At 40.6% G+C, this 143,558-nt stretch overlaps 8 protein-coding genes and 2 non-coding genes across 29 annotated transcripts; 4 read left to right on the top strand and 6 right to left on the bottom strand.

Annotated features, from left to right (window-relative positions):
* Positions 1-1,002: 1,002 nt before the first annotated feature.
* Positions 1,003-4,468, bottom strand: LOC144711001 (uncharacterized). The gene is made up of 12 exons (XM_078584896.1): positions 4,341-4,468; positions 4,156-4,255; positions 3,954-4,062; positions 3,314-3,402; positions 2,804-2,860; positions 2,619-2,727; positions 2,437-2,535; positions 2,299-2,363; positions 2,068-2,171; positions 1,908-1,972; positions 1,625-1,679; positions 1,003-1,488 (listed from the first exon to the last, which is right to left on the bottom strand). Exons 1-12 carry the CDS (start codon positions 4,393-4,395, stop codon positions 1,328-1,330), a joined length of 1,068 nt encoding a protein of 355 aa, XP_078441022.1. The 5' UTR covers positions 4,396-4,468; the 3' UTR covers positions 1,003-1,327.
* A 14,866-nt stretch (positions 4,469-19,334) lies between these two features.
* LOC144710978 (transducin family protein / WD-40 repeat family protein) lies at positions 19,335-23,875 on the bottom strand. 4 transcript variants are annotated; one of them, XM_078584858.1, is made up of 10 exons: positions 23,717-23,875; positions 22,575-23,004; positions 22,369-22,488; positions 21,385-21,462; positions 20,938-21,114; positions 20,751-20,828; positions 20,302-20,477; positions 19,980-20,135; positions 19,849-19,909; positions 19,335-19,711 (listed from the first exon to the last, which is right to left on the bottom strand). In XM_078584858.1, exons 2-10 carry the CDS (start codon positions 22,965-22,967, stop codon positions 19,532-19,534), a joined length of 1,419 nt encoding a protein of 472 aa, XP_078440984.1. In that variant the 5' UTR covers positions 22,968-23,004; positions 23,717-23,875; the 3' UTR covers positions 19,335-19,531. The 4 variants fall into 4 exon arrangements, with proteins under 4 accessions (XP_078440984.1, XP_078440992.1, XP_078441001.1 ...); XM_078584866.1 differs by having other exon boundaries at positions 23,577-23,717; XM_078584875.1 differs by lacking the exon at positions 23,717-23,875 and adding an exon at positions 23,380-23,556.
* A 9,263-nt stretch (positions 23,876-33,138) lies between these two features.
* Positions 33,139-41,954, top strand: CPA (Subunits of heterodimeric actin filament capping protein Capz superfamily). Of its 4 annotated transcripts, none has more exons than XM_078584820.1 (10): positions 33,139-33,336; positions 33,429-33,544; positions 33,880-33,969; positions 35,053-35,117; positions 35,282-35,443; positions 36,129-36,261; positions 40,685-40,762; positions 40,884-41,000; positions 41,645-41,680; positions 41,744-41,954. In XM_078584820.1, exons 1-10 carry the CDS (start codon positions 33,225-33,227, stop codon positions 41,852-41,854), a joined length of 1,020 nt encoding a protein of 339 aa, XP_078440946.1. In that variant the 5' UTR covers positions 33,139-33,224; the 3' UTR covers positions 41,855-41,954. The 4 variants fall into 4 exon arrangements, with proteins under 4 accessions (XP_078440946.1, XP_078440964.1, XP_078440955.1 ...); XM_078584838.1 differs by having other exon boundaries at positions 33,143-33,336; positions 36,183-36,261; XM_078584829.1 differs by having other exon boundaries at positions 33,145-33,336; positions 40,926-41,000.
* On the bottom strand, positions 41,563-44,337 carry LOC144710942 (pentatricopeptide repeat-containing protein At3g05340-like). 3 transcript variants are annotated; one of them, XR_013583443.1, is made up of 3 exons: positions 42,181-44,337; positions 41,918-42,096; positions 41,563-41,839 (listed from the first exon to the last, which is right to left on the bottom strand). XR_013583443.1 is itself a non-coding variant. In XM_078584807.1 (2 exons), exon 1 carries the CDS (start codon positions 43,998-44,000, stop codon positions 42,210-42,212), a length of 1,791 nt encoding a protein of 596 aa, XP_078440933.1. In that variant the 5' UTR covers positions 44,001-44,337; the 3' UTR covers positions 41,563-42,106; positions 42,181-42,209. The 3 variants fall into 3 exon arrangements, 2 of the variants coding, with proteins under 2 accessions (XP_078440933.1, XP_078440921.1); XM_078584807.1 differs by having other exon boundaries at positions 41,563-42,106; XM_078584795.1 differs by lacking the exon at positions 41,918-42,096.
* A 299-nt stretch (positions 44,338-44,636) lies between these two features.
* TRNAE-UUC (transfer RNA glutamic acid (anticodon UUC)) lies at positions 44,637-44,710 on the bottom strand. The gene has a single exon. It is a non-coding gene; the product is annotated as a tRNA-Glu (tRNA).
* A 3,168-nt stretch (positions 44,711-47,878) lies between these two features.
* On the top strand, positions 47,879-57,548 carry LOC144710925 (Transducin/WD40 repeat-like superfamily protein). 2 transcript variants are annotated; one of them, XM_078584784.1, is made up of 9 exons: positions 47,879-48,081; positions 48,586-48,621; positions 48,762-48,789; positions 49,751-49,846; positions 55,636-55,710; positions 56,093-56,203; positions 56,561-56,649; positions 56,816-56,900; positions 56,987-57,548. In XM_078584784.1, the coding sequence occupies exons 1-9, from the start codon at positions 47,945-47,947 to the stop codon at positions 57,338-57,340; spliced, it is 1,011 nt and encodes a 336-aa protein (XP_078440910.1). In that variant the 5' UTR covers positions 47,879-47,944; the 3' UTR covers positions 57,341-57,548. The 2 variants fall into 2 exon arrangements, with proteins under 2 accessions (XP_078440910.1, XP_078440903.1); XM_078584777.1 differs by having other exon boundaries at positions 47,886-48,081; positions 48,582-48,789.
* A 9,474-nt stretch (positions 57,549-67,022) lies between these two features.
* Positions 67,023-73,726, top strand: ETFALPHA (electron transfer flavoprotein alpha). Of its 2 annotated transcripts, none has more exons than XM_078584756.1 (9): positions 67,023-67,151; positions 67,260-67,373; positions 67,610-67,792; positions 68,199-68,410; positions 69,793-69,950; positions 71,365-71,523; positions 72,370-72,422; positions 72,883-73,023; positions 73,488-73,726. In XM_078584756.1, exons 2-9 carry the CDS (start codon positions 67,266-67,268, stop codon positions 73,575-73,577), a joined length of 1,104 nt encoding a protein of 367 aa, XP_078440882.1. In that variant the 5' UTR covers positions 67,023-67,151; positions 67,260-67,265; the 3' UTR covers positions 73,578-73,726. The 2 variants fall into 2 exon arrangements, with proteins under 2 accessions (XP_078440882.1, XP_078440890.1); XM_078584764.1 differs by having other exon boundaries at positions 67,058-67,151; positions 67,233-67,373.
* A 2,799-nt stretch (positions 73,727-76,525) lies between these two features.
* Positions 76,526-121,882, bottom strand: RECQSIM (RECQ helicase SIM). 2 transcript variants are annotated; one of them, XM_078584750.1, is made up of 19 exons: positions 121,202-121,882; positions 120,996-121,080; positions 120,301-120,398; positions 119,588-120,207; positions 119,299-119,518; positions 119,105-119,215; positions 117,071-117,260; positions 106,317-106,647; positions 104,296-104,471; positions 104,123-104,179; positions 100,010-100,090; positions 98,177-98,240; positions 89,535-89,634; positions 89,378-89,461; positions 78,974-79,061; positions 77,973-78,053; positions 77,437-77,529; positions 77,027-77,223; positions 76,526-76,723 (listed from the first exon to the last, which is right to left on the bottom strand). In XM_078584750.1, the coding sequence occupies exons 4-19, from the start codon at positions 120,186-120,188 to the stop codon at positions 76,708-76,710; spliced, it is 2,490 nt and encodes an 829-aa protein (XP_078440876.1). In that variant the 5' UTR covers positions 120,189-120,207; positions 120,301-120,398; positions 120,996-121,080; positions 121,202-121,882; the 3' UTR covers positions 76,526-76,707. The 2 variants fall into 2 exon arrangements, with proteins under 2 accessions (XP_078440876.1, XP_078440877.1); XM_078584751.1 differs by having other exon boundaries at positions 120,316-120,398.
* A 10,369-nt stretch (positions 121,883-132,251) lies between these two features.
* On the bottom strand, positions 132,252-135,235 carry LOC144710881 (pentatricopeptide repeat-containing protein At2g03880, mitochondrial-like). 9 transcript variants are annotated; one of them, XR_013583435.1, is made up of 3 exons: positions 133,101-135,235; positions 132,897-133,004; positions 132,252-132,813 (listed from the first exon to the last, which is right to left on the bottom strand). XR_013583435.1 is itself a non-coding variant. In XM_078584740.1 (3 exons), exons 1-3 carry the CDS (start codon positions 134,953-134,955, stop codon positions 132,743-132,745), a joined length of 852 nt encoding a protein of 283 aa, XP_078440866.1. In that variant the 5' UTR covers positions 134,956-135,235; the 3' UTR covers positions 132,252-132,742. The 9 variants fall into 9 exon arrangements, 5 of the variants coding, with proteins under 5 accessions (XP_078440866.1, XP_078440872.1, XP_078440848.1 ...); XR_013583436.1 differs by having other exon boundaries at positions 132,900-133,004; XM_078584740.1 differs by having other exon boundaries at positions 134,283-135,235.
* LOC144714238 (U6 spliceosomal RNA) lies at positions 132,949-133,050 on the top strand. The gene has a single exon (XR_013584291.1). It is a non-coding gene; the product is annotated as a U6 spliceosomal RNA (small nuclear RNA).
* Positions 135,236-143,558: the final 8,323 nt, after the last annotated feature.

The raw sequence follows: 143,558 nt of genomic DNA, 5'->3' as shown, positions 1-143,558 counted from the left end.
TTGGTAGCAAAGTGTGAGTGGTTGAAACAAATTATAGGTGGCTTGAACTACCCATATAGTAGTGATATGGAGCTTTAGGAAAATAGTACCTTATGCATTATGTATCGAATTAACCTGGTAGCCACTTAGTATGAGTGAGAGAAGTTAATTAAGGTAATAGGGAGAATTCAGAAAGGTTCAAAGAGATGAGATTTGGGAGGCAATGAGATGAAAGACCAACCCTACTATAAACATATAAAAATGAAAAAGTGTAAATCAAAGCAGTTTGAATACGCTTCTCTCATTTGTAGATATCATACCCTTTGGATGAATATTATTTTTAGTGGGAATTCTTGATCAGATCCTGTTACATGCCAGATAATCCTATATCCAATATGATTGAGGTAGGATTATTAGCCTACATGAGGGTTGGAAGTTTGGTAGAAATCTACATTGATGAAAACTATACAGGCTTCACAATCCATATGAGATCCACATCAAGATATAGCTTGGCAAGTCTAATGCAAAGATCTAGTTCAGATCAACAGGTTGATAATTTGTGATAAATTTTGGATTACAGTTCTTTCGGATGATCTAAGAAACCAACATCGAGATCCAGTTATCCTACAGTTGAGGGTATGTCAGTAATTGACACAGTCCACAATCATGTATGACACTTTATTAAAGAGATGATTGTGAAAGGAGTTGACAGATTGCACCGTAATTACTGAAGAGGGCATGCTTTTAGGCATTATATTTGAGAATTGATGTTCAAGAAGGGTATAATTGACTGCATTCGTCAACCAAACTGACAGGGGGTTGTGAAAAATATCGATCTTCACTTCAATTCCAGTTGTCGATCTTTCGATCTTCACTAGCATTAATCACATGTTCTGCATCAGTGGATGAAGAATTGCGACCATAAGAATTTCAGATTTACACAACTGATACTTTTATTCCATTCGAGAAACGACATGCACAACTGGCCCTCTTTTCTTGAAAAAATAAGAATAAACACTGCTGACATTGAAATGGAACTTCAAATCGAGTTGTACACACTGTCTTCCATGTTTAAGTCGAAAAAGTCAATAAAACTTCAAAGTTAAAAGAAAATTATGCACACATCAATAAAAAGTGCACAACAAGCTCCTTAGCATTGATTCAGACAACCAGCACTCAATTGTGTGTCGAATAGGTCAATCAATACTTAATTTTTCTTATTAATACGAATCAAGCCACAAATTGATCAATCAGACTAAGCGATGCCTTCGATTGACAACAAGATTCCATGAAGAATTTAGAGACTGGAAACTACCATTCAAAATATTTAATGAACAGAAAATATTCATTATGGGCAAGGGTTGGGATACTTTGCATGGACCGCGTCGATCTCTGCAGCAATCTCAGAAGTCACATGGACACGACACGAGTCGAGGGCTTCACGAAACTGGGAAACGTCGGTCACCCCAAAGACCACGCTCGCCACAAGGGGCCGCGTCAAGACAAAGGCTGACCACGGCATGAAAATATAATTCATTATTTTGTATTTCATTCATTTTAGGTACTTAAATCCAGAATCAGAGGCCATTTATAGACTCATAACGAAGCTCATTCACCAAAAAAATATTTTTTTAATGAAGCCTACCAATGGCAAGGGATGCAGGACGGATATTATGCTTCAAAGCAATGTTTACATATTCCTGCAAAGAAGGGTAAGTTAGAAAAACCGTATAAATGAATAATCAAGCTGTAATGAGCTTGAACATGCTTGGTAATGTTGATTCATCTTTTAAGTTTCATTGGTGAACCATACGGCTCAAATTAGAAAAACACAAAAATAAGGATATTTTGAAGAGTTACGCCCTCTAAATTTGGTAAAATAGATTATAGTAGAGAAAACTTGGGGTCAAATTAAACAGGTCCGGTACCTGGGCTGCCGACCTGACAGCTAGCTTGGACAAGTTATACCTTGATTCACCTTCAGAATATCTTCCTAAAATCAAGTAATTAATACGATAAAATATTTCAAAGGGACCCTACAAATGAATGATTCGCAGTTAAAAATGGGAAAAGATCAGTCAAGTCAACCTCTATATCGATTCATCCTTGCATTTTGTGGGCCGCCATCTGGAGAAAAGTATTTTCCAGATAGTATGCCCATCGCCGTTGGGCTGTAACCCAAAAGCTTAATTCTAGAAGAAATCGTAATCAATAGAAAAATAAACAGTATAGGGCATGATAGATTAAAAGTAAAACAAAAATTGAGTGCAAATGACAGAATCTAAAACATTCAGCCATGTTTATATAAATTCGCACTACCCTTCGTGATGGCAGCATTCGGCAAGCCCAGAATCAAAGTTTCGGCATAGAAGGTTGTAGCAATTCTAAGACGCCATCAAGATCAAGCGTGAGATTGTAGATTGGATAAAAAACTTGAAATTTTCATCATTGACGTACTTGCAGTGAGATAATCCTTGGATAATTGCCACGTTTGGCGATTTCAAGGAACTTCATCAAGCCGTATGGTGTTTCGTTACTGAGGCCAATGTATCTCACCTAAAATAATACTATAGAAAAAGATGAGCCACGAAGAATTCTTCACGTTTACTGATTTTACTAAAAAATCCTATTTTTCTCACCTTTCCAGCATCAACAGCACTTCCAAGGGCCTCAAGCTGTTCTTCAATGGGCACCGAACTAAATTGGCGATCTGGATCATATTCAATTTCCCCAAACATAGGAACATAACTGTACTACGGAAAATTAAATTAAATGAGGGAAATACCATTTATAATTCACTTATGATTATGTTTAGCAAGCTCACCGATCAGGCCAATGAATTTGCTGAAGATCAATGTAATCAGTCTGCATGCGTCGTAAACTGCAGCCATTCAAACAACAGAAGATGTCAGGAAGAGATCGACTCCCACTCGAAAACAAAAAAAAATTCTAGGAATATATTTAACCCAGGCCCTGATCTTTTAAACATCAATGAACAATTAAAATTTTCGGCAAGAGCAGCAGCTCTGAACCCTATCAATACAATGGCATGGCGAGTGTTTGTATTAAACAAAAATTCTTGAAGGGCGAATTATATTAGATTTAAATAAAAATAACTCATTTTTTATCGAATAGAAGTATATGGAAATTCGACATTAAATAGTAAAGAAAAAAACTTGCAGCTAACGACTTTGGACATACAAACTAATATGCAATTCATAGACCCCTGAATAATGCAAAAAAGTATAGAACACACGATACAGAAAAAAGGATAAAAACTTTGGGATTTCATTTCAAAAGAAAGAGCATTTAAGATCTCCAAAAATGTCATGACCTGCTGTCTATTGCTTCTAATATGTTCTTTGCATCCAAACACACTGGTCCACCGCGTATCCAGGTCATCTGACCTGAGGGTCCTGTTATCTGTTAAGATGATGCATTATATTTGTACGGGCAGGGAAAACGATTTAATCTAACCAGTTGTATTGATCTTCGAAGAGATAGAAATAAGATTTGGCGATAAAATGACAGAGTCAAACATCTTCTATGTCACGGGAAAAAAAAAAGACGTTTAACAGAGTCATGACTAAGTTGACAGCGACTAAGTTGAGGAAAAGTGTCCAACCAAAGATAATATACAGCAATACAAACTTTTCATCATTGATTTGTCCAAAACATCGAATCAAAGCTTTCCACAAGAAAGCCAATGCATCAAATGAAACTTAGCCAAAAATCTAAAATAATCCCTATCACTTCCTTCACGACTGATTCAATTCTTGTTCAAAAATCCCTAGTTTAACTCTAACATTAATTTTTCTGGATCTCAATAGGCCGACAAATTTGTTACTTGCCTCGGAGAAATTTATGCCGCGTGAAATTACAAATTTATGCAATATTATATGCTTGAAGTGGACCACGCTTTCAGAATGACAGTAAGAAACAAAGAGAAAATGCGCAAAACGGAGGCAAACAACCTTTGTCGCCAGCACGACGCTGTCTCTTGGCACCTTGCTTTCCTTCAACCATCGGCCGATGTACTCTTCGCTCCTTCCTTGAGTTTCCCGGCACTGAGGAACAGGATACCTAAAAACAAACAGCCGACGCTAAAATCTTCCAATCAAAACACTAAAAAAAGAGATATTGACGCAAATTGCCAAAAGAAAAAGAAATAATTACATCTCTGCGGTGTCGAAGAAATTGATCCCGGAGGCGTACGCGTCGTCAAGAATTCTGAAAGATTGTTGCAACGAGTTCTGTTCGCCGAACGTCATAGTCCCTGAAACAAGCAACAATTGTGAATTGCAGAGTAGCATTCGACAGAAGAAAAACGGCAATTTTCGACAGAGAGAAGAAGTTCAAACCGAGGCAGAGCCTGGAGACATTCAATCCAGGAGCAAAGTTGACGAGAGGAACCATCTCTCGACTCTCTGATTCTCCGCTTCGATCTGCCAAACTACTCAGACTGAATTTCGTAATCTCTTTGAGCACAACCAAGAACAAGGACAACAAATTTGAACTGCTTTCACATTTATATGAACCTTCACCCTTGTTATTATAAAATAAAAAATACTCTCTTTTCTTTCTCTCTCACCCTCCCTCCAATTAATTTCCCCTCTCTGCATATATAAATTTCCTCCCTCTCTCTATTATTTCCTCTACCTGTATAAATATAAAAATATGTAGAACTTAACCATAAGCCTTTGTTATTATAAAATAAAAAAATACTCTCTTTTCTTTCTCTCTCACCCGCCCTGTAATTATTTTCCTCTCTCTACATCTATAAATTTCCTCCCTCTCTCTCTATTATTTCCTCTATCTGTGTAAATATAAAAATATGTAGACCTTAACCATAAGCCCTTGTTATTATAAAATAAAAAATACTCTCTTTTCTTTCTCTCTCACCCTCCCTGTAATTATTTTCCTCTCTCTACATCTATAAATTTCCTCTCTCTCTCTCTCTCTATTATTTCCTCTATCTGTGTAAATATAAAAATATGTAGACCTTAACCATAAGCCCTTGTTATTATAAAATAAAAAATACTCTCGTTTCTTTCTCTCTCACCCGCCCCCTAATTAATTTCCTCTCTCTGCATATGTAAATTTCTACCCCCCTCTCTCTCTATTATTTCCTCTATCTGTATAAATATCAAAATATGTAGACCTTAACCAGAAGCCCTTGTTATTATAAAATAAAAAATACTCTCTTTTCTTTCTCTCTCACCCTCCCTCTAATTAATTTCCTCTCTTTGCATATATAAATTTCCTTCCCCCCCCCCCCCAATTATTCCCTCTATGTATATAAATTTAAAAATATGTACTACTCCCTCTCTAAATATATATAATTTACATCCCTTCTCCCACTATAACCTCCTCCCTCTCTCTAATTTTTTCAGAAATGCTATGGGAAGGTTCATATTAATATTATAGGACATGGCAAGGTGATTCATCCCATATATCAACCTCCTTACGAGTAACCCCAAGTGACATTCAAATGCATGTGAGGCAATAAGATACTCCGAGATATGAGGGACAAAAAAAGGTTCACTTGCAACATTTGCGGGGTAACCATAAAATGGCACAAATATGAAAGTTCCACTTCATTTAAGAAATTTCTTGAAAATTTCCATCATAAAATGCAAAATTACCTGAAATGCAAAGGGTGTCGACGGATAACATAATAGTTAGTGGCAGAATTCTTGGAAAAGTCAGACTTTAATCAGCAATATTATACTGCCCTCGCCCCAATAGAGACAAAATATGAACCAATGAGCTTCATATAACTATATGATACTTACTATATGGATTATAACACACTAATTATTAGATGAATCTTATGAACTTTCCATGTTTATTTAAACTCAAAATATTATATATGCATGTTATCATGCTTAAAATTATTAAATTTATTTTCTAATGATATTCTAATTTTTATGGAAGTTTGGGTATTTTATGGAATTTTCTGACATTGTGTGAAGTAGGTATATATTTTATTCTTTTCTGAACTTGAATAAATTTCCTGGGAGTATGTAAAGCTTGATTTGAGATCACTACATGTTGTAATATAATTAATTTTTGTTGCGGCTTATCATTGGTCGTAGTCAGACATGCTTGAAACCAATGATTGGCATTCCAATCATCTCCGAAACAGTGTTATTATGCCATTATGGGCTATAATTTTATGGTGCTCCTTTTTTATTGCATAATGAGATGAGGACCAATGAAAAAAAGGAGGATTTATATCACAATTGATGTGATTTCAAATTTGGAGAAAATGCGTACACATATGTTTTGATTTCCAAAAAGAGTTTAACCAGATTGAGATGCACAGTTATAATGATTAAATGTAGAAAAATGTGGCCAGAATATTTGGAAACTCTATGGGTCCGGTGACATGTTGGAAATCCAATGTGTGGATCAACGAGGAGAAAGAGAAATCAAATGGTTGAGAATGATTCATCTTCAAATTGAGATATCTGATGATCGAGAAAAATGTTTTTGGCTGACATTTTGAGCGCAGATTCATCTCGTTTCCCTCTATTCATCCATACCCACTGATCTAAAAATTGACTTTTCTATCTTGTGAAAATAATATTGGAATTTATCCTACTTAGTAAGCTAAGTGAAAGAAAGTTATTTCAAGACCCATTAGGTATTCTTGGTGCCCAATCTGTCATTGAAGTTATAAGATGAAAGAGAAGGCTCTCCCACTGATGCAATGGCCTTAGTTGTGAAAGAAAATAATGATCTACAATAAGTCTCATTGCATTTACATCTTCATATTCTTCTCAAAAACCCTTCATCTAAATCCATACATTCATCCAAGCACATTTATCCTCTATATACATTAATTTATATCAATAGTCATCGTCATCCACTATGCCCCCTTATCCTATTTTATTAAGTTTTAATTTTGTTGTATATATCTTATTTATCATATTCTCACATCATCTTAATTATTATTTTTATAAACATATACTCATCTTTTAATTACCATTTAAAAAGGTTTAAAATCCCTAACATATGTTCCACTATAGAGATGACCCTCACTCACCCCTAGCTAGTCATATTCTTTTATGATTCAAGTAATAATACATTTTATTGGTTAGCTGAAATCTCAATGAAGAATTAAGACCCATAATTTTGAGTTCTTCGGTGGATCTTTTTTTCCAAGAAGTACCTCATGTGATTTATATGCTATACTTCTTGAGAGGAGATCTATATCTCATCAGCAAGAGAATGCTAGATGGAAGCATGAGTGCATTACAAGGAATTGAATAAGATCATACGATAAAACTTTATCTATATTTATTTTGTGTCACATATGTTTCGGAGAAAAAATTACATAATTGGGATTGATTTTGGCATTACTTTTGTAATAATGCATCACTGGTCACCTTGTGATGAAAGTTATTAAAGAGACATTTGGAACATATCCATTGTCATCATCAAATCAATAAAGATATATTTTGCAAAATAAAAAAATGAGATCCTTTCCAAATTCAGGGGTGTTGTTTCTATTGGATAGCAAACCTCCAGCTACAAATATTTTGTTGTAAGGAAGATAAAGATGATAAAGTATGGGAGAAATTTCACTCACAACTGAACCTTTGTCATTAGAGAAATCCGTAATCCCTAATGAAGTCGTGATAAATTGATCACCACTTCAATAATGAGGTAATACCTTGTATGCATACACTATTATGTGTATGACATCACCATTATTGTGAAAGATATTGGGATAGTTCATTCTGAAGATTTTTGTTGAGCTTGGTCAGCTCATGACTTTTTTTCAGTGAAGCATTTTGACATGTTTAATGAGGTTGATTAAACACCCATCATTGATCGCTAGCACAAGCTATATGTATACAAAAGCTCACCTACTATCAAGAGGGTAAAACTGTTGCACTCGAAGGAGATAACATAAGAACACTCATATCTGACGTAAGCGAGGATTTCAAAGGAATTCCTATTGGCTTCAGTATCTATTGCACCCCAAAGGTATTCTTCTCCACTAGGCATGCCATCATCAATTAAAAGTAATCTGAGATGATGATAGAGAACATTGAGCTACTAATCACACTGAAGTTATGGCGCCAAGCTAAGGACAATCTCAATGATGCTACCAAGCAGAAGGATAAGGGTACCGGTGGGGACCCAATGTTTACTTATTATTACCATTTGATGGATATTAAGACCGACCACGCACCATCACTGGACGTCACACCACTACCACAGGAGACGTCCCGTGTCATGACACGTTGCCAACACCAACTTCGGACACTTGATTGGAGCATCATTTAAAATGACATTTGAATTTTTACAGTTTTATCTTCCGGCCAAGGCCTATAAATAGGCCAATGCTGTACTGAACTTCTTGGTCATTATCTTTGGAATTGAAGTTTAATTAAATGTTTAATTAAAAGTTCAATGTGGGGAGGACCCAATGTTTAATTATTATTTAAAGTTTTATCTTCCCGCCAAGGCCTATAAATAGGCCAATGCCGTCGGACCTTGCGGCTGCCTGCGCAGCCACCGCTCATCACCCCTATCGTTTTGGTTTCAGGGCGCTTCCCCAAACTCCTTAAGGGGACGTGATGCAGGACAACTAAAGGAACGGGATCAAGCGACTGAGGAGATGGGAAGGACGACGACAGGTTCTGAATGCTGTTATGGTTTAGGGACGGAGGGATAAATCAGACCACAAATCCACATGATCAGTTTCGAAAATCTAAACCCGATGAGATACTGATGTTGCAGCCCCTTTCCTCGTCGAGGGCGGGAGTACTGTCTTCAACCATCGTGACAATGCCTAAGCACCTAATCCAATACTATCGAATTCATGTCGCGGGAAAACTTGCGAAAGACCTAATCCACTAATCGTTGAAATTCCAAGAAACTCAAAGCAAATCTGACGGCGGTGGAAGAATTCTCGTGGAATACTGGACGAAGAACACTCGACATCAAAGAGTTCAGGCGTACCTCAGCACCGGGGTGCATGTTGAGGATGCGGGGAATTCTGATCGTAACGTGGCTTGGCGATTCGGGGCGTGTATGGCCCCGCTTGGATGATAGCTTGGCGATTCCGGGCGTTGAGCGGCCCTGGCGAGGTGACAGTTGGGTTCAGCCTGATCGCTAGGTGACCGGGGTGCTTGGGCGTGGCAGACGAACAGTGAAAGTGACAGACGAGCAATGAACGAGGCCGGCGCGGGCGGTCTAAGTGCGGGCATCCGGCGACGGCATGCGCGGCTGAGGCTGGCGCAGGCGGCCGGCTTGGCTGCCCGTGCGGGTGGCACTGGTGCCTGCGCGGGCGGCCTGCGCCTGGCGACCTAAGCGCGGGCGACCGACGGCGGTTTGCGCGGCCGGGGCTGGCACGGGCGTCGACTTGGCTGCCTGTGCAAGCGACCCTAGCGCCTGCGCAGGTGGTCGGGGAGGCGGCCTACGCGGGCGGCCGGTGGTGGCCTGCAAGGCCGAGACTGGCACGGGCAGTCGGCTTGACTGCCTGCGCGGGCGGCCAAGGCGCGGACGGCCGGGGCGGCCTGCGGGGGCAAGGCGAGGCACGAGCGCCGGCCTGGCGGCCTAGAGGAATGAGGCTGGCGCGGGCGGTCGGCAAGTTGCCTACGCGGAGGGCGTTGGCGGCCTGCGCAGGCGTGGATGCCAACGATGGAGATGATGACGATGATCGGCGATGGCAGAGACGACGGTCCGGAGAAGATAGGGCTAGGGCAAGTCCTTCAAGAAGAGAAAACTCAATTCTTGAATATAACTTAGCCAAGTGTTTCTTACAACATTGGCCTTCATATAGGCCTTGGAGAAAAGAGAAAATACAGGAAATGATGTAAAAATAAAACGTGGGCAACGTGTAATCATGTCACGTCGAAGGGCAATTCTGGATCTGTCGTTGATGACGTGTCATGATGCGAGACGTCTCGGGAGCCGGTGGTGGCACGTCCGAAGTCTAGTGGTTATTTGGTTGATGTCGATGACGAGTCTGCCTGCTCGGCATGTCGGATGACATTGGTGGCGCGACCAGTGTCAATGCGTTGGCTTCTTTGTCACCAAGTTGACTCCCCCTTGACCCCACGCCAACTGACCGCGCAGTTGGATCTGCGTCCACCCTATTGAAGCACACGTCACCTGCTTCCGCCATCGACGCATCAAGAACTTTCTGCATTGCCCCATCACACTACGCTGGTGCTAGAGGTCCGCTCTTCTCTCTTTGTGTTTTCCATTATTTCCTTTAGTGTTTTCTCGTGTGTTTTTCCACCGCCGTTGGACTTATTAGAATTGGTGTGCTTCGTCTCATAATCGACCATTCGAGATATTGGATTTGGAGCTTTCTTTTTACCACTATGGTTGTAAGACAGTCCTCCCGCCCTTGACCGAGGAAAGGGGCTGCACCATCAACATTTTCTCTGAATTTAAATCTTCAAAGTCAAATTTGTTGATTTGTGGTCTATTTTATCAATCTTTAGTTGAGTTAGCCATCCAACCCGCGTTAGTCCTACTCATCATGCATCAAATTGGTATCAGAGCCTAACCTTTGTCCGCCTACCTTCCCTACATTTTTAGAGATCATCCTTTATCATTCATCTTGCATGCATTTGCGTTCAGGCAAATGCATCGTCGCCATGGCTGATCCTTTCCTAGGTAATCGTGAGGCTTCTATTCCTATTCGAGAGTCGTCACCACTTGCTCTACCATCCTCATCACGTGGGGATGTAGATCATATGTTCGAGACTGTCCATAATGGTTCGTGACATGAACACATCGTCTAACTAACTCCATTGATGCGGCTAGTGAATGAACTCGTCAGTTAGAAACTCGGTGTCATGATAGGAATCGTCGTGACCGTGATGATCCTTATCCACCTGAGTTTAAACCTCAAGGGGATGATAGGAATCATTATGATTATGATGATTTGTATTTGCCCGAGGGTAGAACCGAAGGTCGTGATCAGAATCGTCCTGAGCGAGACGACCTGCATCTACCCGAGGATAGAACCCCAGGTCGTGAAAGGAATCATCCTCCTCCTGACGATCCCTATCCACCTGAGAATAGAACCCCAAGTCGTGATAAGAATCATCCTCTTCATGACGATCCCTATTCGTCTTAGGATAGAACCCCAGGCCATGATAGGAATCTTCCTCTTCGTGATGATCCCTATCCGCCTGAGGATAGACCCCCAGGTCATGATAGGAATCATCCACCTCGGAATGACTCCTATCCGCCTGAGGATAGACACTGAGTTTGGAATGGTAATCTTCTTAAATGAGATGATCCCTGTCCACCCGAGGATAGAATACAAGTTTGAGATCATCATCGTCCAGATAATGACAACCGATGGCAATAGATCCAAAAGAGTGTCAAGGTCGATGTTCCATACTATGAGGGATCTAGAGACCCTAAGGAGTACCTTCATTGGGAGTCAAGATCAAATTAGTTATTTAAAATGGTATGATATGCTTGAGTGGCAAAAGGTCTAATATGTTGAGATGAGATTGGGTGGTCAAGCGAAAAAAATTTGGGAAAATCTTGAATTTTTAACTTATAACCAACGCGATGAACCTACAGAGATGGCCACAAATGAAGGATAAGCTTCGTAAGAAAGGAGTTAGATAGTGAACTGTATGTTTGTCTAGCCATGATTCTTGATCATTCTACAGACAATTCTACCCCACCACCACCGGAGATTTCTGAATTGTTAGCTGAATTTGAGTGTGTTTTCGCTGAGGAGTTACCCAATGCCCTTCCTCCTATGCGAGATATTCAACATGCCATTGAGTTTGTTCCTGGTTCATCCTTTCCGAATCTCCCTCACCATCATATGGATTTCGCACAATATAAGGAGTTTCACCGACAAGTTCAAGAACTGTTGGACAAGGGATTCATTCGGGAGAGCCTTAGTCCATGCGTAGTCCTTGTACTTTTGGCTCCCAAGAAGTATAGGAGTTGGTGCATGTGTATTGATAGTAGAGCTATTAATAAGATCACCTTTAAGTATAGGTTTCCAATTCCACACATTGATGATATGTTTGATATGATGACTAGAGTCATTTTCTCGAAAATTGGTCTTAAAAGTGGTTATCACCAAGTTATAATCCGTCCTAGAGATGAATGGAAAACTGTGTTTAAAGCTAAGGATGGATTATATGAGTGGACGATAATGCCTTTTGGATTATCGAATGCTCCCACTACTTTTTCAACGGTTGATGAACCACGTCCTTAGACCTTTCATTGAAGATTTTGACGTAGTTTACTTTGATGATATACTCATTTATAGTAAATCTTGGAATGGCCATATCCATCACCTACGACAAGTATGTGAAGTTTTAAAGGCGAATCAATTGTATAGTCATCCTAAGAAATGTTCGTTCCTAGTTGATCATGTCTCATTCCTTGGATTTATCGTATCTGCACAAGGCCTTTCAGTCGATCCTGCTAAAATAGACACCATGACCAAATGGCCTACTCCTAGAAACACCCATGACATTTGTAGTTTCTATGGACTAGCTACGTTTTATTGGCTCTTCATTCTGAACTTTAGTACTATTATGGCACCCATGACTGAATGCTTAAAGGGTAGCCATTTTGAGTGGACCACCTTATCTGAGAAATCATTTGAGGAGATAAAAATTAAGATGACTGAAGCACCCATCCTCCATTTACCAGATTTCACTAAAGTCTTTAAGGTCGCATGTGATGCATTCGGAATGGGAATTGGTGGTATTTTGAGACAAGAGAATCATCCCATTGCATATTTTAGTGACAAGTTGAATGATGCAAAGCTTAAATACCCTACGTATGATAAGGAATTTTATGCTATTGTTCAGTCCCTATGTCACTGGTGCCACTATTTGCTTTCTAAGGAATTTATTCTTTATTCTAATCATGAGGCGTTGAAGTATCTTCATTCACAACACAAATTAAATCTAAGACATGGTTGTCGGGTTGAGGACATCCAGTCATATACCTTTTTCCTAAAACAAAAAAGAGGAATCGAGAATCGGGTCGTCGATGCATTGAGTAGGAGAACCCACTTGCTAAATGTTATGAAGATGGAGGTGTTCGGTTCTGAACAATTGAAAGAGTCTTATGTAGATTGCCCTGATTTTTCACCTGTCACCCATTCCTTAGAGAAAGGTCCTACTCATAAGACCAAAGATTATGTTCTTGAAAATGGTTTCCTTTTTTTATCGTCGCTTATGCATCCCATAAACATCTCTTAGAGATTTTCTTGTTTGGAAAATACACGTCGGAGGCCTAAGTGGTCACTTTGGTCAAGATAAAACCATTGCATCAGTTGAACATCAATTCTTTTGGCCTACTTTGAAACGGGATGTGGCAAATATTGTATCTCAATGTCGAGTGTGTGCATTAGCCAAACAGGCGAAACAAAATACCAGTCTCTACACTCCTCTCCCTGTCCCTCATAGGCCGTGGGATGACATGTTTTGGGGCTTACCCGCAATCTTAAGCATCATGATTCCATCATGGTTGTTGTAGATCATTTTTTCTAAAATGGCCCATTTCATTCGATGCTCCAAAACATCTGACATTTCTCGTGTTGCCCAACTCTATTTTAATGAATTTGTCCGTCTCCATGGTCTTCCGAAGAGTATAATATCTGACAAAGATGTACGCTTCACTAGTTATTTTTGGAAAACTCTTTGGCATCTTTTAGGGACTAAAATCAAGTTTTCCACTGCTTTCCACCCACAAATCGACGGTCAAACTAAGGTTGTCAATAGAATTCTAGGCAATCTTTTATGATCTTTGGTTGGGGATAACCTCAAATCTTGGGATAGTATCATTCCACGCACCGAGTTTGCCTACAACGCATCTGCCAATTATACCACCGGCATGAGTCCTTTTGAAATTGTACATGGTCATTACTCACGAAAACCTATAGATTTGATCCCCATGTCACCGCGTGCTAGAGTATCAGATGATGGTGAGTCATTTTTAAAGCATATTAGAAGTCTGCATGAGGAAATTAATCATCGCATCACGAGTAGCAATGCATCATATAAACAGACCGCAAATTTGCACTGTCATTTTCGAGAATTTAATGAAGGTGATATGGTGATGGTGCGGGTAAGGCCAGAGAGATTCTCTCCTAGACGGGTCACTAAGCTTCATACTCATAGTGCCAGGTCGTTCCTGAACCTCAAACGAGTAGGGGAAAATGTCGATATTGTTGGTATACCCTCTACATGAGGGATAAGCTCCACTTTCAATGTTTCAGATCTGGAGTGAGAGATTACAAAGAAAATAATACGGCCTCATGTAAAGATTGGAGTGAAAGATTACCCGACGCTCTATGGGCATATAGGACAGCCTATAAGGGACCCATTGGGATGTCCCATTATAGACTCATATTTGGAAAAGCATGCCATCTTTCTGTTGAGATTCAACATCGAGCTTATTGGGCAATTAGAAAATTGAATTTTGAAATGGAAGATGCAGGGAAAAATCATACGTAACAACTCCAAGAATTGCAAGATTAAGAAATCAAGCGTACGAAAATTCTGTAATTTACAAAGACAAAATGAAAGCCTTTCACAATAGCAAATTAAATAGAAGAAATTTTCATGAGAATCAAAGAGTATGGCTTTACAATTCTCGATTGAAATTGTTTCTAGGAAAGCTTAGGAGCAGATGGGATGGACTATTTATTATCATTAAACTATTTTGATTATGGAGTTGTTTTGATTTCAGATCCAAAGACTGGCAGACAGTTTAAGGTAAATAGACAAAGGTTAAAACCATACCTGGAGCCATAACCTCAACCTATGGAAGCAACGATAGATCTTCTTGAACCAGGGGTTTAGTCTTGCATTAGTATAGGTTGCTTATCTCCTAGATTTGCTTCATTCATCTTTTGGACCAGGGGTTTAGTCTTGCATTTAGTACTTTAACATGATCATATTTACATATCTATTGTATTAAATCATTCATATTTGCATGTTATCAAGCTTAAAATGATTAAATCTATTTTTAGAATGATTTTCTTAATATTCTACATTTTTGTATTTTTTGGGAATTTTCTGACAATAGATTATAAAATATAATTTTTGAGACAAAATATGATTTTTCTGGAATTTTTTGACATTAAATTTGCATAGATATGATTTTTCTAAGTCAAAATATATATGTATATGTATTTTGGGCTTTTATTTTAATTAATATGAATTTTAATTATATTTTTAGCCTTTTTATTCGCGACACCGAATCGAACGGAGATGAATCATAGCGATTGTTGATGATTTGCAACAGCTAATCATTAACCAGGCAATCATCACTTCACGATTTGTGAAGTGATGATTGCATTTATTGCTGGCGCATCAAATTTCAAAATTCTCTAGCGCAGGGTGACGCGGACTAATCCAAAAAAAGGAGGCATATTTTGCAATAAATGTGCATGTGGGCCGAGGGGGGAAAAGACAAAAAACCACTTCTTTAATTTTTTTTTCTTTTTTTCTTGGTATAGCGGCAAGCGACGTGGCCGCGCCACGCGAGGCCACGTGCACACGTGGCCCCCGCAAATTGATGTGGCACTCATGTGGCTGCCACTCAGAGGACGGAAAAAGGGCTTGTGTTGACGTGGCGCGCACTGATGCGCCGCCACGTCAGCTGCCAGAAGAATCTTTGTTTTGTATCTCTTTCTTTTGTCTTTTCTTCTCTTTTGTGTTTTTGTCCTTTTCAGGTACACGTGGACTTCGAAAAGTGCACTCACAAGAGACAAAAAGTACAGAATCTCAAGCGATTTGACTTCTTAATGGAAACAAAAAATGATGACGCTGATGAGGAGAGAGAAGGAAATCAAGGGCTAAGATTGGCTCAACTTCAAATGGCCATAACTTTTGGAACTACAACTCCGATTGAGCTGAAATTTTCAGCATTGCTTTGCCTTCCCCTCCTCTTTCCATCCATACCCTTTGATCTATAAATATAGGCCTGGATCATTTTGAAATTCATCTTGAACTTGTTTCCTACTTGTGTGGGATGATTAAAGGATAGTGAGTTTTGAGATCCATCAAGTGTGTTCTTGGTGTCCTAGGTGTGTGGGGAGAAGCATTGGAGAAGAGGGGGAGCTTACCGGCACTCGTAAATTTCTGCGATCCCCGCACAATGTAAGGATCTAAGGTAAGTGTCTTCGCCTTACGTTGTTTCTTTTTCCGACATCATAGTTAGCATAATTAGGGTTTATCCTCATCTTCTCACTCGCATTTTACTTCTTTATATCCTCTTATCTCGTCTCTCTATCCTCTCCATCACATCGCCCTACATTAAATCACTGCCATCGCATCCTTCACTTTAGCTACCTCAACCTCACATTGCTTCGCATAATTCACGTTCACTTACTCTTTTCTTTAGTAAATTAACATATAACTTACTTCGTTTTACTCGAGATCACTAGCTCACATACTCTACTCTCATCTTCACCTCTTACGCGTTGATCATCACTATAATAAGATATTAATTCCTTAATCATCATTCCATGTGGAGACGATCCATACTCATCACTAACTAAATATTCTAAAGTAAGTACGGTTAAATATATTTGTATTCAATAATCTCAATTACCAACGACAAATTAAAACCCCTAAATTTGAGATTATCGCCCATCGCACTACGTTGGTGCTAAAGGTCCACTCTTCCCTCTTTGGTGTTCTCCATTATTTCCTCTAGTGTTTTCTCGTGTGTTTTCCACCGTGGTTGGACTTAGTAGAATAGGTGTGCTTCTTCTCAGAATCGAGCATTCGAGATGCTCGATTTGGAGCTTTGTTTTCACCGCAGTGGTTTTAAGACAGTCCTCCCGCCCTCGACTCAGGAAAGGGGCTGCACCATCAACATTTTCTCTGAATTTAAATGTTCAAAGTCGATCATGTTGATTTGTGGTCTGTTTTATCCATCCTTAGTTGAGTTAGCCATGCTTGATGGCCTAATAATATCCATCAAATGGTAATAATAATAAAACATTGGGTCCTCACCGGTACCCTTATTGATGCAGGATGACTAGGACTGACATGATCAAACACTTCCATGATTTATTTAAATTCATTGAGATAAATATTTATTAATTATCATTCTCATGTGATGTTTATAAGGAAGTCCTTTTTGTGCAATGACTTAATGAATTATAATGAGATCATAATATAATTATTAATAGTTTCCAAATGTGTATAAATTCTATTATTTTAGATATTGGAGATGACCATCCCATTACCTGGACAGAATAGTATTACAATCCTACTTATACGATTAGTATGGCTGCTCTTACGCCCATTAGTGTTGGGACACTAGGGACAAACCATGGGTGCTCTTCAGAGAAAGTGTGCACTGAAATGATATGTATAATCCCTAAAGGTTAATATACTGAAACATCAATTAGGTTCATTCGTCTCACAGTGGTATAAGTGGTTCGTTGACATGAGTCACCAAGGGCAGATTGTATATGGACATCCAAGTTTTGACTACCCTTGGAATTCAAACATTTCTTAGATGAAATATAGAAATAAATACACAAAGGTGATTGAGTGCTCTGGACTGGACTGTCAAAACCTTTGCGGCTGCTTCAAAAAGTGTTTAGCTTCTTTCCAAAGGTTCTTATTTATCAGAATTGGATAACCTTCGGGTAACCTGCTCGATCAGGATCCTAGTTTTATTGCGAGCCAAAATGTCCATCTTTAGGGAATAACATGCTCTTGCTCCTAAAGGCTCGTAAACTCGCGCCTTTGGTATAAAAAAGTTCAACATGAAGAAGCCCAAACAGGAGTGAAGAAGCGACGGTGCGACAAGCAAAGAAGTCAATTTCTGCTTTAAATTTTTTCTGCTTTAAATCATTCATCTAAGGGTATGCCCTCGTTATAAGATGAGATTTACTAGAGGAAGAAGATATGTCAGATCTTTGGCCATGGTAGTAGGGATATTGAAGAAGGTGTTCTCCAATTATCCCCATTAGACATCAATCCTAATTGAATGATGGATTAGGGTTTGATGACTGGCCATACCCTTACATGAATGATTATACATATATGGCATAGCTTACTAATGACGGTAAAAGGTTCCATGAGAGATTTTAAACGCTATTTTGTATCTTTTAGAGCACAAGGTGTAGGTTCGTATCCCACGGGTTATAAACTTAACCTATCGATCAGATAAAAATGAAAGTTACTTAATTAATCTATATGTTAATTTAGTTAATTAATAAGGTCGATAAATAAAGTTATTGTTTGATTAATATTAAATGAGCCTAGATGGTCACAAGCATAATCTTAAATGACATTAGTAGGTATAATTTTTCATGAGGGCTTTAGAGAAAAGTTTTTAATAAGTATAAATAAAGGGGGCACCAATTTTAGGTGCCCATGCTGGTCAGAGCTGGGCACCTTCCCCTGGCTTTTTTTCTTGTCTTCCACTCTCCACTCATTCCACTAGAAAGTCTTGATGGTGAGAAGATCAACTAGATCTTCAATAAGAGTTAGATAAGAAGAAGCGGAGGAGATCCAACAATCCATTGATCTCGAGGATGCTTCTAGAGGCCGAGCACGTGAAAGACTTGAAGATACTTTCGCAAGAAGCAAGTCTATGGTGGAACAAGTTCCCCACAAGGTACTCTGAGTTTTCCATGTATTAGGAATCAATTTAGGTTTGACTTCCACCTTTTTCTTCATGGTAAATGATTTTCCAAGAATTCAATCGAGGCCCAAAATCCAACACCATTTACATGCTCATGACTCATTGATGGGAATCTATTTGTTGATTAAAATTCTAAAAATATAGTGACTTTATTTCATTGTGATAATATGTTATTATAATTTCATGAGTTGCATCTAAAAACCATTTTTAACTTATCACATCATATTATTCTTTTGAAGTGCATCAATTTCAAAAAATATATGAAATATACATAATTGAATAAAAATATTATATATATTATCAACTTTTTATAAAGATTCTTGATTATTTGATACATACAAAGCAATGGGTGTCTTTTCCATTTTTTATCTTAAAATTATACTGATTTCCTAAATTCAAATAAACCAGATTACTTTCTTTCAATCATCTTTTGGTTATGAATAGAAGATTTATCCATCACTTTAATTCATTATGCATCATATCATATTTTTAAATTGCACCGATTTAGAAACATGTATTGAATATATAAATTTGTTTTTATCATTAAAATTTATGTAAATTTATTCATTAAAATAGTAGATACAGCTGCTTCATGCAGCTTTGTGCATTGCGCAGTGGAGATTTTGTGTCAAGACCAGCCCCCTCACCGCATTGCACGACCATCCGTACCCCTCTCTGTTATTCCCTCCACCTCTCTCTCTCTCTTCATCTCATTCACAAATCACAATATTATCTCACCACATCAGGCCACAAGCACATGACTGGGGATACATTATAGTCTACAAATAATTAATTCTGAGATGCCATTATCTCGTTGACTACTGCCAGGGTCAACAGTTGGATTCCATGGCATAAGAGTTGCGAAGGCAATTGGAGACGCCAAATATACACAAGGCAAACCATGAGAGTATCAATAGATAGGCCTTCTTGGCCTTCTTGAGGGCGTTGACCGTTGAGCGCCGGGGAACTCCCACTTGGCCAGGTCCCCATCCCAAGAAGAGCTGACCATAACGGGGCGGTCAGGGTGCCAGCTGCAGTCCCTCACCGCTGACTCATGGTAGTCCAGCTTCGCCACCTGATCTCCGGTCACCTTCCACCGCAAATTATGAAAATCAAATATAACCAAAAGTCAACCCCGGCAAAATTTCTAAGAACATAAATTTATTTATCTTAAGAAAAATGCCGAAGGCTTGTTCCAACAGAAAAATCAAGGTATAGAATGCATACCACGTCATAGATGTAGACCGAATGGTCGCTTGATCCTGTGTAGATGAATCTCTGCCCAGTCCTGTCAAAGGGCCAAGTCAAGGTCAAAGTCAAAGTCAATGTCAGAGTCAAGGTCAAGGGATGAGAGTTACGTGTGAGTAGGGGAGAAGTAGCAGCGAATAAGAGTTTTGAGAACGGAGTGGCCTCTGTAGGTGGCCAAGGACTGATCGGAGGGGTGGCGGAGCTTCTTCGCCTTTTCGGGGTAATCCATCCATCGATAATCCCAGTCAAATGTTCTTGGCCTTGCGCTGGATAGAATGGAATTGAGAAGGCAGAGAGATAAAATAATTCAAAATCAAGGGAAGTAGAGAGAGGCAATCATAAAACAAGCAGAAAACAGAAAGAAGAGAAGTAGAGAGAGGTTGAGAAAGAGAGGGAGTAACTGAAATAGATAGAGAGAGAGAGAGAGAGGACCAGCTGGCCGTAGAAGTCATGCGGCGGATATCCCAGAGTTTGGTGGTCTGGTCTTTCCCATTGGTGATGAGGTATCGGCCATCGCCACGGCTATCTACAAAGGTAATGCCCTCCAAATGCCCCACCAAGGTCCCTGCTGGTCGCCCTCTACTCACAAAACATCTTCTATCCCACACCTAACCATTAATTTCTCAGGTCAGACTAGCATGTAAAAATGATCCACAGATATAAAAATTATGGGACTGAGATATTGGAAGCAATATCAATCCTCAAATGTTCCCTGTCAACATCAACATCGTTTTCAACGTCATCATCAACCAACCTCATAACAGTGTCGATGTGAACATTGTCCAAAGTGAACAATGGAGGTTAATTGTTGGTGGGACATTGATGCCTGCCAATCCCTACGGAAGACTAAATCTGTTGTGAACTTTTTTGAAATAAAGTACCTTGCAAAAATTGTCATCACTGCCGGAGTAGATAAGATGCCCCGTCTCATCAGCAAATGTGACAGAGTTAACATCAGACTGGTCAAAGAGAAATTTAATTTTAGGATGCGATAATTAAAAAACTAATGAGAGGTGGGTCATTTGTATGGGAAAAAAAAGAAATGAATCATGTCAACTAACAACGTACTGAATGCGCTGAGATTCGTAAGGCAACAGAATTTGATTCAAGATCGTAGACGTAGATTGAGTCATCACTGCTTCCAGCGACCAGTTCTCGTCCATCAGATGAAAATTTGACCGAGAATATTCCAAAAGAATAATCCCCTTCATCATTTTCAGAGAAATCAAGGCCATTGTGGATATCCTGCATGTTAGTTGATTAATTGGCAACAAATAAGCTGCCCGTTTTTGGAAAAGCCAATCATGAAATCAAAGGTAGATAAGGGATCAACAAAGAAATTTTAATCTGATTAAAGGAATTCCAGGTGAAGGCAAAACTAAATAAACAAATAAACCAATTGTAAGCCGTAACCCCCAGAAATGAAGGTCTAGAAAAATGACAACTGTCCAATCAACGAGAAAAAAATTTGAAGTACATAAAAGTTATGTACTGATTCAAAATTACAAAGCTTACAGTGATGTTTGCATGAGACTCCGCTGAACCACTGCGCACATCAACGATATGCACAATAGGTGACATACTGGCATAAACCTGAAAGAATTAATAAAATGTTACTGAAATATTTATAATAAAAACGAGATTTATATAATAGTCGTCTTAAGATAATTTCTTACAAACACGTTCTAATATTCTCAAAATATTCGGCATGATGATCATAGAAACATCATTTTGAGTATCTCAAAATATAATGATGGATATTCTTTAGTTCTGAATATAAGGCAAGGAATGAACATTTATTCTAAAGATAAAAAAATAAATACCAAGCTGCGAACGGAGACCACAATCTCAGCTGACCAGAATGTCTCCCAATTGTTTCAAACTTTTATTTTTTTTTGGAACAGGATATTTTATTTGCGAACTTCCCATGAATAGGATCAAATCTTCATCTTTCTTACTCCTAAGCAAGCCCCCGAGAGGGCTTAGTTGATCTATGATTTATGTTTCATTTTTATTTTTGTTTGTTCGAAGAAAGATGTCAATCAATTCCAATTCTTTCTTTTTCTATTGATTCTTTTCCGATTGAGATGTAAGTATCCATGGATCTATGTGTCTATATAGACCCTGTTCATGGATTAACGAAAATTTGCAAAAGCTCTATTTGCTTCTGCCATTTTATGATTCTCTTCCTTTTTGACTATGGCGTCACCCCTCCCTTTTGCAGCATCTACTAATTTCGGAACTTAATTTGAAAGCCATATTTCGACCCGAAGTTTTTAGGATGCTGCTAATAACCAACTAATGCATTTATAAACTAAGCCTAAAAATTAGCAATTAATTAGCTTGAAATCGGGGTAGAATAAAATTACGATAAACACTTCTCATCACGAGTATAATATAATAACTACATGAACTTAAATTAATAAAAGTGTAATAAAGTGCCGATAATTAATGTAATTCTTCAGGAGTATGTGATTTTCTATGTATGTAGGTACCAACCAGAAATTGCTGATTAGAAGAAAGTGACGTATCTGTGATTGTCCACCGTAAACTCCTGGCAAGTATATCCTTTCTTATCCTCCATTCGTTTCCGGCGTCATATATTCTGATATGACTCCCCTGATCGGAAACTAGAAATTAGAGTCTTACTAATTTAAATATCAAAAATAAATCAAACAGTGGAAGACAAAAATAATTTTTCAGACCTGGAACCCAGCAACAAAGAGGGACCCATCAGTGGAGAACTGTGATACATACGCCCTGCTATTCATTCTGTCAATGCAACATGGACCTTTGACCGGCAAGAACTGGCCCAAAACATAAGATCGATCAGCTAGAGAGAAATTTCCTCTTTTGGAAAAATTTGCTTCCCTGGCCGCCAACATTTTAACCACAGAGATGACATTTCCCTTCCGAGAATTCATGATTTTGAAGAGTTGCTCATCAGGTTCTGATCTGAGCTTAGTGATGTGGGCGATCTCACTGTCAATCTCAAATGAAATATCATTTTGCTTTCTGGGTTTTCGAGATGTTCGGTTGCTTGTCTCACTATCACACACGTAGGCATCTAATTCCAGCTTACTCATCGTGTAGCCCATGTCAACACTTGATGGAATTATTTACATCGTTCATTTCCTAAAAAGCAAGAGAAACAAGTTCAATTTTTGAATGAAAATTCACTGGAGATTTTCAAAATCATTGGCTGTATGGAAATGTCCACCAAGAAAGACAAACACACAGATATTAAGGAAAAAGTTCATAAAACAGGCTACGAACTTGTACTGGACACAAATTTTCCTAATCACGGAAATTTTAGAGAAAAAAAATACAGTGGCAAATTTAGTCTTCGCCCACCTTGAAATTCTGGATAAGAAAGACGAATGGCCATAAATCTTTTGAAAGAATCGAAGATACAAATTGGAGACTTTGATGAGAACGAAGGACACGTAAAAGCTACATCTTGCGAGAAATAACTTCAGAATCTTCCTTCAGAAGTCTAGACTCTCATACCCATGAGTAAAAACTCGTCGGCATACCAAATAAATCCCTGATTCATCCATCACCACTCTTTAAGCTTTCCACGAAGATCTTACAATTACGATCCGATGAACAAGAGCGGAAATATAACGTATTCCCATCACAAGAAATATGGGGGCGCCAGTATAAGACAGTTCATTCTAAAAAAAACCAATTTTTCCAACAGCAACCTTGAGAAAATCGATGGAGCCGATAAATTTTCTCAGTTGACTATCTACCCATGATGAATTATCATCATCGCAGTTTCTTTTGCCGTATGAATGCCCCGAAAAATTGAAAAGAACGCCGCAACAACTACGAAACTTCTGACCTTCACTCGCAACTTTTCTTCGCTTCCCCACTGATCGTGTACCAATAATTATCGCAAATATCGATCTGGGTAGATGCCGATTCCGACGACTATGGGTTAGAGAGATAGAGAGAGATAGAGAGAGAGGGAGTTTTGGGAGTTGAACCTGCTGCCCGCCTTGTCTGGGGTTGTGAGGTGTACACGTGGCAGCTCCCATCGGCTGAGCTCTTCATACTAATGGCCCAACAGGGCTAACTTAAAGGCCCATCAATGACCCATTAAAGGCCCAATTAGGTCCTATACTGCCCCAAAAATGTTGGTTATCTGAGTGGATTTAACTGTTAGTTTTGTTTTATATGTTCCTTATTAGACCAAAGATGCGGAGAGATACTATGTTAATGATACTGTTTGTCACACTGGAATAATTAGTCAACTTATTGATGATCCGATTGGCCCAATTTTTGAATAAGCTCTTTGGCTGATTGGTTTAGGAGACAGCCTCAAAGTGACTGATCCAGGTGAATTTCAGAATTATAGAGTAAAAAAATATAATTATATTTAATGATTTGAAGGTATTAATGATTTTTTAAAAAATGTATTTAAAGGGGTCGTCTTGGTTGAGTCGACTGATTTGTTTTGTCAAATTAGTCTCAAACATGCCAATTTGAGTCAATCGCAAAGCCCGAACAGACAAACTCAGATTCCATATGGGCTCTGAAATGTAATCAACCTAAAATTTATTTAATTGGAGTTAGTATTATTTTAGTTGACCATTTGAAATTGCAATCTGGATCAAATGAATGGTGCCTAACCTCATTAGAGATTCTAATCTAATTATCGGTTTATTGATGTGAAAAGTTTATTCATGTTCTGTGGTTTTTAAATTCCCTCTATTTTGTTCACGAATAATACATTTATTTCATACAAACAAGTTTTTTGCATTCTTTATGGACGTATGATATAATAAGAGAATCTTGGATTTGAAAACCCACAATTGAGTACATTTCATAATGGAGACAATAGACTCTCGCGAGGGTGCAATTCTTAAGATAGTTTCTCTTTCGACGAAGTCTGGAGATGAAGAAGCTCTCACCCATCTCTATTTCAAATGCATATTTGACTGAGTAGTGTGGGCACACTATCCAAACACATGGGTGGATGTCTCATTAGAGGAGGCCATCAAGGTTTATGTACGCAGTTATGTACCCAACGGGGCAAGAGAAGCATGATCGACCCTCTGTAGTGCATCACTTGATGAGGTTATCTTAAATTCCCTCTATTTGACTGACGAATAATATATTTATTTTATACAAACGAGTTCTGTTCATTCTTTATGGCTCCATCGAAATGAGGTTATCTTCAAGGGAAGGTGGGCATCACTTGATGGTATTGTATAGCCCATGCGTGAGTATTGCCTCTTCGTGATTTAAAGGGTCATATCCAGAGGCCATGGAGCGTTCTAGTCTCATATGTACTTTTTTATCACATATCACAAATCCTAGCCGTCCAATACCTTGGAATTAAATCCAATGACTGGGAGAGTTAAGGCACTTATATTTATTTTCTTCTTTCCTCTCTTTGTATCTCAACTTGGATTTCTGCTCCCAACTTGTTGTTGGAGGCCTAGTGCCTCTGAATTCTTTGATTCATTATTGCTGTACAAGAGTGTAGGTGATGGGCGCGCGTACGATATCAGTAGGAGAGAGAGTCCAAGGGTGATCAAGATTCTTGGAGAAAGAACACAACTTGGCCCTGGGGGGAAGTGACAACAAGGTTCATGCGATCTTCCGAATGTTTGATTTTTATTTTATCATAATTTATTCTAGAATATTCCTAAAGATAGCCTGGACATTAAGCTTTACAACGCATCAAACAACACTAAAAAATTCCTCCTTTAGCAAAAGTTATCGTTATTTTTGTCCACTAGTCGTTTTTGTCACAATTTCACCGCAGGAAGTGCGGACTAAGGTTCCATTTGTCTTTAAAGTATATCTCTTGCCTAGAAAAAAATATAAAAATTTTAATAAATTATTATTACTTATAAAAAATAACATAAATATCTATTTAAACTAGGTTTGATAGTTTTCTATCATTTAGTTTATTTGATATTTAGAAAAATAGTTAAAATCCAAAAATATATAATATCAATAAAAAATATTTTAAAATATATTTGAATTACAATTTAATCTCTCATTACATGGTCCTTGTGGACTCAACACTTACCCTATTCTATGTAAGAAAAATTTTATAAATATTGTTGCATAAATCAGAACCTTAAAAATATTTATTTAACCCAAATTCTGGTTTATCAGTAGGCACTTGAATAACTATGTCATGGGAAAAATCTTTTTGGGCCTTTTGTTGGTTCCTCGAGTGAGATTTGTCGAGCTGTTAAAATGTGCAACCTCTATATGTATGTATGTATGTATGTAGGTATGTATGCATGCATGTATGTATGCATGTATGTATGCATGTATGCATGTATGGATGCATGCACGTATGTATGTATGAATGCATGTATGTATGTATGTATGTACGTATGTATGTATGTATGTATGTATGTATGTATGTATGTATGTATGTATGTATGTATGTATGTATGTATGTATGTATGTATGTATGTATGTATGTATGTATGTATGTATGTATGTATGTATGTATGTATGTATGTACGTACGTATGTACGTATGCATTTATGTATGTATGTATGCATGTATGTATGTATGTATTTATGTATGTATGTATGTATATATGTATGTATGTATATATATATGTGTGTGTGTGTGTGTGTGTTCTCTCACATGTCTAATATCCTCCCTCATAATGATGAGCCGTGTTCATACTCCATAATCATTGGCACATCTGTTGGGTTATAGAGGCCTTGACATGGATGAAGACGAGGTTTCTACGAAGCGGAAGACGCGTAACTGAATCATAAAAACATCGCTAAAACTATGAAACAAAGTACTTTTGCACGGATCGCATCCGTGATTTCTTCGATCCCGGAGCGAGACAAGTCGATCTGCTCAAGTGTGCAGCCTCTAGTCGTATCCACGCAACCCTCGACACGTCGAATATCCTCCTCGTTGATGAGCCCCGTTCAATCTCCGTCGTCGTTGTTACATCATCCCGATCGTATCGAGGATGGAGAGGGGGTGGTGGGAGATGGGAGAAGAAGGGAAAGGCTCCTAAAAAATTCTGACCTGGGCGAACTTTTTTTCAGGGCCTTCCCCTATTTATACTAAGTTGGTATTTTTCATAAAACCTCCAAAACTTAAATATATCTTCCGACGTCCAAAATACCATTTGCGTGTAACCCTCTAGGCCAATGTATTAGTCTAAACGAGTCCAGTGGCCCAATAACCTTTATTGGCATTCCAAATTAATGTCGGATTGATTTAACCCAATTGATAGGTCGAGTCTCCAACACGTGGGGTGCCAAGCTGCACCTCGTGTTCTAGAAGATACAAAGGAGTGTGTATCATCTCACTCATGGAACTTGTTCGTCATCGGTTACCGCATTCGTATAATCCCTCGTCCACTTGATGATCCTTACACGACTTAGGGTATGGTCAACTGTCAAACCCTAATCGATCCTCCGAGTTAGTACTAATGCATTCGGAAATCATCGGAGAACTCTTCTCCGATATTTCACTGCTTTGGCCAAGGACTTCATCGCATCGTCTTCCTTGAGCTGTCACCTGATTGACATTTTGGTATAATATCATTCAGGGATTCGTAGGGATCTCTTCAGTGAACTCTTTCCACTAAAGAGCACCCACTATCTATCCTTAGTGTCTCCATACCAATGGCTACGGGACCGGCCATACTCTATCATATGAGTCAGGCTAGATAGTGCTATTCTATCCGGATATTTCCATGTCCTTCTTGTGTATCCTTCGAATAGGAATATTTATAACACATGCTTAAAGACTAGTGATCTTCGTATTAAGATCTCATCATAATTCACTAAGTCCGATCATGCATTTATGGACTTCACTATAAGCATCACACATGCACTATAATGAATATGATGTATTAACGGACATTAAACAAAATGTGGAATGTGTGATTGGCTTGGCGGCCACATATATATTTCCATCAACATCATCTTGATCGCATTAGGGATGGCGAGGAGCTAACGCGAGAAGGGAGAAGAGGGGACGGGTCGTAAACAATTTTTGACTGTGTGACTTTCTTTCAAGGCCTTACCATATTTATACCGAATGATATTTTTTCATAAAACCCCCTAAACTTTAAGTTTATCTTTTGAAACTAGTGTGGCCCGCTCGCAATGCTCGCTTGGGTGGAGAGAAATTTTGAAATTCTTAAAAGTAATTCTTATGTATCATTGAAATGCTCGCAATTTCAAAAACTAAATTTGAATTGCGCTTCTGACCGAATTCTTAAAAGGGAAATTTGAATTGTGCGTCCGATCGGATATTCAAAACTAATTTAATACTGCGCTTTTGAGTGCATTTTCAAAAACAAAATTTAAGTTATGTCCGATTGAAATTTCGGAAACGAAATTAGAATTGTGCCTTTGATTGAATAATCAGAAACAAATTTGAATTGTCACCCAGATCGCATTTGAAAAAAAAACTTGAATTGCGCTTCTTATCTAATTCTTAAAAGTGAAATTTGAATTGTGTGTCCGATCGGATCTTAGAAGACTTACTTGAAATTGCGCTTCTGAGAACATTTTCTAAAGTGAAATTTAAATTATGTCCGATCAAAATTTCAAAAAATAAATTTGAATTGGGCTTCTGATTGAATTCTTAAAAAGGAAATTTGAATTGTGTGTCCGATCGGATCTTCGAAAACTAACTAAAAATTGCACTTCTGAGAGCATTATCAGAAACGAAATTTAAATTATGTTCGATCGAAATTTCGGAAACTAATTTAGAATTACGCCTCTATTTGAATTATCAAAAAAAAAATTTGAATTGCTACTCTGATCACATTCAAAAACAACTTGAATCCATAAGGAAATCGACAACGTGCCGGAGGAGGAGCCCTGAGCAATTAGAAGGCTGCGGTCTCATTGCTAACCTTAAATTGTAGATAGAGCGAGGAAGAATGGGTGGGGGAGAAGAAGGAAGCGGCGGTTGAATTGAGGATGATGAAGACCGTGGTTGAATTGTTCAGAGGCTGCTCCGAAGTTGAAAACGAATAGTTGCCTCCCGAACAGTTCAAAACGAATTGTTGAAAATGAATAGTTGAAAATCAAATTTGAATTGCACTTCTGATAGAATCCTCGAAAACAAAACTAAAATGCGCTTGTGATCGAAATCATAAAAAGTGAAATTTGAATTACGTTCCCGATCGAGTCGTCAAAAACTAACTCCGAATTGCGCTTCTGATCAAAATCTCACAAACTAAATTTGAATTGCACTTATGATCGAACTATATACAACATGAAACATGAAATGTATGTTTAATCGAATTACTGAGAACAAAATCTGAGCACTCTCATCGGCCATTAAAGGCTCGAAGAAGAAAAGGAAGAAGAAGATGTCGATCTCGATCTCTCCTCTGTGATCTTCTTCTTTGATCTGAGAGAGTTTTTGTTGGTGGGCGGCGAAGATGAACAGTCGTTATCTCAGAATGTCTTTCAAGAAGCGACGGCAGAGAGAGTGCCGGTGGATCATTGGCCTGTCACCTCCGGTGGTTATCTCCGTGATAGTGTTCTTGATCTTTGCGTGTTCTCCGTGATCGTTGGCCGCCCTGCCCCCCAATGCCGATGAGGTTCAGATGCACATGTAGAAATAAAAAATTAACGATCAGGCATACCGATTATCGAAACAAATAAAGGTGTGGTGCAAAAAATGTGAGCTCCAGATGGAGATCGATCAGGAAATGGCCGAACGTTTCCGTCGACGCCCCCCAAACGTTCCCGTCGAACGTGCAGGATACGAGTAAACCGCTCCTCCCAACCAGCGCCCTATCCGCCAGCAGTCAACGGCAGAATCTTCACCAAAGAGGGAGTTCAACGATGGGATTCGGGCGACAGGGAGGGGGCGCGGGCGGCGGGGAAGGGGGAGAAGCGGCGAGAGGGCGGGGGAGGAGGGCGGGGCGGCGGCGGGGAGGGGGGCCGCCGACGTCGTTTACCAGGGGCGTGGGAGGATGGGGAGGAGGGCGGGGCCGCGGAGGGGAGGGGGCACGGGCGGCAGGGAGGGGGCGCGAGAGGTCGGGGAAGGAGGGCGGGGCGGCGGCGGAGGAGGACGGAGGGCAGGGCGGCAGCGGGGAGGAGGGCGGGGCGGCGGCGGAGAGTGGGTGCGGGAGGCTGGAGGAGGAGGGCGAGGCGGCGGCGGGGGGAGGAGGGCGGGGCGGCGGAGGGGAGGGGCCGCCATAGGCTGGGAAGGGGGGCGTGGGAGGCGGGGAGGGGGTAATGAAGGCCTGGGGAGGAAGGCGAAACGACGGCTGGAAGGGGGCTCTCTCACTCTCTCTCTCTCTTCTCTGTCACACACTCTCTCTCTCTTCAACTATTTTTTCAGCCAATCAGAGGCCAGAAGCGCACATGTATTTGCTTTATAGTGTTATAGATTTAAAAGGCCATTTGTATGTAACCCTGAAGGCCCATGTACCAGTCAAGTTAACAACTGTAGTGGCATAATAACCTTTTATTTTATAAATTATTCGATAATTTCACCATACAGATTGATTAAGCATATATTAATTTAAATCAATCAATATGTTGAATTTTTTACACGTGGCATGCCATGTTGTACCTCTTACTCTAGAAGATACGAAGGAGTGTATGATTCACCCATGAAACATGCCTATCATTGGCTACCATGTAATTATAGTCCCTCAATTGATTGCCACTTTTAGGAGCACTTAAGGTTTGGTCAATTGTAAAGCCCTAATCAATCATTCAACTTAGTAGTGATGCGTCTGAAAATCATCAGAGAACTAATCTTTGATACTATATTGCCCTTCCCAAGAACTTCATCATGTCATTTTCCACGAGTTTTTTCCTCTTATACCAAGGGGGGACAATCACATCTTCACCACTCAATCGTCTTCGTGAACTTCTTGCTATATCCGAACTAAGACTGTTTCGTCATAGAGCACCCACTATGTATCCATAGTGTCTCTATACTAATGACTACATGATTGATAATACTTACAATGTGATTGAGACTAGGTTGTGTTATTCTATTTGGATACTTTGATGCCCTTCTCGAGTATCATTTGAATCAAAATATTTTGAACACACGCTTGAAGATCAGTGATATGTGTATTATGATACCATCATTAAGTCAGATCAAGCATAAAATATATTATAATGAATATATTATAGTAATGAACATAAAATGAGATATATAATATACTTTTGGCTTGCCAACCACATAAATTTCCTTCACCTTTCTTTATTTATATTTAATGATATTTTTTTATAAAATTCATAAACCTAAAGTATATATTTTTGAAGTTCAAAAGACCATTTGCATGTGACTAGAGCTCCATACATTTGTATGATTAATGACTCTAATGATCCATGAAATTTTTATTGGTCAACCCAATTGATTAGTTATGTAACTCTATATATATATTATATATATTAACTAATCACACATCAATTGTACCCAATTAATGGATCAATCTTCTTTTCTGAGGCATTTATGTGGTTCATATATATATATATATATATATATATATATATATATATATATATATATATATATATATATGTAACTATATATGTATTAAGCGCATAAATGTCACGAGCAGTGCCTCATGTTCTACAAGATGCAACATAGTATAATGAATCTATCATGGAATATTTATGTCATCAGTTACAATGGATGTATAGTGCCTCATCCGCTTAGCCTCCCAATACTACTTATTCAAAAGTCATCGTAGAACCCTAATAGGTCGTCAAAGTTACTACAGATGTATTCAGAAATCATCACAAAACTCTTATATGATGTTCATTATGTTCTCCATAGACTTCATCCCATTATCTTCCTTAATTGTCTCCTCTCATAGATAGGGCGGAGGACTCCATCTTGAGTAAATCATCTTCGTGAAATTCTTACTGCATTGGAACTAGGTTTGTCATGAATTCCATGATTAGGAGCACATATATCATAATCAACGGAAAATCGTCCATCCACATGACATATTCGGTGTCTTGTATCCGAGGAACGCTTTCACAACCATCACACGAATCAACATGATTGACGATTTGGTATAATGCCATTATGTGATTCATACAAATCAATTTAGCAGACGTTTTTCGCTTAAGATCTGCCACCATGTCTTCAGTATCTCCGCATGAATGGCTATAGAATCCGCCATAATCACAATATGTGTAAGACAATACATTGATCTAATGTCAATATATTTTGATATCTCTCATTACTATCCACAAAATATAATCTTTAAGATATATGTTTCGGAACTAATGATATCTACATTATGATCACATTACTAATCACTATGTTCGATCATGAATAACACTACAACGAATGTATATTATCGACAAACACTAGAGGATATATGTAATGTGTGCTTGGACTTTTGGCCACATTTTTTCCATCACCCCCCTCATAAAAAAAGAAAATGCATGGCATTCAGTTCTGTGACAATCGAACATGTTTTTTTAACTCAAATCTTAGAATTCATGGCATTCAGTTTCTCAAAAAAAAAAATCATAGTTTCTAATTTTCATGACAATCACAATATTTACTTTTAGCTTCTCGTTGATAAGAAACGAATGAACTTTTTTTTGTCTCAATATTTTCTCTTCTTAGTACTCTCTCCAAACTTTATAAAAGAGTAACAAGACATTGTAGTACTGGTTAAACAGAGATCCTAGATAGCCCATAAAATGATGAGAATCGTACGAGAATGAAAGGTTTGGGTCCCAACTAATATAGACTATGTATAGATAGATAGATAGAGAGAGAGAGAGAGAGAGAGAGAGAGAGAGAGAGAGAGAGAGAGAGCATAGAGAGTGCGGGGTAGAGAGAGAGGCAGATGATAGAGAGAGAGGAAGAAGATAGAGGTAGAACATATAGAGAGAGGGGTAGAGAGAGGCAGAACATAGAGAGAGAGGTAGGGAGAGGCAGAAGATAGAGAGAGAAGGGTAGAGAGAGAGGTAGGGAGAGGCAGAAGATAGAGAGAGAGCCAGAGAGGTAAAGAGAGACAGAAGATAGAGGTAGAAGATAGAGAGAGAGAGAGGTAGAAGAAAGTCAGGGAGAGGGAAAGAGAGGTAGAAGAGAGAGAGAGAGAAAGAGAGGTACAAGATAGACAGTTAGAGAGAGATGGAAGATACACACACACCCACATATATATATATATATATATATATATATATATATATATATATAGAGAGAGAGAGAGAGAGAGAGAGAGAGAGAGAGAGAGAGGAAAAAAACTCTACAATGGACACTTGGACAGGCTGACGATCACGGGTTGCACGCTATCGGCCCAATTACCGATCGGGGCTCTCGCGGCGCGACTGATTAATTTCACAATCGGGCGGGGTTGGAAATGCGAGGTCAACGACCGCCTCACGATGGCCGGCTCGGTCGAACAAGCTCCAGAACTCGGCACAGAGCAAAAGAAGGAAATTGCCCAATGGTTCCTCTCAAACGCCCCCGCTGGAGAAATCCAGTACGTCGCCAAAGGTGCAATCTTTCTTCCTCCCAATCCGGCATTCACCTTCAAACGGGGAAGATTTCCTTTCATTTTTAGCGTTTTTTTTGAGTGTTGGGTACAGATGTCCGATCCATTCTACAAGACGATCAAGCTTACGAAGCGGCGGCAGCGTCTGCATTCCCCGAATACAACAAAGCCCGTTTGATTTCGCTGAAGATGCCGGACGGCAGCGGTGATGTGAGCCCCATCTGTGCTTTTTTTTCTCCATTTTTTCCTAAATTGAAAATTTTCTCCTGTCTTATTTGGCAAACTTTGCCCCGCATGCCCTTTTCGATTTGATGCGGATATGCATTGTTGGTCCATCACCAAAATGGTTAAAATATCAGAATTTTTATGAGTCATGTTGTTACTCCTGAATCTTTTTCATCTTCATATATCTTTAACTTTTTTTTAATTTGAAAATTTTCGCCCACCCATAGTATATGACTCATTGCGCCATCTTCTTGAGTAATTTTAGGTGCTCCTTTCGTTTCTGACTTTGTCAGTTGTTTACTCCTTTTTCACGATCGTAGGTGATCATTTCCCAATTTGCCGAGATCGACAGTGATAGTTATCTTGATCCCAGAACAACACAGGTTGCCACTGTGGACCACATCAAACAGGTACCAATTGATCGCCTTATATCTTTCTATTGCTCTTTTTGTTTCGTATAATTTTTTTTATTATTTTCTTTCTTCTGTTGCTGTTGGGGTAATTTTGATCCTTAAACGGCTGTAACGCCAACCTTGTTATTTTTCTTAATCGCGAAAGTTATTAAATCGCTTGAAGTTCATAATAAGGCATTTCAACATTCATAAAAATGGAAAAAAAGTTTAATGAGGATTATTAATCCGTTTTCCTCCACATCTTCCCTGATTAAATAAGAGCATCAACATAATATTAGCTGAAAATATGGCTTTTCCTCATTTATCTGAGTTATAGCATGTGTTGCTTTTATAACTCTGAGACAATGATGTTTCAACAAAAAAAAACTCTGAGGCGCGAGTGATCGTCTTGCAGTTGCATTTTATTGGGTGTCATGCGGAGCGGAAAATTCAACTCTTTCATCATATTTGTTTGATCTTTACCCCGATTATCTTCGTTTTTTTCTGAAAGGTGGTATCTTCTTCTTTAAGAACATGGGGCATAATGAACACTGCTGCTGTTGTGTCACTGTAGGATCTCTTGTCTGAAGAAAATTAAAAAAATTGCCTTGTGTTAGAAAACGATACAATTCCCAATCCCTGTCAAGGTTATTGTTTTCATTCACGATTAGTGTGTTTCCCTCTATTCAAATGTAGACGCAACTGTTTTTCTGTTCTCTTCCTATTTTCTCATTGTACTGCTTTATCGTTCGCCCTCTTCCCCCACAAAATACCGGCCTTCGTAGAGATTCACATCAAAGGCTCTATCATCAAAGGAGGTAGACCTATTTCTGTACCTTTTGACTTGAGTAGATTAAATCAAGATTCTACTTGGTTATGTTTTTGATGACTCATTATATTGAATGGCCATCAATGTTATTTATTTTTTGTTACTGGGTATCCAAGTTCTCTAATTCATGCCTAGCTGATTAATTGGCTAATGAAACTCTGGAATCACTGTACCCTGATAGGATTTTGCACTCGCTACATAAATTTCCAGTTAGAAAGCTATTTTACACGTTTCTTTTTAAGATTGATGGGTCCTTACACAATTATTTTCAGGCTTGCACGAAATTGAGGCCAGCTACTGATGAGGAGCTACCCTCTTCCTATATTGAAGCTTTTAGGTATGGTGACTTGTCTGTCAAAATAACGTACAAAATTAGAGGGTCGGAACATTTTTTTCAGTTTTTTATGTGGACTGGTTTTGAATAGTTGAGACCTTTGAATTTTTCCCTTCTATTAAAGGTTTATTCTGTCACATTGAATTAAATGTTTCCTTTTGTGCCAGGGCGAGTTTGGATGCTGAAATATGCAAGTACGCTGATGAAACTTATTCCAGAGGTAACTGTGCTGTTTACTGCACCCGTGGAAAGGAGGTGGAGGGCCCTGGAGCAAGCTTCGAATTGACTGTGGTGATTTCGGCGGATCGGCAAAGCCCACAAAATTTTTGGTCTGTCCAATCAATAAAGGGTTATCTCCTCACTTTTCTAGTTTAATGTTTATTCTTTAAGTCCTGAAAACCTGAGTTGTTGCTTATCCTGGTCTTTGAAATTTTGATGGATTTAAACCTTAACCCAAGAACCATTTTCTCTAACCTCTTAACCCTAAACCCATAAGCCCTGAACGCTAACCCATAGCCATCACCATCTGTAAGAAACAGTATTTACATCCATTCAAGATGCCTGAAAATTTCCCTCAAACTCTAAACCCAAAAACCCTCATCCCATAAACCCTACACACTATAGTTAAAACCCCGAACCTTTAATCTCGAACCCTTAAATTCTATACCAATTATTATCAATATCCGTGAAACAGGTATTATTTACTTCCATTCCAGATGCCTAAAAATAACTGTAATCCCGTAATGCGTTATCCCTAAACTCTAAATTCTAAACCCTACACCTTGAACTTTAAACCTATACATTATACCCTTAATTATCAACATCAGTGAGAACCGATAAATATGTACATTCCATATTGCAGATAAATTCCCCTATACATTATACCCTTAATTATCAACATCAGTGAGAACCGATAAATATGTACATTCCATATTGCAGATAAATTCCTGAAATATTTTTTAGTGCCATTAATACTTTGAATTATATTAATTTGAACTCAGTTTAAACAAACAGGTATTTCGGCAAGCTCCATCGCTTTGGTATTCTAACTATTGTCATTTATGTTAGTAATGGAAGTTGGCGTTCGATTTGGACTGTAGAGTTCAAGGATGATCTGCAGATTGTGGATCTAAGAGGGAAATTGCAGGTATTCCCACCTTCTCATTATTCTAGTTAAATTTCCGCTTTGGAACCAGAACAACCAGTCAAAAATATACCGTGGCTGATTAGTTTCGTTTTTATTTTCACTTACCCGACATTTGTTCATGAGATAAGACAAGTTTCTCACTTACCCTTTTGGGACGTAGTTCATGTGAGATGCATGGTATCGTCGCACTATTTTTTGTGTCATGATTCAGACGGAAATTAATCTTATGTGCTTGACGATAATCAGCTCAGACTGAACGATGATTCCTACATGATATCACTTCTGTCGATTGACCCAATTTACTTGAGAGAGAGAGAGAACTTGAGTGCAGTAAGAAGGCAAAACAACAACAAGAACAATCACATTCCATATGTGGTTTTTACACAGTATTTAAACAGCCGACTGTAATGGCTAGTTCAACGGCTAGTAACGGTTAGTTTGACTAGCCGTTACTTACTCGATAACGGGCCTATCCGATATGGGCTAATAACCCAATCGGGTAATGGGCCGATTGGCTCTTATACAAACATGATATATTTTTACATCTATTCAACACTCCCCCTCAAGTGCAGGAATGTATGTTAGACATCCAAGCTTGGACACCAGATGCTGCAGATTCCTTGTAGGTAGTCCCTTAGTGAAGATATCTGCACACTGATCTGCGGAGTTGATATATTCAGTCTTCAAGATGCCTTGTTTCGAGTGATCTTGTATATAGAATCGTTCAATATTAACATGCTTCATTCTGTCATGCTCCTCCGGGTCATGAGCTATGCTGATGGCCGATTTGTTGTTGCAGCGGATAATGATTGGTCTTACATAGCTGATCTTTAGGTCGTCCAGTAGATGTTTTATCCACACGACTTCATCGATTCCCTTTGACATGGCTAGAAACTCGGCTTCAGTGCTGGATTTTGAAACCACACTCTGCTTCTTGCTTCTCCAAGTTGTTAGGTTTCCTCCAAGAATGGTGCAGTATCCGGTAGTTGATCTATAGTCAAGTCAAGACCCGGTAAAGTCAGAATCCGTATAGAGAATAAGATCAAGTTTACCTGTTTTCTTGTACGCAATGCCCAGTCCTGATGTGCCTTTCAGATACCTGAGAATCCTATTGACAGCTTGAAAGTGAGAGTTTCTAGGTGAGTGCATAAACTGACTTAATACATTTACCGCATAACATATATCTGGTCTTGTGTGTGACAAGTACAACAATTTTCCTACAATACTCTGATATGAACTAATTTCGAGTCTAGGTTCCTTCTCATCAATAGTCAACTTATGATTAACTTCCATTGGTGTTTTATTAATATGACAATTTTTATGTTTAGTTTCTGCAAGAAGATCTAGTATATATTCTGCTGAGTCATTAGGATACCTTCATTTGATCGCACAAATTCTATTCCTAAGAAATATTTTAGGGGTCCTAATTGTTCAACTCTAAAATTCTTATCCAGATGTTTTTCCAGTAGTTTTATTTCTCCAAGATCATTTCATGTAACTATAATGTCGTCGACATATACTATCAAAACAGTAATCAAATTTGAAGATTGATTTTTGAAGAATAATGTGTGTTCCCCATTACACTGTTTATACCCTAAGTTTTTCATAGCTTGAGTAAAACTCCCAAACCATGCTCTAGGAGATTGTTTTAAACCATATAGTGCTTTTCTAAGTCTACACACTTTACTGATGTTTTTCCCATCGCTGTAACCTGGAGGAATATCCATGTAGATCTCTTCCTTGAGATCTCCATGGAGGAAAACATTTTTAATATCATATTGGCTTAATGGCCAGTCTAAATTTACTACCAAGGAAATTATAATTCTAATAGTGTTGATCTTTGCTACTGGAGCAAAGGTTTCTTGATAATCAATTCCATATGTCTGGGTATAGCCTCGATCTACAAGTCGTGCTTTGTATCTATCTAAACTACCATCTGATTTGCATTTAATTGTGTATACCCATCTACAACTTATGGGTCGTTTGTCCTTCGGGTATTCAACTATCTCCCAAGTATTATTTTCTAACAAAGCTCTCATCTCCCCATCCATTGCTTCTTTCCACCGAATACCCTTCATAGCTTCTTGGGGATTCTTTGGAATAGGAATATCCTGAATGTTCATAAGAAATGCTTTGTGTCCAGATGAAATATTCTCAGATGAAAGAAATGTGTGCATACTCACAAATCAAGTTTTCCACTGAAATGTCCTTAAACAAATGAGGGTACATATGTTTTAGGAGGTGATAAGATGGATGACCCATCCGTTGATGGGTCTTGTGGAGGATTTCTTGGGTTGATGCCTTTACAGCAGCCACTTTGGATCCGTCCTCTGATAGGTGTCCTGTGTTCTGCTAGGGTAGATAGTAAAGGCCCTGCTGAACCTTAGCTAGTCCAATCTTCCACCCGAGCTCCTTGTGACACAGATAGGCATCCAGATTATCAAACAGAACATTGTACTTATCTAATTTCACAAGTCGTTTTACTGAAATTAAATTTACAAATAACTTTGGAACACATAGCACATTTCTTAATTCTCCAATGGGTTGGATGTTCATACTGCCGATGCCAACTACTGCTAGTAGTGTACCATCTGCGGTTTGAACATACCTACCAGGAGTAATACTTTCATATGTCATGAAGAAATCTCTTCTTGATGACATATGATCTGTTGCTCCTGAATCAAGGATCCAGGCATTTTTTGGATCTTTAGTAAACAAAACAACATTAGAAATTATTTCGGTTTTACCAGAATTAGCCATAGATGTTGATCCAATAATTGAACCTGAGTTGATTATAGACTTCAAATTTTGAAGTTCTTGCATCATTTTTTGGAAGTCTTGGGCTGTGGGAATATCATCTCCAGAATTAGGTACTCCTTGTTGGGTCATATGAGCTCGTGCAATGTGTGGAGGTTTCCCATGAAGTTTCCAGCATTTGTCCTTTACGTGCTCCTTCTTCTTACAGTAGTGGCAGATAATATCTTCTTTATTTACTTTTCAGAATCAGTCTTCTGTTGACTTTGATTTTTCATAGCATAAGCCGTATTTTCAACTTGGCCTCTAGCTGAATTCAAACGGCTCTCTTCTTGCATGACTTTGGAGACTGCTTCATCCAATGTTGGTTCTTCCTCTCGATTGTATAACTGGCTTCTAACTATTTCAAACTCTGGTCGGAGAGCTTGTAAAAACTGACATAGGCGATTCGTAGCTTCATGAGCTCTAGCTGCTGGATCAGTAGAGGGAGGTCGGCAATGATCTAATTCATTATGGATGTCCCTTAACTTGTTTAAGTTAGGACATCCATATCATCTTGCTTAAGAGTGTAACATTGCACAATTAAATCAATAATCTTTGCCCTGTCATTCCTCTTCAAATGGCTTTGATGAATGGCCTCCCATAATGTTTTGCTGTTTCATATGTCGAAAATCTGACTTGTTGTTCAGATGCAATGGAATCTAACATCCATGCAAACACAAATTCTTCCTCCATTATCCAATGTGGATAATGTGGATGATCTTCACTTGGACCCTCTTCTGTAAGATGCTTTAATAATTTTCGGGGCTTCAAAGTAGCTTGAGTAGTTCGCTCTCACGAAAGAAGAATCTTCGCGTTGAAGACGTTGCATTTGGCAATGATGGGAAGTTGAGTGCGCCAACAATCAGCAAACACAACCTGGGTTGACGTATCCATAGTGGCAAGATCGGTGAAAGCCATTGTTACGTCCTCGCCAATAGCCATGTTGATCGTCTACTCAGACAGCCCTCTTTTTTGGATGACCAAGAGCTACTTCAACCACGAAAAACAGACAGACGGCACAGGTCCTCCTGTAGGATGACTGTGGCGTGGAACAACTGCTTGCACTTGGACAATCACTTGGTAGGCTCTGATTCCATGTCGGTTGACCTAATTTACTTGAGAGAGAGAGAGCTTGAGCGCAGTAAGAAAACAACAACAACAAGACTAATCACATTCCATATGTGGTTTTTACACAGTATTTACCAGCCTACTATAACAGCTAGTTCAACGGCTAGTAACGGCTAGTTTGACTAGCCGTTACTTACTCTATAACGGGCCTATCCGATATGGGCTAATAACCCAATCGAGTAATGGGCCAATTGACACTTATACAAAACATGATATATTTTTACATCTATTCAACAACTTCTACGAAAGGTTCATTTAAATCTGTAAACGTTGATAAAGGACCTTTTATGATCATTATGTGCCTTTTATGATCTCAATTTCTTTTTTGAAGACCTATGTGCCCATTTTGTCATTCATTTGATTTTCCTGTCATTCTATAAGTGGGTCTGAGAGCTGACTTTTGATCTTTATTTATCTCTCTCTCCACACTCGAACAACTTTCCTTGGAGTTCTATAATCTCGTCATAGCTCTCCTGATGCTGTTATTACTCTTATAAAGGTAGATGCTCATTATTTTGAGGAAGGAAATGTACAGCTGGATACAAACCATGAATGCAAGGATTCCACCATTTTCCAGGCAAGTATAATTATTTGCATTTTATTAATAAGAAATACCAACTTCAGGTCGAGATCTTATTTATTAATTAATAAAGGGGGAAATGTGGCTTGCTTTCGTCCACTCTTCATTTTCTACATAGATTTCGAGGCATAACTTGGAACCGGCCACATTGCCTTTTCAGTCACCAGAGGACTCTGCCGTTGCAGTAACGAGTATAATCCGACATCACGAAACAGAATACATGGGTTCCCTCGAGGTTCTTCTCTCACTCTCCATTCTACCTTGCCCTTTGATCATGGAATAATGATGGGGCTGATGACGACGACAATGAGTTCATCATTATTCCAGGGGCGATGACGAGGGCAACTTGTCCTCATCCTCAGCCAGAATGATGATGGTCAAATTGTAATCGTCATCGTCAGATGATGGGGAGGATGACAACTCATCATTGCCCCTCGTCATCTCCAAGATTAAAAATAGCGAGAATGACAATGACGACTCGTCATCATCATTAGTCAACAATTTACAGACAGGAGGATTGCCATTGTCATCTCAGTGCAAATAATGATGAGGACTAAATTTCATTGTCATCGTCATCATCATCCCAGCCTCCGACAAACTCATTGTCGTTGTCAAAGAGTAAAAATAGAGAGAGAGATAATGATGACTCGTCGTCATCACAAGTCAAGAGTTAACATCCATCGGATTGTGGCAAACTCATCATCATCATCGTCATCTCAATACAAAACGACTGATGACGATGATGACTATTCATCGTCTTCCTCTTGTCCTCTTCTGTGGTGACAACCGACACCAAGTCACCAACTGATGATTAGAACCTTCATCATGCTAACATATTAATCCATACATGTGATGCATTTATCTCTTGTGTGCATGCAGATATCGTACTTCCATCTTCCGGATACAACTTTTAAGGTACTGCCCGGCCGAGCCATCATCTTGAAGCCATGCATCATTTAAACTTTTAAACTGTTCCAGGATCTCCGGAGGAAGCTTCCAGTGACCAGAACTTTATTCCCATGGCGCAGCGCTTCCCAATTCAGCCTGACCAGAGAAATCGCCAAAGAGCTCAACCTAGACAAAAAGTAGAGGTTCAAGTACATACCCTGATCATACCATCTGTTAACCTTACAATGAACCGATCATTCTTACTGGCAATCTTTTTTAAGGGCCCAGATGCATTCAGACATTTGATTTTGCTCAGTATAACTGAACATGTTGACCTGACCTCATACCCAAATAGCCAATCCCACTAACAAATCACTTGGGAAACCCAATCTTTGGATATCTGGTTTTTATCGTCCAGAATATTTTTTTTGTGGCTGCCTCTCCTACAATGATCTTTTAATTTCAATTTTAATTTCAATTTCAAAATAAAAATGTCTACAAGTATATATAAACATTCAAAATCTTACCAACATCATCGACCATCTGACACTGCATTTTATTGCCCAAGAATGACCATGTCATCCTGTTGATCAGATATGGCAGATGTGAGGATGTTCAACATGTCATAGATGCAATCATGCTGATGGTGTGTCCTGTCCCCCACCACAAAGACATGAACTTGCTGCCCCAGCTCAATCCAGCTCAAAGCAGGCTCCTTCCTGGCACCTGCCTCTCTCATTCTCTTCACCACCCTGGCCCTCTCCTCCCACCTCTCCTCCCCAGAGTATATATTCGCCATCTGCACATAAGCCGCTGGGCACGTCGGAGCCGCCTCCATCAGCCGCCCCGCCGCGTACGCCCCCGTGACGGCATCGCCGCGTATGCCGCACGCGCCGAGCAGCGCCTGCCACACGACGGCGGCCCCCGGCTTGACCCCCGCCACCTCCCTCGCCTCCGCCACGAGCCCGGCCCGCCCGACCATGTCCACCAAGCACGCCCAATGCTCCTCCCTCGCCCCAATTCCCCACAATCCCACCATCTCCCCGAGGAGCTCCGCACCGCGCTGCACCTCCCCGGCATGCCCGCACCCGTGCAGCAAGCTCAGGAACGTGACGTCGTTGGGCGGCACGCCAGCGGCTCGCATCCGGTCGTAAGCGAGCAGCGCGGCACGGCCCCGGCCGTGGCGGGCGAGCCCGCCGATGACTGCGTTCCAGGAGACGACGTTCCGGGCTGGCATTTCCTCGAAGAGCTGGAGGGCGGCGTCCGGGAGGCCGGTCTTGAAGTAAGCGTTGACCAGGCCGTTGGAGACGAAGACGTTGACGGAGAGGTTTGACTTGAGGGTCAGAGAGTGGACTTGGGGGGGGAGGCGGGGGAGCCCGGCGGCAGCGACGACAGCGAGTACGGCGGCGGCCATGGTGGGATCGGTCCGGGCGAGCCCGGCGCGGCGGAGGTCCGAGAACAGGACCAGGGCGCGGTGTTCGAGCCCGGCGCGGGCGAGCCCGGCGATGGCGACGGTGCAGGAGACGTGGTCCGGGGGGTGGCTCGAGGGGAGGAGCCGGGCGACCGAGCCGGGGGAGCCGGACTTGCTGTAGAGGTCCGCGAGGGTGGTCGCGACGCGCGGGTCTCGGTCGAGGCCGGACTTGAGGCTGAGGCCGTGGACCTGGCGGCCGAGCCGGGGGGCGCGGAGGCGGGCGCAGGCGGCGGCGGCCACGCAGAAGGTGGCGGCGTTGGGGCGAGCCGGGGCGCGGCCCATGGCGCGGAAGCGGGCCAGGGCCGGGCCGGGGGCGCCGGCGCGGGCGAGCCCGGAGATGAGGGCGGTCCAGGAGACGACGGACGGGTGGGGCATTTCGTCGAACAGGTGGTGGGCGGCGAGAGGGGCGCCGCAGTGGGCGTAGGCGGTGAGGAGGGCGTTGGAGGGGGCGAGGGCGCGGGGGAGGGCGAGGGCGTGGAGGGCGAGGCAGGCGGGGAGGAGGGAGGGGGAGGCGAGGGAGGAGAGGAGGGGGGAGAGGGCGGCGGAGGAGAGGGGGTGGCCATGGCGGAGGAGGCGGCGGAGGAGGAGGAGGGCGCGGCGGTGGTGGCCGGCGGAGGAGCAGGCGGCGATGGCGGCGTTGAAGGAGATAGTGTCGGGGGAGGGGAGGTGGAGGAAGACGGAGAGGGCGGAGGGGAGATGGTGGCAGCGGGCGTAGGCCGCGATGAGGGAGTTGAAGAGGAAGAGGGAGGCGGGGGAGGAGGGCAGGAAGGGGAGTTTGAGCGCCGCCGCGTGGAGGGCAGCGCAGCCGCGGAGGTCGGGGCTCCGCCGGAAGAGCGCGAGCAGGCCCAGCGCCGAAGCCGGGAGCGCCGGCCCCATCTCGCCCGATTCACATCGCTGATCCCTGATGAACAAGACGCGATCGATTCAGATCAAGAAATGGAGATGATCACGATGAAGAAGAAGAAGAAGAAGAAGAGAAGGAGTAGATCAAGCTGAAGAAGAAGAAGAAGAAGAAGAAGAAGAAGAAGAAGAAGAAGAAGAAGAAGAAGAAGAAGAAAATGGAGAAGATCAAGCTGAAGAAGAAGAAGAAGAAGAAGAAGAAGAAAAGGAGAAGATCACGATGAAGAAGAAGAAGAAGAAGAAGAGAAGGAGAAGAAGAAAAAACAAGGGGAAGATCAAGATGAAGAAGAAGAAGAAACGGGAGAAGATCAAGACGAAGAAGACGAAGAAGAAGAAGAAGGAGATTAAGATGAAGAAAGTGTTTAGAGGAAGAAGAAGAAGGGGCGAATGTGGAGCGATGTTCGGTTTTAACTGTTCGAAACGGTTCGGTTCGGTTTGATATTCGAGCGGTATGGTCGAGGGAATTGTGGGCGGTGTTTGGTGCGAAGTGGGTTCGGAATAGGGACCGCGCGATGGACGGATGTACGGTTCGGTTCCAGATTCGAACCGCACAGTGTGTTCGAACTGCGCGAATATCGGGTGAACCCGGGTGCGAGAGAGAGAGGCAAAAAGTTCCATTGCCGGGATTTGAACCCGGGTCGTCTGGGTGAAAGCCAGATATCCTAACCGGACTAGACGACAATGGATCGATGAAAGATTATGTAATGTTTATTTTTTATTTCTCCGTATCGATGAAAGATTATGTTTTTGTTTTCGTTAAAAAATATTGCAATAACATGAATCTCTACCTGGAAACCTTATGGAGAGAGCTTCATTTGAGTTTATTATCAATGGTTTTAACCCTTCAATAATCAAAACTTCTTGTACACTGTGCAGGGATTGGACCCTATGAAGAAATGCTGCCCTGGCATTGTTTTTGGAAAAAAACTATTGAACAATAATTCATTCCTTTATTCATGCACTCCGTTAAAACCCCATGAAAGTACATCATACGTTATCCCTCTTCTATTAATGCACAAGTGCTTTGGATATTTAATAAAACAAAGATTCAGTAAAGGAATATTTCATGCAAAAATCAATAATTTTATTTCCAATGAATAGTTATATTTTCGTTCTGCGTTTATACATGTGATGAGAGGTTGATTTCATGAAACTTGTTCTTCATTTCTTGGAGGCTTTTCTCTCGGGTGAAAAATTTTATATCCAGACATAACTAAAGCTTCACTGACCTAATAAAACCTGTCCTGTTGTGCAGTTCACTCATCTTCTGAATTCAATAAATAACAGTTTTTTTAACGTTTAGATAAACATTATATCATAAATTCTTCCATCGTATAACATGCAAACTACCTTAATAATATAATGGGATCACGAGTGGATAGTGATGTTCAATTTGGATATTTTGATGTATTTCTCAAATATCCTATGAATAGGAATGTGTAGGATATGTGTTGGAACAGGAGTATCCATCACATTACGATCTCGTCATAATTCACGTCCTATCACTTCATTAAAAGCATCACACACAGAATAGCGATCGTGATTTGTACTGGTGAATTTTGAACAATATCTGGAATGTGTGACTGGATTGAAAGTTGTATTTGATTACATCAGTTTGAAGATAAGCAATCACGTTGTTATGAACTCAGAATAATTAACTTAAGATGCACATATCCTGGAATTAATTTTAAGCATCGCCCATGGATAACAGTGTACATGTGTTCATACTAATGAATACTAAACGAGACGAGGCATGTACGATTGGATTTCCAGCCATATATAAAATCTATCGTTTATCCTATGAGGAATTTACAGGGATATAAATGGGGAGTTTGAGAAAAAAATAAACCGAAGAAAGTAAGATAAAATAACTTTAATGAAATAATTTCATCAATACATTATCTTCAACATATATCCGGTTTACAGTATTGGTGTACATAAAAACTATAATGATTGAGAGCTAACATGGGTAGAAATACTTTACTGGATACTTTGTGATTTTTGTTTATTTATAAAATATTTAACTACTCAAAATGTTAATATTAGAAAATGCAAACAAAGGGAGATGATACATGGATATACAAGGGAAACGATTTAAGGATATTAAAACAGGGGATCAACGTCAAAGAGTAAAAAATACCTAACATGGAGAAATGATACATGCAACCAAAGTTCTATAAAAATAGAATGGTTAATATGAATTTTTATTAAGATTGAAATAAGAATATCACCATCGCATGCATACGATGGTATTTTTCAGTTTTAATAGAGTTACCTGTTTGATTACTTCATGGTATCAACATGAATTTTTTCAAAGCCATACAATGTTTTTTAATGCATTTAGAAACACATGATGTAAAATTTAACGGCATGACATCGTAATCTGTACTCTGAGATGAATTACATTCCCTTAGGTAATCAAACGAGGGAAATGGTACTTGCATGTGTGATTTCATCTTATGATTAAAAAATGAATTTGGCTGGAACAGAAAATCCGTGTGTCTCAGCAGCTTGACCAGAAATGTTACATAAGTTATATGAGGGGGACAACCCAAAATAAAAATACAACTATTATTTGACCGTTAAAAATTGAACTTTCTGGTAAATAGAGACATGTTTCCCAAAATATAGAATTGTAAATATGCACATGTTTTATTTTTTCAATAAATAATCCTTTCCTTTTTATACAGTGTCTTTTGATACACATAAACATGTCTATCATCAACTATATTAAAACCATAAAACCCCTTGCAGTCTTGAACGTTTCAAATGACATACACAATCTGGAGTCTCGATAAAACATGTTTATTGAATATGTTATCGACTTTTATATCATACCAGAAGCATAACCAGAGTTTTACAATTTGTTTCCAAATTTCTTACAAATTTCTTATAGGGTTTTTGTGGGCATCGAATGACTAAAAAGACGTAACTCTTGTATATTAAATTATTTTTCTTTACTAATTTAAGTACTTAAAAAAAATAATTACTCTTGTATGTTCAATAAATTCAGAGTTGTGCGTTTTCACTGTTATCACCTACTTCGCAATACCCATAAGTATCCCCAAATAATTATGCTAAAATCAAACTAAACAAATCATAAGAAACTTTTAGTTAAGATTAAAGTTTTATTTCATAGTTCTTATTTGGTGTGATCATGATATAATAATTTATGTAAAATATGTTATTCTTCATCTTAAAATTTAATTTGCATCCATTTGACTTTTGAAATCTCACCTCAAAACTTATCATCCGACCATATATTCCCTTTACATCAAAACCACAAAATATCTTAAAATGTCATGTCAAATACATGGCCCATGCCTACTATCCTTCAATCTAAATCTATCTCATTACTTTTATCTTTCCTACTTTTCTCACTCTTATCCATGTACACATTAAAAGTTTTAATATAGTTTATTTATATCTTTTTGTATTCATCATTATTTTATTTCACTCATTGTCAAGGGCCTGATGTATAAATAGCTAGACATGCCAGCCATGGTTACTTAACAGAAAAAATAATAATGTCTCCACCGTTTTCTCTAATCTGTCCACATTAAAAACATCGGTCTTCCTCTAAATAAAATAAGATTTTAATGAAACCGGCCAATTCTCTCTTCTTCCCAAAACTATTCAAAGTATTTCCTTATTTTTTAAAACTCTAATTTTACTAAGAAAAATACCTCTAAAACTACTATCTCTCCTCAATCTATAGAAAATTTCAAGAACTCCTGAAAAAAAGAGCTATAAAACTGTTTTAAACTCTTATATCTCACAGTTTAGAACTGATTTTTGTAATGGGGTGCCCAACAGTGAATTTGGGCCTGTTCTACCGATGCGACTATATAAATAGCTCTTCGCGGCTCGAAGAACGTTGGAACTGAAGAGGAAAGGGAAGGGCTACTACAGAGCTGGAGATGGAGATAGAGATGGAGATCGAGCCTGTCGCGGCCCCGCCTGAGCCTAAATTGTCGTCGCCGTCGAAGCGGCTTGCCGTGAAGCACACTTTGCAGACCAATTTCGGCGACGAATACGTTTTCCAGATTTCTTCGAGGTACTGGTTCAAGTTCGTTCTCTGTCTTCTTTCTGCTTTCTGAGGAATTATTCATTTTAATTTGAGATTTTTTGATAGTAGAGAGTATGCGAAGAGTGGGATTTCACTGCAGGACGTTTTACTGGCCTGTCTTGATAGAATCACCCTTCTGTATCTATATCTATACCGGGTTGACGCTCGTTTCTTAGAGTTATGTTCAATCTACCCTAAATAAAAATCTGTAATCTGTTCTTTGTGATGATAATGCCACAAAATATCAAGTTAGCTCATCCGTCTTTCGTTTTTCTATGGATTATTACAGGCCTCTTGACTCTTCTTTTTCCCATTTCATTTAGTATTTTAATTTGATTTTTTTTGTAAATGCCGCTTAGTCATTTGATACCTTATTCAAAGTTTAACTTGTCTGTCATTTAGTGAAAACAGCTGTTATTTAAGCATTTTTGCAAGTTACCCAATCGCATGGGTCAAAATCTGATTCTTTGATGTATGGTTGATGTAAGCCAGGAGATTTCGTCCTTGGCAGTATCTTTGTCATCACAGGTAATCAAGCTTTATTCGCCAGGGACAGGGCAGTATTTTGGAGAGTGCAGAGGACACAGTGGAAAGATTAATGAAATCTCTTTTTCGATTCCGTCCTCTGCCCATACGCTGTGTTCTTGCTCTTCTGATGGGACTATAAGAGCTTGGGATACCAGATCGTTCAAACAGGTTGGTTCTCCGTAGTTAGAATTCGACTAGCCGTTTAAAAAGGACGTGGGATATTTTTTTTGAAGAAATTCATCGTGAAACAAAACGACCTTTCTATAAGATGACAGTAAACTCGATATTTTTGGGACCATTTCTGTACAAGCTGATTTTTTTTTTTTTGAAACCTTCTGTACAAGCTGATATTTGGTGAAATACTTATCCACTATAATTTATTATTACAAAGATTATTCAACTTCAGTTTAAAAGGCCTGGTCTTTTAAGACAAGATGAGAGCTATTAATAATAACATTGTAAAAAGTTGGAAGGATCATGAGATATGTCTATTAAGCCTGACTCTCAATGACCTGAAATTCCAACGCTGGTTAAAGTTATAATAATTAAGTCGTTAGGAGATATGAGCCTTACTGTCAAATGACTTTTCGTATGGACGGGAAGATGACTAAAACACTTTGGATACATCTCGTGTGAAGAACAAATTTTCTACGAAACCTTCTCTTGGTACAGGAACCCGATTTTAGTTGTGGTCATTACGGTCACTAGGGTCTATCCAAGCGTGCACAAATACCACTGGAGGCAAAGAAGGTGAGCGAAGCCGAGAATTATATATCCGCTAGTTTTCTTAGTTGCATTAAGCCGTACCCACTCCAGAATTTTTGTGTAACATTTCTCTGCCTGATTGCATGATAACAAAAGTAAGTGAAATCATTGGATTATAAAAAAAATGACGACAATGGATAATTTTCAAGGTTTCATATGATAATTTTTTCTACATTTACCAGTAAATTTAATTCTTGTTTGGATTGAGTCGCCTTCTATAACTCTAAATTACCAAATATTAAAGCATAGGCTAGTTGGGTAAGATTAACTGGCAAAGAACTAATCAAACTTTTATGGCGTTTGACTTTATTAACATTTTTCTCTTTTTTCCTCGCTAATTTTTTGATTGATTTGAGCATAATAGGTATCCACGCTAGTGGCTGCTCCGAACCAAGAAGTCTATAGTTTTGGTGTTGGCGGATCAAGCGGGAACCTTCTTGCTGCCGGCTGCAATGAGCAGGTATAAAGGTTGAAGTGTGTTTTCCCTCTCTCAGGTTTAAGATTTGATCCTTACAAAATAGATTTATGGCGCCTTAAATATTTGTTGTATGCTTTGGCTCTTTATTTTTGGTGAATCCAGGATTCATTAAGTTGTTTCCTTGTGGGAGAATGCGGTTTGCACCCTAATCCTATATCTGTGTCGTGTTCAGCATCGTCATTATCATCATCATTATCGGGAGGGTCACCGATTTTGTGTGATCTCTCCTCTCTTTCTTCATCATCATCATCTCTCGCTACATGTGTTTACGCTCATATATCTCTCTACATTCATTCGCTCTGTTCTTTACAGCATTTTTATTTGATACGATCCCAGTAAGAGTATATGAAAGAAGAAAGAGACGAGGCCAGAAAGGCAGCGGGCCAGCTGGCGCTGAGCTGGCCAAATAACCACCCTTCTTGAAAGGGTAGTTAGTTAGGAAATAAAAGAGTAGAAATAAGGAGCGAAGGGGGAGAAGAAAGGGGAGGGAGCATTTCGGGTTTCTTGAGCAAGGGGTCGGGAGGAGCAGAGCTGCATTCGGCGAGCTGCCTCTACGGTGATCTTGAGAAGAAGATTCGAAGGCGACGTGGACTTGTACCAGAGTACGAGGAGCGGAATCAAGATCCTTCTGTAAGTCTTAAATTCCAGCAGTTGCTTTTACCATTTGGGACTGCATCGTATCATTGGTATCAGAGCTGCGATCTTGGCTTTCCAATGACGTTGAAAGAGGTGGAAGCGAGATTGGAGGCGAAGGAGGTGGAAATGGGCGAAATGAAAGAGGAACAAAAGAGGTTAGGGGAAGAAATGAAATTGTTGCGAGATGAAGCAAAGGAAAATGGTGAAATGCTAAGGCAAGTGCTCAGAAGTCTAGCAATGCTGAATCAAGGTAATGCACCAGAAGAACGACCGAGTATGGGCCTTGCCAGACAAGTAAGAAGAAAGGGAAGAGTCCTACAATGGAATACGTGGATACCAGGAAGGAAGCGCCCATAGATTATGCAAATCGAGCACAAATGCAGCTAGCCAGAAGTAAGATGGAAGCACCTAAGTTTCGGGGAGATGACGTAGAAGGGTGGGTAAGAGGAATGGAACGATTTTTTCAGGTTCAGGAAGTGCTAGAGGAAGATCGTATTGATGTGGCTATGGCCAACCTCGAGGGTGAAGCATTGCAATGGTATCTGTGGACGACGGATCGTTACACATTTACAGGGTGGAACGATTTTAAGATTCAAATAGGAAGGAGGTTCGACGAAACACTGGGCGATAATATCAAGCATCAGTTCATGGACATCAAGCAAACAGGGACCGTAAAAGAGTACAGAAAAGAGTTCGAGAGGTTATCTGTTTATCTGCCACCCATGCCTGAGGACATAATGTATGACATTTTTTTGAAAGGACTCAAGGTCGAAATCCAGACAGAAATGGACGTTGAAGAATTCTTGGGACTGAGAAGATTGATGGACTTGGCGTTGAAGACAGAGAAAAGATTGAAGGCCTTATGGCAAGCATGGGAGCACCATTGCATGGCAAGAGGGAGAACATCGAGCAGTGGTCCACGTTTCCAAGGGAGTAAGGCTACCAACATCGGTCCATCAGGAGCGAGTGGAGGCAACTTTTCCTCGACTAAGTGGAGAGAATCAGAGACCCAACAAGAGGCGCCCGCATACAGGAAGAAAATCATGCTCACTGGTGAGGAATTCCAGAAAAGGAGGGAGAAGGGACTGTGCTATAACTGTAATGAGAAGTTTGGTCCGGGTCACGGTGCAAGAAGACCTTACAGATTGTGATTGTGAGCGAGGAAGAACGTGACAATGGCGGACCAGACGCAGTTGCTATCTTAGAAGTCGAAGAGGACAACTCTCCAGAAGCACAATTATTGTCCACATGTCTCACTTAATTCCATGTTAGGATGGAATAATCCCAGATCGATTAAATTGATGGGGAAATTGAATGGCAGAGAAATCATAGTGCTTATTGACAGTGGGGCATCTCACAATTTCTTGGGTACAGGACTGGTGGAGGAGTTTCAATTTCAATGTGATACCTCTGTTTTGTTTGAGGTAACTTTGGGCAATGGGGAGACCAATAAAGGCCAAGGTCTATGTTTGGGAGTCAAGTATACACTTCAGGGATAGAGATGAGTAGTGACTTTTTACCTTCCCATTGAAGGGCATCGACATGATATTGGGTATGGCGTGGTTATCCTCTCTGGGCTGGACTCATATCCATTGGGAGAAACATATCTTAAAATTCAGAAGAGGGGAAGAGGTGGTTACCTTAAGAGGAGATCAGAGGTTGACCAAGACGCACATAAATCCTCATTCGGCCGATAAAGAGATGAAGAGGAGTCAATTTCTGATGATGGAATTATATCGCCTAGACCATTGTGTCACCTTGCCACAAACGCTATCAGAGAAGGGGTTAGAAGAGAAACTCAGACTAAGTTTCCCCAGGGTCTTTGAACCACTGACGGCTTTACCACCTGAAAGACCGACAGATCATGCTATACAACTGTTACCCCAGGCCCAGCCCATCAATCAACGACCCTATAAGTATTCATTTTTGCAGAAGGATGAGATTGAGAAACTGGTACAGGAGCTGTTGAAGGCAGAATTCATTCGACCGTCACATAGTCCCTTCGCAAGCCCAGTCTTACTGGTTAAGAAGAAAGATGCCGGATGGCGATTTTGTGTTGATTACCGTGCACTTAATATAATAACTATACCAAATCGATATCCAATTCCTGTGGTGGAAGAATTATTGGATGAACTCCATGGCGCATTATTGTTTTCCAAGTTAGATCTGAAATCGGGGTATCATCAGATCAGGATGAAAGAAGAGGACGCGTTCATAAAACTGCATTTAAAACCCATGAAGGGCATTATGAATTCCGGGTTATGCCCTTTGGGCTTATGAACGCCCCAGCTACATTTCAATCTCTTATGAACCACCTGTTTCATCCGTACCTCAGAAAATTCTTACTGTTGTTTTTTGATGATATATTGATTTACAGTAAGTCATTGGAAGACCATGAGTCACATTTGCAACAAGTCTTTACTGTCCTGGCTGATAATGATCTTCATGTGAATCCCAAAAAGTGTCAATTGGCTTGCAATCAGTTGGAATTCCTGGGGCATTGGATTTCGCATCAAGGAGTTATGGCGGATAAGTGCAAGGTGGAGGCGATGGTGAGCTGGCCCGTGCATCAAGAATCTCAAGCAACTGCGAGGGTTCTTGGGTTTGACAGGGTATTATCGCAGGTTTGTCAAAGAGTACTCCTTGAAGGCCGCCCCTTTAACAGCATTGCTGAAGAAAGATGCATTTGGGTGGAATGTAGACGCGCAAGCTGCATTTGATCGACTTAAACTAGCAATGAGTTCTACTCCAGTGTTGGCCTTACCAAATTTTGAATTACCTTTTACCATCGAGACGGACGCATCAGGAGTAGGCATTGGTGCTGTCCTCATACAGAATGGACGACCCATCGCTTATTTTAGTCAGGTCCTTCCCAAGCGGAGCCAAGTCAAATCTGCTTATGAACGTGAATTGATGGCTATTGTCCTGTCAGTGCAGAAATGGCGACACTATTTGACACATTTGCCTTTCATTATCCGCACCGATCAGTACAGTCTTAAATACTTATTGTGTCAGAAGCAGATTCAGGAGCCGTAGCAAATGGGCTTACAAATTACTGGGGTTTAATTTGAAATTGAAGATAAACCAGGGAAGAGCAATGTTGTAGCGGATGCATTATCCAGGGCCCCATCATCATTGGAAGTCAATGCATTGCAAGTGTCCAGGTTCCAGCTATTAGACCAAGCGATCATCCAACAGGAGGTGGGTCAGGATCTGAAATTTCAAAAAGTAATTAAGGAGTTGCGACTCAGTCCATTTTCCTATCCAAAGTTCAAATTATACAAGGATACCCTACTGTACAAGGGACGACTGGTGCTTACGGGGACTTCTTCATTACTACCACAAGTGTTACAGACCTATCATGATTCAGCACCGGGGGCATACGGGATGCAACGAACCTATAAGCGCATTGCTCAAGACTTATACTGGCCACGCATGAAAGATCACATAAAGAGATATGTGAATCAGTGTCATATTTGTCAAACTAACAAGATATCTTCCTCTCACCTGCTGGGTTATTACAAGCTCTACCCATTCCTGAACGCATCTGGGAAGACATATCGTTAGATTTCATAGAAGGGCTGCCAACATCACAGATTCAACTGCATTATGGTGATTGTGGACAGACTGAGCAAGTATAGTCACTTCCTACCACTGAAACACCCATTTACTGCCCGAGATGTAGCTGACATCTTCGTCCGAGAAATTGTATGCTTGCATGGGATACCCTCCTCAATTGTTTCAGACAGAGATAAAATCTTTACCAGTATGTTCTGGAAGGAGTTGTTCCGCTTGCAAGGCACCACATTATGCATGAGTTCCTCGTACCACCCCCAAACAGATGGTCAAACAGAGGTGGTAAACAGATGTTTGGAATCATATTTACGCTGTTTTGCTGGTGAGAAACCGAAGTCTTGGTCCAAGTGGCTCCATTGGGCAGAGTTCTCTTATAATACAGCTTTCCATTCATCCATTCAGATGACACCTTTCAAAGCAGTGTATGGGAGGGACCCACCAAAACTTTTGTACTATGGGACCCCTTCATCTCCACTTGAGTCTGTCGACACTCTATTAAAAGAGAGAGATGATACTCTGAAAGTGATAAGAAACAACTTACTAGCGGCGCAATCCAGCATGAAACGCCAAGCGGATAAGCACCGAAGAGACCTTGAGTTTCAGGTGGGGGAACAAGTGTATCTTCGATTACGTCCCTACCGCATGAAGTCCTTAGCAAAAAGGATCAATGAAAAGTTATCTCCAAAATATTTTGGTCCATTTCGGATCTTACAAAAGGTGGGGCCTGTGGCCTACAAACTAGAACTGCCAGACAGTTGTTCCCTACATCCGGTGTTCCACGTATCTAAACTAAGGAAAGCAGTGGGTCCAGGCAGGGTCACGCAATTACTGCCTCCTTCATTTACTGATGATTTTGAGTGGCAGCTATCTCCAGCAGAGGTGGTGTCGGCTAGGAGACGGAATGGACAAGTGGAACTGTTGATTAAATGGAAAGGGCTTCCAGAAGAAGATGCATCATGGGAACCTCTATCAGTCATCCGAGGGCAATTCCCCGACATCCACCTTGGGGACAAGGTGATAGTCGATGAGGGGGAAATGATACGATCCCAGTAAGAGTATATGAAAGAAGAAAGAGAGGAGGCCAGAAAGGCAGCGGGCCAGCTGGCGCTGAGCTGGCCAAATAACCACCCTTCTTGAAAGGGTAGTTAGTTAGGAAATAAAAGAGTAGAAATAAGGAGCGAAGGGGGAGAAGAAAGGGGAGGGAGCATTTCGGGTTTCTTGAGCAAGGGGTCGGGAGGAGCAGAGCTGCATTCGGCGAGCTGCCTCTACGGTGATCTTGAGAAGAAGATTCGAAGGCGACGTGGACTTGTACCAGAGTACGAGGAGCGGAATCAAGATCCTTCTGTAAGTCTTAAATTCCAGCAGTTGCTTTTACCATTTGGGACTGCATCATATCATTATTCTCTCTTTCTATGCCTGTTTGATATCGGATAAACTATCTCGGGTCCTGCTTTAAAAAAAAAGAAAAAAAATCATTCTTCAAATAACTAGGTCATTCTGGCAGATCTCCGACTCTTTATGGCCATTGATTGCAGACTCATTTATCTTTCCTTTGCCAGATTCTATTTTGGGACTTGAGAAGCGAGAAGAAGCTTTGCAGTCTGGAAGACTCACACATAGAGGATGTCACGCAGGTACGCTCGTGGGACCTTTCCTGTTCCAATTTCTGCAAAACTTCAGTTTCGAGTTCCTGGCTTAAAAAGAATTCAATTTAAAGTATTTTAATTTTTTACCAACACATTATGCGGTAATAAAATGAATGAATCAATGAAGTATCAATGAGGGTTTATCGTTATAACGTTTTTTGGCTAAAGGTTTTAGGGTTTGGGTAAAAGTTTTAGGGATTTGAGTACAGGGTTTTTGGGTTTTAAGGTTTGAGGTTAATGGTTTTAGTGCAATACAAAGTTGTTTGGGCTTTCACTTGCTTGGTGCAGACCTTGTACAGATTCGCAGGATGGGCACGAATTATGAATTATCATCATGGCTAAATTTTCTGGAAAACAAATTTCCTTTCAGGTGCGATTTGTTCCTGATCAGCCAAATAAGCTTATCTCGGGATCTGTTGATGGACTATTGTGCCTATTTGACACCAGTGGCCCTATAGATGACGAGGACCACTTAGAATCGGTATGGAAGTTCAGTTCTTCTATTCCTGTTGTTTTCTTGGCCCCTGCTTTCTCGAAAGCCTTTTTATACCTTTAACTGTTATCATTATTAGTTATATGATGCCTATTTTGAGATGTCTACTTGTGGGCTATGACAAATTAGTTGGCAAAATTTAGTCATTTCTGAGAAAAATTGAGCCGCGGGGGAAGATTTTTTGCAATTGCTTTTTATTGCTATCTATTTTTTTGTTAAACGCAAAAATGCCCTTTTAAATGCATTTAATCCCATTGTATCTCTACTGGCAATTGCCTCAATTCCTGAGAAATTACTTCTTTCCGTCTGGACACATCATCGCACACTCTTCATTTATCATTTCAGGTTATGAATGTGGGAACATCAGTCAGCAGAATAGGGTTTTTTGGCCAAAATCAAAAGCTTTGGTGCCTGACGCATATTGAAACGTTAAGGTATCGTATACGTTAATAGATTCTTTAAGTTAACATGCCGCGACTTTCTTTAATCGAAATCCAGTCCAATATTCATTAATTTTTTTCTCATTACATTCTCACGTTCGTTTTGATTGGTGTCTTGATCTGCCTGTTACTAATCAGATTAAAAAAATTATACTTTCAGCACATGGGATTGGAACGATGCAAGACAAGAGCTCGGATTTGATAATGCTCGGTCCTTGGCATCGGAAAACTGGAATCTAGAAAACGTAAATTTTTGGATTATATTACCAATAATTTGTTCCCCGGTCTCGTAAACTGTAGGCACTACTGATCTTATCTGGTTCTTCGGTAGGTCGACTACTTCGTGGACTGCTTTGCCGGGCCCAACGACGATCTATGGTTAATTGGGGGGACAAATTCAGGGACTTTGGGCTACTTTCCAGTGGGCCCGGGAATTGGCCCAGTAGAAGCCACTCTTGAAGGGGGACATTCAGGGGTTGTAAGGACGATTTTACCCTCGTCTAGTGCCCATGGCAGCCTCTCACGGAGCAAGGGCATTTTCGGGTGGAGCGGTGGGGAAGATGGCAGGTTATGTTGGTGGATAGAAGACGGCGCCTCGGAGGCGAAGCAGTCATGGATCTCTGCATCGCTGGTGGAGAGAGCCAAGAAGAAAGTCCACAAGAACCATCGGCATCATCCCTACTAAGTTTGGTAAGAAATGTTTTTTTTTTCCTGGGTAATGTTGGTTCTTGGAGTTGCATGTGGATTAAGTTTATTAGGCGTCATTATTTAATTAAATACGTGCGAGCGTTAGAGTCATTTGGAAAGAGGAAGGGATTGTTAGGTCTTGTTTAAGTTTCTTGGAGTTTCATGCGAATTAAGTTAATTTTTAAATTAAATATTTATCAGTATCAGTGTCATCTTAGTTGGCAGCATAAATTATATTCGAGTTTCTTGGAGCTCAATGTGGATTTTTAAATTTAATTAGGCTTGATTTTTGAATCAATTTAAGATCTTCAGTGAATCAGTCGGAAAGAGGAAAAGAAAGTTAGCTCTTGATTTGTCTGATTCATCCTGGATGAAAACATAAATCATGGTTAAGTTTCTTGTACTTTTATGTGGATTGAATAAGCTAGGCATGTCTTTTTCGTTGGAACATTTTCAGTGTCAGAATCATTTGGAGGGCACTCAAGGCTTAGTAGAACATGCAAAAGAAAAACAGAAACACACTAGCTAGTATATTTTATGAGTGGTAAAATCTTAAACAGGTCTATGCTCAGGTTGGCTACGTAATAAAGTTGTTGATCTATGAGCATGTTCTGATTGATTCCTAGGTGATTATTATGATTTAACTTATATTTTCTGAAAGAAAGAGGGAAGATCATCCTGAAATGGTGATCAACCCGAATGTATATTATGCATGAAAAGAAAATACATGTAGGATGTGACCAACCAAAAGCTCCTCTCTCCAATCATTCATCCCTCTGAAATCATTATGAAATCATTGTGTTTCAGGAGATTCGAGAAGCATTATAGATTTATGTTCTTAGACTGTTACTATATCCATTCATATTGCTCCAAGTCAAATCATTCAAATATAATATAGATAATCATGTTTTCTTTATTTCTTCATTTAATTTGGTGATTATATCAAACGTAAATGACTAATTTTGTGACATTTTTTAAATTAATAATTCAGGGCATTATTACTTTCAAAGAAGCACATTGACTCAGAAAAAAAGTACAGAAGGAAACAACCGGGTGGGGTATAGCTCGTAGGACTCACATGGGTGCCAAAAGATCTTATTTTAATACTAAACATTCAATCTCTATGATTAGAAAATAATATTTTATTTTTCTTTCAATTTGACAAATAAAATAAATGTAATTTTGATTTCTTGTATATGTTTGACCACAGCCTAGAACTCTTGGAGTGTGGCAGAACATATTAAAGTAAAGGCAACTGTCATGGAGTTTTAGTTTTCAAACATCTAATATGGAATGTAACTAATATTATCTCAACTTAAGCATTTAAGATAAAGTTTGAAGTTAAGATGAGTGGTATTTAATTGCTTAAGTTAAGATAATATTAGTTCCATTCCATATTAGATGTTTGAAAACTAAAACTCCATGACAGTTGCCTTAACTGTAGTCTGTTCATTCACATGCCATCTGTTCCAGGCTGTGGTCTGATGTATAAAGGAATAAAATGTACATTTATTTATTTTTTAAATCAATATGAAAATAAAACCACAAATCAATGATGCCGTGCAAGGGCAATATCATCTTATTGTAATAACTGAGACTAATTAGACAACTACCTATGTTCCCATTTTTCCAAAACTGGAGACAGTATGAATTTCAGGAAATTCCCATCTTCTTAACTATCCTCTTAGGTGTTAATATCTAGTAATATAAAGACCAAGCTCCCTTCCTCATTGTATATATAATTCCCACATGGAGGAAATATATCATTTCATGGCCATCCTCAGCCGTGCATTTTTTCAAATTCCAACCAGTTGCTTACACTCTATGCATCCTTCAACTCGAGGGCCACAATAAAAACAACTCTCATGGCAAGTAAATGCATTTCAAAAATTTGGCAACTGCTGCTGGCCTACTCCTTTTCCCTTGCTTGGAAGAAAACACAAACACATTAATGTCCCTGGAATATTGAGAGATGCTAGGAAGATGACCTATGTGTTCCTAGATCCATTACCACATTTCCAAAGTATCTCTCTAATCTCAACACACTAGCATGATCATCATGATCACCAAAGAAAAAAGATAGCAAATCAAGTTTAATTAGTTTTTGCAACTGAATCAAGGTATGCTCCAGGGTATGCCCTGGATAATTCAAATCGAACCAATTTGATGTCTGACTCGGACCTATATTATATGAATATGACCGATTGATAGAAATACTCCAAGACTCCACCTTTGTCATATATTCCATATATCACACTAGATAGATATCGTAGTCAAGGAATAGGATTAACTTTCAAGATGCCTTGATGGTGAAATGGTAGGCACGCGAGACTCAAAATCTTGTGCTAAACAGCGTGGAGGTTTGAGTCCTCGTCCTCCATGTGAGAATTATATATACAATGAGGAAGGGAGCTTGGTCTTTATATTACTAGATATTAACACCTAGGAGGAAATATATCATTTCATGGCCATCCTCAGCCGTGCATTTTTTCAAATTCCAACCAGTTGCTTACACTCTATGCATCCTTCAACTCGAGGGCCACAATAAAAACAACTCTCATGGCAAGTAAATGCATTTCAAAAATTTGGCAACTGCTGCTGGCCTACTCCTTTTCCCTTGCTTGGAAGAAAACACAAACACATTAATGTCCCTGGAATATTGAGAGATGCTAGGAAGATGACCTATGTGTTCCTAGATCCATTACCACATTTCCAAAGTATCTCTCTAATCTCAACATTAGTGTAGATGAAACTTGAACATGATTAAGTTGCAAAAACTAATTAAACTTGATTTGCTATCTTTTTTCTTTGGTGACCATGATGATCATGCTATGTGTTGATTGCATGAAATGTTTGCCTTACTGTTTTGAGAACTTTATGTAGCGTTTAAATGAAATTTCCTTTCTATTTCATATTGATATATTTCTCCTTGCATATTGTCCCATGTACTATTATCCTTTCATTGCATTTTTCAATAATTAATACATTCTATGCATTTCCTGATTTTGAGAATTTTTGAACATCACCAGAACATTCATCAAATCTCTCTTTTTTGAGAAAATATGGATAACACTTGGGCAGCAAAGGGCAACACTTAAACAATGTACATCTTACTTTTTTTTTGACGAAACATTTTTCTTCATAGAAATATTGTATAAAGTCAATTCAGACCTTCGACAAAAATAGAATTAAATGCAAATAAATGTTACAAACTTCACTGTTGGATGAAATATTAGAAGTATACATTTAATCATTAAGAATTTATATAAATAATAAAAAAAACTGAATTTGGTCAGTCCAGACCAAGACTGTGGCCTGGATTTTTTTGGGTCTGATCTCAACTTTGGCCTTAGGACAAGACTGGACTGGATGAGAAAATATAATATGTTTTAGGTTATAATTGATAAAATAATACTTTTATTTTATAACTCAAAATAGTATCTCTCCAATTAAACTTAAAACTTCTGCATTTAATTCTGTAATCAAGCTATTCTACTCAGTGACATTCAAGATGAGGACAAAAAATTATCATTAAAAATTAATCATATGATAGAGTGCCTAGAAAAAATATGTTCAATGCAGAATAATAAACTTTGACAGTACCATTTAATTAAATGTACCTGTAAGAACATGCTTCTTTCAGTCGATTAAAAACATGCAATTTTTCAAGTTGTTGGGAAAGTCCCTAGGAAAAAGACTTGAAAAACTACTTAAATACATTTTCATAAAAAAATAGATCTGCAATGATCCCCCACCAACTAACTGCATATTTGTTATTTTGATCTGATCGAATGAAGTCCAATTACGCTTTTCAACATGCCATTCCAAATCACAATGCCATAATGGCCAATCATTCACTGAGTGTGTAACAAGAAATATATGGGATTGAAATCTCTATAATTGTGATCAAGGATAAGGAGAAAAATATTTTATGACCCTTGAAAAGTAAAAAAAATACTGCGGTTATGTGGCATCACGTCATTGGTGGAGAATGACAAAATTATGTGGACGTGCCGCCAAAGTCCACATCGCCATATCACACATATTAATCTTATTAATAATCAAATATCACCTCTTACCTCACATTTTCCTCATTTGCCGACCTGTTATTTTATATGAATCTTTTCTCATCTCTTTAATCAGCATTTAAGTAATATAAATTCCTGATCACAATTCCTTCTAAAGATGATATTTAGTCATAGTTAACTAGCTTTATTTCATTAAATCTTTTTAAAAATTTTATTGATTAAACTCAAAAGACAACACCGATGATTACAAGTTAACTATAACTTTAGTCCTCTGCCATTCTCACTATCTTCCCACTCCAACTCTTTCTTTTCCCATATCACTCTATCATTTCTCGCTCTCTCATTCCTCACTCGTGATGAATTTGATTGTTTCTCTCAAGTTCACAAGGCCAAACACTACTTGACACCAAGGCAACAATCCCATGATGTCTAGATAGACGTGGTCAGATGGAAAAGCGGAACAAATGCAAACTAAGTAAAAGAAAGGGATACCACATTTAACATAACCCTTACAAATGGGACCATCATACTTTCTAAGATTGACATAAATATCATCATAATTTGTTACATTGAAAATTCATGGCGTGTTTTTTGATTTATTGCATTAATGCTCATAGTTTATCTTTTATTGCTAATTTTGAGCTTTTATATTTTCCAAAATCATGACATCAACTTTTTAACTTTGACTTTGATATTGACTTGTCAACCAGTCCGGACCGCAACCTGACTAGGCTGAGACTGGAAGCAACTTCAGGTCTAGGTTTAGGTTTTCACTAAATCTGGGCTGAAGCCTAATAATGACCTTCCCTACCAATTGACCAATCACCCGCTTGAGTAGTTCATTAAATGTACAATTTTCATTTTAATAAATAACGAATCAAAATCACCCATTCTGTCTACCCCCAGGCTCCACACAGTGGGCTGTGCGAAGGGTGGTTAAGAAATTTGTCTGGCCATATAAGGATCAGACTGTCCGGTAGCGACCCATTCTTCAAGCCACGATGGGTCATGGTTCGCCCGAGTCCCCCGCAGGATCTGTTGACGAAGGTTAGTGACACTAAAGGCCATCCCTTAGCTGACACGTGGCTTGAAGGATGCGTCATCCGGATCACATCATCACTAGGGTTTGCCCGTCCCGATACCGGTATCTGATTATGGTATCGGGACGGATGCTGTATTGGATACCGAAAATCAAACTTTTGGTATCCATTTTTTCCGATATCCGGATGTCGGATATCAGTTGCTAAAGTAACGATATTTGATATCGTTATCCGTCTCGATGTCGTCATCCGCCTCTGTCTCTAGAGGAGGATGACGATATCAGATATCAGATGTGGATATCAAATTTCAATATCCAACTGGTGGCGACAGCGTCAACGCATCGACACCAGAAGCTCTGCCACCGTCATCTGAAGTCAACGCCACTGCCAAGGACACGCCACCATCGTCACCAGACCAAGTCCACAAGCCAGCATCATACACGTCTCCACCCACGCACACCCCTTCACGCGTCCTGACACATCACCAAAGGCAGATCCAAAACTTCCCCCTGACGTGACACGAAACCACGTCGCTCGTCTTTATTTTTATTTTTATGAACTGTATTTTCTCTTTCCTCCAAGGCCTATATGTGTAGGCCAATGTTCCAAGAAACAGTTAGGCAAATCATAATTCAGGAATTGAGTTTATTTAACTCTTCTTGGAGGACTTGCCCTAGCCTCCCCTTCTCCCTCAGGTTGCCGCCGTCGTCGCTGCCATCGTCGCCGCCGCCGGCTACCACCTCTCTCTCTCTCTCTCGCCCATCCTCTCCCTCTTCCCTTCTTCCTCTCTGCCTGCACCCATCTCTCCAGCGCAGGCCGCCCCCTGCTCGGTGATGCCGGACGCCGTCAAGACGTCGTTCGGTCGACACTGAGGGTAGCGGTTCATTTGGACAACGGCCGTAAGTGTCGTCCAAACAATGCGGATGGACAGGTATGTATGATGACGATGATGCGTGAAAATCCTATTGTCGTACGTGCGTGCGCCGAAGAGCGGTGTTTGCTGTTCCAGAGATTGACGGGACCGCGTCTAGTGAGGTCAAACGGACCTCCTGAACCTCGCCCGAGAGGGTCGAGGGCAAGTACGTCGCCGAAAGGGGAGACCCCGCTAAGGTGCTCACACACGTCGGGAGAACCCGACTCGTACCAGGCAGGTAAGACTCTCGTGAAAGTATCGTCGTTTTCTCAACCTGTTTCGCTCTCTCCTATTTAACCCCAGCGCGGTGGAGGCAATACTAAAGTAGACTGAAGAAAGTAAGAGACGTAATGGCAGAATGAGGGGTACCTGCGTCGCGCTGGCGACGGAATAGTTGTACTAGGTAAATCCAGAGAAACAACGGGACCGGTGGCGCCGACGTCGGGCTGGTGCTGGGGCGTGCGCGGTGAAGGCGTAGACTGAGGGTGGAGCCGTCACACGACGGTGGCTAATGGGCGAGGCGAGATGCTGGGGTGGCGCGGGGCAGGGCCGCGACAACACGATGTGGCTGGGCCCATCATGAGAGGGACGCATAGCTGAGCGACGCCCAGGAAGGGGGCGCTCACGGCCGTGGCAGCAGAGCGCTGGAGGCGGCAGCAGGTACCCGAACACGGGCGCAGTGTTGCACCCGGCGGGCACCAAGCGGCGTAGCGAGGGTGGCCAGGCGCGCGGTCGCACACAGGGCGCCGAAGGACACCGGCGGCACGGTGGAGGCAGTCAGCAGGCGTGCGATCCCGCGCGTGGGCGCCGGGCGGCGCCGACAGCAGCGGCGTAGGCGGTCAGCAGACGCGCGGTCCCGCGCGAGAGCGCCGGGGGAGGCCGGCAACAGCGGTGTAGGCGGTCAGAGAACGCGCGATCCCGCGCGTGGGCGCTGACCGAGGCCGGCAGCAGTGGTGTAGGCAGTCGGTGAACGTGTGATCCCGCGCGTGGGTGCTGACCGAGGCCGGCAGTAGCGGCACGAGCGATGACGGGTGGCGTGCAGACGGCGGGCGCGTGATTCCGCGCGGGGACGCCGGGCGGGATCGACGGTGGCGACGGGGCGATGAGGTTTGCATCGGCGGACGGCGGGTGTGGGAACGGCGTCGATGCACGACGCGGTGGGGCACACCAGTGACGTCACCACTCGGGGACGTCGGAACCGGGAACGGTGGTGGCGGCGGCACTCTCCTTCTCTTCTCTTTCTCCTTCCTCTTCTTCTTCCTCCTTTCTTCTTCTTCTTCTTTCTGCTCCTTCCCACGATCTGACTCTTCAACTTCCACGTTATAACTTTCAAATTCAAGAGTGAGTAGGGGGGGGGCGCCCTCCCCTCCCTTATATAGGAGAGAGGAAAATGGGCCCCCATAACAAAAGGAACAAAGAAAGAAAAAGGGGGAAATAGAGGAGTGTCAGGCCCACTAAGGATAAGGGGAGGGGATTGAATCCTCATATGGGTTCTTCCCCTCCATTACAAAGACAAACAAAAGGAAAATAGAAATAAAGAAAAACGATGACGAGATATTAATGCTCTGAAGGTGGCGTGTCGTCACGCCGTGTACCTGAATCCAGGGTCGCGCGTTGATGCGGCGGCTCGTCGTGTCGGCCGGACACGTGTCGGTGGCGGGCTTGCTGACGATGCCGGCTCCTCGCGTGTCGGTGCTGCGGTGTCGGACGGTGCCGCGTCATCACCTGGGGCTGCCCACGCTAGATGCCCGGCGCCAGCCGCCTGCCCAGAGCCGCCCGCGCCAACGCCCGGCGCAGGCTGCCCGCCCAAAGCCGCCCGTGCCAGACGCCAGCGCCCGCTGCCCGCTCAGGGCCGCCCGCGCCAATGCCCAGCGCAAGCCGCCCCTGCCAAGGCCATCCGCGCCAGACGCTGGCGCCGGCTGCTCGCCCAAGGCTGCCCCTGCCAACGCCTAGCGCAGGTCGCCCGCACCAGACCCCGGTGCCGGCCGCCCTCGCCAACGCCCAGCACAGGCCGCCCCGGCCAAGGCCGCCCGTGCCAAACACCAGCGCCGGCTGCCCACCCAGGGCCGCCTGCGCCAACGCTAGTGCAGGCTGCCACACCGACCGCCCACACCCCGGACGCCCTCGCCGCCAAAAGTTGTCGTGCATACCGTTTAGGTTTCAGGGCGCTACCCCGAACCCCGCAAGGTGGCAACTCCCCCCCGACCCCCCACCAATTGACCGCGCAGTTGGATCCGCGACACCCTGTCGAAGCGCACATCAATCATCCCGCCAACGACGCCCCACGCCCAAGCACTCCAACCATTGAGCAACCAGGCTCGGTCTGGCCTTCTCATTGCTAGGGCCGCTCAACATCCGGAACGCCCAGATCTTTCGTCCAGTGGGCCGTGTAACGCCCGGATCGCCTAGTTACGTCTCGACTTGAATTTCCCGCAACCTCATCAAGCACTCCGGTGCCGAGGTACCCTTGAACTCTTTGGTGCCGAGGTACGCGAGGATTCTTCCACCACCATCAGATTTGATTTGAATATCTCTTTCTTTCCTTAAAATTCTTCCTTTCGTGAGATTTCCCGCGAACGTGAATTCGAGTATTGGATTTGGTGCTTTGGCATCGTCGCGGTGGTTGAAGACAGTACTTTCACCCTCGACGAGGAACGGGGCTGTACACCATTATTTCATCGGTTTTAGATTTTCGAATTCGATCGTGTGAATTTTGCGGTCTGTTTTATCCCTCTACCCAAACCCGTCCTGCATTCTCCACCATCATTGACATACCCGTCTCCCTATTCGTCTCTCCCCTAGTCGTCCAGCATCTTCCACCCGTTTTCGTCATTCCCATCTTCCTTAGTTTTCCTACATCACCAACTTAGAGAGGTTATATAAGAATATAATTAATCCATCATTGTGCAGCTGTTTGAATGGATCAACGTGCGCATGGAGCAGTAGGAGAGATGTTTGAATTATGAAGTGGCCCTTTTAATATATAAAGCTAAATCTTTTTTTTCTTCCATATGGGATAACATGATTTAGAGTTTAACAGCAAACTCCGAATCCTTTTATCCCATATGGAAAATACATATGGAAAATACATCTCGAAGTTTTACATATGCTGTTAAACTCCACATGGAAGAAAACAAAAAAGATTTAGTTGTATATATTAGTCGAGGTGGAAAATACATCAAAAGTGTACTGCGGTGATGTACACAAACCACGTGATAATAAATATCAATTTTTAATGTCGACACCAGATATTGATATCCGGATACCGGTTCCGATATCTAGATATCGGAATACAATATCCAGTATCCGATACACGTATCGTCCTTATCCCTCTGATATTCGTCTTCGATATCTGTCTAGACCTAAAGGACGGATATTGACCGATATCCGATATCCGATATCAAACACCGTCCCGGTTTTTTTCCGGATATCGGATATCGGTTGTCAGATAACGGATATTGGATGGATATCAGTTGGACAATCACTAATCGTCACGTCCTTCGAGGCCAGTGAGGCCAGACATCATATTCACTAGGAATTAATGAGAGTATTTTACCTGAATGTGGAGTAGAAACAGACTCACTCTGCAAGGGGCAGGCAGTCGAGTAATTTGAGGAATAAATAAACCAATTCAAATAAGAAATGTTTTAATATTTTAAAAGAAATATTAAAATAGGAGGGACGAAACTCAGGTATAAATATCCCAGCTCTTTTGCTAGCTGATCTTCCAATTCGACTATCGGGGGAGTTTGATCGCCAGCTTGGGTGAAGATCGACGGAAGTAGACGTGTTGATCTGGTTAAATGTTGCGTTCGATCTGCGTATAGAGTACGTAAATTCCATTTTTGTACAGGAATTCGTTGAAGAAATAGGGTTCAGTGATCGGTTATTTCCTATCCGTCACGATAGCGGTGAAGCCATTGATTTTGAATTCAGCTTCGAATGGCGTGGCGTTCGACGGTGATTAGGGCTCTGACGCGTCCTGCCTCCGATCCGTGCGCGACTTCCTGTTTATCGACGACATTGCGGAGAGGATTATTCTATCGTCTTGTAAGGACCTTGATTCCGCCATTTAATTGGAAATTTAATTTGTCAAATTTAGTTGAAATTTCATTCTACTTCATGTTCGTGCGGTAAACTTCTTTGGACAAACTAGATGCATGCGAGTTGTTGTTTTCTGTCCGGATTGTCTCCCCTTGCATTGGTGTTTTTTAATTGTTTTGGATGAAACATTATAGATGAGCGTTGAGGAATTTTTTAAGTTGCAGCTCCGTATAATTCTGTAGGCTACTACGCTTGTTTTTGCCGAACATGAAGGAGGGCTTGTTAAACAGTCGTCTATTAATGCAATAGAGGCAGCGGGAGCCATCAGTAAGGAAAATTCAGTTTCTGTTCTTTTGGCTGGTGCGGGTTCAAGCCTCCAAAAAGCGGCTTCTCATGCTGCCTCTATCCACTCTTTGGTTTCACAGGTAAGACTCTTTTCTTACACTACTCCTTTCCCGAAGTAGATTTCTGGCCTCAAAGGCCCATCCTTATAACAATATTAACTTCTGTGTTCTTGAATTAATAATTGAACTCTGCGTTTTTTTGTCTCTGATGATAAATGTAAATCATGGTGCTCATTCGATTTAAGTTTGTTTTCACCTTTCACTCTAAAGCTATTATCAAGCCTGATTTTCGATGCTCAATCTAATAATTTTGTGTCTCCCATACGCAATTTCGCAAGCTGATTCTCACAGGGAGTATCTCTCTTGGGAGATCTCTTTATACCATCTTCTCTTATTGGTTTTTATCTATAATGCACCTGTTCTATAGTCGAAATTTCAATTCTTTGCCATTGTTAGTCAAAACATTTATGAGTTTTGCATTTTTCAGGTGATTGTTGCAGATTCAGATATGTTCTTGCACCCTGTTGCAGAAACATATGGAGAACTAGTCAAACTAGTTTATCAAAAGGGTGGCTATTCATACATCATAGCTGCTTCAAATTCGTTTGGGAAGAACATAATGCCAAGAGCCGCAGCCCTTTTAGATGTTTCTCCCATAACGGATGTCATTGAAGTGCTTGGCTCTAAGACATTTGTCAGGTTTTCCTGGATCTTTCATTATATCGAATAAATAAACCCATTTGTAAATTTATTCGGGAGAAAATTTGGGAGAACAGAGCATGTAGATATATATATTATTACTGCACTAGATCTTTTGATCATTTTTTATCCTTCACTCATTCTGCATGGTATTGGAATTTTGGTCTGCATGGAATATGCAAGCTCACAATGGTTTTTTCTTGGCGAAAGATAGGGGAGATCGCACAAAATCGGTGACCCTCCTGTTGTGATAAATATATATGATCGTTATGTACACATAAGGCCTAATAGGCCGCCCCGTGCCCTTGGCACGGTCTTTTAAACCATGTAGAGGTAAAACATGCATCTGCTTGTACAACAGCGTACGTCGATGCTTCCCATCCGTTGAAGATAACTTTGTTCCTGTGCAGCCATAATGCCCAGAGCACTACAAAGGTTCTTCCATGGTCATCTTGCCCACTGAGTGCACCACCCTGTATAGAATCCCAGAAGGCCTTCTCTGGGGAGACATCCATCCTTGGGATTGGCTGATGGGTTCACACTGCTCGGGCAAATGAACACTCGAAGAAGATATAGGTGCAGTCTTCCTTGCTGCTTGTGCACATAGCACACTCCGTTGAGGCTTCTCGGAGCCATCTTTTCCTGACGACCTTGGCCACTAATCTTCGTTGAAAAAGCAGCCAACAGAAAAATCTCAGCTTAAAGTGGATCTTTTTTCTCAAAATTGTACGAAATGCATGGATGATCCTTGGTTTTTCCGCTATGTGTCTGCGGCGGAGCCTCACATAAGCATCTCAAACAGAGAAGGATGTGCGTATCCAACCCCACCTGTGTTGTGTTCTTCCTAGTGGGCGTAGGTGGGCAAGGGTCTGTTGGATCCTCATATATTCTTCTACTCTTTGGTCAGATAGGGTGTCTCCCAGGCATGGAGTCCATGCACCATGCTAGCACTCCCATACCGTGGCCTGAGGAGTATGTGCAAGGGCAAACAGGTGTGGGAATTCTAACACAAAATGATGTGCTATCCACAGCTTGGCTTTGAAGAATACTTGGACTTGAGGAAACACCATCCTCATTCCCTGCTAGAAAGCAGAGAGCGCGTGGACCAGAGGCCCGCGACTCTCCCAGTCCAAGCTAGATCCATAGATGTCCTTCAGAATCTGTGTTGCCATATCTGTATCCTGTCCGATAAGTCTGGTCACCCATTTGGCCAGTAATGTCATGCTCAAATCTTGCATTTTCAATGCTCCACGAATTTTTGTCGCTATATCTTTATCTGAAATTTAATCAGAATATTTTTCCGGAGTAAGCCAACAATGGTTATAAATACTTAATTCTAACAGGAGTTGTCTTGATGATAGTCTAATTTGCGTTTTTGAAAGGCCAATATACGCAGGAAACGCTCTTTGCACTGTCAAATACACTGGCTCGAATCCATGCATACTGAACATAAGATCTACATCTTTCCCTGTGTCAATGACCGAGCAAAAAACTGATGCTGCTCCCATTTCCGAAGTTGACCTGTCACCATTGAAGGAAGGTGTGTGCTGTATTTTGTAGTGCAAGCGTGATGATATTTCAACCACAATTGTTTAATATTCCTTTAATTTAGCACTTGACTTTGGTTGACTATTACAAATGAATTTCTTAGAAATTTATTGTTAAATAATTCGTCATTTTATGAGTCCCTCTGATGGATTCTCTATTTCTGAAGAATTAATATCCTATGAAGAAAGAATAACTGATTTTTTTGAGTACTCGTAAATATCTTACCCTGTTAGGAAGAATCTGAAGTGGTGAGGCAAAAGTTTACTGCTCTCATATCCTTCATGAATCGTTCTTCTAGTGTCCAGGTTTTGGATTTCGCGTTAGTCAAGAAGAAAGGTGACAGCCACTTGATAAGCATGTGCTATTTTACAAACAAACTTCAAGTTAAGACGAAACTTTAAAAGTAACAAAAATGGAACAGAGTAGCTATGAAGGTGAGGGAGAAATGGTACAAAGTCCAAGGGTTACAGCTTTGGAACCATCTGCATGGGTATGGGAAGGAAGAATCTGATGTCATAAATTGGATGAGCAATTGCCAAATGTATCAGCCATATGAAATGGGCCCACTAGAGGTATAAAAAAAATAATTCTAATGAGCCCTTATGAAATGGACTCATAAGGATACATTTACAGTAAACATAAAATACAAGGTTAAATAAAATAAGGATTACTCTGGGCTGACGGTGAGTGGACCAAATGTCAAGATCATCCCATGCAGTGCAGCATGAGCCGTCAGAGGATACCCATGATGGTCATAACATGAATCTGATATGTAACTTCAGCAAGGCGTACAGAAGAAGACAATTCTGGAGGGTGTGAAGAGACACAGCAAGTGCCATTTAAAACTATACGCACGACTATAAATAAGACTGTTGGGGGAGGAGTCTTTTTCTTCAAGATTTCCAAAAGCAGGAGCAGGAGCTGGAACAGATGAAAGGCACATTCCTGATGACCAGGAGGGAAGATCCAGATTGAATCTCTATCTTTTCTATACTTCTACATTTATCATCTTTTCTGAATGAGACTTGTGAGCGGACTCATTTCTCTACTGTCATCGACCGTTCTTCCATCTGAATAGGTTTCGAGTTGCTGGATCTGCTCATTAAGGTTGATGCTATAACAGAATCCTTTGAGTGGTTCTTACAAACAAAATGCTGAGACCGTTTACATCCACTACCACTTAGAAACTAGTGAAGTCGAGAACGATGCATCACCAGGACACTGAAGGAAAAAGTTGGCGCCTCTTTGAATTTTTTTCTTGGAGGGAAGTCTAAATTGTCTTGCTGATGGTAGTATCCACCATTTTGCTGGTGAATGTTCTATACATTTGGAAATGAAGCGTATGCATTCATCTCGTAAATCTTAATGTTTGGATGTAATGACTGCTTTGTTTTTGTTCTGAGCAGTGACTGTGGGGAAATCGAGATGGCTGAGTCATGCATCTCAGGAAACTGAACGTCCTGATCTTGGAAATGCACGCGTTGTTATTACGGGGGGTCGTGCCCTAAAAAGTGCCGATAACTTTAAATTACTCGAAAAGCTTGCTGACAAGCTTGGTGCAGCGGGTATGTCTCATTGTAAAACTCATGAATTATCTTTCTATTTATTTATTTATTTTTGTCATTTATGACTTCTATGTTTTCACCACCTTCCTTTTATTCATAGACTGACATCTGTCATTACTTTTTGATTTATATAAAGAAGAGATAAAGCCCCGGTTTTGTTGGTTTAGTCCTGGATGAGGTGGTGGATAGGGGCGAAAGGATGGGATTATGCTTTTTGGCCTAGACCCGTCCACGTCCATGTGTACGGAGGGTCACCAAGTTGGGTGATCTTCTATTTTTTTCAAAAAAAAAAAAAAAAAGAGATAAAGCCCCGGTGAGAGGCATGCCACTAAAAAATACCTACACACTTTTGCAATTCGATGAAATAGTTTAATCCACTTAAAATCATATGATTACCCTGATATCCAACCAAACTTAACAGACCTCTTAGTTTGAGAAAATGTGAATCATAACCTAAATCTGTTTTTGAGGTGACGCTATAGTGTCACTTAAGGGAGAACTTCAAGAATGCAAAGAGAGAAATGCAGGAAAAATGTGAAAAGACCAAAATACTCCTGGTTGGTAAAAATAACGAAAATATCCACCTACTGGGATAAGATGACTAACATACCTTTAGATACGATGAGGATCATATCAGAAAGTCATGACGTAGACACACAACATCAGGAGTTCCTGTTGCACGAATTATACAGAGAATTTGTGTGAATGTGAAACAGTGTTTCATTTAGTGCAATATTCTATTTAATCCAGTGATATTTCCCCAAAATATACATTTTATTGATTACCAATCTTGGATATCTTTGTCCATCTTGTTACAAATAATTTGAACATAAATATCTTGCACAGTTGGAGCTACGCGAGCTGCTGTCGACGCTGGTTTTGTTCCTAATGAGCTCCAGGTAAGTAAATATGTCTTTTTGTGGATAGTAACTACATAACTATGGTTATTACCTCCATCCTACATTTTTTTTGATATTCTCGTATTCATTCTACTCTCTTCAGAATGTTGAGTCGTTAAATTTATTATTAATGTCAGCAGGGACATTTATGTTTTCTGTTTTACCTTGTATCCCCATTTCCTATTCCCCCTTATTTCCTATTTCTGTTATTTTCTCTTTTGGGCTATTTCTATTATTAGCCCAATACGTGTATACCATAACCTGGTATTTAAACCAGGACTGTTAAGTGAAAGAACTAATATTGTTATTGTTTTATACCAGCCCTCACTTTCCTAGGGTTTCTAGAGGAGACGAGATTCACAATCAAGATCTGGAGACATTTTTGTTGTCATCATATTCTTAGGGATTATGAAGAAAGATATAAAGGTGCTTATTTATTTAAAAATTATACATATTTCAGGTTGGACAAACGGGGAAGGTAGTTGCTCCAGAGCTGTACATGGCTTTTGGTGTATCTGGGGCTATTCAGCATCTCGCTGGGATGAGAGACTCGAAAGTGATTGTGGCAGTGAACAAAGATGCCGATGCGCCTATTTTCCAGGTGGCACTTGCAACCCAGAGAAAGAGAGAGAAAGATGGGGGAGGGAGAGAGATATACAGAGAGATAGAGAGAGAGAGAGCAGAGAGAGACAGAGAGAACAGAGAGCAGACAGAGAGAGAAACAGAGTGATATAGAGAGAAAGAGAGAGCAGACAAAAACATACTTATAGAGAGAGATATGTAGAGAGAGACAGACTGACAGATAGAAAGATATAGAGAGAGAAACAGACTGGTAGAGAGAGACGCACAGACAAGGAAGGGAGGGAGAGAGCATACATATAGAAAGATCAGACAGAGACTAGAGAGAGCAGACCGAGAGAACGAGAGAGCAAACAGAGAGAGAAACATGAGAGATATAGAGAGACAGACAGAGGCAGTCACAGTTAGATCGATAGATAGATAGACAGAGGTACATGGGGTCATTCTCCCCGATAGGTTTTCATTTGATTTGCTGTCTAAATGCAGGTTGCAGATTATGGGCTCGTTGCAGACCTATTTCAGGTCATACCTGAGCTTATTGAGAAGCTGCCGGAGAAGCTAATTGAGAAGAAGTGATTCCGACTGTACTGCTTGGAAGCCTAACTCAATATTCTTGATGGCGACCCAGAAACCATTGTGCAGGATCTGAAATAGAGGTGAGTTGTTCCTCTTTACTAATAAGATCTTCATCTTCTATTAGAAAAAAAAGAATAATTTTTTTTTTATGGTTTCCTTGGACAATTTCCTCTCTGATTCATTTGTAAGAAAATTACACTCCCAGAAATTTATAAGATAAATACATGAAAACTAGACTTGAAGTCTTGGTACAAGTGACCAAACAAAGTGAGAAAGGAAATTGTGAAAAACCCATTAAAGTGGTTGATAATATAAGGGGTAGGCGATCGGATTGGTTTTGGCTTGGATCAAGATAGGATTGAAAGATTTGATCCATCAAACTGTGATCAGGACTAGGTTGGTTGACTCGATCAAGATTGGGCGAAAACAGCAGATTTGATCAAAGAGGGCTGTTTGTTCAGATTGACTGGTTGTTCTGATTGGCCCGGTATGGGCTGAGGGGTCTAATCAAGTGCTGCTACATGGAAAACCTGATTTACAGTATAGAGTTGACGTCTCCTACTCAAGCACCCCAGAATACTAGGAGATTACTCAATTCATGATAAACATGTAAGCACGTTCTAACATGTTTAAAGATGAAAAATAGCGCCCTTACTATCACAGCTATAGCTTTTAGAACAATTTGGTAAGTGCTTGAATTTCAAGGCTTACCAAACTCCTTAATGTGTTCCACTGGATGCTCAATTCTATAATTGCCAATCTTGTACTGTTGAAGAAAAATTATCCTGCTCAAAGATGAAAAATAGTGCTCTTGCCATCAGCAATAACTTTGAGCACAGTTGGTAAGCGTTTGATTCTAACATGGTATAGAGCCAAATGGCAGTTTTTAATCCCAAATCCAACACACAGCACTCTTGGGCTATAAATAGGCCAGCACCAAGTGTTGTGGGGGAGTGTTTAAGAACAACATTATGCCAAAAGATGAAAAATAGCACCCTTGCTATCAGCTATAGCTTTTAGCACAGTTGGTAAGTGCTTGAATTTCAAGGCTTACCCAACTCCTTTGTTCATCAGCACTAATGCACCAGATCATACCATCACTAATGTACCAGATCATGCCAGCAATAATAGCATTCATACCAGCACTAATGCGCTGGATCCCATCAGAACTCCCAAGTCAATATTAAACCTTAAAAATATTGTAAACAACCTCAACTTATCTTCAAATTTTACAACAAAAATCGTAAAAAATTATTTATAACTTAGACACGATTGTCTTTATTCTCTAATGCATGCCTACACTATCTTCATTATTTTATCATATACAAATTATTTAAATAATGCGGTCAACATTGGGCATCTCATATATTGTATTAATCGACTGCTATTATATTAAACATTGGAAATTTTATGTATGAACTCAAAGATTTTAAGTAATAACATCTTCAATTTGCCTTATTTCTTTGTTTGGTAAATTCCTAAGATCATATGGTCACTTCCCATTTGTTGATCATAAGTTCAGCCAAGTCCGAATACATTGGCCAGTGGTTGACCATGACATTAGGACTTTGGTCATTTTGAATATTCATTAAACACTAACCTACATTCTCAAAACGAGATCTCCCTAAAATAAATGCAATCTAGACTAATATTGTAGATATTAATCTACATTCACGTCACATTTAGCTTCTGAAATTAATATTTTAGATATTTTAGTAGTACGACCCATTGAATTGACATCATAGTGAAGTGACAATGTCAATTTGGAAGAACATAACAAATAAAAATTGTCTCGGGATTTGTCTATTCATGACCAGCAAAAGATTTACATGATAATAAATTAGTGCTGATACAGTTTTTCCTGAGTTGATTATCTGAGAAATTAAAATTTATTAGTTCTCATTTTGATTTCTTTCTGTTGTTGGAATTGATTAGCTCTGAGAATTGATTTTAGTTTCCTTCAATGCTCTCTCAACGACAATTGGAAGCAATTAGACATGAGTACAATTCCACACTTGGCATCTGCGCGGGACAACTAAATATATATTATTAATCAACCTAAAGACGGATCATAGTGTTTCAATATTGTATTAACGAATAACTAAATAACATGGTTAACTCTGAATTTATTTGGGAAGAGAGACTTAGGAAAGCAGGGGAGGATTCCCAACTTCCTAGGTTGAGTCTAGATCAATAAAGAAACTGTGTGAATGTGCTTAATTGGAAAATAGGCAAATCTATAGACATAATTGCACTGATATCCAAACACACAGAAAATAGCAAACCCAACTGAATATTGGCACAACATTTGATAATTAGAAATAAAACAACTAAAAAATGGCAGGCCAGCTATGAAGCCAAGTAAAATGGGTCCATATGATGAATGCAATAACTCATGAATTGTAGACTAATTTTTAGTTCCAAATAAACTTGTATGAATAAGCTTCGGCGCACATATTAATATACTGTACTAGTGAAAAGTTCTCCCAATATTTCCTCCATAGAAAACCCTCCTAATGTATTTCAGATTTCACAAGAGTTGGAAAAGACTGTCTAAGGAAGAGACGTGGAAGAGAATTTTGAGGAAGCACTCGTCTGTGGGCACAACTTATATCACTCAGTTTAAACACGTAAATAAATAATAGTTCAAGAAAGGATACACAGAGATGCTGAATAAAGTCTTAACCAGTCACAATTATGTGCATTAATTTCATCTTTAGCGTAAAAGGTTTGATTCTATCCTTGCTTATACCTGAGTTAAAATAAGAAATAAATAAATGCTGCGAATGGATACCTATGTTTGTGGAGGCTGGTAAACTGCTGCTGAACCAGGTCTTAACCAGGAACAATCTTCTAATTTTAGAACCAACTTCACATTTTGGATAAATCTGTAAATAATTTAAATCTAAAGAATATGCATGCGGAGGCTAGTATGTTGAGGAATCAAGTGTTAAACACAGTCATGCCATTAACTTCATCTTTTGGACAAATGGTTAGATTTCATCCTTGCTTATACCTGAGTAAAATAGAAAAGATATGTACGTGGAGACTCGTAAGTTGCTGATGAATCAGGTCTTAACCACGCACACTCATGCGGATTTACTTCCTCTTTTGGATCACATGTTTGATTTTATCCTCGCTTGTACCTGAATTAAATTAAGAAATAAAAAAACTGTTAAGAAAAGAAAAACATGTATGTGGAGGCTTTTATGCTGATGAATCAAGTCTTAACCACCCACAACCGTGTGAATTGACTTCATTTTTTGGCAGATATTCCAAGTAATTTTAATAGAAATCTGGAGCTAAAGAGTTAAAATTCTCTGTGAAAAGAAAAACATCACTAATGCTCATATTTTGGTCGTAATAAGTCATCTCATTAATAGAGAACAGAAAAATAATCATGTAGAAGTACACACGCTGACGTCAACGGCTTGGGTTTTTTCACTTACTTGTGGAGTAGATGTTGTCTACGGAGGCGAGGGTTGGCCCAATGGGAGAAAGAGGAGAATGGCTTGTTATGATGTTCTTGCTGTGGGACAATGAGCATGTCTGCTTGTGGGTATGCATACAGTGGCTGGTCGTCGCCTGACGTAAGAAACTTCATCCCCAGCTCCGTTGGCACCGGATGGGTTACCAGCATCTTTATCTGTAATATAACCAGTATGAATGTAGTTTCAAATGGTGTAAAACCCATAAAGAGTTATTCTTGTTTTCATCACTGGAGTTGATGATGGGGATGAGAGCGAAAACAAGGAAGAAAGAAAAAAAAATGTAAAATTGGGATATTGTGCAGGATTCTATGACTTCAATAATCAGGATTTTTAGATGCCATAGGGAGAAATTTAAGATGCGTGCATACCTCACCCCCTTTTTCCTTTATGAATCCCTTGTCGATTAGAATCCGTGCGAGGCCTTGCCACCATGATCGCTCATTCGAGGAGTATTTTTTATACTGAGGAGCAAAAAATTACATGAATTTCTTTCTTTTTTTCACGTTAAGAAAAAGTTTTAGAATTCAGAGAAATGATAAGTAATTTGATTTTATCCTCGCTCCTACCTGAATTAAAACTACAAAATAAATAAAGGTTAAATACGGATACTTAAGATGGAGTCGGGGATGCTGATTAAACAGGTTTAAACCACACAACCATACATCTTAGCTTCATATTTTGGTTAACACAATCAAAACTCGGAGCTAAAGAATGAAAATTCATTTTTTGGTGGAGAGAAAGATTAAAAAATATTTTTCATCTTATCTAAGCGGAATATTCAATGAAATAAAAAGTTTGGTCTTACTAAATCATGTTTATTCATGAAAAAAATCGTTCAATATTATTCATGTCAGAGTTTAATCATTAAATAAGGGCATAAAAGATAACAAATCCATGGATATACCTGCTCCCTTATTCCACTCAGGATCATCCTGAATTTGATATCTTCATCTTTCATTGGTAGCAGGCCCTCGTCAACATATTTCTGAAAAAAATCAAAGACTTTTTGAAGGTGAATGTCGGAATAGACACCAAGACACAGAGAATGAAATAAATTACCAAGTAATCTAAGGAAAAATGTAGGCATTTAACTTGAAGCAATAAAAGAAACAATGCCATGGCTTCATACAGCTCGGTGAAATTATACACATATATGTGTTATTAATGAGATTAATCTTGATGAATAAATCGTCCTTCAAGAACACTTCCAGCATCCAGTATGATTCTCAACAGAGAACACGACAAAATCCCAAAGCCCCGATTCTTGTTAATCACTCCAGAGAAGAGGAATACCCATTAAGATTATTGATTTTCTTTAACTTATGTTGCATAGGGTAATATAGACTTTATGTTATGGATTGAGATGATTCATTCTAAGGCGTGATCAAGAAGAATGTATTGCAGAAGAAGACATCCATGCAGCACATACAATAGGAGCAGTTTACCATTATTATTACTATTTCCCTTTCTTAGGATTCTTATCTGTTATGAGGTAGCACGTGAAATACTACTCTCACCCTCTGTTATCTCTTGGTTGAGCCCTTACAGGTATTTATGGCATTTGCAATAGTCTCATTTTGTTTATTTACATTGAAAAAAATAAGATTGTATAACTAAGCAGTATGGGACAAAATCTCGTAATGTCACCTCCATAAGTACTAAACAACAAAACAGAAAACGTGGAGGTACTAATCAAATAAGAGAGCTCCCAAAACGTCTTAGACGACCTGAGAAGTAGATGTTTCCCACCATCACTTATCCCCTAATTTTTTAGCTCACTTTTCTGTGATTGTGGAATAAATTAAAGCTTCAAAACTTATTTCCTTCGTTAAAAAGGAGAATAATCATCAACCTGAAGTAATAGGTAAATAGTTGAGAGGAAAAAATAATAGATGAAATGCTCACATAGTGCGCAGCAAGAATGTGCAAGAAGGCTTTTGCTTCGCCCTGGTAATTCTGCTCCACTGGATAACCATTACGACACACATCACACCTGCATTAAAATATTACCATATTGAATATTATTTTATAAATTTCAAGGATTAGCATATTTCATACAATGTTAAAAGAGTAAAGCATTAATGCAAATCTTACAAGGAAAAAAATATGCAACCAAGAAGCATTAATGCAGAAACGGAGGGAAAAAAAAATGTGGGACCAAAAATTGGATCATAAATATCTTCATACAATAGGCAATGATTTAACCAGATATTAAACAGCATCGTCAAGCGAGGAGCCCAGGTGCCCTGCTATTCAACAAAATATGAACGTCGATCCCGGCCCTAGCAGAAGGGCGACAGGTCATTCCAGAAGGCTATCGGAGAGGAGTAGACAGCTTTTGACTCCTGTAAGTGCTTTTTTTTTTTAACAATATAGAAGACCACCCGAAACCGGTGGCCTACCCGCTATCATTAACGATAAATTTTTTTGTACAAACAATGTACAATCAAACTCAAAATAGACTATCCTCTTCCTCCACCCCAAAACGACTTCAGCCCCCACATCGTGAGCGGCATTCTCCACCGCAGCCGCCCTCCCGTTAAACACTACCTCGTTTTGATGCAGCCATATCGTCCAGAGCACCGCGAGTATGTGGCCCCAATCAAGTCGAGTTCTGTGTATCGCGTCTGAAACTGAAGCCCCAAAGGCCTCATCTGAGGAGACTTCTGTGGCAGGCCTTACTAGTTGTCTCGTCGTCCCGAGCTGTTCCTCTGATTTTCAGATATGCATCTTTCACCAAGAAGGACGACCCCCGCCATATCCAACCATCTTGGGAATCAACTACCGGTCTGAAAGGTAGAAGTGACTAGTGAGGCATTGTCCATGCTATATATTCGCCTCATCAGGGCTTGTTATTATTTCAGTTCTAGGTTTTGCTATCCTTGACGAGGATATCATAGCATCAGAAGATGACTAGTAAGGCATTGTCTATAGCAGCAAATGGGGCTCATGGAGACCGAGATCCAAGGGAATCTCACAGCCTTCTGCCTGCTGTAATTCCCCCTGTTGCAGAGCCACTCCGATATAATGGGAGGAATTTTTCTCAGTGGGGTCAAATAGTGGAGCTTACTCTGATTGGGTGGAATGAGTGACCACCTGATTGCAAAAATGGCTCCTTCAGATCCCTTGTATAAATCCTGAAAGCGAGACGATGCAAATGTACATGTGTTCCTACTTAGCAGTATGACCAAGGATCAACTTCCCAAGATGTCATTTCTGAAGACAGCCAAGCAGATTTGGGATTATGTTCAAAAGAATGCTCTTAAAAAAGTAATCTTTGGAGGACATATGAGCTTGTCATTAGAGCTTGGAATCTACGACAAGTTGACAGAAGTGTAACCGATTATATGAATGAGCTTTAGGCCGTTTGGTAGGAATTGGGTCACTATCATCCAATTCTCAGTCCATATGAATGGGAGTATACTCTTCGAGACAGAATGTTCAAATTCTTGATGGGTTTAAAAACCCTGAATATAAATCTGTGAGGAGACAGATTTTACATCGAGAAAAGATTTCTGATCTGGAACAAGCTATCAATCTCATATTGGAGGAAGAAGGCCGATTACAAGTTTCCACTAATGCATTATAGGAAGAGACTGGCTTGAGACTGATGGCCAAGGTGAAGGGCCAGAAGACTGGAGCAGCAAACTCTAAAAGTGCAGATAAAGCTAATGGGCAAGAAGGGTATGAGGCATACCAAAGTCGTAAAGGTCAAGGAGGTAGGGTCAATAAGGTTCCCATTGTGTGTCATTACTGTAAACAGAGAGGGCATACCAAAGACAACAGCTGGGATTTTGAAACGAACCTTGATCTAGGTTCATATCGGGAGGAGGTTGGAGGACGAGGCGAGGTGGAAGTTCCCGGGGTAGGAGAGTCAAAACGGGAATGATAGGAGGGGTCGAACAGATGGGGCAGGGATCGACCAGGAACGAGCCACCTGATGACGCGGTGAAGGGTTGACGATCACGGGGACGGGGATCGTCGGAGACTAGAAGAGAACCGAACGACAAGGGTAGGGATCGGATGGGAGGGGAGCTGGCTGAAGATCCTGTGAGACGATCACGGGGATGGGGGATCACTGGAAGCTCAAGGGGACGGGACCGAGACAGGGAGGATTGAGATAGTGAGCCAAGAGGCTGATCTTACCATAAGTCTTGACTGCCCTCCTCAAGGGAGGGCCACACATATTTATAAGGAAATGAAGCAATCTACCCTAAACATGAGATGACTAAAATGACCCTAGTGGGCTAAAATGCCTAAGATACCCTTGGGGGTAGAGGATCGTATCAGATTTGCACCCCCAACCTCCAATAATTCAAGCTCATTCTGCACACACCAGGGGAAGTAATCCAGGAGAAGCTGAATTATCTGACCAAGGGACAGTAAAATATGTGGTGAAATCCAACACTGATGAAGTTAGCTATCTCACAGAAGAGCTTGTGAAGTTGAAGGTCCTGGTCAGCTCTACGTCCATGACCAGCACAATTACCAGATCAGGTAATTCATCTTACCCAGAAAACCAAATTTACCAAGATTAGATTCTTGATTCTGGAGCAACAGACCATATGACTCCTTATCATGCCAAATTCTATACATACTCCCCTTATGACTGAGTTAAAAAAGTATTCACTGCAGGAGAAGCACTACCCCTCACATGCATGGGTAATGTAAACGTTGAAAGTGTGGGAATTATTAAGAATGTTCTCCATGTACCTAGCTAAAGGGCTCGATTAATTTCACCCCAGCGTCTAGCTCGGGATACTGGATGTACACTAGTTTTTTATCCTACTGGGTGTTTTGTTTATGACACGGCCACGAACCAGAAGATTTCACCCTTTGAAGAACGAAATGGGCTGATTTACATCAAGGACGAATGGAAGGCATGGATGATGGTGGATGCTCAGAAGCTTGGAGAGAAGAGAAGCAATCAACTTGAAGAATTTAAACTCTTACATTTTCTTTTGGGACATCCAGCTTTTGTATTAATGGAGAAAATGTTTCCTTTTTTTGCTAAAGACCTTGAAATATCTAAAGTTGTGTGAATCTTGCCAATGTGCCAAACATCAGCGAGCATCGTATAATGGGAATGATGAAAGAAGTGGGATTCCATTCTCTGGTCCATGGTGATGTATGGGGACCATCACCTGTCACATCATTGACAGGGGTAAGATGGTTTCTTATTCTGGTCGATGACTGTACACGGTTAACCTGGGTACATCTCCTTAAGCAGAAATCAGAAGTGGTAAAAGTAATCAAGGACTTCGACATACGAATTAAGACTCAGTTTGGCGTGTGTACATAAATTTCCATCAGATAAGGCAACAGATTTCTTCAACAATACCTTGTCCTCCTTCGTGGAACAGAGAATAGTACATGAATCGTCATGTGTATATACACAACAACAAAATGGAGTTGCAGAGAGAAAGATTGGCCATGTGGTGAATACAGCTTGAACGCCCCTCTTACATCAAACTGTTCCCAAGCTCTACTGGGGTGAGGCTATATTGACTGCAGTGCATTTAATTAATCGGTTACCATCAAGAATACTGAATTATGACAGTCCAGTTGAGACCCTTTCTAAGTGTTTTTCCCATATTGACTTAAGGACTAAGCTAAAGCCCAGAGTATTTGGCTGCACAGCCTTCGTTCATATACACAGTCAAGTGGATAAATTCAGTCCACGAGCAGTTAGATGTGTATTCATTGGGTTCTCACAAGAAATAAAGGGTACAAATGCTATGATCCTACATCAAAGAAGTTCTATATATCAGCATATGTCACATTTGATGAGAAGAAAGCATTTTTCTCAGGTGAACTAGCAGAAAATGTTCAAACTGCATTCCCTGCAAGAATAATCAGCACTGCGTACAAGAATAATGAACTACTGGAGCCTAGACAGTCGCCAGTTGATATGGATCTGATTGATAATGTTACTGACAATAGAGCATCTGCAGAAGAAGGTCAAATGGAGGTGAAGAAACTTATCAGAACAAAGATGAAATAGTCTCACAGAATGAAGAAGTGACTCCTCAAGATGAGGACCGTCTAACTGAAGAAGTGACTTTTCCAAATCAGGATGATGATGCCGGGTGGCCTATTGCACTCAAGAAAGGAAAGAGAACATGTACTCAGGGAGTAAAATATCCCCTTTCACACGTTGTGACATATGACCGTACTTCTACCAAGTTTCGGACATTCCTCACAAAGATCGACTCCATCACTATTCCAAAGAATGTTAGAGAAGCTCTAGCGGATGATAGCTGGGTGGAAGCAATGAACACTGAAATGGAAGCTCTCAAGAAGAATGGTAAAAAACCTGTTCGATGTTGATGGGTACATCCTGTAAATTATAAAGCTGATGGATCCATAGAACGATATAAAGCCTGATTGGTGGCCAAAGGATATGCACAGTGCTATGGAATTGATTACAAAGAAACGTTTGCTCCAGTGGCCAAGTTGAATACATTGATTGCAGTGTCAGTGAGTCTGGGATGGAAATTACACCAAAATGATGTTTAAAATACTTCTTTACGCGAAGATTTGGATGAAGAAATTTACATGCACTTGCGTCATGGATATTATTCTGATATCTCGTGAAAAAATTTTCAGGTTGAATAAGATGTTGTATGGCCTCAAACAATCCCCAAGGCCATGGTTTGGTAAATTTTCCCAGAGTCTAAAGAACATGGGATATTTGCAAAGTCATGGCGATCACACTCTATTTGTGAAGCAATCTCTTTTTGGGCAGGTAGCAGTTCTCATTGTATATGTGGATGATATCATCATCACCGGCAATGATGAGGAAGAAATTAAGCTACTTGGTGTGCGTTTGGCTGAAGTGTTTCAAATTAAATCAGTGGGACCATTGATGTACTTTCTGGGCATTGAAATTGCGTGCTCAAAGGAGGGGATCTTTTTCTCACAACGTAAGTATATCATGGATCTTTTACATGAAACAGGGATGAGTGATTGCAAACAGGCTGCAACACCACTTGAAACCTAATATTAAGTCGGGCGTGTGTGAAGAGTCTGCTCCTGTCAATATGGAAAGATATCAGCGTTTGATTGGAAGGCTTATTTATCTCAATCATAACAGGCCAGATGTTGCTTTTGCAGTTGGACTCCTCAGTCAATATATGCATAGTCCCCGTGACCCTCATATGCAGACTGCCTACAGAGTGCTATCATATTTGAAAGGCACAACAGGCCATGGTTTGTTGTATAAGAGAGGTAGTGATCTTAATTTGGAGATTTATACAGGCTCGGACTATGGCGGATCTCTCTCTGATTGTCGGTCAACAACAGCATATTGCACCTTTCTTGGAGGAAATCTAGTCACATGGAAAAGTAAGAAACAACATGTTTTTGCACTATCTAGTGCAGAAGCTGAATTCAGGGCCTGTGCTAAAGGCATCTGTGAAGGTATATGGCTCCAGATTATTCTTGAAGACCTTCGAGTGCGGTGGAGCTTAGCAGATTCTGCTATTACACTCTATTGTGACAGTCAAGCAGCAATTAATATTGCTCACAATCCAGTCCAACATGAAGAAAACATGTTGAAATCAATCGTCACTTTGTCAAGGAGAAGATCGATCAAAAGCTGATCAAGCTGGAGTATGTGTCTACTTCAGATCAAGTACCAGATCTCCTCACCAAAAGCGTTCCCGGGAGAATATTCCAGAAACTTATATCCAAGCTGGGAGTTAGCAGTATCTATTTACCAGCTTTAGGGGGGGTTAATTGGGGAGCCCCTATCTTTGTTTTGACTTTCAATGTAATGGGCCCATTACAGGCCCATAAGTCCTAATGTCTGTAACCAATCCTTGTGCACCTTATATAGAGGGTACACAGGGGGACATGTTGTTGGTTGAAGGCATGTCTTGTTTTTGTATCTTCTATCTTCCCTCTTCTCTCCACGACCTAGGGTTAGGTCAGGAGAGTCAACATCAGGACAAGAAGAGAATGTATCATACCTTTTCGTTTAAGAACATTGTGTTACAAATAGAGGAGTGTACCAGTAACCAACAACAAAAAAACACTACAGCTGTTCCTCTCATGGCTTATGCCCTAAACATTGGTTTCCTTTCGTTGAAATCGTCAAAACTGAAAAGATAGCAAGGGAAGTGCGGAGTGAAGAAGAGTCCAAGGGATCAGGGAAGACAATAAAATTTTCTTAGGATTAATCAAGTCCATATCCTCGGAGGGAAGACACAGAATCTCTCCTACAACAAGTTCTATAAATGAATTGAAAGTGTTGGGCCAAGCACATTCATCATGCAATAGCAGATCACATAGCAGAGGGCCATCAGCTTTGATCCTTACAGATAACATTCACAGAAGACGGGAGATTGGCAAGAGCAGAGGCAAAGGGGAATGAGGGCCGAGAGAGAGAAAGGAAAAATGATAGAAATCTCGTTAAATGATTTGGGCCAAGTAGCCCTGCCCCTTTGCTTAAGGGTACATGGGTATCAAAGGCTCCTTATGAAGTAGGATCCATATCTATTAAGTCTTACAACAGTAAAATAGACCGTACGCACTGGCGCAAATACACACATATTAAGGACATTTTACAAAAATGAGAAATGAAGTGAAAATATCAACTTCTTCATCAAGCTGGGTATGTATATTCTTCATTTTCATTTTTTTGCTAAGTCTTTGAAGTGAAGGGCTCTGCAACCCTTTTAGTGTGAATATCCGCACATTAATGACCCTCAGATCTGAATGAGTTTGTGAAGATCAACCCATTCTCCACCTTTACTGCGAGCAATATGTTTATCTACATCCACATGCTTTGTCCTATTGTGCTGTACTGGATTAAGTGAAATTTCTATCGCCGATTTGTTCTCACACATCAAATCTTCAACTCTTCCTGCACACTTCTGATCTATATTGCTTCAGAAATCCCATGCAGCATTGTTCTGAATTCCGCCTCGGCACCCGACCTTCAGACCACTGTTTGCTGCTTTTTCTTCCAGGTTACTTAGATCTCTCCAAGATAGGAGCAAAAACTTGTACTGGAGTATCACATCCACTGCAAGGTTAATAACTGTTAGGCTGAAAATTATCCCACATCCAGGAGTGGTGCCGCAACCCAGGAATTCTGGTGACGAGCAGCTCTGTCTTAGATTTAAGTTGAGTTTGTGAAGCCCACGTTTTCTCAACCTCTTCCTACAAGCTGGTCTCCTGCAGCCACAACCTTTCTACTTAGAAGTATGTGGACCTTCTGACTGTCTAATTTCCCGCAAGTACAATGGGGGTATAGTCGGATAGTGGACATAAAAGTCATCTCACATATGCTACAGGGAATTGCTCCAACGGCTCTATTAAACATAGGAACCTGTCCAGCCTCAAATGCATGTTGCAGCCAGTCGTGGCCCTCCATGTATTCACAGCTGAGGGACCCCATATCCTGTAGGCTCCCTCCGATATGAATGCCCACAATTTCTCAGAATCTATATCTCTCTCCCTCTAGTGTCATTTGGCTGGTCCCTCGTGTCTAATTTCACACTGAAATCACCCCCTAAAAGCGATGGGCACCCATGGAACATGCCTCTAAGATCAGACAACTCCCTCCATAGGCCAGTTCTCGTGGCATTCATTGGATGAGATGACGACCATCTCAAAATCATCAATTATCTGTTTCAGCTTGATTGTGATATGATCTGGCAGCAGGTCTACGCTCGGAGGAAGGCCCGAGCAGGGCCCATTACGTAAGCACAGGCCCAACCCGCCTCATCTCCTATTTAAAGGCCGCTCCCGCGACCAAGGGAGGCAGGCATTCACACAGTAAGCTCCGCTCCACCCCCTCTTGCCCCACTCTTTCTCTCCTTGATTCCTCACTCTCTCTCTCTCATGGTTCGTAGGCCGACACACTCTCCCTCCGGTCGAGCCGGCAGCTACTCTCCAGCAACCATTCCCATTTCTCTCCTCTCTACCCCAGGAACCTTCTCTCCTATCCTATACCCCCTATTCTGTCATCGACACTTGAATCGTGGTTATTTCATTGAAGGATTTGTTTACAATTGACCGTTGACATGTCCCCGACACGGGAACGTATCAGATTGCTGCAGCAAACTGACCCGTCCACATAGGTATTTTTTAGAACACTGCCTCATTCCAAGCTACCACCACATCTCGGACTGCCCAACCTCATAACCCATAAGGAAACCCTCTTGGAAACCTCTTCTCACCACATACCATTCCCTTGTCTCACATCTTTCTAACATCGTTTCCTGAAGACGCGACACCGGCACCACATTCTCACAAGAATCTTCCAGCTATTTCACGCCTACTTTCATCCAAGAGGCAGCGATCATTCCATGAGATGCATTCTATGGGTGATTGTCTGGCTCCTACTCAGTGGCGGCAGCAGTGGCGATCCTATGGCAAGTTGGATCCAAAAGTTCCTCCCTGGCCCCAGAAAGAGTGCATAGGTGGAGGTGAGGCATCCAAAATCCCCTCTCCCTCCAACAACATTATGCTTCTAGTCCAGACAAGAGGTTACTTCGGAGTATGCCAAAAGGTCTAACCAAAGCATCTAGCACTGACTTGGTCCTGCATCCCATGGGGACGACCTGAGTTTCTATGATGCATGTGCTTCTTGCTTCCCATGATGTTCCATCACCTGGATGAATCTGACGCCATGTCAGGTCCCCCCGGTTGATCTCTTGTTCCCTTCCAATCAATGCAAGATAAAATCCAGAGATCATAATTCTGCTTTCTCTAGGGCTGGAAAGTTTTCCCCATGTCCTTGTTGCATCTCTTCCACTGTCTAGGTTCCTCTTGTGACCTCCCCTATTACGCAGCCCATGAGAGCCCTCCAATAACTCATCATCTCCGCACTATGGATGCCGGAATCTACCTTTCTCCGGGGGAGCCCGAAGTCTTTAGCCTCCAGTTAGAGAGCCCTTGTACGTACGACATCTCAAAATCCCCATGGACAGTCCAATTGGCAATGGCCCGCCCCATGCACCAGTGGCATACCAGCAAGCCTCAACATTCCTTCCCCCAGTGTCTGCACTTCAAAAAATGGTAGCAGTGCTCTCCCCTTCTTCCCATTGTTTTTAACACAGGTTGGAGGGGACTCCAACGCCGGCATGGTCTGACCCTCATCCATTTGTCATCTTCCCCATCCTCAGGCATGTGTTTTCCCCTACCTCTTCTCAAGTTGGCTGAAGGGACCTCTACTTGTGCCTGTTGGCCAAACCTGACAACTGTTCTGCCTGGCCAACTCAGATTGCTTTCAGCTCCACCGTTCTTGTATTCGCCCAGCAGCTGCTGCTGTCGGAAGTGGAGTCCTACTTCTCTTCTGTCATGATTGTCATACCCTGACTGTTGTGTGATCCTTGCATCTGTGATGCGCTGAAAAAGTTGGGAGAGAGACAGAGAGAGATAGCCGACTAGGCACGGCAATTGGCGGTCTGATGACGTATGCCACACTCATTGCCCATCTCCCGCAATAATAAACCAATAGTGGCACTAAAAAAATGAGTGCTGGGGATAGTTGGCCCCTGTGACCTATGATTTTACGCCTATCTTGACTCAGGGAAGGCAAAGAAAATGAGACGAAAGAGATAACTTGTGAGAACTAGAACCGGCGAGATGAAGGTATCCAAGGCTCTGAGGACTTGACTAGAACCGGCGAGACCTTATCTATGAGAGAGAGAGAGAGAGAGCGAGAGAGAGAGAGAGAGAGAGAGAGAGAGAGAGAGAGAGAGAGAGAGAGAGAGAGGGATGGAGGGAGGGAGGGAGGGAGGGAGAGGGGGGAGGGGGGGGAGAGAGAGAGGGAGAGGGAAGGAGAGAGAGAGAGAGAGGGGGAGAGGGAGAGGGAGGGAGAGAGAGAGAGGGAGGAGGGAGAGAGATTGGTTTGGGGATTGTACTTAAAGTGTACATGGGCATTGTATACTCCTTATGAGGAAGGGTCCACACCAGTTGAATATTAAGATGGTAAAATAGGCTGTGAGGACAAAGGCAAAAACATGCAAATCTTAAGGATATTTTATGAGAAGAGAAAGAAAATGGCAATCTCAATAGAGAATAATTAGTCAAACAGTATTCGCTTGTATATTGGAGGTAAACTGTGCATAAGACCCATTGATTAAACATATAATAAAATCGAAAACAATAAACTGAATAGTTGGGTCCATCAAATATTGACCTTTTTAACCCAATAAGTTCTGTACGCAATTGGGAAAGATGGAGCTGAGAATAAACTAGAATGCCCTAGACAGGCATTAAAAGTATGTAAGATAAAAGTACATATAAGAAAAAAGTTCAATCAAAACTAGCGAGGAGAAAATTAAGACGTACACTTGACAATTCCCTTGGTTGAATTCCTCACCAAAGTACTCCACAAGTATCTTGGACCTGCATGAAACCACATTCACACCGTACCTGTAGAACACCAATCAAGTGATACAGTGGCCATGAACAAAACTTCCCAAGGGTTACTGCTAGGATTCCGTACCGGAAACAGAAATAAAGCATTTCATAGGCACGCCTTTTCTGCTCATCATTTCTTTTGTTTGGAAGAAGCATGGGAGGCTTGGATAAGTTTGCAAACAGAACTACAAAAAATAACAGATTTTTTTATCAATGAAATTAAATTGATCCTTAAAAAAAACTGTTAAAAATATGTAAATGAGTGTTATAATGAAACACAACAATGCCCAATGGCGATGAGGAGGCGAACAACATCGCCCTCCTTTTAAAAGGTGGGGAATATGGATGGGATTGATAAAAGAAATAGATCTGGTCGAGAGGTTCTGGGCCTAGAAGTGAACTAGGCTGACATTCACCTTCTATAATTTGCATATTTACACTCAGAGTTTCCTTCAATAAAAAGAGCAGAAAATATGGAAGGTTGAAAAGAAGAGCAAGAACTGGGTTATGCTGAAATTAAAGATACTTGGAGACCAAGGACCCTTGGCAGTACTGCGGCAGTGCTCCCAATAGATAATAAAATTTTGGCAACATATCTTCCCATTATAGGATACAAATTGTGTAATTCGGATGCATATTTAAATGAAATTAGCAAGCATAAATTTTACTCATCCAAACAAACAACAACATAGACCCATAGCTTTCTCAAATTAAGAGAAATCTCACAAATGAAAATGTAGGATTACGTTTTAAAACAAATTTCATTATGTGAAAAAAGAAACTAATGACCAGGAAGCCTCAGAAAACAACTGTACGAGGAACAGAAACTTGGGCTTCAAGTAATGAAAGAGATACAACTGTATTTAGATAATGGGCTGAGACCCATCAAACATAAGCAGATATAAACAAATCTAATTCCTAACAGATCCCATTGTGGTCATAAAAGCATGATGCATGCTATGAATTTCACAGCCACTCTCTTTGTCCCTATGCAGCATCTGTTTCAGGGGCTCTCTATGTCTACTATTAAGACACCTGCCAGGGTATACCACGGGCAGAGCATAGGCCCAAAACGGGGTGACCTGGCCAAGGTGGACCCTAGTCACAATGTTGACCTACATGGAAGACTAGGATGAAGCACAATGACAGTTAGACAATTTTCTTGATCTCTCTTCCCAACCTCGTATTCTTTCCTTTGGTTCTCCTTTCTCCTACAGCTACCAACGTATTCTCTTTCCCTAGAGGTCTGTTGGAGGAACCCAAGGCATACAGACCAGCTTCCCATGTCTTTGGAGATACAGCTTTCTCATTATCTAGTGTTTTTCTATCTTTCTTATTTCTTTTTTTGGAACTCAAACAGCCACATTTCCCCTTTGAACCCAAGTTTAAACTCTGGAAATTGGAGTTTGATACGAAACTTGATCTAGGTTCGTATCGGAAGGGGATTGGAGGATGAGGCGAGGTAGACGTTCCCGGGGTAGGAGAGTTGAAACGGGAATGATCGGGAGGAGGCCGAGCAGAGGGGGGTAGGGATCGGCCAAGGACGAGCCGCCTGAAGACGCGGTGATGCAGAAACGATCGCAGGGACAGGGATCGTGGAGGGAGACGGAGCGTAGATGTAGGAGAGACGAGAGGGGAAGAGAAGCCACTAATAACTTAAGAACCAACATTCAAGTCTGCCCTCCTCAAAGGAGGGCTATTTAAAGGCAACATAGAGAGAAAGGAAGCATAGTAAAATGACGATAATGCCCGCGATGCCGAGGAAACCTATCAGAGTTCCATCATCAACTCACAAAAGCGTGAATCTAGTTTGGGAATTATTTCTTGATTCTTGGAGGAGAGGGAGCAACGGCTTCTCAATTCTTGGAGATCTCTTGGCAATTTTTTCTTGATTCTTGGAGGAGAGGGAGCTATGGCTTCTTGGTTCTGGGAAATTTGCTAGGCAAATTCTTCTTGCTTCTTGGAGGAGAGGGAGTTATGGCTTCTGAATTCTTGGAGATCCCTGGGGGAATTATTTCTTGATTCTTGGAGGAGAGGGAGCAACGGCTTCTTGATTATTGGAGATCTCTTGGCGAATATTTCTTGATTCTTGGAGGAGAGGGAGCTACGGCTTCTTGATTATTGGAGATCTCGTGGCGAATATTTCTTGATTCTTGGAGGAGAGGGAGCTACAGCTTCTTGATCATTGGAGATCTCTTGGCGAATATTTCTTGATTCTTGGAGGAGAGGGAGCTACGGCTTGTCGATTATTAGAGATCACTGGGGAATTACTTTTTGATTCTTGGGAAGAACACATTTTATTCTGGGAGGATCGTCGGAACGCGTGGGGATTAAAGATTTTAGGATCGAGATCGTCGTTTGAGGAGAAGACCGCGCCGCGGACGGGAAGAACGAGCGGAGGAGATGCTGGAGAAGATGAACTGTCATAATGCACATCAGAGGGCGAAGCCTTTGGCCATCAGAGAGCCTGCGTTCTTGCCATTTGAGCCGCCGTCAATGCCATGGCCGTGGACCGGGAAGGCGCCGCTCAGGCCTGTGAAGGAGAAGGAGCTGAAGAAGCAATGAAGAATTCGCCTTGGCCACAATCCAGATGGAGAATCCGAGATTGAGTTTTCATGGGGGATTGGAGCGGCCATGGCAAGGGTTCAGCCATGCTGGCGTGAGCAATGGCGAGGGCAAGAGTGGCGCGATGAAGCGTCGCGATGGGGGGGGAGTACGAGTGCGACCTAGCGGACATTGAAGTGGCGATTTCATCGCGACGATGGGGCAAGAGCAAATCCGGCACACCAGTTTCCCTACAGCATCGAGATGGGGCAGCGGACGGGATGGCAGGAAAATCGGCAGCGTGGGCTCCTGGGCGGCGTAAACTACCCCAAACCTTCTTGTGCGATCCAAAGGAATGAGGTTGGCGAGAGGAGGGAAGAGGCACGAAATAACTCAAGCAATTTTCGGGGGTCTCCCTTCACCCTGCACGCAACTCGACCATACCCCCTGCGGACGCTAACCAGAAACCCCAACAGAGTCAAAAGCTCAGAGGGCGTCACATGCATGCGACAGGGGGAGTCGCGAGAGCCCCGGCCCATGGGGAGGGACCAGCTGACAGAGGTATCCATCACTGCTCCAGGGGGTTCAGAGAAGGGGAAAGGACCACGGAGACTGGACTCACACTGATCCATGAAAACAGTAAAGTTAAAAGGAGAAAGGTATCCGGAGAAGGTTCATTTCAAGTTCTACGATCAAGTTGAGCCGTGGGGGCAAAGGGCCCGCTTACAGGGCGCCATGCATCATGGCGTGACACATTAAGGGGGGAGACGAGCACCGGGGGAAGGGGTGGGGCATATTAGCAGCTTGATGGCTTGACAGGAGGAACAACAGATAAGAGGGGGTTTGAAAACCCAAACACTCGTAGATGCGGAGGATACCGGCAAGGATCATGAAAGGTTAGGGGAGGAGACGGAGGGCTGGGTGAGGGTTGGCCTACGGCGGCGGCGAGCCAACTCATACAGACCTAGGCCACTAAAAAAGGGAGAAAGAGAAGGCTGCTGCTACATATGCTTGAAGCACGGACACAGAGCAAGGGAGTGCTTCAAGCATATTGGTATGTCGAAGATGCATGGGGACAGGACACCGAAAATTCGACTGTCCTAGAGGTTCACGGGAAGTGGACACATCGACACCCATCAACCAGGGGAAAGAAGGCTCGTAAGCACATAAACCAGAGGGTAATCAGCACGCGCCAGCCAGGGATATGTCGTCCCAACAGATTGCCCACACGTGCTGTCTTGTGGGAGAAGCCACACAGGGAACTCTGATAGTGGTAGAGGTAGAACGGGAACTTCTTGCAAAATTCCTAACCTTGGTCAATGCAGAGGTTTGGTCTCTGGAGAACGGGGATTTCTTCCTCTGCGATGCCTCAATGGCAGAATATATTGCAGTGATTGGATGGGAGCAAGAAGTGGAAGGAGGCGTGCAGCTGAAGTGGCGCAATGTTCACCCAAGAGACGGAGCAGCAAGATAACCTGTTCATTCACATGTCATCGAGGCCAGAGGCATTCCCATGGGATACAAGGTGGAAGCGGCATTGGGGGCTATGGTCAAACCTTTGGGCTCTCTAAAAAATATCATCTTTGATGGTTTGAAGTCAGGCGACCCCAACAAAGTGCTGCTGGAGATAGAGGGGCCCCAAGCAACTACGCTTCCATACATACTCAACTTTTGGGCCCGGATGGCACCTTCGAAGTTTTGCTTGTTACGATACCATCGTCAGCACCGTCGGCACTGCCGTCAGCGAGTAGACAACCAGAGGTTGACACAAGAGATCAGGAGGAGGAGATCGCGGCAACAAAGACATCAAAAAGAAGCTTGAAGGAAGTTGTGGCAGCCTCGAGTGGAAGCCAGGCGGACATCACAGTAGAAACGAAGGAGACCCCAACAGATGGTGGAGTATGACGATGTTGATCCAAAGATCACAAGCCAAGGACATCCGTATGTAGTGGCATCCGTATGAAGGAAGGGAGGAAGGTGAATTCGTGAGATTGTTCCTGGCGTCAACTCAAAGTGATGGTAGGGCAGCTAGAGTGGAGGGAGGCCAAAAAAGTCCAGACACATTACCCCAGACTCTAGGCACTGCGACAAGGGAGTTGGTTACCAAGATAAGTGATATGATGGAAGGCCGACAATCGCAAACAAGCAGAATAGGCAAGGAAGGTCTCGTTTACAAACATAAGAAGCTTGGCATCCGCCAACAAAAGAGGGTTGTAACGTGGGTTAAAGCCGGTAAAAGTGGACGTATGATGCTAGCGGCAGAGGGCATGTCAAGGAACAACACCAAAACAGAACGAGTGATGAAGGAGTCAACAGAGACACGAGGGAAAGGTAAGGAGATCATGAACGAGACCAACAGTGAGGAAGTAGAGACTGACCACCAGCGTAAAGTTAGCGAAGATGACAGTATCACTAATCCTTGGGCTAAAAGAATAGCATAAACCCTAGGTCTAAGGTTGACACCGATTGAGACAGGGGCCAAAGATAGTTCATCATGAGATGTATTTCACGGAATGTTTGAGGCCTCCGAGATGAAGGTAGACGGACGGTGGTGGGGGGCTACCTGCGAGAATGGGGGGCATCAGTGGTATGCTTACAAGAAACCATGTTGGAAAGCTGTGAACCAAGGGACTGGAACGTAATGGAAGAGGCTTCCTTGAGGGGTTCCTAGCAGTAGATGCGGTTGGACGATCTGGAGGAGTGGTGATAGCATGGAATGAAATACGGTTTTCAAAAGTGGCCACGTGGAAGGGGCAATTTACTGCAGCGGCAAAGCTAAAGCGCTTGAAAGACAATTTCGAGCTGGTTATAGCCTCGGTATATGGTCTTGTAAATGTCCAACGGGAAATTGAACAATGAAGGGAGCTCGCCGACCTTGCAAACACATTCCAGGGGTGCTCCATGTTGTTTGGTGGGGACTTTAATGTGACACTAGAAGCAAGAGATTGGCCAAATGAAGCTGGAGGGAGAGACGACGATTCGGAAGCCTTCTGGGCCTTCATTTCGGAGTCATCACTTCAAGAAATGGGGCCTACAGACTGCACTTATACATGGCGAAGCACGTCGGGCCAAAACAGGATGTCGTGCTCAGTTGAGTTCATGGAAAGATTCCCATTAGCAGACGTGCGGTCACTTTCGTGCCCGATTTAGGATCACACACCCATTGTATGGACTGCAAATGAGTTGATCAAGAGGCCTACATACTTCAAGGTAGACAGATCGTGGCTCCAAGAGGCTGGTTTCATAAACGAGGTGACAGAACAGTGGAGGTCAAAGCCCAAACTCAGATCAGTGACGGAAACATTAACCGCGAAAATCCACGGGCTGCAACGTCATCTTGTGGAGTTCTGAAAGCGCATACATCTTGTGAAGCTGAATTCCGAGCTCTCTGTAAAGACATCTGTAAGCTCTCTAGATTCAAAGCATTCTCTGTGAATCAGCCCTTGCTTCAACTCAACTCACAACTATCTTCTGTTACAACAAATCTACAATCAGCCAGGCCCATGATCCAATCCAACAATGGCAGGAATAAATACATAGAGATACACAATCATTTCATCAAGGACAAGCTTCATTCAAAGCTTGAAGACATTATCTACATTTCTACTCAACATCAAATGGCGGACCTCCTCACGAAAGTTCTTTCCCTCGCACAGCATGAAGCCCTGGTTTCCAAAGCTGGGAATGATGAATCTTTATTTCTCCGCTTTAGAGGAGGTCTAACAAAGTAGCACATGTCCCATGTGCATAGCTTGAGGCACAATCCACTTGTTATATTACCACTGTAATTCCCAACGGGCCTTTCTGATGCAGGACGACTAAGGGAGACGGGAATGACGACGAGGAATGGATGACGTAGGACGATCATGGGAGAGACAACTAGGGTGGCGAGTATGACAATGACGGTGGAGAATGCTAGACGGGTTAGGGTAGAGGAATAAAACAGGCCACAAAGTTCACACGATCGAGTTCGAAAACCTAAAACCGATAAAATGATGGTGGTGCAGCCCCGTTCCTTGTCGAGGCCGGGAGTACTGTCTACAACCACCACGATGATGCCAAAGCACCAAATCCAATACCCGAAGTCACGTCACGTGGAAAACTCACGATAGAGAGAATTTTAGGAAGTTTCAAATCAAATCTGTCGGCGGTGGAGAACTCTCGCGGAACACTGGACAAAGAACACTTCGACACCAAAGAGTTCAGGCGTACCTCGGCACCGTAGTGCGTGAAGAGGTTGCGGAAAATTCTGGTCGAGTTGTGACTGAACGATCCGGGCGTTGTATGGCCCACTGGACAAAATATCTGGGCGTACCGGGTGTTGAGCAGCCCTGGCGAGAAGCGTGACGGACGAGTGCGGACAGAGGCTGCTGAGCGGATGCAATCGAGCGCGGGTGCGGCCAGGGCTGGCGTGCGCAGGCACCGGCGTGGTTGGCGCGCGCGGGCGCTAGCAGGGTCGGCGCACGCGGGCGCCGGCGCCGGCGCCTTGATGCAGGGCAGCTTGGCGCTTGGGAGCGGAATTGCCCAAGCGCCCATGCGCAAGGTTGCCTTGCGCCTTGGCGGCCTGGCGCTGGGGCACGAGGCGGCCTAGCGCTGGGCGCTGGACGATCTGGACGAGAGAAGAGAAAGGGCGAGAAAGAGAGGGAGAAGGAAGAAAGAAGAAAGGGATGGAGAAGGAGGGACGGAGGCGGCGGCCGGCGAGACGTGGCGGTGGCGATGGCAGCCGCGGCGACGAACTAGAAGATGGAGGGATAGGGAGGCTAGGGCAAGTCCTCTAAGAAGAGTTAAAAGAAAACTCAATTCTTGAATTATGACTTGCCTAACTGTTTCTTGAAACATTGGCCTATACATATAGACCTTGGAGGAAAGAGAAAATACAGTTAAAAGAAATAAAAATAAAGCCAAGCGATGTGACGAGCGACGTGATTTCGTGTCACGTCAGGGGTCAGTTCTGGATCTGCCTTTGGCGATGTGTCAAGACGCATGAGGGGGCGTGCATAGGTGGAGACGTGCCTAAAGCTGGCGTGTTGACTTGATCCGGTGACGATGGTGGCATGTCTTCAGCGGACGTGTTGACTTCAGATAATGGTGGTGACGCGTCCGATGTCGATGCGTTGACGTCGTCGCCACCACTTTCTCTCTTTAGCCCAATAACCCCTGAATATATCAGGCACAATAAAGAGAAAAAGGCTGCGGTTCTGCCCTATTTGTTTCTGCCATGCCCTTCATCTCTCCTTCTCTTGACGGAAGCAATAAAAACTAATCTTGTGTTGGTTTATGGAGTCTTAAAATAAGACTTGGAATGTGGTTGGATCCTGATATGGTCCCAACCAAATCAAGAACTGGATTCTTGGAAAAAAAAGAAATACTCACAAGTTGTAGCAATGTTGATCCTCTAACAGACGTGGGAATCCTGATCTAGATGCATCTCTCCAAGCTCTCCAGCCAAATGCAGCTACCAGCTCCTCAGATGCCTCCTGATCCCCAATTCCTAAACAACAACCTGATGCCCCTTTCCTGTTGGTGCCTCCCTTTGATATAATCAGTAATTTTCCCTTCACTATTGATGATGTAATGATAGTTGACTCCTTTGACTTCGCAAGTGCCGTCACACACGCTATTTTGTCTGTTATCTTTATTTTCCATCCACATGCATTATTAACCTGACCAGAGAGATATTGAGAAGAGAGAGGATGAAGATAGTAGTGGTTCTTCACCCTGCCAGAAACAACAATTCATCTCCTGACCAGATGCAGCTTGAGAGATACAAATAACTAAATTATTCATAGGAATCGTTATCATCCATTGCATGATACTTATAGCAAAACATAAGGGAAGAGAGGTATTGGACCCTTAGTCTGGGAAAAGCCCAATAGTTATCCGGGCTCAACCTGGAGGGCCTATTCATGGTCCTTTAAGGCAGGTCCTCCAAAAGATATTATCCGTGTGACAATGGCCAATAGGATTAATCCAAGAACAAGATTCCAAAAGTAGAAATAATGATAAAGATTTAAAATACATATATAGTATGTAGGATATAGAAGAATAAAAATTACTACGGAGGTTGGAGAAGAAACAGATATAATTTACCATGAATAACCTTTCAAAATATGAAAAATATTTCATTTATAAACATAGACTTTGTTGTAACTGTAAGGGGAATCATCTCAACAGAGAATATACCACAATCTGAAAGTTTCCCGTCCCTTCCAGCGCGACCTGCTTCTTGATAATATGCCTCCAAGCTCTGACATTCATTTAAGTTGACAAAGAAACATAAGATATTAATGTATACCAGCGAGAGGTCGAAACTACTGGTAAAATTACAATCTAATGTGGAAAGAATGAAATGACTACGTGTTTAAAATGTGAGACATCATACTTTTTATGATGAAACCAGAAAAACAAGAGTGGGGGCAGTTTTTAAACGATAACACTGTTAAGAAATTGAAAGTCAAAATTTTAATAAAATAATATCACAATACCCTACTTGGAAGTTAATGAAAAAAGAAATTTTAGAAAAAAGGAATAATAGATTTCCAACTTATTTTGTCAAGACTCATTTGAGGAGGCAAGATAATCACTAAAAAATGAGGGAGATCATAGAATAAAGAAATTCTGAATAACTGGGATTGTAATGAGGTATGGCGACGTTGACAGAAAGCGAATCAGACATTCTGAAGGTAGTATCCAACTGTTTTGGCAAACCTCACTGTCTCCCTCTCACAAAACTTTCTTCACACTCTTGTGTAGTGAAAATTGATAAGATCCCCCGGCTGCATGAACGGCATTATCGTCATTTTGCTAATGTTTCCTTTCCCTCTATGTTCCCTTTAAATAGCACAGCCCTCCCTGGAGGAGGGCAGACAGAAGGTTATTCTCTAAAGTGAGTGTTGGTCCTCTCTCCCCTCTTGTCTCTTCTTACATCCATGCTCCGTCTCCCTCTACGATCCCCGTCCAAGTGATCGTCTCTGCTTCACCGCGTCTTCAGGCGGCTTGTCCCCTGGCCGATCCTTACCTCCCCTGCTCGGCCTCCTCCCCTATCCTTCCCGTTTCACCTCTCCACCTTGGGAAGTCCTACCTCGCCTCATCCTCTACTCCTTCCGATACGAACCTAGATCAAGGTTCGTACCAAAGACATTCTTCTTGTCTTCTCTAGAGCCAGCTTCTTTTTGGGGCTTTGATAAGCACCTCATGAAGACTTACCAAAGAAGAAGGGCCGTCACACGTACGGGTCACTAGAGGCACGTGCCAAGATTTGAATAAATTGGCAGGAAGGAAGGTTATAAATAAAGAAGAAGCGAAGAGGAGAGGTATCGAGCAGAGTATTCTATCGCACGGGCAAGGGGCTGGTGGGAGATCCTCCGTGCCAGAGGGGAAGGGCCGATCCGGCCTCGATCCGTTGTCTTTTCTTGATTCTGTTTTCCTTCTATTTTTCACTACCTATTCCGAGACATTCTCCCTTCTATTATACTCCTCTCTATAACACGAATTTGGGAGGGATTTTCTTGAGCGCTACCACTATTTCATGAGTTGATCCCATTCTTGAGAAATTCTTGATTACTGATTTTTTGAGATCTTCGGCGGGATCCTATCAGGCTTCCAAAAGGATGATGCAGGAAGAAAAAGAGGATAGAAGACAGGAACAAATAAATGATAAACTGAGGCTGACACAGCCATTTCAAACAAATATTTCAGAGTACTGTTTTATAGGAGGAGATAGTCATTGGATATGGTTAGGGACCTATATGGACTTGTGTGTTGCCTTCTTTCTTTCAGTTTTATTCAAAGACAATAAAAAAGGATGCATTGGTTTAATAAATCCAACCAGAGGTTAAATAAACACATGAAATTAGAACTTTAGGCATTCCCAAGATAGCACAAGAACCTATTTTTGATAGGCTCTGTTAACTTAATTATCCCGTTATTCATTAGGTAAACCAATCAGAAATTTACAAAAAAAAAAATGCGATCCATGATCAAATTTAAAAATGGCGGTTAGAAATTATAAAAAACCTGAGGCCAGCCATAATGGATAATTCTCCTGACATCTGATTTATCAATACCCATGCCGAATGCAATGGTGGCAACAACAACCTGGAAATTTTAAAGGTAGACATCAGTATATTTTATTTTAAAGATGGAAGAGACGAGAGGATGATTAAAAATGATAAGCATCAACATGGAATCATTTCAACGATATCAATTTTCAACTGAACTCAAGGGTCTCATAATCATAAAATAAAAGTCTTCTTGCTGGAAAATGTCTTCAACTAATTTCTAACTTGAAGCAAAACTGAATTAGGTATAATATTGGAAAAGGGTGTCATTAATACCCAATAACTAGTGTTATGGAAAATACTTCATGGAAGAAGACGTGCAGGCTTCTTGTGTGTGCCATGAGGGAGGGTGGCATAGATGGCGTATGGGAACATGGAATCGATCTGCATGAAGCACAAATGTGCCAAACAGGTAGGGAGTTTGGAAAGCTCTCAGCACACCGTGCAGGCAACTTCTGACCTCTGCCATTTATGCACGATTTCAGAAGTCAGAATCCCAAGGGCTCAAATGCCACGAAATGGTTAATTCTTCACAAAAACTATGACAAAACATCACATAGTAGACAGAAGAAAAAAGAGGAGAGATAAAATATCAATGTAGGGATAAGATGGAAGGCGATAATATTACACCAACTGAAGAAAGTAAGATATTTTAAGCAAGAAGATGTTCTCTATTCCTTAGTGTCACACGGTCAAATCTCGAGCTAAGACTCTTTGCCCGGAATTGACGTGTGCCGACCTCAGTGCTTGGGCAGAACACTAGCAGCCTTGATCTCTTGAAGCGGAAGCTCTTGGGATTGCTTAAGATCGCATAGAGGGGTTAGAGGAGAGGGTGGTGCTAGGCACCGACAGCGAATATGGTCATTGCATTAATATCTTGAAGATTACATCATGGATACATGGGGGAAGACGAGGGGTGTTACAAGGAACGAGACGAGGCGCCTTGCGCCGAGGTAATGTCGTCACACCGCCTCAGGGCCGCCGCTCCGCGCGCGCACGCCCGCTCTGCCGCTCATTCCGTGCGCCGAGCCAGGCGCTGCGCGCCCGCGGGCGTGGCGATCACACACGCCACCCCTGCCTTGACGATCGCACAGGCCACCAGCACCCGTGTCTACACTCTAGCGCGCAGTCTGCGCGACGCCGTCGCATTTGACGCCCCCGAGCTGGGCGCAGCGCGCCCAGCACTACCCGCAGGAGCGCTACACGCCCCCTGTGCCGTCTCAACGCTCTCAGTGCGCCACATGCCTTAGTCTCCTAGCGGGATGTCTCTCGGCCCCGCGCCCCGCACACGCAGTGCGCGCGCTGCCCGCGCGACCGCTGCGCGGCACCCCGCACAACTCTGCATGCTGCAACCGCGGCACGCCGCCCGGCCTGCGCGTCCCGCACCCGCGCGCAGCGCTTCCCGCTCCTGCGCGCAGCGCTCGGCGCTAGCGCGTAGCGTTGGCGCCTGCGCGTGGCGCTGGTGCGCGGCGCTTGGCGCGCGCACGTGCACACACCGTTCAGCCCGCGCGCCCAGCACGCGCGGACCGTACCTGATCCGTCCCGCCTTGGGCGCGGACGGGCACGTGCACAGTTTGCAGTGTATCACCACGTACAGTGGCAATGGCCTGAAAGATCAGGTATTTGGGCATCACTACCCATAATGACTCAGTCCTTTAATGTCATGAGCCGAATTACACGGACACTCCTTCCCAATAAGCACACAGGCCTCTGGGCAAGGAATGCCGCCTAATTAGGGGCCTAACAATAGGGGAGAGGGCAGGTTCGAAGGCAGGAATTCAGTTCCTGCTGCGGAGGGCATGACAGTAGGAGATTTTTCCTGATTCTTAAGGAAGAGGAGGTGATCCAGTCTTCTTTTTGTTCTTGCTTCTTGATTCTCATTCATGTTCCTCATTTCCTCCATTTGTGTTCTTTCACCGGACATCGTCTCCACCTTCTTAGAGACTAGCAATTGTTGTCTCCATATTGTTTGTTTTAGCACATCTTTTGGTAATCCGTGGAGTTCTTGATAGATGATTGATACATTATACTACAGGGATTCAGGGATCCTGGCAATCAATAACTGAACAATGCCTCTCTGTAGTATTGTTGGCGTAGTACTTGCGCCTGATGGCAATTGCTGGATTTCTCTTTTACTTGGTCCTGCCTTTACCATGACGGAAACCTGCAGGTAAGTCTGACATCTTTCCTGCTCATTCCAGTAGATTCCTGCCCAAATCTGAGGTACGCAGATAGGGGAGAATTTTTTTTATGCAGGAAAGAGCAAATCGACACAGATCAGGACTGATGCCTTGTCAGTCAGCAACACACATCATCTTCTCTGAAGGAGATTGACTCTCACCACTGGTTACAGTATGAGCCCAAGCTGAGTCGGATATGAAATTCCAATATACAATTCCTTGCATGTTCCGTTTATAATGAGAGGAAAGAAATATAGAGACAAATCAATAAACGGAAAAACCCTGAAACCTGTATATGCTAAGGATAAGTAACCCAAACGTGGGCACTCTAAACGGGCCATATGAACGAAGAGATTAGCAGGGAGTGAAAGGAGAGTCATATCTTGCACAGAAAACATGACCCAAAAGCCCTTATTGTAGAAGATGGAGATGAAGAGGAAGGAAGAAGGAGAGAGATGGAGATAGAGAGAGAAACTAGGGTTTTCTCATAGGTCGTTGATGTGATGTTTCCATACAACCCTTATATAGGGCACTTGAGAGAGAGAACGGTAGATGGGCTAATATAGGCCCAATAGGAGAGATAGAGTGATATAGATAGTGAGAGAGAGATAATCTCTCATAGAGGCCCTTATTGGGCTAGATTATGGAAGCCCAATAAGGGCTTCATATAAGAGGATGTAGGCCTATATGGCCAACATGGGTAGGCTCTTATCGGGCCTACATAGTATACTCTAACGTGTTTATAATGAGAGGAAAGAAATATAGAGACAAATCGATAAATGGAAAAACCCTGAAACCTGTATATGCTAAGGAGAAGTGACCCAAAAGTGGGCACTCTAAACGAGCCATATAAATGAAGAGATTAGCAGGGAGTGAAAGGAGAGCCATATCTTGAACAGAAAACATGACCCTGGCTGCTCTTCTAACAAGAGATCCTGTAATTATCCATATTGAAGAGATTTATTCCAGAATTAAGAAACAAAGAACCTAATCAACGAAGGGTGGATGGAAGCTCCATCATAAGAAGCAAAGAAATGTGTTTCTCAATTCATGATTTTGCATACATCTTCGTCAAGGCTGCCACTCATCTCTAAGACAGGTCAATGAAGAGTGGGAATCTCTCGGCTTGGTATTCAACATCAAGGTGTCTTTAACATATGTCTAACATTAAATAAATAACTGGTTGATTTCTTTGCTACTTATTCATGACGATTGAATTTGTGCTGGCTCAATACTTCCCAAACTGGAATTCTAATGGCTACACTTTTTACATATGCTTTCAAAAAGTCATCTTTATTTTATTCTGTTGCATTAAAAGAGTATATCAGCATCATCAGAGGTTCCCAAGGTAAAATTAATAAAATGTATTTTTTGTTTCCGATAGGTCCTGGCAGGCATCCTATCCTGATGTACCCTCAAAAATGGATGAATGAGAACTGATCGATAGGGGCAGAGAAATGGAGAAGAAAGGGAGAGATGTCAGTGAACGTCACCGAATAGGAGGGAGAAAGGGAAAGATCACCGTTGGGGACAGAATAGGAGGGAGACAAGGATGGCATGATGAACGTCACCGAGGGAGAAGCAGGGGAATGGGACTTCGCAAAGGTTTTTTCTGAATTAAAAAAAATTCCAAAAATATAATAAAAAATTCAATGTCCTTCTGCTTGGCTGCCATCTTACAGGGAGGGTTGCCCTATGCAAAGAGAAAAAATGCAGGAAAACAAATGATGAGAATGCCCCTAGTAGGAAAAATGACACAGATACCTCTGAAGTGAGGTGGGGAATGGTATGAGTTTCCCTTCTATCTATGAAGTTTTAAAGATCAGATATTTGATAAATAAAATCTTCTTGTGTCCAAGGTTAAATATAAATAATGAAACTTCTTCTACCTGAATTTTTCCACAATGAAAATCCTCATGAACCTGCCTCAGATGTGATTTTGGCAACTGAAAACAAGAAATCAAAACTTGTTCTTTGTTAAGAACTCATAAAGTATCAAGTTAGTGCCAAAAAATTCAAAGTATAGAGAAGCTTACTCAAAGGATATGACGATAATACATACCAGCGCATGATATGCAGCCGCTTTCACTCCATATTTACAAAGAAATTCTGCAATTTTCATGACTTCTTTCCTGGTAGGAACATATACAATGGTGGTCCCCTGCTCTGCGGACATAAACATCTCATGGTTCAGTTCAGCAACTGTTCCATGAGGAATAGATTGAACCTGATGTATCCCTAGAAGATCTCCACCAAATAAGCAAGCGACGAAGAGACACTTGAAGAACAATGAATCACTGATAACAATTTGACAAGGGATTCTGGTAATTGGAAAAGCAAGCCATCGAAAGATTATAATAAAAAAATTTCTTCATATAAACACAGTTGTTTAAAAAATCCTGCATAAGAATCTACTAAAATCCTCTCAGGCCAGTTTTTGCCATACTCCATGTTTATATTTTTCTCCTAATTTCTTCAAAAACAAGCATTGTGCACATAAAACTTTCAAACTAGCCCATGAGGCATCCTGCTCTCAGCATGATCCTTAGAAGGAAAATTGAGGACTTTCCTGCATATCTATCCTCACTCACTCTTTCCTCCACGTATGGTTCTGTTCAGCTCCAAACGTATCATAAGAGAAGGAACAAGACCGCTAACACACATGCGGCCACCCTGGCACATGGCAATTTGAAATAGACTCAAGGTGGTGAAGCTCAGGCTATAAATAATCTCAACCGGCACTGGACGGGGATACGTCTATTTTTCTGGAGTATAAATCGCGTCAGGAACTGGATGGTGCAGGGAGATCCTCTCGCCCCTGTGTGCCAGAGGAGTATCGATGCGATCTCCTTCCAAGAGTGACTACTATCCTATCTCGTATCTTCACCTATCGTGCGATTCTACATATCTCTGTTGAACTCATTTCCCCGCTTGGAAGATGTTACCTCATTTGAAAGTTTTCTTGGATTTTAATTCATATTTTACATAAACAATCTTGGGTCTTCATCAGGATTGTTAAAGGCAACTTGTCAGATGAATCATGAGATAATTATGAACATTAAGATCACCCCCAAGTACTCGTTCACTATTTATCTAAATGCAAAGCTGTCTATATTTAGAGAGTTCAAAACTATAGACTTGGACCAAGAGACAATTCTTCCCTACTATGGGGAAGAATGTACGACTAAATAACTAAAGGCTCTTAAAAATATGATTCAACTCAGATCAAGAATGTGATAGGATCCTATACCCCCAAGGGTATCTTAGGCATTTTAGCCCACTAGGGGCACTTTAGTCATCTCATGTTTAGGGTAGATTGCTTCGTTTTCTTATAAATATGTGTAGCCCTCCCTTGAGGAGGGCAGTCAAGACTTAAGGTAAGATTGGCCTCTTGGCTCACTATCTCAATCCTCCCTGTCTTGGTCCCGTCCCCTTGACTGTCCAACGATCCCCATCCCCCGTGATCGTCTCATCGAATCTTCAGCCGGCTCGTCCCTGGTCAATCCCTTCCTCCTCTGTTCGGCCCTTCTTATCATTCCCGTTTCGACCCTCCTACCCCGGGAACATCTACCTTGCCTCGTCCTATATTCCCCTCCCGATTCGAACCTAGATCAAGGTTCGTATCAGAATGGCAGGTAGATGATTGACAACACAGTAACCCAAAAGGCCTCAAAAAAGGTGCCTTTTTCTATCCTTCCTCTACACCCTAATTTATTTTGAAGAAACCCTTACTCGTAAGCTCCCTCTCTTCTGCTGGTCTCCATAGAACTCAAAATGTATCATTTTGTCGCCCATAGTTTGCGTGCATTGAGGCTTTAATTCTCCACTGGATGGTATGAATTCTGAGTTAGAATACACTGATGTTTTAACTCTCCATTAGATGGTATGAGCACTGAGTCGGTGTTGTCTAAAGAAGATGAAATTCAAAGAATATTCTTGACAAGTAATATTGGACACAAATAACTTTATTTATATTTCACCAAGGCATATCATTTTTTTAAAATGCGAGGCAATAAGGAGAAATAAGTTAGTATTTTTTTTTTTTTTGAAGAGAATTAAGTTAAAGATATGAAATGTTAATACCATCCAAGAACTCTGTTGCCCCAGTGTCTAAGTCATCTTCTAGAAGCTCTGCAATCATCTGTTCACTGCATAAACGGGATGCTTCAGCATTAGCTGAGTGTTCTTCAGAAGATCTAGAGTCACTGGAGTAATCCCTGAAGGTGCAATATGCATCAATCGAAGACTTTGTATCAGGCTCTTGACAAGTGGAGGGATGAAGATAAGCACTGTCAGTTTTGTCAGTTGGATACACATAACGCTTTTTACTTCTCTTCCCTGACCCATAAGTTTCAATCAATTCTGAGAAGTCTTTCAAATAGGATGATGCATTTGAGGTCCTGCTATGTTTCACCTGCAAAAAAGTGCAAACTGAGAATTTATGAACCAATCGACACAAGAGTGAACAGGAAAGAATGACACACCGTGCATGCTTCAGCAACAATGCAATGAATATTGTAACTAATAACTACCCATCTAACTATAACTTGGGTAATTTCTTCAAAGATTTGAAGTTACAGTGTTAAGGATTGGTCTGACATGGACATGGAATCTCATACAAACAGCATAGAGAGTTATTCCAACGGAAATGTCCACTAACAAAGGCTTAACCACCAGCATTGGAGTGACATCAAAAGCATACATGTAAACGCATAGACTACTAATAGCCAGGGCATGATGCATTGGTTGGCAACAAGAAATAAATCAAACATCACAGAGAGTAGGCGGGGAGCTCTGAAAAATACTCTGACATTTATTATTCTGATTTTCTCATTTTGCAAATGTCTGGCAGCATTCCTCTCTGACAGAGGACTTGTGGGCAAGGATGACTCATCCATGTGGCGTATGATTGAGAGCATAATTCAGTTATAAGTTGAACGGAACATACATAGAGGGCAGATCAGCTCCGGTGTGGCCCCCCCACTGGATGATATATAATAACGAGGAATAAAATCAAATCTAAATCAGCATAGGGTCACTCGAAAAGCCAAGCAGAATCAGGACATTCGACCCATTAGCCACAACAGCCAAGTAACTGTAGCAGATACAGATGGCAATAGCTGACGGTGGAGGCAGGGGAGGGTCCCATCAGATGATGGTGGTATGGAACTGGTACCATCTTACAATGGTACTGCAGGATGGTGATTTTCTCATGTCTCCAATTTACTTCTAGATTCTTCAACCATCTAGATCTTGTTAGCAAGCTTCCTGGCCGGTCGGCTGTTGACCTAGCCGCCAGTCAGAATGAGAGAACACAAGAAACCCACACAATACATCGACTAGGGTTTGGCTGGTTTAAAACCTGTGCGATACACGTAAAACGGGCTTGGCCTGTGTAAATGCGCTTGTGGATAAGTGGGCCTCTTATGTCTGGAACCCACATTTGCGTATAAAGAGTAAACAAGAAATAAACATAGATATAGAAAGGAAATAAGGCTTCTGCTGACGCCCCCACCTCAAGCTGGTGCATAGATGCAGTCAAGCCCAGCTTAGAGGTAATTCACTGGAAGCTGCTGCATGGAGACATTTGGTCAAAATATGGGCTAGTTGATCTGATGATGGAACATACTTCACCTGGATAATTCTGGAGTCAATTTCCTCTCTGATAAAGTGTTTATCTATCTCCACATGTTTTGTTTGGTCATGTTGGACTGGATTGTGTGCTATATCAATTGCTGACTTGCTGTCACAATATAAGATGATTGGAGTGTCGTGGGAAAAACCTAATTTTCCAAGAACCCCCTGATCCACAAGGATTCACATATTCCTTTGGCAATTGACCTGAACTCTGCCTCTGCACTGGATCTGGATACAACATCTTGCTTATTACTTCTCCAAGTTCCAGCCAATGAAGAAGCAGTACCCGGATGTTGATCTCCGGTCTACTACGGACCCTGCATAATCAGCATTGGTGTAGATTTTTAAAGAATGATCACTGTCCCCTCTGAATAGTAAACCATGCCCGGCTGTCCTTTTTAGATAGGATAACACTCTTTGGGTGACTTGCCAATGTGTTTCCCTCGGGTGATGCATGAATTGACTCAATACTCCAAAAGCGAAGGCTATATCTGGTCTCATATGGCTCAAGTATATAATTCTACCAACTAATCTTTGATATTGTTCCTTGCTGATGTCCTCCTCGCATGCACCAAGCTTCATGTTTGAATCAATTGGGGTACAAACGGGTGGATTCCAGTATCCCAGAATCCTTTAGAAGATCCAATGTATATTTCCCCTGAAAGATGAATATACCCTCTCTCGAGTAAGTCACTTCAATTCCCAGAAAGTATCTCACGGGACCCAAGGCTTTGATGGCAAATAAATGTTACAACTGTCTACTCAACTCCAGAATAGCTTTATCATCACTGCCAGTGATTATGATATCATCAACATAAACCAACAATGCCACAACCCCCCCCCCCCAATTAGAGTGTCTGATGAATACAGTGTGATCCCAGTTACTCTGAGTATAATCCATAGTCCTCATGGCCAGAGATAATTTTCCAAACCATGCACGTGGTGATTGCGTGAGTCCACAGAGTGTCTTCTTTAGCCTGCATACTTTCTTACGAAGCTCAGGAGAATAATATCCAGGTGGTGACAGCATGTATATCTCTTCTACCAAGTCTCCATGCAAGAAGGCATTCTTGACATTATACTGGTTCAGACCCCATCTTGAGTTTGCTGCAAGTGCAATTAGTATCCAGATAGTGTTGAGTTTTGCCACTGGTGCGAAGGTCTCTGTATAGTGAATGCCACATGATTGACTATATCATTTGGCTACAAGCCTTGCCTTATACCTCTCCAGTGAGCCATCTGAATTGTACTTGATGTTGTACACCCACTTACACCTTACAAGCTTCCTGCCCTGCAGAAGTGGTACTAGCACCCAGGTTTCATTTTTGAGGAGACCCTCCATCTCTGAATTCATAGCTGACTTCCTCTTAGGATCCTTCATAGCTTCTTCCCCAGTGCGTGGCACACTTCCCCCCTCCAATTTGGCAAGGAAGGTGTAGCTGACTGTAGCTGACTAGTTGGACATAGGATATCTTGGCCCTTGAGGGCAGGTTCTTCTCCCTTTCCTCAACGCAACTGGCCAAGTCAGGTCTTCAACATTATGATTTAGTTCTTCTTGATGCCTCAACTCAGTCTCCTCTACCACTGACTCATGTACCCTCTCAAGAGATTCCAGTTGTTCGGATTCCTCAGGCTGGGCCTCATCCTGATCTTCACAGTCTCTTGTCTGTTCATGCTCTTCCATTGGGTTAACCAACATATCCCTTCTGGTGGCAGTGCCCCCTGGTGGATACCATTCAACATTCTCTCTGCATCGTGCTGAGTTATCATGAGCTGTCTTTGTTGGCTCCGCATAGAACATCTGCTGCTTATTAAAGGTCATATCAGCAGAAATGATGATCTTTTTCTGACCAGGAAGAAAGCATCTACCCATTCTTCTCTTTAATGTATCCAATCTTCATATTTAGTACCTTATCAAACACGAAACAGCCATCAGATCTCAAAATAACTAAGGAATTAATGTCTTTGACTAATTATTGTGGAGAAATCAATTGTGCCCTTAACAGAGGCACATGAAGGATATCTTTCAGAAGTCCCAATTCTTTGATGTATACCATACCAATGCCTGTCACTTGGAGGATTTCCCCCAGCGGTAATCACTTTTTTTTTATTGTCACAGCAAGAATATGAATAAAATTTTGAACGAGCAATGGTCATATGATCTGTTGCTCCTGAGTCGATGATCCAGCTCATTCCTAGGACAGATGTATGAAAGAGACAGGAAATATGATAATCACCTGATCTAGTCATGGATGCAGATCCAAAAAAGGACTTGAGTCTTTCAACTTCTTCCCTAAGGACATATATTTCTTCTCCCGTATTCCTGGGCATGATTCTGGGTTCTTAAGAAACAACTTGTTCACAATCTTCCTTGGCGCCACCTTGCACCGTCACTGAATTTGCCTGACCCTGATGGGGGGTCAATTCTGCAGCTTCCAGCATTGTTCGATATTGTGATTTTCCTTTTTGCTATACTTGCAGAACATGCCCTCCTGTGATTAAGATTGTGATTGTATCTGAGTCTATGTCTTCCAATTCTGACTCTTATGATCCCATTGAACTATCTGAGATCTCGGAGGCCTTTGTGGTGCCATCTTAACCATTAGTCCGGTTCCACCTTGCCCTTAGGTTTAGTTAGATACCACACCCAGTCTTTCTTCTTCCTCTCTCACAAGTCTGATAGCTTCTTCTAAGTCAGGTATTATTTCTCGGTTCCATATTTGTATATTGCCGTTAAACAGAGCCCCTTATTGTATCTTTTATTTCACTGTTTAAGTGACCTCTCTAAGTGGATGAAGTCACTTAAACTTGGTCTGGGCCTGGGCCTAGTCGCAGCCCACTCCAGGCACGGGCCGGGGCCCAAGCCCACAACGTAAGTCATGGGTATTTAAACACTATACTGAGCACAAACTTGAAGTTATATTTTTTCTTTCCCAAACCCTCAATGTGGAGGCTGGCTGCTGTTCTGTTCTGCTCCTACAGAGCTGACGATTGTCATTCATTTGAGTCAGGGTTCTTGATGGGCTTCTAGTGAACAATCTCTTGCCAGATGGCTTGTAGCTCACTGATGTATACGATGACCATATTGTCTCCTTGGACCAGATTGGATGCTCTTGCAATTAAACTATATCTTCTCCAATCCCTTCCATTTGAACTGCCTTTGTGTGTGTGATCCCAGATTGCCTTGGCTGTCTTCATGAGAAGGAAGTTCTTACATTCATTTCCAAGCATGCTGCCTAGGAGCCCAACTCAGATTAGGGCATTGTCTTGCTTCCATGATTTGTACCCTGCACTGCAAGGGTCAACAGTAATGAATAAATGGTCAGAAAGACCTCTCCCTAAAGGATGATCTCCACCTACTGGCCCCAATGAAGTGTATTCAACCCATCATACTTGAGGGTTCAGGAACACCTGGAAAAATGTGTTGCACTGTTCTCTCGCGGTCTTGAAGAGATACTGAGTAACTAGAACTCGCCTTCGTCATCTCTGTGGCCATTCCAAGCCCAGAGAGTCTAACCTCGAATCTTGAAGAGCCTTCTTGTTTACTTAGACTAGCAGGTTGCTTCCTTCAGGAACGAGAGGATAGAGATTGGGTTGCACCTTCCACTGGCGGCAAGCTCCCCACGTCCAGCTCTGAAACCATGTTAGCAAGCTCCCAGTCTGGCCACTCAGAACGAGAGAGCTCAAGAAACTCAAATAATACATTGACTAGGGTTTCCATGGTTTAAAACCAGTGAGATACAAGTAAATGGGCTTGGCACGTGTAAATGCCCTAGCAGATAAGTGGGCATCTTATGTCCAGGGCCCACATTTACGTATAAAAAGTAAACATAGAAATAGAAAGGAAATAAGGCTTCTGCTGACAGATCCTATTTATAGAACATATTCGATTCAACAAAGTAACCTTTAATTATTTTTGTTCCTTGTGCCTCTTCCCATTCTACCATCAAGGGCCTGGAAACCTATAATGATGAAATTATCCACATGGTGTCACAGCTTGTCAATGCTGTCAGAAGATTTCCCCAGGGCAAGAGCACGCAGAGGCTAATATGGAGACATTGATCCAGTAGGGACATGCATAAATGGTTTTCATTAACAATACAGTTCAGTATGGAAGAAAGGGACAGATCATTCTGGGTGCTTTCTTCCATACTGGGATGATCTTCTTCAATGGAGTCAAAATGTGAAGCCAATTGTCGTGGGAAAAGGACTAGAATATCACCTGATGACAAATCTAATGGCCATCTCACATACAAGATATTAGGTATGGAGCTGATAATGCCCTTTCCCTCACTTGACTCATTGAAACACAGCAGGACAGGCGTACAAGAATTTTTTATGGTTCAGATCTTCCAAGGAACTTTGTAATTAAGTCCCTGAAAGCTCTTCAAATGCAATATTGGCTGGTGCATATTAGTCTTATGGATAAGGTTTTATGCAGCACTACATGATTATGGCAGTACATTTTAAGTCATCTATGGATTAGGTTTATGCACCACTACATGATTATGCCAGTACATTTTAAGTCATCTATGGATAAGGTTTATGCACCACTACATGATTATGCCAGTACATTTTAAGTCATCTATGGATAAGGTTTAAGTCATCTGTGGAGAAATCAACAACCAGAAAACAACAAGAAATCCTGATTCACAGTAATGGCTGTCTTGAAAGACTGCCTGAACAAACTTCTTATGGGCCTTAATATCGAGTGTGAACTGTTGCCAAACCAGATTATCAATGAGTAAAATTTCCCATATACCTTGAGTTAGCATGCCTTTCTGACTAAGAAGCAAGATGTTGCATATTTTACCTACCGAAATAAAAGAAATTGAAGGTCATAATACGACCCCTACTCTATCAAGTGTTAGTTTCATCATGTTGGCCCACAAGGGGCATCTTGATTGTTTTGCTATTAAGTATTCCCTTTAAATAGGGCTGGCCACCTAGGATAGCAACCAAGAAGAATGATTTTGAATTCCCATATCTCTTCTTTGATAGGTTCAAATCCGAACCTATCTGTACCAGAAATCCAATCAACGACACATGCCAACAATAGTAGTTATGTTCCAAGAATGGTAAATGCAGCGATGTACACTATCAATTTCAATGTAGACGATCGAGACGACTCCTCCGTGGAGTTCCTTCTCGAGCTCAGGCGTCTCCTCCAGATCTGGAAGAGCTCCTCCCTCCAGGGCGGCGTCGGCTTGATCCTCCGCTCTGGCCTTCCCGATATGGTAATCGGCAGTTACTTCAAGAAAATGTTTATGTTCATACCTGTCTGTCGACCCCTTTTTATAGGGTGGCTTCACAGGGGCTTAAGGTCACATCGCCTGGTCAACTGTGCGTTGACCAGGCACTCTCTTCTTTTTTCTTTGATATTTCCGAGGATAGAACTTATCATCCTTCTCTTGATGTCAAAGTCCCATGTCCACATGATTGTCTCTACTTCATCGCATCTTCAGGTGACTTATCCCTGGTCAATCCATGTCTCCTCCATTTGATGTTGCTTCAAATCATTCCCGTTCTTCTCTTTAACCCTGGGAACATCTACCCTTTTCCTATCCCTCTTCCCTGATATGAACCTAGATCAAGGATTGTAACAGTCTTAGCTACCTTTACAAATGTACAGCTGAAATCCAGATGACCACAGAAGTCTACTATTTGGGAAGACAAATAAAGGCGAAGGGAAAATCTTCAGAGCATACCATGACACAGCCCAGAAGCCCATTTTCTAAGGCCCATTAGCAAGCTGTGGCCCATGAAGGAGATTCTTTTAGAACTGACAGAAACTGCAGAATTATACCTAGAGCCCCTCAAAATCCTCTGACAGGATTTTCTCTGACAAGATATTCTGACAGGATTTTCCCTGACAAGATCTTCTGACAAGATTATCTCTGACAAGATCTTCTGACTGAATCCTCTGCCAGAATCTCTGCTCTTACTTGTCAGATCTGCAAATCTTCTGTTTTGTCCCATCAGGATCTTCTTGAGCCACACAAAATATCTCCTGACAGCTTCTAGAAGGCCCAGAATCTGCAGGATATCTCTGCTCAGGCCTGACAAGCTGCTTATCCTCTGTTTTAGCTTGTCAGATTTGTTTTTCTCAATGTTTTGACTTGTCTTGTCATGGGTACAGTCATTATGGACGACCCTGCACTCCTTGTGGCCTATATAAGGCCCCCATGTACCCCTGACTGAATTATTGAAACCTATGTCTTGTTGAAACTCTTGTTTCTCCCCTCTGAGTGTTCTCTTTGTTAGAGAGTGCTTCTGTGCTTGTGGATTCAAGTACAACCCCTTGTGGACTCAAGGGTTGGAGAAGCTAGTTCTGTGGATTCAGGACTTAGCTACTTCAAGTAGAGCAAGGCTTGTGGACTCAAGTCGTGTTCCTACACCGTTCCTGTGCTAAGGCTGCGCCATACCACAAGAGGATGTACCGCAGAAAATAAACCCAATAGGAAATACATTGGGGACCTCAAAGGCAATGAAACACACATGCATCAGTTGCACATGAAAGCTGAGTCGGACATCAGTTGCAATGAAACACATATAGAAAGCTGAGTCGGACAATTACACAAAGGTGAACAACAAAGGTTTTGGGGGGGGGGGGGAGATATCAGTTCCTTAAAAGGAGAAAAATTGAGGAATTGAAGGTCATGTTAAACTCCAATTAATTGGCACAAACAGGTGAGCTCCTTGCATGTGTAGGCATCCATTCAGCCCCCAATTGAAAGATAATTGAAGAGCATTTGACTCAGAACTAATTAATTGTCCTAAATTAGACACACTGAAATCCTTCCAGTAGCAGTTACAGGAGTCATTAAATTAGACACACTGAAAGAAGTTCTCTATGGGCCTAACCCCACGGCACATCTTATAAATCCTCAGAAACTATAAAGAGATATCGATTGAAGATTAATCTATGATTATGGGTTTTTCTGAACAGGTGTCAGAATAACACTCTACTCTATATTGAGGAAGATGCAGTTTCAATGCTCACTGCAGAATGATTAAAGCTGGGAGGAACGAATGACTCGTAAATAGCTATGTCTTGTAATTACACCACTAAAATTTTTGTGTTGATGCAAAATACCCACATGTTAAATGAATAAAATTTTAAACCCAAGGGTCTTCCCATGCCTTAATTATGCTCACGTTCAGCACGTAGGATGGAAGCGCGTTCTAGAGGCTATGAATTATGTTCGTGGGTCATTCCTCTGCACAAAAAGGGTAGAGTCGTTATCATCCGAGCATGAAAAGTTTCTTTATCTCTGTTGAGTCGTATTTAAAGAGCGTCAAAGTTACTTTGGATTTCGGAAGCTCCACCGATGAGACACTTCACAAGTAGAGAATCTGAGAGTCAGGGTAAATGCAATCTCTTCCACAAGAATCTAACACAACAAAAATCCTATCAGAATTTATCTGCACTTCACATAAGAGAGGAATGATTCCAGTCATGTGTATACCGTAGATCATATCCACACAAAAAATTGATTAGATCCATGATACGATCCCCATAAGAATGTATGAAAGAAGAAGGAGACGAGGCCAGAAAGATAGTGGGCCAGCTGGCGCTGAGCTGGCAAAATAACCACCTGCTTCTTGATTGTTAGTTTAGGAAGACAATAATAGAAGGTATAAATAAAGGTGACGGGAACCAGAAGGAGCACGGAGTATTTTGGGCTTTTCTTGAGCGAGGGTTCTGGAAGGATCTGTTAGATCATCACGACCCATTTAGGGCATATTGGACTGACTTATGGGCCAAAGGCCATGTACATGTAATAGAATAACCCTAGGAAAATGAATAAAAAACCTAACTAAAATCAATCTAAATAAGGGCCCGTTAAGGGCCCATTAAGAGCCCACTAAGGGCCCATTAAGGCCCAATAGTGAGGGGCCCATTAGGGCCATATATTAGGTCCACTAAGGACCTAATATATACTGGGCCTGATTTACATCAGGCCCAGACTCCAACGGCTGGAAAACTAGTCGTTGGACATCCAGTTGCAAAAAAGGGCAGCTGGATGTGATAGGTCCCAACGGTCATATTTTTCAAAAATATGACCATTGGAGGGACTGTTTTTCTCTCTCTCCTCAGTGCATATTTGTATAAAAAGGGCAAAGGATTAGTAATGGAAATTCCAACCTTTTTGTGCCCTATTTTCTGGTGTTCCTCTCCTCTTCTTCTCATCATTTCCTCATCTCTCTCAAGAATTTACAGGATCGGAGCTGCATTCGGCGAGGGATCTCTCCAGAGTTCTTCAAGGAGTGAAGCTCGAAGACGACGTGGGATATTCTTGCAAAACGTGGAGCAACATCGAGACTATTCTGTAAGTCCTCATTTACAGTTTTTTTACCAATTCGATACAGCTGCGTATCAATCCACAGAGAAATTTACAGACATCCTGATAAAAGAATTGGCAAATCCATAATTTTGCTTTTTTTCCAGCGAAATTCATATCTCTCACTGGGTGCCATGGTGAACCTCCACCTAGCTGACGAGGACCAAACAATCTTTCATGAAGATACTACATCCTATGCACATAATCCAAAGCTTATATCCACTGCTGTGAACTGGAGTTCTTCCTTTGGGATTTGATGTACCTTTGCTTCCAGCCTCATCAGATATTTTCACTCTCTCATTGTCACAATGGGAAGCTCTTGCTAAAGTTTTCTGGTCTGTTTGAAGGGTTGAAGTGATTCAGAAATCATTATTGCAGACAAGCTACAATGTCGTAACTCATCGCTCGATCTGAATCTTCCATATCGCACAAATTTACAGGATCGTTGGAGCTGCCAAATGCCTTTAGCCCATTTTTCAGCCATCCGCTCTAGGTATACAAAACCCTCTGGAGTTAAAGGCCGCATAATGTTTCATCATCCCTGGATATCTGGGAGTATCTCCTTCTTTTTAAATGAATTTTCAATTTTTTTTAATTCTCATGCTCATCTCCTTGCCACAGTGTCTCATGTTTACACATTCCTCAGCAACTTTATACACACTCCCAATCAGACCATTCTTTACGCACCCATTAATTGAAACTAACTTTTTTGTGTATTGTTTGTTACACAGAAAGAATTTAAAAACATGACACCCTTCCTGAGAGATGCACAATAAAGTTCAGTTTTTCTCAATATTAAACAAAAATAATCCTCATATAAGTGTATTCGATGTTCATAATGTGGTTACGACTCACCGAAAACCTTAGATTTGGCCTGAAAAAGGAAGTAATGATAACTTCTGCATCGTCTGACATCAGCAAAGACTCAATAATATCTTTTCGAACCCTTGTTGTTGCTGTAGCTGTCAAAGCCATTACGGGAACATCAAACTTGAGCCCCTTCACCTTGCAGGCTCTGAAATTCTCTCTTAAAATGGATAAACGCCTAAAGTTGAACAGGAAGAAAATATGTCAGGATTTCTACACTGAAGAACCAAAACCTATACGTGTAATTCAGATACAGTTTACCTGTTGTGGACATAAGTTATTATGAACTTAATATAATGTAGATAAAGAATACATCATGAAAAACATTCTGCAAATAGAGTGTCACCACAGTAACTGATTCTTTTTTACCCTCCTTTTCAATTATAGAGAAGAAGAGGGACTGCCTTAGCCCATGGATTATAGATTAAAAATAAGGCTCGGATGAAATTGGCTCATCCAACATACAAAAGACGCTCTGCATGAGCAGAAATAAAGTTCTGAAATATAATCCACACAGAATAATCAACCAGCGAAGGTGGCTTGTAAGAATTCTGTTAGATTCTAATCAAAGAAATACAGAAGAAGGAAAAAGCATAAGGTGGTTCAATGGTCTGTTGACCATTCGGGTTGACCAAGAAATAGAGGAGAGAGAAAGATCTGCTATAAATAAGTGGGAGAAGGGGCAGGTGGGACATTCTTGTTTTCTTTCCAGAAAGTGAAGGCTCAGCGGTTACACCGACGAGAAGGCCGGAGCAGCGGGATATCGCCTGCTGATCCGGAAGAGGATTCGTCGATTGCAAGGGGAGGAGCTGTCGATCTTAGGAAGGAGCTCATTGGAGTGGTGGAGCCGTCCTGATCTCGCCATCTAGAGTTCTCTCTGTGAATTTCTCTATACTATCTTGAACCTGCACTGGCATTTATATTGATAGTACTTGATTTTCTCCAAGAGATAGATTGATACAAACTGAGAGAGTATCAAATTCTTACCAAACTCCTATGCTCGTTCAGCTACTGATAGTGGTTAAGCTTTGACAAAAAGATCATGGACGACCAGTATAAATACAGGGTAGAATTATGGTGTGCCATTTCCAGTTCGAGTCCGTGAGAGGATGAGCCAACAGTGGACCATCTTAAGGAAATATTTGCAACCAAAAAAGAAGGAATTAAAGAAATAAAATAGAAGTTGAGAATTTTGTCTAACAGAGCTCCTTGTGAAGATCAATGATACGAACCTTGTGCTAGGTTCGGATCTGAAGGGGAAGAGGACGAGGCAAGGCTGGAGATTCCCGGGGTAGAGAAGTGAAACGGGAAGGGTAGGAGAGGAGGCTGAGCAGGGGAGATAGGGATCGGCCGGGGACGAGCCGCCTGAAGATGGGGTGATGCAGAGACGATCGCAAGGACGGGGATTGTGGTGGGAGACAGAGCGTGGATATAGAAGAGACGAGAGAGAAAGGAAACCAACTATTACTTAAGCTCAAACATTCAGTCTGCCCTCCTCAAAGGAGGGCTGTGCTATTTAAAAGCAACATAGAGAGAAAGGAAGCGTAGCAGCATGACGATAATGCCCCTGACGCATCCAGGGAAACCTATCAATCAATCTCATGGAAAATGACTTCACATCAAGCCTGTAAATTTATTAAGATCTCAGGAGACCTTCATAAATTTACAGGCTTGATGTGAAGTTATGGCCACGTCTAATCAACATTTTCCCAATACATAAAGAGAGGCCTCAATTTTCAAAATACCAACAGTAGTTGTACATTTACCCTATAAGGAACTTTTTCAAGAATACAAATGCGGAAGCTTATTAATTCAAACCAACAGATCATTGACATAATTTTGAACTGTACAGCTAGCTTTTAAGATAACACATTGTAGATGAGATATGGGGAAGAGAAAAACAGATAAGAAAATAAGAGAGAAAAAGAGAGAGAATGAGTGAAAATGGATCAGTGATGCTAAAAAGAAGGAATAAATGGAGCATTGTAACATATTGCATTGCGATCAAAAGAGCCACTAGACCTGTAGTCAGGCCGGAAATCATGACCCCATTGTGACACACAATGAGCTTCATCAATAGCAAAAAGTGCAATTCCCCGGTTCTCCGCGAGTCTTTGAAGTGGAACCACGAGCCTATCGGGAGAGAATATGATATTAATAGATAGTACATTGGCGCATAACGACCCACATAATTGTAACTAAGAGAAAGTGGACACCTTAGTACCGTCTCAGGGCAGACATATATGATATCATACAAGCCAGACATAGCTTTCCTTTCAATACTGCTGTCAGGTTGTCCAGATCCAAGGAAGCACGCGGAAACTCCACGTTGAGATAGCTTCAAGCATTGATCACGCATCAAACTTATCAAAGGCGAAATCACAACTGTCACTTTTTGACTCAGAAATGCCGGAATTTGGAAGCAAAGAGACTTCCCTGAAAAGCAGAGCCATTTTCAGTAAAGAGATTACATCTGAGCATCTATTTAGATAATAGAATAGTGACCTGATCCTGTGGCAGCCAGAATAAGGCAGTCTTTATGACAGATCCAAGCCTCTAGAGCTTTTCTCTGGAAATTCCTCAGAGACGACAATCCAAATTTTTGGAGCAAAATGGTATCTATTTCGCTCCCTGAAAGTATATCAGTCGATTCCTGGATTTCGAGCGCCTCTCCTGGTCTGGCAGACCAGGCAGAAGTTTCAGGAACACCAAAATCTGATTTTAGTCCTTCGTCACAACCATCATGAGATCTTTTGATTGGAAGGTTCACTTTTCTAGGTATACTGACAGACAGACTTGCCTTTGGCCTTGGTGCTGCTGGCAGATGATCGCTGATGCATGACTGCCTTAAATGCTGGTTGTTGTGAAAAGATGTCCCTATTTTTATTGGAGGAAGTTTCAGACTTGTCAAAGGAGTATTACTGGCCATACGACCAGTAGATGTATCTTCTTCCGCTTTATTTCCGTTTAGAATGAACTCGATAGCAGCATCAAGGTCTGAACCAACAGATTTTATGGCCAGTGTAGCATCTGGTAACTCAAAGCCCATATCCATCAATGCGGCAATTATGTGATCACCGGATGAGTCACTCTCGATCACCATCATGAGTTTCAATTTGTAGCACCTATGATTTTATGAAAGATAATGAATCAGTACAAAAACTGCTTTGATGCTCAATTGGAGAGGAAAAAGCTTGCAACATGGGGTTAAATTTAACCTGAGCAGAACTCGCCTGAACAAAATATGTTAATGACAGTTGTAGGTACTCTTTTCAGTGAGCTAGACGGATATATGCCATCTCCTTGGTCTTCAGTCCTGAATTTGAAAAGGGAAAATGACACCCACGAAAGGATGGTTAAAGTACCAGGGATAGAGGATAAATAGGGACCAGAATTTGAATACGATTGGATGAAACAAGCAGTGCCGATGAAACGAAAAGGGATTCAACCAAAAATGTTTTTAAAGTCGTAAGAAAAATCAATGAGGAGCGAAACTGTAGAGCACTCGTCGAAAAAAATCTCTACGCAAGAATCGTACGAAAATCAGCAGACGTTTGAACGAAAATGGGACTCGTGCTGAAACAAAAGGTTAGAATGCACTGCAGCTGATGCCGATGCCCTCATAGAATAGGACGTCAAAGATTCTCGACATTGCACTCCGTTGCAGAGTCAATTTCGAAACACGTAATACAAGGATCGCGTTCAATTGAATTAAATTCATCCAACTATGCTTACTACTGTATCATCATCAATGTGCTCACTAGATGTAAAAATTGCAGTTCTAACCACTAGTTTCCATCATTCACGACAAAAAAAAGTGCCGCTTCGTCGGTAAAAACGAGAATGATGACCTGTAAGTTCTATCGATCATTGATCGCGAAGAAAAATGTTAGAATCTACATTCAAAACTTACCAGACAGCGCCGCAGACAACTCGATGAACTGAAGAAGAGAAGGCGCAAAGGATGGCGAAAGAGATTTTGCGCGGGAGTCTCCTCTCTGGAAAGAAAGCGGGCAGTTACTATATAGCCTTCGTCATTTTAAATAAGGGCAAATACTACGAAAGAGTATGAACATTTTAAAAATGTTAGAATCTATATAGCCTCAAGTCCGGCCTCACCCACGACGTCTTCCTCCAGAACGCCCTCTTGCACCTCTACCTCTGCTGCCACCCCGGCGACGCCATCGATGCCCACCTCCTGTTCGCCAGAATGCCCAGCCGAAACGTCGTCTCCTGGACCACCCTTATCTCCGGCCTCCTTGCCCGCGGCGACCTCGACTTCGCCTGCGCCCTCTTCGATGAAATGCCCCTCCACCGCAACGTCGTCACCTTCTTCTTCTTCTTCTTCTTCTTCTTCTTCTTCTTCTTCTCCTTCTTCTTCTTCTTCTTCCTCTTCCTCTTCTTCTTCTTCTTCTTCTTCTTCTTCTTCTTCTTCATCCGGCGGCCGGATACAGGCGGCGTCGGCGGCCGGAGACGCACGGCGGCGGCAGCCGGAGACGGGCGGCGTCGGCGGACGGAGACAGGCGGCGACGGGGGACGGAGACGGGCGGCGGCGTCGGCGGACGGAGACGGGCGGCGTCGGCGGCGGGCGGAGACGTGGATGCCACCGTGAAGTCCACCTGGCTGCCACGGTGGAAGTCACGTCATGAGTTGACTGCCACTGGGGGAAAAAAAGAAGACGCCACTTGGCGTCTTCTTATTGGTTCTTGCTATTTTTTAGACAAGCATGAAAGTTCATGCTGCCCGGCTGACAAAAACGCAAGGTTCGTGCTCTTTCATAGTATTTGCCCTTTTAAATAAACACCCCTATTCAAAATGCCATTGTCAATTTTGTATAAACATATTTGTATATTTTACTTTCTTCGTATTGGACACAACTTGAGAAGTACACTCCCTTAAACTTTGATATTGACTTTGACTGTCACTATAACTGATAATGAAAACAATAATCAGTTAGTTAACCCTAACTGGTAGAGTGCTCCCATCAGATGTCGAATCTGGCAATGGATATCAGATATCAGATTTGGGTATTGAAAGCGGATTTCGCGAAAAAATGTTCAGAATTGGGGAATCCATTATCGATATCCATTTTCCATAATTAATCAAAATAGTAAGGTATTTTCGTAGTGTTTCATTTATTGGAACCATTATCAAGTCTTCTTCTGATATCCTTTGTTGGAATCATTATCGTTTATTATTATAATTGATTGTCATGTAATTGACACCCAGTATAGGAAATGGATTATCCCATATAATTTTTTTGAATTTTTTTAAAAATATAGTATATTTTTATGTTGAATACATTATAGGTTGAAGGTAGAGACTCAAGAGTTTACTGCTTGATGTGACGTCAGCGGTTGATGTCAAGGTTTTTGTCCATCTCTCTCTATCTCTCCCTAGTTCCCATTTCTTCCACAATATTTCTGTCAGCCTCCATATTTCCTTCCCTCTTCCTGTCTGTCTCTTTATCTCAGTCTTTATAAAATGTACACTTTGTGCATTATCATCCTCTCAATATTTCGGAAAATTACATTTACATGTCAAAGAGGGAAATTATTATCACATAATTTTGGCAAATTGACATGTTATCTGCTATATGTTTTGTTTTCAATATCATTGCCACAATCTGCATTACAATATCATTATCTCAGTCTCATTCCAAGTATTTTAATATGTGTTATTGGAATCCAAAATCCAACCCAGAAATGATTTCTGATATTGATATTGGGATCAATATCAGTGGTATACCTGTTTTTTAAGGATAAAGATATCACGATACATGTAATCAGAGGAGATACTGTCAGGAGCATCCATAGGAATTAATGATATCATTTTATGTTATTGATATCATTTGGGTGATACATACAAAGCCAAAGGGAATACCCCATTTTCTTATTTTGAGGGTGAAGACATCCTTGCTTACATAGTGTTTGCAGTCATTGCAAAACAGTATTAGTGGTGTGCGCAAAAAGTGTCCCTAGTAAAATCATTATTCTCCATTGCCCAGCGCATTGCCGTGTACAAATGGTCACTTCTAATGGAAAAGAGCAGCAATTATGTTATGACTAAAAGTGTTGACTGTAGAGGGACAACACAAAGTGTTATTTATGGCACAATCAACGAGCATGATGTTTCTATAGATGGCACAATCACAACCATGTGTGAATCAAATTGGTTGATATTTTGATATGATACTATTCGGGGATTTTTAAAGATGGTTCAATGAACTCTTTCTCATAAATAGCATCAAATATCTGTCCTTAATGTCTCCACACTAATTGTTACAAGATTGACCATACTTATAATATGAATGAGGCTAGATAATGTGATTCTATGTGGATACTTTGATGTCCTTATCGAGTATCCTATGAATAGTAATATTTACCATACATATTTAAATACTTGTGGCCTCTGTATCATTCTATCATCATAATTCACTTATTCATTACATGTATTTATAGATTTCATTATAAGCATCACACATGTATTATAATGCATATAATTTATTTATGAATGTTAGAAGTGATATGGTTTGTGTGTTGGCTTGCCAGACACATGTTTATATCAACTACAAAATGATATTTTTATGTCCTAATGAACTTTTTTAGTATCTGTGGAGTTTTATTAAACATCCCATTTTTCATTCTTTTTTGGATCAGATTCAAATAGAGCAGATAATTTTTTAGCATGTGATGGTTCTTATTCAAAAAAAATTGTGTATGTATCGAATATGACTGTAAATTAATTTGGTTGCGTGTAGATTTAGATTCAACTTCTATCAGATATATTTGGCTTGTTTTGAATCTGATTAAATAAAGAATAATTATTTTCATTCTTTTAATCAGATTTTTTTGATTTAGAATCCAATTAAACAAAAACTAGGAAATAATATATATTTAATGAGATTCAATGCATACACCAAAAAACTATTGTTCTGATTTTAATCTCAGTCAATACATAATGATGTACTTTAGTATATTTGGATCTGGTTAAACTTAAGAAAAATAATTAGGCTTTTTTGACGCCAAATTTCAAATTTAACTGAAAATTTCCATTTTTTGTCCAACCAGAATAACACAAAACTATATTACGTCTACTGAGGTCTGAATGATAAATCAAAAGAAATCAGATAATGTTTTTAAATCAGGATCAAAGAAAAATAATTTTTGCACTGGTTGAATCCGTAAATGATAATTTTAGGTATGATCTGAATATGATGCAAAATGTAATATTTCTAATATGGCATTCATAAAATATGAACCCACCTGCCCATGAAAAACTACTACAAAGAAGAATATTTAGCAGAAAATCACAATAGGCATTTCTGCTCAAAGAGAAGGCAAAAGTAAAAATTTTCCTAGCAGTTATTCCTTGTTGCCCTGTAATACCCTCCAATTGCTTTTTCACACGTTCATTGATTACATAGACTTATGTCCTAACTTGTGATGCTTCAAACACTGAGATATTGATTTTAATTAATTACTATTTAATTTAAAACCCTTTCTGATAAAATATTACGCAATTTAAGTAGTATATTTAAGAAATAAAATGTTTTCAGTATTTTAAGATTAATATATATACAAATATAAGTATAAACTCAGGATATATATATATAAAACATCAGTGGAAAAAGATATTAATCATAGAACACCTTTACTAATTCTCCAAACTATCACTAGAAAACTAGTTGGTGATGGAAAAATATATGTGCGTTATTTCATCTAACATACTTGATTTAATGACCCATAGACTCCGATGAACTCACATGTTTCCAATTTTGGATTATATTTTGGATATTATATTAAAGTAATTAACACTTAATATCTCATATTTTGGATTAACTCTATTGGTCAGTGCACTAAAATGGTTATATTTCATTTATTTTCACGCATTAAGTATCTTATCTAGACTTGTTAACCATTGCACTCGAGACATATCATTTGTCATAATAAAGTTGTCATGATATTATTTAAAATTTTAAAATCATTAAAATTTATCCTTTCAATTGATTTGGTTAATAAATATGTTATCATAAATAAATATATAAAATATGAATTCTGATTATGATTTTAAGCTTACTATTTAATATCTCAAAATTATTAACTTATTACACCTCATATCTACTTTTTCTCATAAGAAAGTTGTCGTAGTAAGTTAAAATAAAAAAATGTTAATGATAAGAGTATAAATTTAGAGTTACAACTTTGTGTTTTATTTCATATATGTATCATACTGATTATAGGGGAGTAATATTGAACAGGATATAATTTAAAAGTAGCACAATAAATTTATGTGAAATTACTTCTATTAACAAATTTGTGGTGGGAACGTAGCATTCCAATTGTTCAACATTTAGTGACAAAAGTTGCAAATTTATTAAAGTATAAATTAGGTCTATTAATGATATGTTTAAAAATTTTAGCTCATAAAAATACTGAATGGAAAATTAATATACTGAATTATTTAGTGCTTAAATTTTAGTTTTGTCATCTCTGATAAAAATATGTAAGTAATATTTTATCCCTTGAAGTGTTTGGTATTCAATGAATAAAGCAATTAATTAACATTTAAAAATAATGAACTAAATTGGTTCAATCATTTAATAAATTTTCTTTTAAAATATTGTTTCATTTACTCATTTTTTAAGATTATAAAGTTATCAAGAAAATTAAATACTCATTAAATTTAATTAATGTCATAATAATTTGCTCATTAAGTAGTATATTATAACTATTTATTCATAATCATTTGATTATACTAATATTATATTTTATAATTAATCTTATAGTTTTCTCATTCCAAAGCCACCATAATATATTAATCTTGTATTTTCACCTCTAATCTGTATTTTTTAAGTGGATATAATGAATAAAATTTTAAGAAACGTAAGGATTACTAGTTAACACCTAAGACCACAATAATGGGAGGTTCAAGTGACTAAATCTCAACTGTTCCTTTATTATTATTTTTTATAATACTACTGAAATTCTCACATGAAATTATGAAAATATCTTTCTAGATCAATAGACATGCATATGATAGAATATAAATAGATAGATAAATCCATGATATATAAATAAATAGGTAGGTAGCTAGATATATGAAAAAAGGGTGCACCTGGAGGTGGAGATACATGAATAAGCAAATCTTATCAAGGCATAGTCCCCAATCCTAGGTGTCAACCAAAGGAATAGGGAACACAAGGTACATACACTCACAAGTAGGCCATCATCTTCCCACACAAGATATGATGAGATCGACTTGGAAATATCTTCCACCACTTGTGCCGCTGCAAAACATCACTAATAACACAGAAAATAACTGGATGGGTTTATGTCCACTCCGTCATATTGCTGGTAGTGCCGCCACACGCAGTCACTACCAACCCCAACACTAGTCAGCCAACGGGTGAGAATCATGCAATATGGAGAGCAGAACCATTGTTCATGTAGAATTCAACAATTCAAAAACTCCACTAGCATAACGACTTCATCGTCTAGATCTTCACTTCTCAAAGGAAATATAACTCATTGGCTTTACCATCAAGCTTTCTTAAATGGATTTCTACACTTTGACACAAAAGTTTACACCATTTTGGTTTCTTGTCTATGAAGGTAAGCATAAAAATGTATCATGTTACAATCAATAAAAATGATTCTCCCTTAAAAAAATAAAGCAAACCAATGGATGGATATGATGCATATTATATGGCCATCAAGCCCAATCACACCACCATATTTATTTAAGTTCATTGAATAAAATATTACGTTCATTATTATTCCAGTATGATGATTATAATGAAGTCCATGAATATGTAAAATGACCTAGTGAATTATGATGAGATCATAATACAATGATCACTAGTCTTTAATCATGTATTCTAAATATTCATAATCGATGGACAGTAGAGATGGACATCGTATTATCCAGATATAATAACACTATTTGATCCTACTTATACGATAAGTATAGCTGATCGTTTGCCTATTAAAGTGGTGACACTAAGGACAGATAGTGGGTGCTCTTTGGAGAAAGATTTCACTGAATTGATCAGCTTGAATCCCTGAATGATATTTACCTAAACGTCAATTAGGTTAATTCATATCAGGATTGTTTAAGTGATCCATTGACCTGAGACACCAAGGACATCTCATGGAGGGATGACTACATTTGACTACGGATTTATGAGCTTCTAGTCATGGTATTCAAACAAGTCATAGCTTGAATGTACACCTTTGGGTGTTTAAGGTGTATGATCGTGTGGCTATTGAAGCTCCAAAAATGATTGAGTGGTCAAGACGGGATCATACACCTTAGGTATAAGAGGAGATTGACTCAAGAAAGATGATACAGAAAATCACTGGCCAGGTTAATGATGATATTGGAGAAGGAGTTATCCAATAATCCCCGTCAAGCATCAATACTAATCGAATGACATATTAAGATTTGACAATCAACCATACCCTAAGTCATTTGGGAGTCTTGTGCGGATGATGGATTACACATATACGGTAACCGATGACAGTAAAGATCAAATGAGAGAGTTCAAACACTACTCGGTATCTTCTAGAGCACGAGGTGTATCTTAGCACCTCATGGGCTAGAAACTTAACATATCAATTGGGTTAAATCGATTTATAGTTAATTAATATATGTTGATATAGTTAATTAATAAAGTTGGTCAATAATTGTTATTGGGACACTAAAGTTATCAACTAGAATGATACTTGGGCCTAGAGGGTCACACGCATAAGATCGTAGGGGCATCGGAGAATATATTTTACTTTGTGGGTTTTTGAGAAAAACACTTAAGTAAAATATAAATAGGGGATGGGCACTCATTTCAATCACCTAGGCCATCCATATTTGAGCCCCCACCCTCTTCTCCACTCTAATGAATTATGTAGAGTGTCTTCATGGTGAGAAGATATTCAAGATTTTTAGGGAGAGTTAAAGAAGAAGAGGCGGATATCTAAGTGCAATGTGATCATGTGGATACTTCTAGAGGCCGAACACGTGAATGGTTTCAGAAAAATCTCAAAGTGAGCAGGTCAATGGGTGGAAAAAGTTCCCCATAAGGTACATATGATGTATTGTTTTAAAGATCCATTGAGAATTGATTAACACCCTTCCACATCATGGAAATCATGTTTTCATGATTGAATCAAAGCACATAACCCAACATGATATATATGCAAAAAGATAGAATGATAGATATATACTAAAGACCTATATAAATTTCCATATTTATAAGAAAACACACAGGAGATTAGACATTCATTATTATTTGTCTTTTGACAATGGATACTCTATCTGAAAAAAATTGGTTGATTACCTTTGGCTACCTAAGCAAATTTTTGCTAGTCAAAGGAAAAACAATTGCTCTAAACTTCAAGTTGTTCAGATGTCTAACCTCTACACATATACATGTGATTTTCAGAGTGATGGACCTCCTCTTCTTTCCACAAACTCTATTGCTCGAAATCTGACATCGTCTCCATCCAATCCCCACTAGAAGCAACAGCCTGGGAAGATGAAGAGAATAAAGAGGGCAGCACTCAAACTGAATTTCATGGATATTAAATCAGGGTGCCCTAATTATTTTTTCATTTTGGGAAATTTTCATAATAGTCCATGTCCTCGAAAACAATTATAAAGAATCCTCAAACTTTGAGTATATCCAAAAAATTATGTATGTGGCCCTCTAGGCCCATATATTAGTCTAGTTAATAACTATAATGGTCCAATGACTGTTATTGGGCTGACCTGATTAATTGAATATATCACAATCAATTGGTTTAAGTTAATTGATTAAGGATCGATCTAGCCCAATCAACTGGTTAAGTTGTCATCTTGTGGGGTTCCAAGCTACACGATGTGCCCTATAAGATACTAAGGAGTGTGTCAGCTCTCTCATGCAATATTTACTATCATTTATTATCATGTAATCATCACATATTATCATAAAGTAAATATTTGCTTTATGCTTACAATTGAAGTCTATGGATTCGCATGAAACTCTCAAATGACTTAGGGTATAATGAGTCATCAAACCCTATTTAATCATTCTAGTTAGTATTGATGCTTGGATATATCATTGGGGATCACCTTCTTTGATATTTCCACTACCCTGGCCATGGATTTAACTACATCATCTTCTTTGAGTCAATCTCCTCTAATTCTATGGGCATGCGATCCCATCTTGACCACATAATCACCTTTGTGGACTTGTTGCATGTGAGGTAGAGCAATTTAGAATCCTTTTATTGGAGACTCGTAGGTCATAGTCAACACAAAACTGTTGATCACCAATTTGTCTTTGGTGTCTCAGGTCTAAGGACTACTTACACAACCGTGGCACGAATAAACCTGATTGACCAAAGGTATAATATCATTCAGGGATTTATACATATTATTTCAGGGAAATAATTCCCTAAAGACCACCCACTATCTATCTTAATGTCGCCACACTTACGAATACTAGATCAGCCGTACTCATTCTATGAGTGGGACTAGACAATGATATTCTATCCGTATACTTCAATGTCCTTGTTGATATCCTTCGAATATGAATTTTTAAAATATATAGTAAATGAATATTTATCTCCATATAATGATCTCATCCTAACTCAGCCGTTGCATGTATCCATAGAGTTCAATTGTAAGCATCACATATGTAGTGTAATGAAAATATATTGTATCAATGAATATGGAACAAGATTTGGACTGTGAGATTGACTTGCATGCCGCATAAGTTTCCAACACTTATTTCATGTTCTCCATATGAAATTTATAAAATTAGAATGCTTCATAGCTTTGTGATTGTTGGAGTTGCCTTAATATTTTCAGCTAACATTTCATTTTTAATTTATTTTCTTATCAATTTGGATGATTATGCTGAATTTTATTTTTAAACGAATATGCATGGCCTCATCTCAAGATCCGGATGGTTTTTATGATAGGGTGTATCTGGTTGAGTCATCTCCCATTGGCGATGACATTCCTTTAAAGCCAGTAGCTAATTTTCAAAGAATGTGCACTTTGAAATCAAAAGTGATGGATCATATCTCATAAGAACATTTTTAGGTTCTTATGAGATATGTATACTATCTTGGAGGTTCCAAAATAATACGCATATAAGCATCACCCTACTCTAGAGGCATGTTCACAAGTTTCATTCAACCGTGCACTAAGAATTAACATGAAAAAGTTTCAAACTAAAATCATTTGTTGAGATATTCCCGAATGGCTCACCTGGCAAGCAATATTACACTAGAATCAATGTTGAACATATCAAGAAGGCGCTTTTAATACTTAACTTTTAGACTCCCCTGAAATATTTTTCACCATAAATATTGAATTCACTTGGAAGGATATTTTTCTCAGTCCTATATTGACATCCCATCATCAAAAACAATCATAGAGTATGCAAAGAAAAGATTCAACAAGATGCATGAGAAATCAAAGCAAGTATTATTTATGTCCATCTAGTTTCACGTGTTGTCAACACTTGGACAGCTGAAAATAGCATAGTACTTCTAGGCATCACAGTCCATTGGATTGATGCCAAATAGAAATTTCATGAGAAATTACTCATTACATGTGGGCTCCTTAAAAGATATAATTACAAGTTTATGAGTGATATTATTCCAGAAGCAATCACAATATTTCAACTCGAGTCAAATGTAAGTTGTTGTGGACTTATTTCTTATTTAAATATATCTTATGACTTGGTATTTTGTAGCTAATGTAGCACTTCACCTTGTTTTTGTAGCTGTGATCAATGAAAAAAGTGCATTATTGTCGAGGAGTTAATGGATATCAATGTGTAATTTAGTCATGAATGGCAGTTGACGTGTCTTTCAGTTGACGTGTCTTTCATATATTACGCCAGCTGCTGAGGTCATTAGGTCTATGAGTGATATTCAAGGTGAAGAACAGGAAGCTATGCAAAACCGAAAATGCCATTCTCACTAACCATATGTCAGGTATGTTGCTGGAAGATATCAAACTGCCTCGAGAGGAACAAGAAGATGGGAGAGAGGATAATGAGAGAGAGAGAGAAGATAGAGTGAGATGATTAGACACATTGTTGTAATTTCCTGTTTAGTTTCCGATGTACATTGGTTCGTATTTATATCAGTATATAGTATATCTAATCTTAGAAATAATTATGCCTTAATCCTAGCTGTTATAATCAGTTATAATGGGTACATCAGGATGTAGTCCTCTTGTTAGATTACTTGCTATCTAGGTTAAATCATGATCATCTATCTTTAATCCTATCTATCTTTAACCTTACATTGAATCCCAACTGCTAATCTCATAACAAGGGGTACATGTTAAATTATTAGGAGCTACACAATTGTAAGGTTTGCAGACTGGGGTGCTGATGATGCTCTGAGTTGGTGACTCCTTAACACCATAGGCGGTGAAACAGAAAATGCGTAATGCTGGCTGTAGGAAACATAATATAGGTAATTGATTGCATGACTGTGTATCAAGACCATACAAAAGTTCAGCATCAGTTCTGAAGAGTGGTCCACTTTGAAGGAAATTACCATAAACCAGCCTTGCGACCAGATCTTTTATAGATTTAATTGGCCATTTGTTAACTTTTTCCATGTATAGATGCAAAGGAAATTTCTCCCGCAAAATATGTAATTATTTAATTGATCATTGTTTTAGTTTTTTAGATGTCTACATGAGTACAGAATCACCTTATACTGATATATTTCACTTAATTGGGCTGTTTCTTGGTTTTTCTCCATCTCTTTCTGGGTACAAAATAGACCACCAACTGAAATTTTTATCGCATATATAATCTGGTTTTTGTGGTTTTCTGGCACACGACTAAAGCTTCAGACAGTCACCCCTGTTGATCAGAATTTCAGAAATTTAATTGGCCTTTTCTTTTGTTTTCTCATGCTAAGATATGCATAAAATCGACACAGCAAAACGTATGCCATTTATGTACTTTGGTATTTTCCAGTTTTTTTCCATGCCTAGATGGGTAAAGAATCACTTTGCTGCTGAGAATTTTCAACAACTTTATTGGACTTTTTTGGTTTTTGACATCCCTAGATGTACACGTAGGTACCCTTGCGAATCAGATTTTTCATAAATTTAATTGGATTTTTTCATGCCTAGATGGGTACATAAGCCCTCTTCAACTTGAGATTTTCTACAAGCCAAGTAGGGTGTAGATTTGCCCTGCAAATGAAAGTTTTTAGCAACTTAATTCAGCTGTTTGTTGGCCTTCGACAGACCTAGGAGTGCGCATGGTCACTCCTGCAATCAGAATTTTCACAGTTTTCATTTGCCATACCTTTATATTTCCATGTCTACATGTGCACAAGATTTCCCCTGCAAAACAGATTAGACAAAATTTTAACTAGGCATTTTTTATTTTTTTACATGCCAAGATGGGTACAGGATTGCCCTGCAACTTGAGATTTTGCTATAATGTTATGTGTGTCAAAATAAGATACACTGAAACTATTGACACATGGTCTCACACACCTGCACTGCACCAGGTCTGCAACCACACCACCCCTTGCCCAGCCGTTCTAAGCAGTACAGTGCGATTGCACTACACAGTGTGCCAAGCCCAATAGAGACTCCAGCCTCAAGTTCTGCACCCATCACTGTCAACGACCCTCAATGCCATTGCTGTTGACAATGACTTTCCCCTGTTTCCAGGATGGTTGAAGTCGACATTGATGGTTGACCTGAATGATAGACAATTGACAATTACATCAACTTCTCATCAATGTCAATGGGGTGACCTAAATAGACAGAGGCAGGAGTCAACCACTGTTGTGACGATTATTTTGGTCATTGTCATCTACCATGTTGAAGTGGATGTCCTTCATGGACATCTGATAAAATTGGAATGATACAGAGAAGATTAGCCTGGCCCCTGCGCAAGGATGACACACCCAAATCAGGAAATGGCCAATGTTGAAGTTGATGGACATTGACATTGGCAATATCAATGACAAATCGTCAACCATACATGACTGTTTACTCTACGCATTCCATCCCTTCAATCTCGGAATCAATCTATCCAGGCAATAAACAATCTCATCGATCTGTTCATGAGCTTGATCACCAGCCACAAACACATGGACCCCACTCTCCAACAGTAACCAAGAGCACCCACTCCGGTCCCAACCGCCATTTTCCTCCATCACCCTCCACCTATGAAAACCCTCTCTGCAATGCCCCTTAGCCAAACACACCTTCAATAAAACCAAGTAATTCCCTACATCGAAAGCTCCCAACTTTATTAGTTTCTCTGAAGCATACCTTGCTGCCTTAAAATTATCATCTACCCGGCAAGCAGACAGCAAAGCCTTCCACGAGGCACTAACCATAGAAATATCATTCTCATGAATGAACCGTATAGCCTCTGCTATATAACCTGCTTTACACAGTAGATCAACCACACATGTTAGATGCTCGACACCCGGCACCAGTCCGAATCTCTCTCCCATCAACTTCAGATACCCATATCCTTCATTGACTAGCCCAGAATGGTTGCACGCACACATGACACTGAGAAATGTCACCTCATTCGGGGTTATGTTGCTCTCCAGCATCATGTTAAAAGCATGTATGGCTTCTCTTCCACCCCCATGGGATGCATATGAATCAATCATCGATGTCCATATCACGAGATTATCCTTCTTCGCCATGCTAAAAACTTCTAAGGCATCTTGCAGGCTGCCACATTTCCCATACATGTCGATGATGGCCGATGATAAATATGTATCTGAAGCATGCCCTCTCTTCACTGCAAAGGCGTGGAGCTGCATCCCCAAGAACAAAAGCCCTAAATAAGAGCAGATTGCAGTACCCGTGGTCAGACTATGCAAATCTATCCTGATATTTTCATTTAATCCCCGTTGAAAGAATTCGAGGGCTTTCTCATGCATTTGGTTATGAGCATACCCTGCCATCATCCAACTCCAAGAAATTGTGTCCAATGAGGTACTCATACTTTGAAAAACAGTGAATGCTGACTCCATATTCCCACATTTTGAGTACATATCTAGGAGAGAACATCTTATGAATCTGTCAAAACAAAGATCTAATCTTAAAAGCCTACCATGGATTTCTCTCCCTAGGTTTAACAGAGATAGAGAGCTTACAAGAGACAGAGCCATAGAAAATGTGAAATGGCTAAAGGTTGGACCTTTCTCTGCCATCTGATAGAGAAATTGGAGTGCAATCTTCAGGCAGCCGCTTCGAATCAGCCCGTTGATGACTGTGTTCCAAGATACAACATCCCGAGATGGTAATCTCTGGAAAAAATCAAGCGATCGTTGAATCTCGCCACTCTGTAGATGAGCTTCAATCATAATATTCCATGACGTGTGATCTCTGTCAGACATTGAATCGAACACCTTGTTAGCGGAGTACAACTCCCCACACTTTGCGTATAAATCAACCATCGAGTTGATCATAATGGTATCTGATTCGATCCCACTTCTTAGAATCCAACCATGAAGGATCTTGCCATGTTTCAAAGCTCTCAAACCAGCACAGCTCTTGAAAACACTTGAAAGAGTGACGCAATTAGGGAGAGAACCGTCGTTCAGCATCCTTGCAAAAGCTTCCAAAGCCATTGAATAACGTCCGGATGAAGAAAAACTGGTGATGAGGATAGTGTAAGTTACTGTATTATGATTTGGCAGATCGTTGAACAATCTGCAGACTGAATCCGAGCAACCGCACTTCCAGTATAAACTCAAGAGATGAGTACCCACCTTGATATCTTCGAGCAAACCGAGTTTAGCTGCCTGCTGATGAACTTTTCCAACGTCTACAACGTTTTTAACTGCTTTCGAAGTGCTCCACCTCAGCATATCAGAAAGTTTCTGCGATGATTCTAGGTTGAAAATCTGATGGAATTCTATCTGGGTTTGGATGAGGAACTACAGAGATAGTCGGAAAACGAGAAGAACAGATGAAGAAATGGAAGTAATCAGTTTTTGCAACGTATGTTTTTGTAGTATATAGGGAGCAAGGCATTGTTCAAGTTAGATAGAGAGTCACCCACAAGAAGAATTTATAGTCTTTCAGACCCAATATCATCTTGAAGTCTCTTTCTCCCTCACTCTTCCTCTATCACCTTCTTTCCTTCTTTCTCTACCCTCTTTAGTAGCACCCAACCTGGTGGGAATATTGTTAACTTCTTGATAGAGAATTTACGAAGCAGACAAGTAGGGGATATTCAGTCACTGTGTTTAGCAGAGACTTGAATCTTACCTAAAATTAGGTCCCCTTCTAAGGCCTCAACTGCCTCAGGTTGATTAGTCAATGTCAAAGTCAAAGTGGTGGAGAAAAGACGGTTACCCTAATGGTGTCATCACAACACGGCCAGAACATATTGGACCTTTTCTTGAATTTCCTAATTTTGAATATTTTGGGTTTTTCTTTTAATTCCAAACGTCACAGGGGAGAAGTCTATAAAAGCCCCCTTCCTTTGATGTAAACACTGGTGAAATTTAAATAGATTAAGCTTCATTTTCACCCTTGGAGCGTGCTGTTGTTGCGGCCAATATCGCACTGCCGCTGCCGCCACGTCAAGTTCTCATCCTCCTCTCGCCTGCAACGAGCCGTTGCCATCCTCAGCATCCTCAGCATCTCGTCTGCAAGCCATCGTCTTCGTCTTCACCATCACCATCACCATCACTGCTCTCTGATATAACGTCCTTACATGAATATTGGCCACCATCAGAAAGATTTTCCAAAGTATCATCCTTGACGTGCAGTATGATTTCTTTAATTTTTTTAAAAATAAAAGTTACCTATGTATCATCAAACATGTGATATACAGATAATGGGGCTATTATTAAAATTAGTGTGCAAATGCAAGGGTGAACCATTTAAAGAAGAGAATAAAATTAGTGCATCAACACAAGCAAAAAATAATGTAGTTTAAGTACAGCCGATGAGAACGTAGGCTGCATTCAAACATCTTATTCACAGAAGTCAGTTCCATTGTATTCAAACACATTAAAAACATCTAGGTCCTATACCATATTTATAATGATGTTTTTTATTGGCTAACCGTGGTGTGGGATATGATTGTTGGGATTCATAACTCCCAAAGTCGTGCCTTCTTCATGTCAGAGTTTAGTTTTCCCAGTGGAAGGATTCATATCAGTGATTTCACTAATGCTAATCCCTCTATTTGTGATCATAAGGGAAACATAAAATGTGATATGTTTTTTTGGCTTCCCAAGAGATTTTTAAAGCTGGATGTTGATCAACTTTTATTTTCCATATGCCCATTATAATGTATCATGTGCTTAAAAGACACTCTTTAAACCTAGGTCTATCATGAACTTAAGGTACTAGATCTATTAATATTCAGAGCTGATTGGAACATGATAAGAAAGTGGCCCAGTACTTGGAATTTCTAAATGTCCAGTCATCCTCTCTCGCACTTTTTCAACTTACTGGGCCAATGGTGGGGTAGCTTGTAATGGGTCATGGTGCTTGCCAAATTGGCACGGACATTTGAGATGTTAGTGAGCATGGGATCACTTTAAGACAGACTTTTGGCCTTAGGGCTTATGTGGACTAGCAATTGGGTGCCCAAACGTTATTGGTCAATTTTGGGCCAGCCATGGATGACACCCCTTGAGCCCTTGATGACTTCTACACATTTTTCAGCCCAGATAAGGACGTGGCCTGCCTCTGGGCTTCTCATCACCACTAGCCCATTCTGGGGCTCTTCAGAACATTTGTCTTGACCTAGGAAGAGATGGGAGGAACATGATAATATATGAAACAGTGTTCATATTCTAATACTCAAACATATAAGTACAAAATATGGGTATCTATTGAGAAACAATTAGTTAATTCTCCACTACCTTGTAATATGATTCAATCTTGCCCGTTGGATTGTTAGGCTACCTGTTGTGAGTATAATGCTCGTATTGGTTTATTTAGCTCATGTCTGTTAGGTTATTTACTAATTAAGCCACTAATTGGTCTGGCTCAAGCTCATCATTGGATTCAGCAGTCGGCCTGGTTCAAGCAGCTCCCAAATATTTACTGTTTGCTTTTGTGAACCATAACGTAGGCTTCCCTAACGAGCTTCAATGGGTAAGCACTGTCACTAAAGACATATCTTGAGAGATGACACAAACAAGACAACCCCAGCTGTGAGCAATCAAAGAGTCATTACTGATGAAGTGCTGCCTCATTGGTTTTTATCAACACCATGGTTTGCACAATAAAATTTTCAGATTCTACATCAACTGTGTATAAAATGTGAAGTTGATGTCATTTTATACAGCTGGAAACCAATGAGGATGGAATGTGTATGTACCTAAAAATATGCTGAAAGGAGATGCCTGTATCATGGGATTTCATATTAACCAAGCGATATTTTCAGATCCGATATATTTAATACTCAGTGTATGATCAATCATAAGATCATGCAATATATGAGTTTTATAGATCCAAAAGAATCGGTGCAAGGTAACTCTGATACCATTTGGAGAATATTTCGGAATCGTCCTGTATTGAGTTCTTAAGTTGTAATCGATTGAGGGACGGAAGATAAAGAACATGCCCAAGTCCATTGAGGTGGCCTTTTCAGTAATAGGCAGGAACTTACTTCATTCTCCCAAGAGTACTGGGTCACTCAGAGAAGTTCAACCCTACATGTGACCCAAGGATTGTACCCTATTAGGGGAATGAAGATAAACTTGGCCCCCTTTAGCCCATCCAACGATAACCCATCATTTTTAATATGATAAGCTTATACCCTATATATCTAAATGATCCTAGCACATAATTCGAATTTCTGAATCCCATATTAACTCTATGGATCGTTTACTTGGGATTTATATTGTAATCTATAGAGATCACCCTTTTTTATCAAGCAGCGATCAGAGTAAACCGAAATGGTATCATTTGTTAAATATTTAACTGCCCACTGAACGTTCGGTACAAGCCACAGACTGAACCGAAAACGGAACCTAATATTATTTTTATATGAAAATATAAAATTAATATTTATATCATGACGCATTTCTCAAGGGGGAAGGACAAATGGTTTAATGTGTGTAATTTTTTCTACTCTGTCAATCTACCTACCACTTTATTATTTCCCAAAACTCAGACTGGATTTTTAGGCAATAAGACACATGAGACGACTTTCTGCCACATTTAGACAAGTAAAATAACTGATTCCTGCACATGATGAATAATACACAGAGCATATTCAGTGGAGCCATTTTGGGAAATGCATCCAACAGTTTCAGAATAAAAGGCTCTGAATCCTGTGTAAGAAAGTTCTAGCTCCATGTTGTTGAGAAATGTTAAGAAACCTATGTTTTTTATGTCGTCGTGACCCAATTAAAGAGATATAGGAAAATTATGTTCGGAGAAAGAGGAATGCTTAGCCTTATTCTCTCCAAATGGAAAAAGTGCCAAGGCAGTAGGCTATCTTGACTGCCAGTTTTTTGACTCTTATGATGGCTAACCTTCTGCTCATCCCCATTCTTGTACGATGAAAAAGCAGTGCCATATCTTTTGGGAGGGAGAGAGAGAGAGAGAGAGAGAGAGAGAGAGAGAGAGAGAGAGAGAGAGAGAGAGAGAGAGAGAGAGAGAGAGAGAGAGAGAGAGAGAGAGAGAGAGAGAGGGTCGATGAATCTTCTTTAATAAAGCTTAAGGATCCGTCATTTGATTTTCGCTGATGCATTGCATTTAAATGTTAATTTTATAAAAATGTAAAGTGATCAACTGATTAATTTGTTTTTACTAGGAGATAAAAATTAATAAATCCTAGGATTATGTGAATAACACCGACTGCAATGATTTTTATTGTCCTTAGATTTAAATCATATCTTGATCTATCTATATTAAATTTCTGGTCTCTTTCGTCCTCTGGTAATCTCTGTCATTTTGATTTTGCCCTCTTAATATTATTTTTATAGCTATTTTGCTTTTATCTCTGTCTCTCTCGCTCTCGTAATGTGTCTCTATTTTGATTCTGTTCTCTCTTTCTTTTTTTTTTTATATTTCTGTCGTTCTCCTTTTCTCTATTTCTCTTCTAACCTCTCTCTACGCCAGTTCAGATATCGATCTTTCTCCCCTGATCTCTCTCTCTCTCCGATTCTGCTCATCATTTTTTGTTTATTTATTTTCATAGTCATTTTGTATTGAATCAACAACCAAAATTGTATATTCACCCACTAAAATGGATTCTTAACATCCAACTAACTTTTAGACTAAAAACGGTAAAATTTGAATCTCAACTTTGAAATTTGTCAATAGACATGATGAAAGTCAAGGTTTTCCCAAAGAACCAATACCGAGACCGATACCATGATTCCTTAGTAACCTATAATCTAAAATAATATATTACCCATCACGGAATTCAGACTTAACAGATCTTTACCCAGAAAGACAAAAATACAAGTCATCATGCATTTCTACACTGATGAGCTTACGAAGACAAGTTGAAGATTCTTCATCAACCGTGTGGAGGCGCTTGAATGTCAACCATTATAATATTTAGTATAACCATGGATCTTTACGCTTAAAGAGGAAAATACAAGAGATCATGCATTTCTACACTGATGAGATTACCAAAGACAAGTTGAAGTTTCTTCATCAACCATGCAGATGCGCTTGAATGTCAACCATCATAATATTTTAATATAACCATGGATCTTTACTCTTAAAGAGGAAGACACAAGATATCATGTATTTCTACACTGATGAGCTTGCCAAAGACAAGTTGAAGTTTCTTCATCAACCATGTATAGGCCCTTGAATGTAAACCATTATAATGTTTAGTATAACCATGGATCTTTACTCTTAAAGAGGAAAATACAAGATCATGCATTTCAACCATGTAGAGGCGCTTGAATGTCAACCATTATAATCATTATAATATTGTGTATAACCATGGATGTTGCACTCCGGCATCATCCCAGATAGTTCTAGTCTCTTCCACGTCGACTATCTCATCCATAAGTATACTCTCATCGCCTCTGAGTCACCGCAGTCAGAAACGCTGGAAAGGCGGCATTCCCACGAGATAGTTATGGTGACAGGCGAGACTGCGTTGCAGCCGATAACAACGCTGAGAGAGATATGGCGGATCTGTTGTTGGTTTTGCAAACAGTGTTTGCTATTAATGTGTCGTATCTTTCTGAAATCTGAATCATCTCCATTACCTACTAATTTATTCCCCTCCCTGCTTTGCAGTTCGCATTCATTTTCAGACTTCTTCCATGGGCCATTTAATGAAAACCATTGACACGGCGACTCTTTATTTATGATAAAATGGAACCCAACGGAGCTTGGATTGATTGTTATCTAGTTAGATTGAGAGATTATATCAATTTTTTTTTGAATGATGTCTGTAGCTTATCATTAGACGTAGTTTCCTGCATGTTGCTTGCACAAGTTTACCTGTGTTTCATTTTGCTATGTTTAATGGATGGTAAGAAGATTTTGGCTGGGATGTAAACGTTTCTAGCTGTTGATGAAAAATAAAACATCTTATGGAGTAGTGAGCACAAGCCAACGAGTTATGCATTCAAGTGTATTTTCCAATGCCCAGTTGTTTTTAATGGGTTTATTAATTGTTCTGTTGAAGCTTTAAATAGGTAGAATTGGGACACGTTCATTGACATTAAACTAATTCCTTTTTTCTTCTGCCTTGTACCATGGAGGTTTACTAAATCATATCAGGTTCAAACCTTTTGACGGATAATGCAGGTTATGATTGCAACATGTCGAATCTCATTAAGAAAAAAAATTTAGGATATTTTATCAAATTATGCATTTTATTTGTAACATATATTTCATTGGTATCATGCGATTTATATTTAATTGAATTATGATTTGCCTTTCACCTAATGTGAGTGATAGAATGCATTAACAATTTCGCATCAAATTCAAAAATAGTTTTTTCTTAAAAAAATATTACCATTTGATAAAATACCTTAAAAACCACATACTCTCAAATATTTGATTTTATAAATATAATACATAAAAAAGAAGACATGATCTTTTTTAATTTTATTTTGCTGACCATGGTAATATCCGTTAGGGGTGTGATAACGTCATTGAAGTATTCATTTAGTAATAAATATGATCAAGAATTCAAAATTTATATCTTAATGATAGTACAAAAATTGGTAGATCCTTGCAGAGCACTTTAAAAATATCTATTCGGACACTGATAACAGATTACGTAAGTTACTAGAGGACATGTCAACTCTATGGATCTGATTGAATTTTGTTGTAGAAATAACGCCCATGCTTTGTGATCCTTCCATCTTCACGCGCTAATCTAAAAACAAAAAAAGTGGATGACTCATTTAACCTACCGACGCTGAGTAAATTTATTATCACATAAATTACTTCACCCTTGTGATCATTTATTTTACATGTTGTGAAGGTAAACTTAAAAAAATCATCAATTAAATAAAAATATAAAATCTTGAAACATACTTTTCACATCGGGGTTGGGTTCCTGTAATTGCGGAAATGAGATAATGTTTCAAGAACTACAAAAAATTTGTGCACACAAACTTATAGAAAAGTTATCATGTAATGTATTTAACTTTTGAAACTGCAAAATTATTATCATTTTAAAAATATGTGCAACAATTTCATAGAATCAGTGGACTTCAACAAGAGCCTTAATGTTTATTATCATTTTCAATATTTGTGGACGAAATAAGTTTGCAACTTTTATAATGTGCTTTCATCTAAATAAGTAAATTTGGCATTCAGAAATTTAAATCTTAAAAGTTTCGAAATTTTGAGTTCCCATTCCTTCATCTCTTAATTTAAGATTATTCCCCAGTATCTTGATTCCTCTACTCTTATAGAGTTTTACAAATTACTTTTTGTAATTATCATCAGACACTTGACCATCAAATTCATTGATAACTGAAGTTTAAAACATCATACTGATCTCAAATCTGATGTTTTCAAATTAAGTTATCACCACTTATGATGGCATTTAGAACATATTTTAATCATAAATCGTAAGTTTAAATATTTTAGTTATCCATATTTGGTAACCTTTTATTTCCATACTATTCCTACTTCAGTCTTTATTAAATAGTTCTAATTTTCTGTAGCTCTTAATTGCCTCCAACTAGTTTTTATCTACTAGAAAGTTTTATTTATATTTTAAGGGATACTCCTGTGATGGAGAGAGAAACTGTATTTATATTTCATGGGATATTGCTATAAGTGTGCCTCAGAAGACAAATTTTGTCACATCATTAGGCTCAGAGATGTATGCAAATGTCATAAGAGCCAGGACTAGTAATTCAACATCCATAAAATCATTAAATATAGCTGTTGACTTGATTTCTAACTTTGAGATTAAGGCATGGTGAATACTCAAATCACAGATGAATGATGGAATACGCTGGTAAATTTAACTATATCTGCCTGGACTTTGTTCGTCATTGATAATAAATTTATTAAGCTTTGAAATAATATTTATAATCACGTTTTAACCCTAGATCGTATCTTAGTCATTATAGGTTGGATGAAAATACATGTTTAACCACATCATAGGCTTGATAAAGTTAAACAAACTCATTTTGATAAATTATTGAGAAGTTTAATGCATAATTTAAGTGAATATATGTTCAGATAGTTAGAGTAAGGAGGATCTTTCAAATCATAAGTTTGGACTTCAGAATGAATGAATAAAAAAGAAATTTTCAAGTTCACAAAACCATTACTTGTAACACCTACACTTAATAAGATCAAATAATATTAATATAACTGTTTGCCCAGAATGACTACAGGTAGAATAAAGCATCAATGTTTTTCTTCTTGAGTGGAAGAGTCGTGCGATGAGCTCTGACACATGTAGATCAATGTTGTTGTTGAATATTTTGACCCCTACATTAGAGCGGTTACTTCCCAAACGGTTACTTTCTATTCTTTCAAGAAAGCAGTTACCCTTTTCAAACGTGGAAAGCTTCTAAAGCAGGCAGTTACGGATGATGGAGGTTACGATTTCCTCATTTTTGGAGGCCTATAAATCACGGACAAGGAGGCCCTTTACATATCGAAGTCATTTCCTTCTTTCACTATCATCTTGTGTGTCTTCTCTATCTTTGTACCAACTTCTTTTGAGATTAGTGGAAGTTATTTTGTGTTTGTGAAGATCCTCTTTGTCTCTGTTCGAATTCGCTTCCGTCTACCTTCATCGCAACTCTCGTGTTCTTTTCGTAACAGTTGTCCCCTCAAATAATCCATGGACCAAACTAGGTGAAATAATCCTTACGTTTTTCTCACCATGATCGTTAGATGAGAGCTTAATCCCGACTTCAAATTTTCTGTGAGCCTCTCACCGCTTATGATCCAACATGGAGCAACCAGGATCAAGAAATAAGTAAAAGGTAAGACGAATAACCATCACTATGACAAAATAATGACCCCTCATGGCTTTTCTTTT

The sequence above is a fragment of the Wolffia australiana genome, chromosome 1 (genome assembly GCF_029677425.1).
Source record: "Wolffia australiana isolate 7733 chromosome 1, ASM2967742v1".
Classification (NCBI taxonomy): domain Eukaryota; kingdom Viridiplantae; phylum Streptophyta; class Magnoliopsida; order Alismatales; family Araceae; genus Wolffia; species Wolffia australiana.
This window is presented reverse-complemented; position numbering and strand designations above follow the sequence as displayed.

Excerpts from the sequence above, each read along its gene's own strand:
- LOC144711001 (XM_078584896.1), bottom strand. The coding sequence starts at position 4,395 with ATGGTTCCTCTCGTCAACTTTGCTCCTGGATTGAATGTCTCCAGGCTC. Across the intron at positions 4,256-4,340 it reads TGTCTCCAGGCTCTGCCTCG|GGACTATGACGTTCGGCGAA; the intron begins GTTTGAACTTCT and ends TGCTTGTTTCAG. Across the intron at positions 2,728-2,803 it reads CAAATTCATTGGCCTGATCG|TTATGTTCCTATGTTTGGGG; the intron begins GTGAGCTTGCTA and ends TCCGTAGTACAG.
- LOC144710978 (XM_078584858.1), bottom strand. The coding sequence starts at position 22,967 with ATGGGCTACACGATGAGTAAGCTGGAATTAGATGCCTACGTGTGTGAT. Across the intron at positions 20,829-20,937 it reads TACGAATCTCAGCGCATTCA|TCTGATGTTAACTCTGTCAC; the intron begins GTACGTTGTTAG and ends CTCTTTGACCAG. Across the intron at positions 20,478-20,750 it reads GTGATGACAATTTTTGCAAG|GTGTGGGATAGAAGATGTTT; the intron begins GTACTTTATTTC and ends ATTAATGGTTAG.
- CPA (XM_078584820.1), top strand. The coding sequence starts at position 33,225 with ATGGCCGGCTCGGTCGAACAAGCTCCAGAACTCGGCACAGAGCAAAAG. Across the intron at positions 33,545-33,879 it reads TGCCGGACGGCAGCGGTGAT|GTGATCATTTCCCAATTTGC; the intron begins GTGAGCCCCATC and ends TCACGATCGTAG. Across the intron at positions 41,001-41,644 it reads AATACATGGGTTCCCTCGAG|ATATCGTACTTCCATCTTCC; the intron begins GTTCTTCTCTCA and ends GTGTGCATGCAG.
- LOC144710942 (XM_078584807.1), bottom strand. The coding sequence starts at position 44,000 with ATGGGGCCGGCGCTCCCGGCTTCGGCGCTGGGCCTGCTCGCGCTCTTC.
- LOC144710925 (XM_078584777.1), top strand. The coding sequence starts at position 47,945 with ATGGAGATAGAGATGGAGATCGAGCCTGTCGCGGCCCCGCCTGAGCCT. Across the intron at positions 48,082-48,581 it reads GTTTTCCAGATTTCTTCGAG|CCAGGAGATTTCGTCCTTGG; the intron begins GTACTGGTTCAA and ends GGTTGATGTAAG. Across the intron at positions 48,790-49,750 it reads ATACCAGATCGTTCAAACAG|GTATCCACGCTAGTGGCTGC; the intron begins GTTGGTTCTCCG and ends TGAGCATAATAG.
- ETFALPHA (XM_078584756.1), top strand. The coding sequence starts at position 67,266 with ATGGCGTGGCGTTCGACGGTGATTAGGGCTCTGACGCGTCCTGCCTCC. Across the intron at positions 67,793-68,198 it reads TCCACTCTTTGGTTTCACAG|GTGATTGTTGCAGATTCAGA; the intron begins GTAAGACTCTTT and ends TGCATTTTTCAG. Across the intron at positions 73,024-73,487 it reads CCGATGCGCCTATTTTCCAG|GTTGCAGATTATGGGCTCGT; the intron begins GTGGCACTTGCA and ends GTCTAAATGCAG.
- RECQSIM (XM_078584750.1), bottom strand. The coding sequence starts at position 120,188 with ATGATGGTGATCGAGAGTGACTCATCCGGTGATCACATAATTGCCGCA. Across the intron at positions 100,091-104,122 it reads TTCATTGTGGAAAAATTCAG|GTTGTTGTTGCCACCATTGC; the intron begins GTAGAAGAAGTT and ends TAAAATTTCCAG. Across the intron at positions 89,462-89,534 it reads ATGCTTTATTTCTGTTTCCG|GTACGGTGTGAATGTGGTTT; the intron begins GTACGGAATCCT and ends GGTGTTCTACAG.
- LOC144710881 (XM_078584722.1), bottom strand. The coding sequence starts at position 134,955 with ATGCTGAGGTGGAGCACTTCGAAAGCAGTTAAAAACGTTGTAGACGTT.